Consider the following 144,179-nt stretch of genomic DNA (forward strand, 5'->3'; position numbering starts at 1 on the left):
ACTAGGTCACAATAGTATTGAATGCCATAGTGTTAAATTTTGAAAAGAACTCTACATGCTAAAAGAACATTTTAGACCCAACCAAAATTATTAAATGTGTTTTGATTAGGATGTCAAATGTTTAAGATGTGCCCAAATGAAATTAATAAAAAAAAAGCATTTCCTTCATAACTTATGATGGGAATTAGAAAAGAATGGATAATCTAGCTAATATAGGAGATGAATTTTTTGGGGTTGATTTTATGTGAAATAGGACAAGAGATGACCTTTTTGGGGTTGATTTTATGTGTAATAGGACAAATACTTTTAAAAATCATAGGTTTAAGTTACGAGTGCCCCAAGAATTTCCCTAAATCCATTTATGCATTCAAAAACTCATTGTTAAAAACAAGAAATCACAATCTATTAGTTAGATAAATTGAACTTTTTTGCTTGAAACTTATAATTGTTGTGATGTTTACGACTCAATAAATTTGTTTCCAAGTAACTTGTGATATTTAATATTGTTATTGATCTCAATCATAAAATAATGATGGGTTACTTTCCTCATCACATGATGGGTTCGGTTATTTTCCTTGTAACTCGTGGTTTTGTCTGGATTACTCACGTTTAGAGTGTGAATGAGAAAATGGATTTTGGCTCCCTGACTGCGATGCCAGCCACTCAATTTAGCCACTCCACACTTCAAGAGAGCAACATGGTCATTGTCCATGATGGACATTGGCATGATCATCGAGCCAATCGTTAAAAGAGGCAATGTATTCCTTTTACGGAAAGAGCTAACCAGCCATCCCTCTGGAATAATCATAAAGGCATAAGACATGTTGTCGCCCACTTGAAAACCGTGCTGGCTCTATTCCAAAAGCACTTTTGGTGAACCAAACCATCGTTATTGGTTTTTCATATTCATGCTCTCCACCGATAATGTGAAAGTTGCATTGTCCCCAATTATTTCAAAGACGCGTTGCCTCTGTAATATTACGAGTTTCAGTGTTCCAAATTCAAATTGCTTTTGGTCAGTACAAAGGGGGCCCTCCCGTAATCTTGTACATAGGATGCAACAATGCTTCGGAACAAGTTCAAGACATGGCTGTTCCCAAGAACCCATCGGATCCTTTGCTGCAGGAGTGGAAGAAGATCCCGCAGAATCCCATCATGCTGCCTATTGGCATCAACCCAGTTCCTTTAGAGATCCAACGACGACATGGTTGGGATCAGACCAAAGATGGCGAGTCCTGGTGGGCGGCAAAAGGGATAATAATAAAATGGGAATGTCATTGTTGTATAGAAGAAAATATTTCATTAAATGGGTGAAAACCAAACATCCGCTGCACTCGGCCAGGCATACTGGAATGTGGGAGTGCCCAAACTTCTACCCGATGTCCGTCTATGGCAGCCATGGCCTTGACACCTCAACCACGGGTCCCTCTGTGAAGCATGTCCTCAAGAACAATTTAGACGATACCAAAGTGGACTACTATACAGTGGGCCATTACTTGCCTTAGTTGGACAAATATGTCCCCGACAATGGATCTTTCGAGGGCCCCAATGGTCTTAGGTATGACTACGGTAAATTTTATGCGTCCCTGGTATGAAGTCCCAACTAGACCTCACACCATTTGTTGTGGGAGTCCCATCTGGTATGATGGCTCAGTTTCCATTATCTTAAGGATTTGCCTCATCTCTTGCTTATCAGCACAAGAGAGTGGTATGTTTTTTTCTTCGGGAAGCGAGTTTCGTGTGCCTGGTGAGTGTAAGTGTACTCATGCTAATGGTTCTTTCATTGTAAAGGGAGAGGGTAAAAGTGAGTCCCAAGTTGGATGGGATGCAGTCCCAACTCGGCTAGAAACACACAACACAATAGGACATGCACAGCTTCCGGAGGAGCAATCCACACAGATGCGGCAGTCACAACATACAAGGTAAGATAACGCATACAACACTCAATGGATCAATCTGAACGAGTGCAACGGTTGTTACAACGAGCTTCATGTGAAAGGTCTATCTGATGTCTGAGAGAGTAGTCTACATGGGCGAGACAATGCTAACAACATATAAAACACATTTCCATTAATAGATTATGCATTACAAGAAATGAAATAGTTCATATGTAAAACAGAGGTTAAAGCAACATTCGTTACAAGTCTTAAAGATCAGTCTTACAACAGATACAATACATGTGTGAAAATGTGTTGGCCTGTTAACAGGCTTTTGAATTAATCGAAAGTTCCAAGACACATCGTTACACCATACATCACTAACCCCGATTTCGGGGCATTGGAGCCATTACTTACTCCTCAAAGAAAAGATTACAAACTCTCTTGTTTATGTGGGAGGAGCTGAAGTGAGAAGTATTTTTCATGTACAAATGAGGGGGTATTTATAGCCAAGGGTGAAACTGACCCTTATGGTTGTTCAACTACCCTCATGACTGTTTGACTTCCATGACGTTTCGACTTACATGACTCCTTGTTCAACAAGTGGGTCTCTTGGACTTCCACGTTACATCACATTGATTGACAACAAGCCCATAGTAGAGATGTGGGCGACATGACAGTGCTGGTACATTCGTGTTGTTGTTGAAGTGCATGTTGAGCTTCAATGTTGTTGGGTGATGGGTGTCGTCGTGGTGTATCACCACCTCACCTCCGCATGACGAAGTGCGCAGAGTCTTCGATGGTCCTTGGTTCACTTGATGAAGCTTTAGAATGTTGTTCCCTGCTTGCATGTTGGAAGTCTTGACAGGCTCATCTGTTAGCGAAAGTGCATGTTCATCGCATTCGTCCATTTTGCATTCATCGTTCATTCATCCATTGTTGAATGTGTCTTTCTACATGTGCTCCCTTCATTCATCCCATTCTTCGTCTTGCCATGTTTGTTGGTGTACCTGTACCTGCAGTCACTCATGACCAGACAACATCATATCCAAAACCTCCTAGTCTACGATGACACATGATCATTTCGGATGTAGGTGACTAGGAGAGGCGAAAAGGTTGTGAAGCGGGATGGTGGCTCCGCGCACTGCTAATGAAAATTGCGCAAGTGTCACTGAGTGATCGAGACGGGAAATCTAAGTCGATAGTGGTTGTCTGTGAGGTCTGGATCGGCTAGGAGGCAAAATTCTGCAAATTTTGGGAGGAACAGTCTAGGCCGTAGGAAGGCAAGGCATACATGCTCTGCGCATTTTTCAGAACGAATGGGCAGTAGGAGATGGACAATTATATTTGCACAATTTTCCAGAGGAACGGGCGGGGCTACATGAAGGGCCAGCAGGCAGAAATTGTGCAGTTTTTGGGGGGAAGTTCCCAAGAGACTAGTAGCCAAAACTGCACAATTCATAGAGGGAACTCATAGTTGGCTGCTCAATCACTGGCAGCAGAAACTGTGAATTTCCTGGAGGGAACTGGTAGTCTCCTGTTAGGACTTGTTGGCAGGAAAATTGCACTGAAGCTAGGAAGCCGACCTACTAATCATCTCTGTGCAATTTCTGAGCTGAGCGGACTGCTGGACAGCAAAATGTCTACTCAAGAAAACTGCGCAATTTCTTAGATGAGCAGAAGGTTGACTATTCGGATGACTGATTGGGAAAATTGCGCAATTTTTTGAAGGATACAAGGATGGGAACTTGGTGTCTGTCCAACCTATCTACGCAATTTCCTCAGTCAATTGAGCGAGTGAGGTCAGTGGCCTCTACACAATTTTTGAAGGGAGTCAGTCTCGAGGTGACTTTCAGGTCCGACTATCCAGGTGGTCAGCATGGAAGTTGATTTGATTGCTTGCGGGCAACAGAGCTTGAAAAGACTAACTTGGTGCTTCTGTGATGTTCTGGTTGACAGTCGATTGAGTCGAAAGTGGGGTGATCGTGTGGCTATCAGAGGGGAGTCTGGTCGTCAGAACTTCAGAAAAAATGACTGAGTGTGTGAACGATCGAAAGATGCATAGGTGATCATATGAACACACACTCACATGACTCGACGACGAAATGACCCAAACCATCCAGACACACATGTTCAACATGACTGACCGACGGTGCAAGTGACAAGCACAACACTCGTGAATGGCCATTCATTGATCGAGACGACGCTTGCACGACAATGAATGTGACTCCGTGTGTGAATGTGACAGATGTTTTCATAGCGAACACAACAAGCACATGTGAAGAAAAGACTTTGAGCATAACCAGAACATGGTCGAAAACATGACTTAAACATCAACATGCAGAAACTTGAATGAAATGAAGAAGCAAGGCAGATGTAACGACTCACACGAGCTCATGGAGTGAACCGAGTGTGTGCATCCATCAAGTGAAACACTCAAGGGAGGCTACGAAATTGGCGCAGGCCAAAATTTTGGAGGGTGGTTGTAGCCACTACAACACAAGGTATACCATCCCACCATCAAATTGCTCATACACATATAAAAGCCAATGCAGATGGGAAGTGGTATGGAAGGTAGATTTAGAGTGTACCAACCATTCTCGCTACATCCCATGAGTTATCAAAGTTACAACAAATGGATCTTCACCATCCTCTTGAGAATGTTTTTCAAATTCATCATCATAATCATTATTTTTTGTATTATTATTCTTCTTCCCTTCCTTACAATCCATTTTATAACGCCCTACCTTGCTACAGTTCCAACATTTCACCTTAGATTTTCCAAGAGACGTTTTGTCTCCGGGGGATTTGGATCTACCCTTTTCTCTCTTCTTTTCTTTGCCATTAAATCTTCCATGAACAACTGTCTTCGTTGTGCTTGGAATGGCCATTACCAGGTTGTCTCATGAATCTCGCAAAGAGTGCAAAAGGGTCATACAAGGATCCTGCCCATCAATGCTCACTCCAACTACGATCAACTAAGTCACAATAGCATTGAATGTCGCACTGTTAAAATTTGAAAAGAACTCTACATGCTTAAATAAAATTTTAGGCCCAACCAAAATTATTAAATGTGTTTTGATTGGGATGTCAAATGTTTAAGATATGCCCAAATGAAATTAATAAAAAATATAGCATTTCCCTCCTAACTTATGATGGGAATTAAAAAAGAATGGATAGTCTAGCTAATAAAGGAGATGCCCTTCCTGGGGTTAATTTTCCCTGAAACGGGATAAAGAATTTTAAGAATCACAAGTTTAAGTCACTAGAGTGCCCCAAGAATTGTCGTGAATCCATTTATGCATTCAAAGACTCATTGTTAAAAAACAAGAAATCACAATCTATTCATTAGTTAGGTAGCTTGAACCTTTTCCTTGAAACTTATAATTTTTGTGATGTTAACCACTTATGATAAAAAGCAAAGCAATAAATTTGTTTCCTCATAACTTGTTATTAGTTTCAATCATAAAATGATGGGTTACTTTCCTCATCAAATAATGGGTTATTTTCCTTGTAACTTGTGGCTTTGTCGAGATTACTCACCATTTCAATCATAAAATGATGAGTTACTTTCCTCATCACATAATGGGTAATTTTCCTTGTAACTTGTGGCTTTGTCAGGATTACTCACCTTTAAAGAAAAGAAAAGAAAAGAAATAAAATTGTTTAAGGTCCACCAGACTAAAACAAAGTTATAGAGTTTGGATGAGAAAATAGATTTTGGCTTCACACAAATGGAGGTTGTTTCAAATATGAGTTCACTACCATGCCATGCCATCCCAACCACTCAATTTAGCCACTGCAAGACTTCAAGAGAGCAACGTGGTCATTGGCAGCAGCTGACATAATTTGGCATTAACAGTAGCATGATCATCAGAGCACTCATTGAAGAGCCAAAGTATCAGGGTCTGCCCTTCTAATTCCTTTTACAGTTGAGGGTTGTACAATTTATCACTCAGATTCCCTCTAAAATCATCATAAAGATATGTTGTCACCCACTTGAAAACCGTGTTGGCTCTGTTCCAAAGCACTTTTCGTGAACTAAACCATGGATGTGCGCTCATCGTTATTGGTTCTTCATATTCATGCTCTCTACCGATAATGTTAATGTTGTCGTGTCCCCCCACCCTTATTTCCAAATACATTCTAGCATGCCTCTCAATTTATTCTATAATTATTACGAGTTTCGGTCTTCCAATTGCTTTTGGTCAGTACCGATGGAGAAGGGTTTTTTTCGTGTGAGTCGCGTCTATGCTCCTTATGTTACTCTCACCTCCGATTTGGCAATCAACCTAGTTATATATATATATATATATATATATATATATATATATATATATATAGATACACACACACACACACACACACATATACATATACATATATATGTGTGTGTGTGTGTGGCATGGGGCAGTAACTTCTTTGAAATAACATATCTATTAAAAAAAATTGAGCCACGTGATCCCAAAGCCTGTACCCTTTCACATCAATACCTAGATGATGAAGATACATTTCACTACCTTGTTATCCAACTTAGATTGACTTAGATCGACTTTTGCTATGCCCTGCCTTGCTATAGTTCCAATTTTTTTCCTTGGATTTTCCAAGAGACTTTTTGTCTTTGAGAGGATTTGGATCTACCCTTTTCTCTCTTCTTGTCTTTGTCATTCAATCTTCCATGAACAATGATTGTGAAGCTTTCCACCTTAACTCCTATGAGTAAAGCAACCACGACATCATTGAGCATCAATGTCTTTACTGTGGTTGGAATTGCCATTATCGGGTTGTCTCATGAATCTTGCAAAGAACACAAAAGGGTCACACAAGGATCCTCCCCATCAATGTTCATTCCAACTAAGATTAACTAGGTCACAATAGTATTGAATGTCATAGTGTTAAATTTTGAAAATAACTCTACATGCTAAAAGAACATTTTAGACCTAACCAAAATTATTAAATGTGTTTTGATTAGGATGTCAAATGTTTAAGACGTCCCCAAATGAAATTAATAAAAGATATAGCATTTCCCTCAGAACTGATGATGGGAATTAGAAAAGAATGGATAGTGTAGCTAATATAGGATATGGCCTTTTTGGGGTTGTTCTTTTGTGAAATAAGAAAAAGGCTTTTAAGAATCACAAGTTTAAGTTACCAGAGTGCCCCAAGAATTTCCCTAAATCCATTTATACATTCAAAAACTCATTGTTAAAAAAAAAGAAATAGCAATCTATTAGTTAGGTAAATTGAACCTTTTTCCTTGAAACTTATAATTTTTGTGATGTTTACCACTTATGATAAAAATCAATAAATTTGTTTCCAAGTAACTTGTGATATTTAATATTGCTATTCATTTCAATCATAAAATGATGATGGGTTACTTTCCTCATCACATGATGGGTTATTTTCCTTGTAACTTGTAGTTTTTTTCAGATTACTCACGTTTAGAGTTTGAATGAGAAAATGGATTTTGGCTCACTGACTGCCATGCCAGCTACTCAATAGAGGTCATTCATATATAAGATGACTGCCATGCAACGTGGTCATTGGTACTAGTTGATATTGGCATGATCATCGAACCAATCATTAACAGAGGAAACATATCCCTTTTATGGTTGAGGGTCATACAATTTATCGCACGGATTCCTTCTCAAATAATCATAAAGACATGTTGTTGCGCCACTTGAAAACCATATTGGCTCTATTCCAAAAGCACTTTTGGCAAACCAAACCATTGATTTGCACTCATCGTTATTGGTTTTTCATATTCATGCTTTCTACCGATAATGTGAATGTTGCATTGTCCCACAATTATTTCAAATACACATTGCCTCTATAATTATTACGGGGTTCAGTGTTACAATTGCTTTTGGTCAAAAAACGTTAGATTTCGTTCGAAGAAAATGTATCCATGTCCTTATAGAATAATCATAAATTAATTGCACATAATACAAAGACTTAGAAATCAAAGGAACTATAACTAGACTGAATACATGCTAATGGATTAAGTCCAATGACCCAGAAAAATTGTCAGAACTAGAATAAAAGTAAACATGGTTTAATTTTCCATACACTACTGAGAGAAATCAAATTCAGGAGTACAATCATTTAGTGCATTGACAACATTTTTGTTTTTTAAGGAAAATAGGCCCTTCTCATCCATATGGCCCAGTCTCGGTGCCATATCATTAAATTATGTATAGGTGAAATGCTTTATCAAGTAAGAGATTCTTTAGGAGGTTTTAATTTTGAAGCTATAGACCATATAGCTCTCCTCACTACAAAAATAAAAGTTGTATTACACCGAATAATGCAAGCATGATATTGGATCAAAGTTCCTCCAACATTCTTCAAGAGTGCCATCGCTCCTTCATCCATCTTACACTTTACGTGAGAGACCACATCATTGATAGTAGTTATCATGTTAGGCCCAAATCTTGAAAAACTCCATTAATCCCCTTTACTTTAGACTAGTGGAATCTTATCAAGACTCTACCATGGCCTACTATGCTAAGAGGAGAGCCATCATCATCAAGGTATACCATCTCACCATCAAATTTCTCATACAAATATAAAAGCCAATACCGATGGGAAGTGATATGGAAGGCAACTTTAGAGTCTACCAACTATGCTCTCTACATCCGATAAGTTGTCAAAGCTACAAAAAATGCATCTCCACCATCCTCTTGAGAATTATTTTCAGATTCATCATCATAATCATGATTTTCATTATTATTCTTATTTTTCCCTTCCTTACAATCCATTTTGTAATGCCCTGCCTTGATACAATTCCAATATTTTGCCTTGGATTTTCCAAGAGACTTTTTGTCTCTGAGAGGATTTGGATCTACCCTTTTCTCTATTCTTGTCTTTGTCTTTCAATCTTCCATGAACAAGGATTGAGAATCTTTCCACCTCAACTCCTATGAGTAAAGAAACCACGACATCATTGAGTAGGAATGTCTTTACTGTGCTTGGAATGGCAATTATCATGTTGTCTCATGAATCTCGCAAAGAACACAAAAGGGTCATACAAGGATCCTCCCCATTAATGTTCACTCCAACTAAGATCAACTAGGTCACAATAGTATTGAATGTCATAGTGTTAAATTTTGAAAATAACTCTACATGCTAAAAGAACATTTTAGACCCAACCAAAATTATTAAATGTGTTTTGATCAGAATGTCAAATGTTTAAGATGTGCCCAAATGAAATTAATAAAAAAATATAGCATTTCCCTCATAACTTATGATGGGAATTAGAAAATAATGGATAGTCTAGTTAATATAGGAGATGGCCTTTTGGGGTTGTTTTTGTGTGAAATAGGACAAATAATTTTAAGGATCATAAGTTTAAGTAACCATAGTGCCCCAAGAATTGCCCTAAATCCATTTATGCATTCAAAAACTCATTGCTAAAAACAAGAAATCACAATCAATTAATTAGATAAATTGAACCTTTTTCCTTGAAACTTATAATTTTTGTGATGTTTGCCACTTACGATAAAAAGCAATAAATGTTTTTCCTTGTAACTTGTGATATTTAATATTGTTATTCGTTTCAATCATAAAATGATGTTTGGTTACTTTCCTCATCACATGACGGGTTATTTTCCTTGTAATTTATGGTTTTGTCCAGGTTACTCACCTTTAGAACGTGAATGAGAAAATGGATTTTGGCTCCCTGGCTGCCATGCCAGCTACTCAATAGAGGTCATTCATATATAATATGATTGCCATGCCAGCCACTCAATTTAGCCACTTCAGGCTTCAAGAGAGCAACGTGGTCATTGGCAGTGGCTGACATTGGCATGATCATCGAGCCAATCATTAAAAGAGGAAAATTATTGCTTTTATGATTGAGGGTCGTACGATTTATAACACAGATTCCCTCTGAAATAATCATAAAAACATGTTGTCACCCACTTGAAAACCGTGTTGGCTCTGTTCCAAAAGCACTTTTGGCGAACCAAACCATGGATGTGTGCTCATCGTTATTGGTTTTTCATATTCATGCTCTGTACGGATAATGTAAATGTTGCATTGTCCCACAGTTATTTGAAAACACGTTCCCTCTGTAATTATTACGGGTTTCGGTGTTCCAAAGTCCAATTTCTTTTAGTCAGTACCGATGGAGAAGGTATTTTTTTTGTGTGAGTGGCGTCTATGCTCCTTTTATATATATATATATCCTGGCCTGCGGTCACTTACCACCATCCATTATTGTTTCTGCTAAGAATTGCTTCTCTAGGTCGACTCTCCTTAGTTTAATAACTCTTCATCAATGGTATATTCATATGAAATATATATTTTGAGGCTTCATCTCTAATTTATGATGAGTTTAGTTCTCGCTTTCAAATTATTACTTCTCAATGGTATTTAACCAGTGGAGAGAGGCTATGCACATTCCTTCAACTTGGTATAGTTAGGATTTGGAAACTATCTAATATAGCTCTCATATGCCCTAAGAGATAAGTGCTAAGTGTGGAAAATGGGGAGCACTTAGGCTCTATTACTTAGTGTTGACCTAACTAAATCATGTCCCTTTTTATCTCCTTTGAACAAGGTTTATGACTAGCCTATTTCCTCTTAGAATGGAAGTGTATATTATTATGGGAAGATATAGGTATTCAAACCTAGTGAAAATCATGGAAAATGAGGGACATGTAATGAGAAGAAGATTATTCTTCCTCGGTGACATGCGGCTTACATAAAATAGTACAAAACGGTAAGCCTAAGGATTAAAGAATGACACTCAAGTCAAGCAATGTTGTATAAGGTCTTTAAAAAGATCATGGACCTGCAAAATGCTAGATCATAGGAGAAATATAGGGATGTCTCACATAATGAATAATTTCTTATTGATAGTGATACATCAATAAAACATTTCAATCTTAGCATGAAATGAGATAAAGCCAACATGTGTTGCTAGAAGATTTCAATTTGAATGAAAAATGAGATAGAGCTAGCAAATATGACTAAAATAAGTTGATATAAGCACGAAATGAGATAGATCTGGCATGTATCACTAAAATATTTCAATCTGGTCTTGAAATGAGATGGAGTTAGCATGTATCCCTATAAGATTTTAATCTAACTATAAAACTAGATAGATCCAACATGTATCAATCAAAGATTTCAACCTAGTCATGAAATGGGATAGAGCCAACACATATCATTGGAAGATTTTGACTTGAGCATGAAATGATATAGAGCTAGAATCATCACTATAAGATTTTGATTTTGATCAAGAAATGAGTTTGAACCAGTGATGTATCACTTAGAAATTATGATTTGGTAGCAATACAAAATTTTCTAAGCCAATGATATATTGCTTGAAAAAATCAATCGGAGGTTGATAAAGGAATTATCCACCCTCAAGCTCAGGTCCTAACAGAACATTTACATGTATTTTGATTGGAAGGAAATTATCACCATCTTATATGTAATACACATAATGATCTGATTTGGGTCTCATAAATTAGACCAACCAAATGTCAGTGGAATACCATTTTGCAACCAATTGTGCCTTGTACTTTCCAACACTACCATATAAGTTAAAACTTTTTTTTAACCACCCATTTACGTCCAATAGGATTATGTGCATGAAGAAATGGGACTAGGCCCATTGTATCATTATTTTTAAGTGCAACCATTTCCGCATCTATCTTTGGTTCCTCTCTTTCAAAGTTATGGGCTCATTAGTGGTAGAAACTGAACCACAGATACATGTTAAATTAGAAGGACTATAAATATACCTCTATGTTTCCTCCTTAAGGTTTGAGATGGAGTTTCATCCTTCTCTTCCAAACCCTCTAAACGCTCCTACTCATCTTGTTTACTTCCTATTTCATCTTTCTTGTTCTTGGGTTCTAGCTAAACCACTAAGTTCTTCTAATCCCTTTCTAGATAAACCACCATGGCATGGGGCAGTAAAATAACATATCTATTAAAAAATATTGAGCCACATGATCCCAAAGCCTATACCCTTTCACATCAATACCTAGACGATGAAGATACATTTCACTACCTTGTTATCCAACTTAGATCGACTTTCGATAAGCACATGAGCATATGGCTCACAACTGAAAATGTGAAGATAGTGAAGTGTGGGATTATTAGGACGTTCTAATTTTGAAGTTATAGGTCATATGGCTCTCCTCACGACATAAATAAAAGTTTTATTACACCGAATAATGCAAGCATGAGATTAGATCAAAGTTCCTCCAAAAACACCCTTCGAGAATGTCATCACTCGTTGAGCCATCTTACACCTTACATGAGAGAAGAGAAGCTAGGAACCACATCATTCATAGTAGGTATCATGTTAGGCCCAACTTGCAAAACTCCACTAATCTCCTTTCCTCTAGGATAGTGGAATCTTATCAAGACTCTATCATGGCCTACTATGCTAAGAGTAGAGCCATAATCATCAAGGTATACCATCCCACCATCAAATTTCTCATACACATATAAAAGCTAATGTCGATGTGATGTGATATGGAAGGCGGCTTTAGAGTGTACCAACCATGCTCTCTACATCCCATGAGTTATCAAAGCTACAACAAATGCCTCTCCACCATCCTCTTGAGAATGTTTTTCAGATTCATCATCATACTCATTATTTTTTGTATTATTATTATTCTCCTTCCCTTCCTTCCAAGCCATTTTATAACGCCTTACCTTGCTACAGTTCCAACATTTTGACTTAGATTTTCCAAGAGACCTTTTGTCTCCGGGAGGATTTGGATCTACCTTTTTCTCTCTTCTTGTCTTTGTTGTTAAATCTTCCATCAACAACAATTTAGAAGCATTCCACCTCAAGTCTTGTAAGCAAAGCAACCACGACATCATTGAGCATCAATGTCTTCGTTGTGCTTGGAATGGCCATTACCAGGTTGTCTCATGAATCTCGCAAGGATCCTCCCCATCAATGCTCACTCCAACTAAGATCAACTAAGTCACAATAGTATCAAATGTCATAGTGTTAAAATTTGAAAAGAACTCTACATGCTAAAGAATATTTTAGACCCAACCAAAATTATTAAATGTGTTTTGATTAGGATGTCAAATGTTTAAGATGTGCCCAAATGAAATTAATAAAAAGTATAGCATTTCCCTCATAACTTATGATGGGAAATAGAAAAAGAATGGATAATCTAGCTAATATAGGAGATGACCTTTTTGGGGTTGAATTTCTGTGAAATAGAACAAGAGATGACTTTTTTGGGGTTGATTTTATGTGAAATAGGACAAAGACTTTTAAAAATCACAGGTTTAAGTTACCAAAGTGCCCCAAAAATTACCTTAAATCCATTTACGCATTCAAAAACTCATTGTTAAAAACAAGAAATCACAATCTATTAGTTAGATAAATTGAATTTTTTCCTTAAAACTTATAATTGTTGTGATGTTTACAACTCAATAATTTGTTTCCGACTAACTTGTGATATTTAATATTGTTATTGATTTCAATCATAAAATAATGATGGGTTACTTTCCTCATCGCATGATGGGTTGGGTTATTTTCCTTGTAACTCGTGGTTTTGTCCTGATTACTCAGGTTTAGAGTGTGAATGAGAAAATGGATTTTGGCTCCCTCACTGCCATGCCAACCACTCAATTTAGCCACTCCACGCTTCAAGAGAGTAACGTGGTCATTGTCCGCGGGCGGACATTGGCATGATCATCGAGCCAATCATTAAAACAGGCAACCTATTTTTTTTAGGCAATTCGTATTTCATCGACTATAGAATAGTTAATGTCGCCTGACATGCAGGCATTTAACTATCCCCTTTTCAGTGAAAGCACGCTCATCGAGATAGCATCATCGACTGAAAGGGGATAGTTAAATACCTGCATGTCAGGCGGTATTAACTATTCTATAGTCGATGAAATAGGAATTGTCTTCCTTTTACGATTGAGGATCGTACATTTATCGTTCCCTCTGGAATAATCGTAAAAATAAAAGACATGTTGTCGCCCACTTGAAAACCGTGCTGGCTCTGTTCCCAAAGCACTTTTTGGCGAACCAAACCATCGTTATGAGTGTCTATCGAGGCCAAGGAATTGCCCAATAGCGAAAAGTGGTCGGAATTTGGGTAAAAAATTTCAGAAAATGTTGTAGAGGCAGTGTTTGAATCGTGTTTTTGATGGTGGAAATGGATTCAACACCATCAAAAACGTCTACTTTTGAAGTTTAACAACTATAACTTGGATTTACAAAAATCCTTGCCAGATTTTCTCTAAATATGACCAGAATTTCCATAACTTTCCAAGTAATTCCTCCGGCTAATTAGACTACGGCCATCGTTATTGGTTTTTCATATTCATGCTCTCCACCCATAATGTGAAAGTTGCATTGTGCCCGGTTAACCCATAATGTGAAAGTTGCATTGTGCCCGGTTATTTCAAAGACACGCTGCCTCTGTAATTATTACGGCTTTCGGTGTTCCAAATTCCAATTGTTTTTGGTCAGTACCGATGGAGAAGATATTTTTTGACTGGGTTATGTAATGAGGTGAAGGAGTTGCTGGGAAAATCATAGAAATTCGGGTCATATTTAGAGAAAATTTGGTAAAGATTTTGTAAATCTAAATTATTCTTGTTAAACTTCAAAATTTTGAAATTTGTTTACCCCTTTTAACAAAATTTTGAAATTTGTTTACCCCAATTCCGATCAGATATTTTTTTACTGAATCATATAATGAAGTAAAAGAGTTGCTCAAAAAATCATAAAAATTCGAATCCTATTAAAAAAAATTTGGTAAAGATTTTGTAAATCCAAATTATTCTTGTTAAACTTCAAAATTTTAAAATTTTTTTACGCACGATTGCGATCACTCTTACCCATCTGCCCATTCCCCATTCCTCATTCCTCCTCCACCTCGTTGCCCATTCCTCACGCCTCCTTTTGTCCGCGTCAGTCGCGTCTATGCTCCTTACGTTACTCTCACCCGCGATTTGGCAATCAACCCAGCTATATATATATATATCCTAGCCTGCGCCCACTTACCATCCATTACTGTAAGATTTATACATATTAATCTTAGCCTGCGCTCACTTACCACCATCCATTACCACCGTCCATTATTGTAAGATTTTTGCTTGACCCAGTAATCGGTTCATGGCAATGGGGAAGGGTTATTCACTACTTTGCCCATTCCTTTTGGTTTTACTCATTCGTGTTTTGCAAGCTTCTCATCATGAGTGGGATGAAGCTACTTTGTCGACTCTCAGAGTATCAAAATCCAGTTCCCTGGCGGCTCACAAAGCATCAAAATCCAGTTCCTTGGCGCCCAGAGAAACTTATAGAACAGCGTATCATTTTCAGCCCGTTAAACATTGGATGAATGGTATATAATTTTATTTGTTTTGTATGTTTTTATTTTTTCCATCTGCAGAAATTTTAATCATGAACTTGGGATTTCCTGTCACTAATGTGTCTGATTGTGCGTGCGTGATGGGCGTTGCGGCAAATTACTCTGAAGATCCAAATGGTGAGTATAAGAAATGAATTTCAAAATGACGTGAAAGCTGCGTTTTCCCTGAACAAGCTACTATTTTACCTAGGATGTAATGAAAATGTGTGTCCTTTGCCTTGGGAAGCAAGTGTGGATTAGAGCAGGCTTAATATGCATGATCTGCTGTAGATGCCAGGAAGAGGATTTTATGTGACAGATAATTAAATAACTTGCACTGTAATGATTTTGAATCGCAGCGCCATTGTTCTACAAGGGCTACTATCATCTGTTCTACCAATATAATCCCAAGTCGGTTGTGTGGGGAATCATCATGTGGGGGCATGCAGTTTCAAGAGATCTGGTAAATTGGGTACACTTGGCTGGTGCAACTATATACCCTGATGAATGGTATGATGCCAATGGAGCCTGGTCTGGATCTGCCACTTTCCTACACAAAGGGGGCCCTCCCGTAATCTTATACACAGGATGCAACAATGCCTCGGAACAAGTTCAAGCCATGGCTGTTCCCAAGGACCCATCGGATCCTTTGCTGCGGGAGTGGAAGAAGATCCCGCAGAATCCCATCATGCTGCCTATTGGCATCAACGCCAGTTCCTTTAGAGATCCAACGACGGCATGGTTGGGATCAGACCAAAGATGGCGAGTCCTGGTGGGCGGCAAAAGGGATAAGAATAAAGTGGGAATGGCATTGCTGTACAGAAGCAAAGATTTGGTTAAATGGGTGAAAGCCAAACATCCGCTGCACTCGGCCAGGCATACTGGAATGTGGGAGTGCCCGGATTTCTACCCGGTGTCCCTCTATGGCAGCCATGGCCTTGACACCTCAACCACGGGTCCCTCTGTGAAGCACGTTCTCAAGAACAGTTTAGACAATACCAAAGTGGACTACTATACAGTGGGCCATTACTTGCCTCAGTTGGACAGATATCTCCCCGACAGTGGATCTGTCGAGGGCCCCAATGGTCTTAGGTATGACTACGGTAAATTTTATGCGTCCAAGACCTTTTTCGACGATAACAAGTCCCGTAGGATTCTGTGGGGTTGGATCAACGAATCCGACAGCTTGGCGGATGATCTCAACAAAGGATGGGCTTCCCTTCAGGTATCTATATTATCCTAATTCTTACCTGATCTGCTCTGTTTCTGCTTGGTGCATCATAATACTAGGTGCTGTTTGATGTGCAGGCGATTCCTAGGGTTGTGCGGCTTGATCCTCTTACCAGGAGAAGCCTCGTTCAGTGGCCAGTGTCAGAGCTTGAATCTTTGCGCGAGCATAATATAAGGAAGGACCACGTTGTTTTGGAAAGAGAATCGGTAATGAAGGTGGAGGGATTCAACTCAGGAGCGGCGCAGGTAATAGACATTACGAAAATTAATATCTAATTAGATATTGTTAAGATTATAAGAATGGATATATGTGTGTGTCGGATTGCATTGAAGAATGCGATGAATATAAGCACACTATATGCATACGTGATTGCATTGCATTGCAGGTGGACGTGGAGGTAGAGTTTGAGTTGGGAGGCGACTATGAAACAGTGGAGGAGTTGGAGGGAATGACAGCTCAAAGCTTGTGCAGTCGCGGGGGAAACAACAATACGAGGGGATTCGGGTTGATGGTGTTGGCATCTGATGATCTCAAAGAGAGGAGCGCTGTCTTCTTCAAGATTTTCAAGGGCAGACTTCATGGCAATGTCCACAGAAAGGTGGTCTTGTGCGTGGATCAGAGCAGGTGCAGCGGGCCTATATTTAATATCAAAATTATTGATCATATATTAACTGATCAGGCGTATATTTAATAACAAATTTCACTTAATTGTAATTGTAATTTGAATGAAAATATAATGTGCTGAGGTCAGGTCCACGCTGCAACTGGATGTGGATAAGACGAGCTATGGAGGATTTGTGAGCGTGACGCCCCACCAACGGTCGCTATCGCTTAGAGTATTGGTAAGAACTGTGTAGCCAATTTTCAATCAAAGCTGAGGTTAACATTAATGGAATTGGAGTGGAGGGATTGAAGGTTGATTACTATTCATGTGTGCGCAGGTTGATCACTCAATCGTGGAGAGTTTTGCAGAGGGAGGAAGAACATGCATTACGTCGAGGAGTTATCCCACGCTGGCGGTTAATGAGAAAGCTCATCTCTTCGTCTTTAATTATAACACATCGCCCCTCCTCCTCCGTCGACTCTCCGCCTGGCATATGAAAACTGCCACCCAAGTATACCAATCCAAGTGAAGTGAATTGTGATGTGGTTGTTTCTCTGTCAAGAGTTGGGCCAAATTCACCTTAGTGCAACCGCCTGGCCTTGGCTTGTGATTGTGTGATCACAGTTTTCTTATATTACCGACCTATGTTACATGATCAGAATAGGAAAATAAATAATGTTTTAGGGCAGTCAATGATATCATCGTCTGCATGGCATGGCATACTGAATCGTGATGTGGATGTTTCCAGCTCGATATGGTGTGTTCATGTGGATTATAATATGATTTATGGTGTTTTCATGTGGATTATAATATGATTTATGATGTGGATATGGTGTTTTTATGTGGATTATAATTATGATTTGGTGTTTTCATGTGGATTATAATTACGATTTATGGCTTATGGGTCACAATGATGATCTAGCGATAATAATGATATAGTGGTTGTTTCATTTTGCAACCATGATATATTTTTCCACATTTATCCACATTTAGTCTTATATAAATTAGGTAATGTATAAGGGTTAAATGTGTTAGGTTGAGAACTTATTTATGGTCTCCCAGTCTAAAAAGCATTAGTGTAATCGTTTATGTTCTTGATTTCATCCTCTCAAAAATGTCATGGTCTTCCGATTTAGTTTGTGGTAGGAAACTAGTTTCATCCATATTTCTCTTTCTCAACATTCTCATGTGTGGTGGTTTCATAACTCTTCCATGGCCATTAATATTGAGAGGTATCTTTTAGGTCTTATGTCCATTTATTTCATCTCTAGCCCACTATTATGAAGGTCTTCTTACCTATCTATGCTCTGAAATACCTCCCACTCGTTCTTACTTACTTCTGATCGAAGCCCAAAGACGCCATACGTTGGCCATGTGTGGTGGTTTTACGCCGTTTCCCTGGATGTCAATGCCATGAAGCCTCAATCAAGGCCTAAGGCCATTGATTTCATCCCTCTACCATTGTCATGGCCTTGATAAATGTATGTGGTGCACACTACCTCCTAGTGGCATGCTATTCATAATGGGGGGCTAAAGATTCCCTACAATAGCTACGTGTTGTAGTTTGATGCCTCATTTACGGACCTACAACCGAAGGATCTTTTTTTTTTAAACCATGGAAAATTAGCCCACTTGCGAATATCAACCCCTAAAATTTTCCATGGTTTTGAGGCCTCACTCATCATTTTCAAGTTGAAGAATTCCACTTAACAATGTTCATTTTCCCATTTTGTGATTTGAGATCATGTTGATGGCCTTTGAGTTGGAGAATTTCAGAGAGTCCATGTGTCCTAGTTCCAAGCATGCTTCATTGTGCTTGAGCATCAAAGGGTATATTTAGGGACTATATACTATGAGTGGCATTTCTATATGAGGAGGAGTTCATGACCATCAAGGTTGTGAGTTTTGTTGTCAAGCATATTACATATTTGTTACAACGTATATGCATTATTTGTATATAAAAACATGCATTGTGTTTAGATTCAAACCCTTTTCTTTTCACTCAAAGAAAAAACAATTTTACATTTGCATGAAAAATATTGTTTTGTTACTCTATTTAGATTTTGATGTGGATGTGGATGTGGGTGTTTCTCTATTTAGATTTGATGTTTCAATGTTGAAATTATGACTTATGAATCACAATTTTAATGTAATTGTGCCATAATGATATAGTGGTCTCATGCTAGTCTTATATTTTACAATAATGACATAGTGATTGTGATCATCTTATATTTTGTCATCAACCCAATCAAGCATCTATATGGTGTGCAATACCTCCTAACGATAATATTACTCGTAGTGAGAGGTGTAAGATCCCCCAAAATGTTCATGTTTTGTGGTTTGAAGCCTCATTTATGACCCTCAAACTTCAATAGAACCTTTCAAGGCATGGGGTCCTCAATTTTAGTGTCCCTCGACCATTTTTATAATCCATGGTGTGTAATACCGCTTAACAATGTTCATTTTCTGATGTGGTGATTTGAGATTTTGTTGATGGTCTTTGAGTTGGATAATCCTAGAGAGTTCATGTATCTTAGTTCCAAGCATGTTTCATTGTGCTTGAGCCTCAAAAGGTCGATTTAGGCACTATATACTATGAATGTCATTTGTGTATTAGGAGGATTTCATGACCATCAAAATTGTGAATGTGACATCCCCAACCATTGACAAATTGGACCCAAATAATATTAATTATTTTGATGTGACATCCCCAACCATTGACGGATTGGAACCAAATAATATTCATAATAATAGTAAGAAACAAAAAACAGCAATTGCCCATAGTTTTTGTATTTGACTCAAGTATTGCCCATAGTTTCTTCTAAGCATCTCAGGTATAAAAGGAGGATGAATTTTTGGGGTTTTCTCTTCATCAATAGTTTGAGAGCTCACACGAGTTTGCAAGTAAGGATTTTCAAGTGAGATCCTCAGCTTCTCTTCGGTGGGATTTGATCTCTCACCCTAGGAGGCCACCCAACTTCGGTGGTCCCTCCGATCACCCTAGCTGGTCTGACGTATTTTATGTTATTTTAATCTAGAGAGGGTTTTTGGGCATCATCTGTTTACCCGGTCACGAGTGTCAGTTTAAATTGCCTCTGCAGGATTATCTATCATCAAAGGGAAGCGCATCAACAGATAGATTCAGTTTCTGCCAAACGTCAGAAGGGAGAATAACCCAGCATTCTGATCGAACCAAGAGGGACGAGCCTTAGCCAGCTGATTAAATTAGCGATCCATCTCCACGGCTAGTGAACGACCTCTTCTGTTCATGTGGCGCAGAAAGGAAATCGGCATCACGAAGGGAGACGAGCTGCCTATGTCCGCAACTGGAGAACATGATGCTCCGCTGAAAGTCCGCAGTTGGAAATCGTTGGGTTTGTTGGAGCCGTAGTCGAATATTGGAGTTGAACTGGACGAGGGTGCCAAATAACGTGTTTCAAGAAAGCGCAGATCCGGATGGGAGCGTGGCACACAAGGGAAAGAGGGGGCCACGAACCTTGATGGGGGACCAACCGATTTAGTCTTGGAGAAGCAACACGCCAATAAAGAAATTCCCCACTGCGTCACCCGTGGTAAAAATGGCCCAGTGAATCGTCTATTCTGTGTTATCCAGGCAGCTTATATCTATAGTTGCTCTAGTTTAATTTGTAATGCACCCAAAATATGGCTGGAGTTATTTTCAATAATGAAATGGATTCCCTTTGACTCAATTTGTGCGTATAAGTGTTGGGTACATTGTTTACTAGAATTTTCAATTCTCTAAATGTTAGCTAAAGGTTTAATTACAGTGGTATGAGAGCCACTATCGTGGCCCGCTGTGGGATGCCAAGAAGGGTGAAACAAAAAAGGGATTACTATCAATGGGAAGGGAAAAAAGGCTAGAAGTCAAGGCAAAAACGAAGACCAAGGAGAGTTAGAAGAAGAAAAACCAATGGGTGATTAGGAAAGTTTTAAACTTGTAGATGCATTACAAAAGATTGTCGCCACTCAAAATACCATTATGGAACTTCTTAAAGTACAGATGGGGCAAACTAATGTGCAAAGCAATAATAGGGAAGGCGGTTCTCATTCCGGAGGGGATGGTTCGTCACATGAACTGGTCAACATACGGGGCAGCGGTCCGTCTGAAGAGCATGCCAACGCTTGGAGCAGCGCTTTCAACCGACCAACCATACCGTTATTCTTGGATGATTTCTCCAGAGAGCAAGACTCTCTTTCACCAATTGCAAAAACAATTACAACTTAGATGAAGGAGTATGTTACGTTGCCTCGCAATGTTAAAGCTACCTTAACTGTCAATGAATATTACTACATGAGGAGTAAACATCATAGGAAGACAACCACATATGGGGGCCCTTCGTCAAACAAGGATCTGCAAAAGGCAGTGGGAAAGGTAACTCTTCCTTATTTTGAGGGATCAACAAAATGTTCAGCGCGGTCGTGGGTGCAGAAGCTAGATACATATTTCCAACTCAATCCCATGCGTGAGAAGGATGCCATTAAATATGCCACACTTCATCTTGATGGCGAAGCACACGAATGGTGGAAAAACGACATGGTCACTCTAGGGCATACATGCATCATCTCTTATACAGAATTCACACAGAGATTGATAGAAAGATTTGATAGGAAGGACCTTAAATTGTACTTTCGGGAGCTTACCCAGCTCCAACAGACAAAAAGCTTGGAATCATATATCACAGAATTCCAGATACTAGCAGTAATGGTCACCGACCTCTCAATGGCTCGGATCGTTATGTTATTTATAGAAGGGTTGTCAGAACCTTTGCGTTGTTGGGTCAAATCCTACCAACCCGCGACCTTGCAGGATGTAATCAGCGAAGCAAGAGACATGCAAGATGGAGTACCCAAGGCCAGGTTCCTACCTAAACCAACTGTCCCTCAAAAGGGGAAAGAAATCAAGGAGCAACATAGGGAGCCATCTGGGAAGAGCCAGTTGGATGATGAAACCAGGAAAGACCTCAGAAGGAGATGGCTATGTTTCTCTTGTCAGGAACCCTGGGCACCAGGGCATCGGTGTACAAAAGGGAAGGCCCACTATATTGAAGTATTTTCTGAAAGCGAAAATGAAGATAAGCAACCAGAACCGAGTCAAGGAGAATCACAGTGCATGGGGGCAATACAGGACGAGACCCAGGAAGGGATTATTTCCTCTCTCAGAGGGGTGCCACGATATCACACTCTTCGGATCAGGGGCACTATACAGGGATAGAAAGTAACTATGTTGATTGATGGAGGGGCCTCCAACAACTTCATTGATGCAGAATTTGTAGCTAGAAGGGGACTGTCGACATAAGAGTTTGGGGGATTTACAATTCTGATCCCTGGAAAGAAGGATCATAACCGCGTACCATGCACTAAAATAGACCCTAATATGAATCTATCAATGGGGAACTACACAGTTACCGATAACTTTTTTGTAGTGGATTGCCCATACTCTCATGTAGTATTAGGGGTTCAATGGCTATATTCAATCGGGACCCACACAGTAAACTATCAAGTCTAGGAATTTTCATTCACAAGGCCAGATGATAAGAAGGTAATGTTGACAGGAATGCATACATATCCACCCAAGATTGTGACATCCAATAGGATGGAGGCAGATCTTCGGCATGGGGATATTATATGGGCGGTGGAGTGTAGAATCATGGAGAAGAAATCAACAAAACAACATGAGTATCCCCCTAACATCATGGCATTGTTGCAAAAACACCAGAAGGTTTTCGGAGATATACCCCCAGGATGACCACCAGACAGGGGATTCGAGCACATCATTGAACTAGAGGAAGGGGTCCAAGATGTCATCACTACCCTTACCGACACTCTAAATTATATAAGGATGAGATAAAGAAAGAAATCTAGGAGTTGTTGGCATTAGGACACATTTGACCAAGCTCGAGCCCTTTTGCTTCATCAGTAGTATTGGTCAAGAAGAAAGATGGATCATTAAGAATGTGCATAGATTATCGGTCTCTAAACAAGAAGACCATAAAGAATCACTATCCTATCCCCGAGATCTATGAGCTAATGGATGAACTGAAAGGGGCCAAGTAATTCTCAAATATTTACCTTCACTCAGGTTATCACCAAATTAGAGTTGGGGATCAGGACATTCCAAAAATAACTTTCAGATGCCACTATGGACATTATGAATTCCTAGTGAGTATCATTTGTGTTTGAGGAGGATTTCATGACCATCAAGATTGTGAGTTTTGTTGTCAAGCATAATGCATATTTTTCAAAGCATATACACATTATTCATATATAAAAATTCGTTGACTTGGCCCATTCAAACCCTTTATTTTCACTCCAAGACAAAATAACTCTACATTTGCATGCAAAATATCATTTTGTTCCTCTATTTATATTTGAATGGGGATATCGATGCTTCTCTATCTATATTTGGTGTTTCCATGTTGAAATAATGGCTTATGAATCACAATTTTAATGCGACTCTGAAATAATGATATAGTGTGATCATTCGAAATAATGATATAGTGTGATCATTCCACTCTTATATTTTGCAGTAATGACATCATTCTCCACATTTAAACTATATGACAATTTTTTCCCTAAAACCCTTAATCTTCTTTTATAATATTATATATAATGAAAAAAAAATATTTATTAATTTTATTAAAATTAAAATTATTAATATATTTGAAAACTACTTTAATAAAAATATAAATATCAATACCATAGATTATATCTAACAACAATATAAAGTGGTTTTTCATATATACATTTCTTTTTATTTATTAAGTCAATATACATAATTATAAATATGACTATGTTTTATTATTTATAAAAATATTATATATATGATATATGAAAGTGTGTTAATTCATTTATAATGATGGGTAATCTTGTGTAATGTGTCGAGAAAATCACATGTCTCCAAATATATATTTTGTTGTTTTAAAAAAATTCAAATAGAGACGGAACTTTGAAATATAATAACTAAGTTTTTTTTTCAATAAAAAATTATTAATATTAATGACTAACAATATGAATATTTTTTAATTTTGATTATAAATGATATTAATATACAATTATTAGTACATTTTATGAAATATTAATTACTTTTCAGTATACAATCAAGTTGTTTCTTAGGTAACAACAACTACAAAGTAGAAAAATAGTATTGAAGGATCTTTGGACGATCCCTGTTACATCTTTCCACGGTTCCGACAATGAATTGGGGTTATACCCCTTCCCTTTTTTGATCAATTCTTCACCAGTATTTAGAAACAGGGGGCTCGCGTTCTTGAGAGAAATGTGTATCTCGTACCACTTTTCTCTTTCTGGCGGAAGACTTGTTACTTTCACTATTGCACCTTCACTTACTTGTATCTGTATATTTCTCACTATTGTTGTGTTATTGTCCAAATTCTTCATGAATTCTAATGTTATCTCATTATCGAAACCCTATAAACACTCAAAATACTCCATCCATCCAGCTTGAATCAAGATGTTGCATACATGTTCTGAACCCTGTAATTGAATAGGTTCATATCGGACCGAATGGACACCCATTGTTATGGTTCAACATGACACAATTTTGTAGTTGGAAACAACAAAGTTCAAAATATATAATAGTAGTAATTCCGCACAGAGTATAGAGGCTCAATGATTGTGGCATGCAAAAGGTATTTAAAAATTCAAATAATAAGTCATTTGTCAGTGCCAACTTGCCCCCCCAATAAAGATAAAGGACGTCTGCGATCGTTAATTAGGTTTTAATGGATGATAGGTTTTTCACGATTGGAGGATAAGCTTGTATTAATGTAGTGCAACAGAGTAACCATCAAAAGGAAAGAATAGAAAGTGGAGTGTATCTATGACATGTGAAGAGATCATTGAGATTTTTATGACTCTTGCGATGTAATGATAACTCAAATTATTATGATCCACGGAGGGTGCAGACAAAATAAAGACGTGTGGAGATTTCTACAAAGAATAGATGGATGGAAACAATAGTTGCACCAAGTACATCATTAGAGAGAATAAAGGAGATTAATTTATAATGTTGGATTTCCGAAATAAAAAAAAATTATTCCTAGTATTTAGAATTATAATGAAAAACTCATGGACAACCAAACATCACCACTTTCTAGGAGGATTTTATAGATATCCATAATAAATTTAACTATATTTTCTTATTAATTTTGAAGGAACAAAATAGCCAAGCTATATTGTAATTTTTTATTGTACTTCAATACCACAGACATGGTCTCTGTTGGCAGCAGGCGTCCATAGCCTCGACAAGGTTGTCTTTATAACCCTTTGAGATGTCATTGTCCCATTTACTAAGGAAGTTTCAATTATATATATATATATATATATATATATATATATACAGAAGGCCATTATTCTGGCATGATAACCAATTCATAATAATGCCTTTCACTAGAGCTAATGAGGTGAACAAGCCGACTCGTGATAAGACCTCTTGTCCTTTGACCAGAAGGCCAAAGGCCATTACCCTAGCTTGGTAACTAGAAGTGGTAATGTCACTCCACTAGATCTTATGATCATGGTAGGTTGACTCGTGATGCGGCCTCCTATCCTCTGTTCAATTGTGATTTTTAGTAGATTACCTAGTAAATGAGATGGCATGTCAACTCCTTAAGAGCTAGGGATGGTGCAAAAAGTATTATAATAATTAATATTTTAGCTTGCTAATTTTATCCTCAAAACTTATGATCGTTTATTCTTTAGAGATTGGAGTGAAAGAATGCTCCTTAAGTTGTGATGGCAGGAATGTATCATAAGTATTTTTATGGATTTTCTACAATATCAAAAGGGCTTAAAAATCATGGAAATTTGACGCATGGTTACCCCCGCTTACACCCACAGTATGCATGTAAAATGCATAAACACATTTGTCCCTGGAATTTTAACACTCTAAGGAGTCAAATCTTCACTCAGCATATGGTTAAGGCCCCTTTCTTAATCTTTGCAGAATAATTTATAGACTAACCAAGTCTGACCTTTAATCCATCATTTCCTTTCTATCGGGACTCATTAACCCTTATAAACTTCATTCACTTTAATATCGAGACTCATTCAACCCTTATAAACATTCATTAATTCTTATTCCCACGTATAATCAAACCCCCACTTTAATCTTTCGTAATCTTGGACTTACTACATAATCCTCCATATCGATGCTTTTATTATTATAAACCATTTATAATGGAAATACCCATAAAGCATGCATAATCATACCTTTTCCGCTTAAAACACGGTCTTTGCACATTTAATGTGGATTACCTTTATCGCTATCGCGATTTTTCATCTCCACAGTCACATTAACACACGACTCCATCTCCTCCAATATGCGATTAACATAACAGACTTCAATTCATATAAGCGCTCAATAACCTTATCAGGTTCGCCATATCGCTTGTAGCATTTGTTTTCCAATCCACCTCCATATAACATTTGCAATGCGAATTGATCTCTGACGTTGATCTTCCACCATCAGATCAATGGCTGATGCCTTCTCTGAACAAGCACAACTTGCTCGATAGTCTTTCGCCGTTGATCTGCAATTAGTGGATCCGACGGTCCACAACGACTTTGGGTAGACAACAAGCACGAGGATTAACTGATTGAAAAGCAGTTTCCTCTCTCCTCCTCGCTGCTACATGTCGCTTGATGAGTGGAATCGGGTGCTCACCCTTCAATACCACTTACCATTCTTCCTCCGCCAGATAAACCGCTTATAATTTTAAATCCGCCTTCCTTCTTGACTAAAGCCCGAGCTTTTTAACACTTGATGACTATTGATCTCCAAGATCCAACGGTTTCCATCCACCGATGACTTGCTTCTTCATTCAACCCTTTTTCTTTGACTTTACTTCATTTCTTTAGTGTCTACTCTGTGGTTTCGGGTTTCTTCAATGGTTTCATTCTTTTCGCTCTTCCGCTGCTCAACTTCCTCTGAGCTTAACTCCGCGAATTCTCACTTCGCCACCTCTCCAGAGCTTCACTCTGATCCTTCAATTGGATTAGATGATCTATTATGGTTCCTCCGAATCATTCTTCTCCTCTGTGTATTCTACAGAACTCTACCTGCACACATATATCATATAGAATTCCGATTCACTCATAAAACATCAATCAATACTTGAAGCACACTCCTTTATATAGTTTCAGGACAAACCTCTCTATTATATAAATACAAACAATTGATTACATATCGAGACTCTCTGTCTCTCAGGCCTGATCTTCAATATCAGTGGCCTCCTCCCTTTACACTCTGCCCGTAGGCTTACATTTATACCAGAAAGGTTTTGTTGAACTAATTCTGGTTCAGATCCTTAATCTACTGAACTGACTCCTAAATGTCCTATCTAGTTCCTCAAATCATGAAACTACCTTAAGAGTTATAATTGACTTCTAACTCTCTCATCATTATTAACCACTCATGTTCTCCTTCATTTGAGAGCATTTACAAAATATCTCACATTATCTAATTAATTCCTATCCTACTCACTCAAAATCCTAAATATTACATTAATTCAACACTGAGGAATCCAACTTCCTTAAAACACATGACCCCCTATGTCTACTAAAATACAATGATTTTCTCTTGGGTTGAATGCTCCTGCATCAGACTCCCAAAGTAGAAAATATTCATGATCTACTGATCATGTGTCTTCATAAGTTGATAGAAAACCTCTAGGGTCCCAAACTTTAGTTTGTAGCTGCCCAAATGCCTTGCACCTTTGTTGCTGTTGTATGTCTGATGTATTCTGTTTCATCTTTCTCTCCTTGTCAATCAGGTTCAAGTTTTGATTCATCATCCTTCCTGCTTCTATCAATTTCCTCCACATGGACTGGTTCATCATCAACTGCCATAATTCTTCAATCTCTGTCTCCAGTTCATCCTTGGACTGGTCCATATTCTGCCTCTTACTTCTTCCTCTTTCTCTTTGTTTTAGGTTGTTGCTGCTGTCCACTAACTCTTCAAACTATTGTTGGTTACTTTCACTTTGTATTTTTTGGTTTACTTTTTCTTCTACTTTTGCTCTTGCTACCATTGTAGACATTGCTCTTACTCTTGCTCCAACTTTTGCTTTGACTGTTACACTTATTGCCTCCCTTTCATCCTTACCCTCTTCCATGATTATTTCTATCTGCACTGAATCATGACTTTCCAACATTCTCTCCAGCAATTGATCGTCTCTGTTCCATGGATTAAATTCTTCCACATAATCTTCTTCTTTCATTTTTATTTGGTTGCTCATTTGTGCCAAATTTCCTCCAGCATCTGCAACTAAACTTGCACTCACAAAACACTTGTTAAAATAAAAAACATAAGGCTTCTATGCCTTATCTTCCTTTGGAAACAATTCAGTTTGCTAATTTGTTCCTTTCTCCTCTATCAGCACATCAGTGTGATGTTTTGAATTCTCAAAAGAATTCATGAGACTATCAACTAGTCTCTCCTCCACACCATTTGATCTAGTGGTGTATTTCTGTCCTCGTTCACTGTAGTGAACTTCTTCCTCTGCAATCACATTTTCATACTCTAAATTTCCCAACAAATACTCCAGCAATGCAATTTCTCTATGATACTTCGCAAGTACTTCATCATCACTTATAATCCCTGCATTTATAAATGAATTGTCAGTTTTAAAATTACAAGGCTTAACAATTTCAATTTTTGTTTCACATATCAGTTCTTCAAACTGAACTTTATCTCTTTTTCCCACAAGAAATCGTCCCCGTGTTGTAACAATTTCATTACTAAGTTATTTCTGCTGCAATAAGTCACTGCCTTCCTCATTCAAGAGATATTCTCCCTTATCCTTTACTCCAGAGTATTCATCTTCTGAAAGATACTTTTTCATACTTTTGACAGCTTCAAAAGATTGTTTATCCTCTACAAAACCCTTCTTTGTTAGTGACCAATCATAAGATGTTCCTTCTCCCAAGGTTAAATCCTTTGCATAGGTTTCTTCCTTCTTAACATCTTTCAGTAGATGTCCTTCTTTGAGGAGCAATGAGTGGCTCCAATATCCCACTACTGGGGCTAGTGATGTACAATGTAAATATGTGTCTTGGAACTTTTTCTTCATAACATAAGCCTTTTAAGGATAGCACATTCTTCATGCATGAGATATGAATGTTTCTAAGACTATTCTGTGGACTTTTTTATTTCATGTTTGCTTTCACATGTATTAAGATAGTTGAACTATTTCGGTTATTTTAGTGCTTATCTTTTTGAGAATGAGTTGTAATGGTTTTTATCATTGTCCTATCCTTGTGGACTATTCTGCGGGATACTAGACATATCTCTCCTTGTTTATTGGTTATAACGATCGTCGCATCTATTGTGCACTACTCCATTAGATGTTAGACGAATCATCCCTTGTTTTTTGTTTGTAATGATTTTCGCATTCATTGTGGACTATTCCATTAGATGTTGGACAAGTCCTTCTCGTTCATGTGTGTCTCTTTCTGGGTGATACTATCACCTCTCACTTAGAGGCTCACTTTTCTCTCACCCTATGCAATAGAAGAACCTCGACATAGTTGCACGACACACTCCCCTTTCTTTTCGAAGATACCATTGCATCCCTCTCTTGTGTTGACAGTTAGAGCCAAGGAAAATCTTTAAGGATTTGGCAACTAGGCCTTTATACTGGATGGGAATCCTACACCAAAAGGAATGAGGTCTGATTGGGACTTCATATAAAGAGATCCCCTGAATGTTGGTAGGTCCAAAACTATAAATGCCTTCTTTAAGCATGAAACATGGAAAACTGGGTGTACTCGGGAAGATGCAGGTAGCTACAATTTGTATGCCATAGTACCAAAATTTTGCAACACCTTTTAAGGACCATAGTACTTGGTTGATAATTTATTATCCTTCTTAGCTTGCTTGAGGGACATTTATTTGTATTGTTGTAGCTGTAAAAATACCTAGTCGCCTACATCAAACTTTCCTTCACTGTGATGCTAATATGCATGTTGTTTCATTCGATCTGCCCCAGAGTGAGGTTATCCTTTAAGATTTGGAGAAATTTTTGTTGATGCTCGATGTGATCTTCCATTTCTTGAACCTTAGAATTTTCTCTTAAAGATGATGTGATGGATGGTGGATGATATCCATAAAGTGGCATAAATGGGGTAATTTTTGTTGCATTATGGAAGGAAGTGCTATACCACCATACATCTAGAGGTAACCACTTGACCCATTGTGTCTAATTATTAGATACAAAGAACTAAAGATATCCTTCCAAACATTTGTTCACTATCTCAGTTTGTCCGTCAGATTGATGATGATAACATGAGCTATGAGATAATTGAGTACCAAGACAAGAAAATAATTCCATCCAAAAAAAGCCAATGAAAATGGGATCTCTGTCACTTACAATAATCTTTGGGTTTCCATGTAGCTTTTGAATTGTTTCCATTAATGCAATAGAAATTGTAATGGCTTTAAAAGGATGAGATATTGCACAAAAGTGTGCATACTTGGTAAGACTATCAACTACCACTGTGATGATACTCTTTCCTTCAGACTTGGGTAAACCTGTGATAAAATCCATTGAAACCTCCTCCCAATGCTGACTTGGAATGGCTAAAGGTTGTAACAGACCTGGGGTCTTAATTTTCTCAGCTTTATTTTGTTGGAAAACCAAACATTATGCCACAATCTTCTGAATATCAGAAGTAAGGCCATCCCAAAAAAAAATCCTTCTTGACCCTGTGGTAAGTTTTTAAAAATCTTGAATTTCCTCCTAAAGGGGAAGTGTGCAATTCTAAAAGAATCTTTTGCTTGAACTGGGAAATGTTACAAATATATATGCGATCTTTGTACGATAATGAATCATTTTTCCAACAAAATGTATAAGACGTATTGGGATCTTGCAACAACTTTTGAATGAGTGTCCATGCCTCTTCATCATTCTTCCATTCATCCCTTGGTTTGGTTATCCAATCAGGTTGGATAATAGAAATGCTTCCACATCCTCATCCTTTCTTGAGAGTGCATCTGAAACAACATTTTACTTCCCTTTTTTGTAGATGAATTCAAATTCATAACCCAACATATTTGTGACCCATTTTCATTGCTCTTCTGAAGATAATCCTTGTTCCAAAAAGTAATTAAGACTATCTTGATCTGTTTTTACATTGAAGTGTCTTGCCATTAGGTAAGGTCGTCATTTCTTTAGTGCATGTAGTATTTCCAACATTTCCTTCTCATAAATAGGTTTGTGTAAATACTTTCCTTTGATTGGACGAATTTCAAAAATAATTGGTCTTCCTTCTTGCATTAAAATAGCACCAATTCCATTTCTCGAGGCATCGCATTCAACAATAAATATTTTTGTGAAGTCTAGCATAGCTAAGACCGGTGCTTGGCGCATTGCCTCTTTAATATCTTAAAAGGCCTTAGTTGCTTCTAGAGTCCAAGAAAATGCATCTTCCTTCAGTTATGTTGTTAGAGGTGTTGTTATTCTCCCATAATTCTTAACAAACTTGCAATAATACCCTGTCAACCCGAGAAATCCTCGAAGATGCTTTATTGTTGTGGGGATTTTCCATTCCTTAATGGCTTTAATTTTTTTAGGGTCTACCTCAACACCCTTATGAGATACAATATGACCCAAATATTCCACCTCCTGTACTCCAAAGAAACATTTGGAGTTTTTTCATATAATTGTTTCTCCTCCAATAGTTTGAGCACCCTATCAACATGTTGAACATGATCCTTTCAATACTTGTTGTAGATTAGTATATCATCAAAAAATACTAACACAAATTTTCTAAGGAAGGTTTTTGTTATGCAACCAGCTCACAAAATAGAAGAAAGAGATAGATTAATGACTTAAAACATAGCCTCTTCAAAGGGGCAACCTCCTTTACATTACACAAATGAATAATTCTTGGATGATATAGATGACAAGACCTTCTTTCTATATATAGGGGTCTAAGGGTCACAATATAATCAAAGCCGACATAACAATAATAATTTAAGGGCACAACACTAACAATAGTGGGCTTCTATGGGGCACAATAATAACAATATGGGGATAACATGGGCACAACAATAACAATAAGGGGTACAATGAAAATAATAATAAGGGAATACACTAGTATTATAGGGACCTAACAGGCTTCAAAATGGAATTCATCAAACCTTGACATGTGGAAGGTGCATTAGTAAGGCCAAAAGGCATGACCAAAAATTAATGATGACCCTCATGAGTTGTTAATGTTGTTTTAAGAATGTCTTTAGTCTTCATTCTAATTTGATGATATCTTGAACAAAGATCCAACTTGGTAAAGTAAATTTCTCCATGTAATTCATCCAATAATTCATCAATGACAAGAATGGGAAATTTATCTTTACTAGTGAGCTTGTTGAGCTCCCTATAATCTGGAAACATATGCCATGATCCATCCTTCTTGTGAACCAATACTACTATAGGAGAGAAAGAACTTTGACTAGGTTGAATTACACCATCCTTTAGCATTTCTGCAACCATATGTTCAATTTCACTCTTTTGGGCATAGGGATATCTGTAAGGTCTGATGTTTGGAGGAACACTTATGGAATAAAATGAATAACATGCTCATGATCACGAATAGGTGGGAGGCCTTTGGGAGTCTAAAATACCTTGGAATGATTGTCCAATACCTTTTGGAGATCTTGAGAAATAACTTATTTCGATGTTTGAACCTGTAGTGAGCATCATTGTGAAATTACACCTCGGTGTTCTTTCTTCAAAATATTTGTCATGCCATTAGACATGATTATCTTTCCTGGTTTCCGTGTGATACCCCTTAATTCAACTTCATTTCCTTCCCCAAAAAAAAGCAAGAAAAGTTCTTGAAAATTAAAAGTTGTCGTCCCAAAAGATTGTAACCATTGGAATCTTGGTACAACATCAACACCACCCATTGGAATGGAAAGAATTGAACTATTCAATACATATTCCCCCATGATTAGCTTAATATTATGGCAATTAACAAAGAAGTTTGTATTTCCTCCATTTGTAACCATCACTTGACACTCTGGTGCTAGATATAGAAAGCAATTCAATTCCTTGGCTATCTTACAATGAGTAAAATTATGGGTACTACCTCAATCAATTAGCACTATTACCTTTTTCTTCTTGATATATCCTTCTACCTTAAGAGTTTGAGGAGTGGTTATTATTTCCAATGCATTACAAGATATGGTCGTAGTTATGTATTCTGTTAGGACCTATACTACTAGTGTAACCCCTTATTTTTATTAGTATAACCCACTAATTATATTGATGTACGCATGTAGTGCCCATATTGTTACTATTGTGCCCCATAGAAGCCCACTATTCTTATTATTGTGCCCTTACATTATTATTGTTATGTCGGCTCTGATTATGTTATGACCCCTTAGACTCCTATATATAGAAAGGAGGTCTTTTCATTTGTATCATCCAAGAATTGTTCATTTATGTAATGTAAAGTAGGTTGCCCCCTCGAAGAGGCTGAATTCTAAGGCGTTGATCTATCTTTTCTATCTTTTCTTGAGCTGGTTTCATAACATTTGGTATCAGAGCTTTGGATTCTAGGGTTTCGCTACTCCAAACAGGTCATCATGGCATTTTCGCTATAACTTTTTTTCTGTGACATTTCAGAAGTCCCAAAAAAAAACCCATTTGAGAAGAATTGTTCATTTATGTAATGTAAATGAGGTTGCCCCCTCGAAGAGGCTGAATTCTAAGGCATTCATCTATCTTTTCTATCTTTTATTGAGCTGGTTTCATAGCATTTGGTATCAGAGATTTTAGGTTCCTTACTAGTTGTTTGCATTTTCTTTCCTCGGGGCATCAGTTACCGATAATAATGCTTTACTATGCCCTTTGAATTCTGTTAAACCAAGCTTACACAAAAATTAAAAAAAAAAACTACACACCTTTTTTCACTTTATAGAAGCCTGATATTTAATATGATGTATCTTTGTAACCCCTTATTGTTATTAGTATAACCCCCTAATTATATTGATGTACCCATGTAGTGCCCATATTGTTACTATTGTGCCCCATAGAAGCTCACTATTCTTATTATTGTGCCCTTACATTATTATTGTTATGTCAGCTCTGATTATGTTATGACCCCTTAGACTCCTATATATAGAAAGGAGGTCTTTTCATTTGTATCATCCAAGAATTGTTCATTTATGTAATGTAGAGGAGGTTTCCCCCCCGAAGAGGCTGAATTCTAAGGCGTTGATCTATCTTTTCTATCTTTTCTTGAGCTGGTTTCATAACATTTGGTATCAGAGCTTTGGATTCTAGGGTTTCGCTGCTCCAAACAGGTCATCGTGGCATTTTCGCTATAACTTGTTTTATGTGACATTTCAGAAGTTGCAAAAAGAAAACCATTTGAGAAGAAATCGTGTTGAACCTTGGGTCCAAATTTCAAAGCTTTTCACGCGATATTTGCGGAGATATGATCTGAGGAAGTTGGCCTTTTTCCAGACTCCTGAATTACATTCAAAACAGGTGACCTGGGGAAAATCGTCATAACTTTCTCTCTGGGGATCGTATTGAAATTTCGTAAGAAGGTACAGAAAGAGGATGGATTTTAGTTTCTTGTATGCATTTTTCAGATCCAAAGGTTGAAACAGTGACTCATGCCATGTCGTACAATTTCGCTCTACTGAACTAGTCTATAATCAGGTCATCTTGGGAGATTGTGCATAACTCTTTCTTGGAGAATCCAATTTGGATAAGACTGGTGGCATTGGAAAGAGGACACAGAGGGCTACTACAGGACACAATTTTAGAACTTAAAGATCCAAAAGTACAGAGTTACAGTCGTTTCAAGGTAGAGCTCCTAAAATCAAGAAAAAGCAAGATGAGGAAGTTTGATGGCAAGGATCCGGTAAATTGGATACTTCAGATGGAGCAATATTTTGATATACATGGTGTACAACTGTTACAAAAGGTATGTATTTCATCTTCATATTTAGAACCAGATCAATTTTTATGGTACAAAGGGCTTTGTTCTCATAAACAACTTGTTACGTGGTCAATTTTCATAGAGGAAATGATAGCACATTATGAGGATACAAAGAGCAACACCTTCTTTAGAGCAACACCACAACAATTGGAAAGAGTAAAAGGGCTTTGTGACATAGTGGAAAGCAAAATTATGGAAACCAGGAAGTGTACCCCTCACAACTATAAAGATGGAAGTGTTGTTTCTCCTAGACTTCCACAACCTACAAGGGTTACACCACAACAATTAGAAGAAAAAAGAGAAAAATGGCTTTGTTACAATTGTGATAGCAAATGCACTAAAGGTCATAAGTGTGCTGAGAAGAAATTATTTTACATAGAATATGAAGAGGAGGAAGAAAAGGATCAAGAAACAACAAAAGAAAAAGATATATGCCAGGACCCCACCCCAGAGAAAGAAGAAATGAATCAGACCATATCTTGTAAAGCATTGGCAAGAATTACCACTCCTCAAACTCTCAAGATAGAAGGACATATCAAGAAGAAAAAGGTGCAAGAAGTGAAAGATCACATCGAGAAAGAAGAAATGAATCCAACCATATCTTGTAATTCATTGTTCGAAATTACCACTCCTCAAACTATCAAGATAGAAGGAAATATAAAGAAGAAAAATGTTCAAGAAGTGAAAGATCACATCGAGCATCAAGAAATAAATTCGACCATATCTTGTAAAGGATTGGAAGAAATTACCACTCCTCAAACTCTAGAGATAGAAGGACATATCAAGAAGAAAAGGGTTCAAGCAGTGAAAGATCACATCGAGCATCAACAACAAGTTCTCCAACTTTTAAAGGATAATGCCACTTCGGTGCAAAATCAAACGAAACAACAAGCACTTAAAAAATGGCGACCTTACCGAATGGGAAGACTCTTCAAGGATGATGAGGTGGAAGCATTGTTTTGTGCTATTTATATTATCTAACCAGATTGGATAAACGAAGCAAGGGATGAATGGAAGAAGGACGAAGAAGTATGGCCACTTATTCAAAAGTTGCAAAAGATCCCAATTCAAACAATATTGCCATAAATTAAAGAGGAAGGAAAAATCATATTGGAACCTGGAACAGTCACAGAAAAAAGAACCCGACAGCTACGAAATCGATCAATTTTAGAATATCTCATCAAGTGGAAGAACTTACCCGCTGAATATTCCACATGGGAGGACAAGAATTTTATACAGAAGCATCAAGAACTACTCAAGCGTTGAGGACAACGCTTTTTGAAGGAGAGGGGCATGTTAGGCCCCTATACTACTAGTGTAACCCCTTATTGTTATTAGTATAACCCACTAATTATATTGATGTACCCATGTAGTGCCCATATTGTTACTATTGTGCCCCATAGAAGCCCACTACTCTTATTATTGTGCCCTTACATTATTATTGTTATGTCGGCTCTGATTATGTTATGACCCCTTAGACTCCTATATATAGAAAGGAGGTCTTTTCATTTGTATCATCCAAGAATTGTTCATTTATGTAATGTAAAGGAGGTTGCCCCCTCGAAGAAGTTGAATTCTAAGGCGTTGATCTATCTTTTCTATCTTTTCTTGAGTTGGTTTCATAACATATTCTTTCTCTGGGGTTTGTTCCTAGTGTATATCCTCCTCTTTTTATGATTCTTATTCCTTTGCTTCATCCTCTTCATAATCTATGTAGAATAATTTATTCTCAACACACTTATGACATTTAGTGTATTTTCTATCACAAATGTAAAAAAATCCCTTTTTTCTCTTTTTCCTCCAATTGTTGTGGCATTAACCTTGTAGGTTGCGAAGGCTAGGAGCAACAACATGCCACTCTTTATAGTTGTGAGTGGTAGACTTCCTTGTTTCCATAATTTTTCTTTGAACTTTTCTTGCCACCCTGAATGCCTTCTCCAATGGATCAGGTTCCCAAAGGTGAACCTCATGTTGGATGTTATCCTTCAAAGTCCCTAGCAAGACATCAATCCTATGCTCCTCTAGAATATCAGTTACCCTAATATTCAATTTTTGGAATTCCTCAATGTACTCTAACATTGAACCCTTTTGTTTGAAATTTATTAATTGGCTAAAGGTGTTTCTCTTTGTATCATCATAATGTGCTATCATTTCCTTCATAAAAATGGACCAAGTGAAAAGTGGTTTACGAGAAAAAATCCATCGATACCATATAAACTAATTGGGTTCAAATATAAATATGTGATGCGTACCTTTTGTGTGTGTTGCATATCATGGAGATCAAAATATTTATCCATCTGTAGTATCCATGTTACCGGATCCTTGCCATCAAACTTCCTCATATTAATTTTTGGAATGTGGTGGGTCTTAAACCCAACATTGGACTCTATAAAATCATAATTCATTTTCCTTTTGTTCTCTTCATGAGTTTCATGGAATACATTTTTGCCATTAGGAGGCATTTCTTGTAGCAACTTTGTCAAACTTTCCTTCAAACCTTCCATGTCTTCTTTTATTTCTACTTTTAAACCATTCATGTCATATTTTATTTCCACTTTTAAACCATCCATGTCACTTTTTAATTCATCCATGTCCCCTTTTAACCCATCTATGTCATCTTTGGTTTCTCTTTGTGAGAGAGAAATTTGTTGCTCCTGGTCCCGTAATTTTGATATATCATGTTGCAATTCTTCCTCTTCATGAATCATATTAGATCTTTATGAGGGCTTAAAGGGTGTAGAATTATTTTGTTTGGGAGGAAATTTATATCCAAATACTAATAGATATGCTTCAATATTCCCTTTGAATCACTTTAAACTTATTTTTCAAAAAACAATTATGCAAAATTTTAAAACAATACACACATTTTTCTTGCGTTTTAGGATCTCTATATTGAAGTTGTTGTATCTCTGTAATTTCAGATCTCCAAGGTATACATTGTCCTATGGTATCCCTATGAGTCTTCTTTCCAACCCCACAAGTCATACCTATATTGGATTTTTCAATAAAGAGTTTTTCCCAATCTCCCACAATGACTTGATTATTGACTGGTTCAGTAGAACAAACTTGTACGAAGTTCCATGTGTCATTGTTTTGACCTTTGGCCCTGAAAATATTACTTTTTATCTGAGCATGAAACTAGTAGTAGAGCCAAAATTTATTGCTATAATATTCAAAAGTAGTCATGAAATGAGATAGAGCCACCACATATCAATGGGAGATTTTGACTTGAGCATGAAATTAGATAGGGATAATGTATCACTATAATACTTTAAATTAAGCAAGAAATAGGATAGAATCAGTGATGTATCACTTAGAAATGATGATATCATAGAAATAAGAATTTCTTTAAGCCAATGATACGTTGCTTAAAATAATCATTCAAAGGTTGATAAAAATATGGTCCAACCTCAAGATGAGGACCTGTCCTAGGGAGGTCTTTGGTTTAGAAGTCGATATCCAATGATGCCATGTTAGGGATCAATGGGGAAGCTATTGTATAAGTTCTCTTCCTCCATGGATGTAATGTGGGCTGGTGTATATGATTAATTAGGAGTGGGAACGAAAGAATTAACCTCCTTGTACAATATAATACACAATGTTGACAAATTATCTTACACTAAATAGAAGATGCATCATACACCATCTCAATATCAAGATTCCAAATTCCATAACCCTTGAAGAGGTTTCATAGTAAAAAAATGTTTACTGTTTAGGCTTCATATATTCTCTTCATTATTTGTAACCTAAAATTGGATCCTAATACAATAAAACAATTAATCCCAAATAGAAAAGTATAAATGTGATGAGGCATTTATTGATGAATGTGCCCAACGATTGATCACACGAATAGGAGAGTTATTTGACAAGAAATAGATGATCACATACATAGTGTAGGCCTATTAGAAAGTAATATATGATGACTACTGCTATCACATTGAACTATAATATTTTTATGACTTAGCTAAATTATTAAAGAAAAAATCATAAGTTAAATGGCCAACTTAAAAAAATGAGTAGTTTCCATATGACCACAACTTATTTTTTTCTCCTCCAACTTGTTGCTCCTCCAAATAACCAAAATATTTATCCATTCATAGATATTGTTCCATTTACATCCCTTTCCCAAGCAAAATCCTCAAAACCCTATATATCTATTATGTGTGGGTCAAATAAAACATCATTATGATAGCAAATGGAATATTCATTGATATCTCACAAATACCTTAAGACCCTAGATCCATTGTAGTCCATTGTTCATGTCTAGGATTAACCGTGAACCAAATCAAGACTCCCACTGCTTGGGTAATATCTAGTGTAATACAATCCATAACATACATAAAAATTACACACTACATTAGAATAGGGAATAAAAACCATATCCTCAATCTACGTAGGTATTGCATATCACTGCTCAATCGAAATATTACATCCCACAAGATTCAGAACACACAATAACCTATGATTTTCCATGTGAAAATGTTGTAGCACATAGTTTATATACTTAATTGAGCTCAACCAAAGTATTTTATTTTCTCTGTCTCTCCTGATATCTATTCTTAAAATATATTTTACATCCTCCAAGTCCTTCATGTCAACCTATGCTTAAATATGACATTTCAAATTGAAAATCATGTTCTTACATTTACAAAAGAATGAAGTATCATTTACATGTACTATTATAGCAAGGAAATTATCACCATCTTATATGTAATACACATAATGATTTGATTTGGGTCTCATAAATCCTATTACCAACGCAAAGGAATTGGATGTCATATAAAAACTTTTTTAACCTACAAACTAGTTACTCTTTATCTTTTTCGATCTAGTTCTCTAGCTATGTTATATATATCTCCTCATTCAAGTGACCATGTAGGAATGGGATTTTTGCATCCATCTATTCAACCTTTATATCCAATGTTGCTACTACATTATAATAGGAACCTAATAGTTGTTAACTTAGAAAATAAGGAAAATACCTCACCAAAGTCTATCCACTTGACTTGGGAATGCCATTTTGCAACCTATCGTGCCTTGTACTTTTCAGCAGTGCCATCTAAATTAATCTTCTTTTTAACAACCAATTTACGTCCAATAGGTTTATGTGCATGAAGAAATGGTACTACGCCCATTATATCATTATTTTTAAGTGCAACCATTTCCTCATATATATTTGGTTCCTCTCTTTCATAGTTATGGGATCATTAGTGGTAGAAACTAAACCAAAGATACATTTGAAATTAGAAGGACTATAAATATACCTCTATGTTTCTTTTTTAAGGTTTGAGATGGATTTTCCTCCTATTTCAAGCCCTTTGAACCCTCCTCCTCATCTTATTCATCATGATCATCTTGTTCACTTTCTAGTCATCTTTCTTGTTCTTGGATTCTAGCTAAACCACTGAGTTCTTCCGATCCTTTTCTAGATAAACCACCATGGCATGGGGTAGGCTTAACTTCTCTGAAATATTATTTCTATTAAAAAAATTGAGCTGCGTGATCCCAAAGCTTGTACCCTTTCACACGAATACCTAGATGACGAAGATACATTTCACTACCTTGTTATCCAACTTAGATCGACTTTTGATAAGCACATGAGCATATGGCTCACAACTAAAAACATGAATATAATGAAGTGTGGCATTATTTCAGGTCCCCAACCTCCATAGGTGTCTTATGCATGGGTGTTGATGTTGGAGACATGTTAATGAAGTAAAAAGTGGTAGGAATTGCTTCTATTTGGGACTTCTTCTCTAGGTCAACTCCACTAAGTATAGTTCTTCTAACACTCTTCACCAAAATTCTATACATCTATTCCAAAAATACATTATATTGAGAGGTACACTGATTTTTGTTTTCTATTTCAATTCCATTCTCCTTACAAAACTATCAAACTCCATAGAGCAAACACATCACCATTATGAACCCTCCACATCTTAATCCCCCTGCTAGTCTGATTTTTCAAGAGAGATTAAAGCTCTTTAAAATGACTAAAAACTTTAGGTTTAGTTTGAAGAAAATATATCCATGTCGTTCTAGAATAATCATCAATGAATTGCACATAAAACAAAGACATAGAAATCAAAGGAACTAAAACTAGACTAAATACATCATAATAAATTAAGTCCAACCACCCAGAAAATTTGTGAGAACTAGAACAAAAGTGAACATGGTTTAATTTTTCATACAATGGTGAGAGAAAACAAAATGAAGATTAGAATGATTCAATCCATTGAATATATTTTTTTTCAAGGAAAATAGGCCCTTCTCGCCCATATGGCCCAATTTAGGTGCCTTATCATTATATTCTATGTAGTTGTGAAGAAAGAGATTATTTAGGAGGTTCTAATTTTCAAGCTATAGATCATATATCTCTCCTCACTACATAAATAAATATTGTATTACACTAAATAATGCAAGGATGAGATTGGATCAAAGTTCCTCCATGAACACCCTTCAAGAGTGTCATCGCTCGTCGAGCCATCTTACACCCTATGTGAGAGAAAACAAGCTAGGGACCACATCATTCATAGTAGGTATCATGTTGGGCCTAAAAATTGAAAAAATCCACTAATCGCCTTTACTCTAGCATAGTGGAGTCTTATCAAGGCTCTACCATGGCCTAGTATGTTGGCATTATAACATAGGCTTGGAACTATGGCACAAGTATTTTCCTTGATGGCAACTCACTTGGAAAATCATTCAAATGACAGTTTAGGCTCACACATTCTCAGAATAAAGGAAAAGAAAGTATACGCAGGTTCCTGTTGACCAAGCCGCGTATACGCGCGGGATCGCCGATCAAAAGGCGCGTATGCGTATGCACGCACTTTCATGCAAGGAAAAGCACGTACATGTGGGAAACCTTGTTTTTTAGTCCATGGTATTTAGTCCTTGGTTTTTTGACCTATGGTTTTGGACCATGGTATCTTGTTCAAAGTGTTGAACCCAGGTATTGTGTCCCAAGTATTGGTTCTAAGTGGTTTTGGACCATGGTATTGAGTAAGGCCTAAGACTATAAAAGGGGAAGGAGATCATTAGGAAAAGGCACTCAAGCAATTGAATATCTTATGAAGAGCAAGATCTAGAATACTGGTCATTGGGTTATGGTGCATAGCTGGATCTGAATCAAGGAGGAACCTGAGCACTAGAAGAAGGATAAGTTCTATTGATGGGTCAAGATCTTAAGGCTTGAAGAGAAGTATCTTTGTGTGATTTTGATCTGTTATATTTGGCGCATGACTTGATCTGTAAATTTGATAATCTAGGTATGATTGATGTCTGAATACTTGAAAAGGGTAAATTATCTTTTATAGATCTGTACGCAGGTTCAGCATAGCAAAGGCACGTATAAACGTTGGTTTGGTAATTCAAAATAGCGTATATGTAGGTTTGCCTTAATGTAGCAGCGTATGCACGCAGTTTCTACATATTGAAGTAGCGTACATTTCATAAAATATGTTTTAGCTACTTCTGTCTACTGTTGCAGTGTTCTGGGTTCTGGTACTGTTACTGTATTCTGGTTACAGCATTCAGAGAAGTGATTGTGTGATTCAGTTTTTGGTTGGTGCAAAGGAGTTTGGTTGATGCAGCGATATTTGATATTTGATTCATGCTATTGATGGATCCAGTTTGAAAATTTATGAAACGTGGTCCCTGTAAGAAAAGAGAAGGTTGTAGCCTTCTGTAGGTTAGCACCTACGTACTAGGACATCAACTAGTACAAGAGCTAAGGGGGTTGTAGCTCCCTTCCAGGAGAAGCTGGATAACGAGAGAAGGTTGTAGCCTTCTGCAGGTAGTAGCCTGCGTACTGGTATAAGACTGCACCAATACAGAAATATTGTAAAAATAAGTTTCTTATTAAAAGAAGATAGAGACGAATTGCAGTAGGTGGTTTTCACCCACATTGGGTTTCCACCTTATATCTTGTGTTCATGTGTGTGATTTCCTGTACTGTTTACAACACTTGATTACCGTTTTATGGCTCTGATACACAAATTAAGATCAACTAACAAAATTAGAATTCTACAAGATATACACGGTTTTCTCTAAACACAGTTGCGTATATACGCAGGTTTAATTAACAAAAGTAGCGCATATCAATTTTTTTATGGAAATGAAAAATTGTTAAATTGCTAATACTGATTCACCCCCCCCTCCCCTCTCAGTATTATTTCCAACAATTGGTATTAGAGCAGGTCCTTCAGAAGAAGCTTGATCGCTTGAAGGAACATCTATCATCATGAGCAACTACGGAAGGGAGGCATCCATCAGGCCACCAATCTTTGATGGGAGCAAGTTCGTCTATTGGAAGGTAAGAACCGCAACCTATCTTCAATCTCTTGGTGCAGAAGTTTGGGATATCGTGGAAGGAGGATACACATTCCCATCAGTAACTCCTACAGATACAGCTGGTAAAAAGCAGTATGAAACAAATGCAAAGGTTGTCAATACTCTATTGGGGAGTCTATCTCAATCAGAATTCGTCAAGGTTATGCAGCTCAAAATCGCCAAAGAAATATGGGACGAGATCATTCTAAGCTATGAAGGAGACGATCAGGTAAAATGCGCAAAACTACAATCTCTCAAAATTCAATATGAAACTCTCAGAATGCAAAATGACGAAAGTGTGGCTAATTATTTCTTACGTATAGATGAGATTGTTAATCGCATGAAAAACTTGGGTGAAGAGATCAAAGAAGTTACTTTATTTGAAAAGGTTTTAATATCTTTGTCTTCTAAGTTTGAATCAAAAGTTTCTGCCATAGAAGAAAAGCAGAATCTTCAGAGTATTACCATGTCACAGCTGCACGGAATCCTAACTGCTTTCGAAATGAGAAAAGGGGGTCCATCAGACATTAGAGAAGCTGCATTCAAAACTTCCAAAGGAGAATACAATGAGTCAGGACATACGTTAGAAGGAGAGGAAGAATCAAACTTTGTCAAGAACCTTCAACGGGGCTCTGGAAGATTCAGAGGTAAGCTACCTTTCAAATGCTTTGCTTGTGGGAGAGTCGGTCACTATGCAGCCAAATGTCCTCATAAAGATAAGCTTGATAAAGGTAAGGAACCAGTTAAATGGAACATAAAACATAATGTTAGTAGGAAGAGCTATTATACACATGAAGACAGCAATGGACTTTCAAATAGTGATGAAGATGAACATGGTAATGATTATAGACATTTGATGGATTTTGAAGATGATGATTTCTTGGATGCTATAGATGAAGATGATCTCTATGAAGAAATTTCTAAACTTAAAATTTATTTAGAAGAAAAGAGTATGATCATAGATACTCTGACATTCCAACTTGCTGAAAGGGAAAAACACAATGAAAAGTTAGAATGTGAAATTGTGGGACTTAGAAAAGATATTGAGAAAACAAAATCTCTTAATCTTAGATTTGCTAAAGGATCTGAAACTTTAGATGAGATTATCAAAGTGCAACGTTCTCCTCTAATCAAGACAGGTCTTGGATATACTGAAGAAGCATCTCAAGCACAGAAGCCATCCACCTCCAAAAGTTATCTTGATGCAGCAAGGAGAAGTGAATAGGTCGACAATCGTCAGCAAAGGCTTAAAGCGGATCACCAGGTAAATCAGGGTCAATCTACTTCAAGGATGAACAGAAGCTACAACCAACCGCAGGTAAATAATTCTCAATTTTCCTCAAGAATGAATGTCAATGGAAACTACAATCACCTGGTCGGTAGATTTGATAATTGCAGGAATTTCTTTAATGGCCAATGTTTCTCTTGTCATAACTTTGGACACAAAGCTACTCAATGTGTTGCCTACAAGACCATCATGACTAGAGAAGCACGAAATCAAAGGAGTGTGACTGGGATCATGAAAAGGACCTACAATAAATTTTCTGCTCTTGAAAATGAAATAGAATGCTCTATTTGTAACAACTTTGGTCATGAAGATTCTGAATGTAGGAGTAAGTTTCGGAAAACATCTCAGAAGGAGAAAGCTTCATTGGGTCCCAAAACATGGAGAAAGAAAGAACCGCAACCAGAAAGATGTGGTATAGCCTTATATGTGGAAGGATAGGAAAATCAATGGTACATCGACAGTGGATGCTCGAAACATATGACAGGTGATAAAGAAAAACTTCAGTCATATAGTGCCTTAGAAAAGGAAAGGAAGGTCTCATTTGGAAATGACACCCCTGCACTCATAAAAGGTAAAGGCTCTGTTCTTTTGAAAGAAAAGGTCAAAGATGGAAATGTTATGTATGTTGATGGCTTAAAGCATAATCTATTGAGTGTTAGTCAAATGTGTGATCAAGGAAATGAGGTAGTATTTCGATCAAATGGATGTATTGTTCATGAGCTTGATACAGGAGAAACAGTGATCAAAGGCATAAGAACTCCAAATAATTTATACATACTCAAGGGAGGACAACAAAAATGCTATCTAAGAAAAAATGATGAACACTGACTATGGCACAGAAGATTGGGGCATCTATGCTTCCCTTAGATAAGGAGAGCATGCAAATATCAGGCTGTTTGTGATCTTCCTGACATAAAAATTCCAGACAATACAATATGAAAATCATGTCAGTTTGGTAAACAAACTAGAACACACTTCCCTGAGAAGGAAGGATCAGCTAGTAAGCCACTTGAGCTTGTCCATACTGATTTATGTGGTCCATCAAGGAAAAAGCCACCTCGAGGAGAAGAGTACTTTATATTGTTCATTGATGACTTGTCCAGGATGTGTTGGATAGGACTTCTAAAGCATAAAGACTAAGCTTTCGAAAAGTTCAAAGCGTTCAAAGCCTTGGTTGAAAATGAATCAGATCGCAAAATCAAATGCCTCAGGTCTAATCGAGGAGGGGATTTCACCTCCAATGAATTTTTTGACTTTTGTGAAGAACATGGAATAAGAAGGGAATTCTCTACTGCAAGGACTCCTCAGCAAAATGGAGTGGTGGAAAGGATGAACAGAACAGTTCAACAAATGTCTCATGCTATGCTTGATGAGTTTGGAACTCCTGCAACCTTTTGGGGTGAAGCTGCATTTGCTTCCGTCACTATTCTCAACAAAACAAATGTTCAGGTAAACAACACTCAAACTCCTCATGAAGTTTGGTATGGTAAGACTCCTACTGTAAAATACTTCAAAGTGTTTGGAAGTAAATGTTACATCAAAAGGACTGATGAAAACCTTGGCAAGTTTGAACCTAGAGTAGATGAAGGCATTCTCCTTGGTTACTCTTCCCGAAGTAAAGGATACAAGTGTTATAATAAAAGACTAGGGAAAATTTTTGAAAGTAATTATGTTGTGGTTTATGAAGTAGGCAAAAATTGAAAGCAGGTAAAAACTGAAGAGTGGGAAGAAGATGAGGATTATCCTTCCACATCAGATCAGACTAATGCTAAAGAAGAAACTTATGAGGCACGAGAAGAATAGATAAGAGTAGAAGAAAAGACTCCATCCAGGTATGTTCAGAAGAACCATCCCGAGACCCAGATTTTGGGACAGAAAAAGGTAGGTGTATAGACAAGAAGAACTATTACAGAAGCTTCAAGCTATCTAGCATTGCTTTCCTCCATTGAACCGCAAAATATTCATGAAGCATGCAAAGATGAATTTTGGGTCAAGGCCATGAATGAAGAACTTGAGCAGATTGAAAAAAATAACACTTGGGAATTGGTTCCTAGACCTAATGATAAGAATGTCATAGGAACCAAATGGATATTCAAAAACAAGCTGAATGAAAATGGAGATGTTATTAGAAACAAGGCCAGACTTGTTTGTAAAGGGTATGCTCAACAAGAAGGTATAGACTTTGAAGAAAGTTTTGCACCAGTTGCCAAACTTGAAGCCATAAGAATGTTCCTTTCTCTTTCTAGCTTTCAGAAGTTCAAAGTATATCAAATGGATGTGAAATCTGCCTTTCTAAATGGAGACTTAGAAGAAGAAGTGTATATTGAGAAACCAGATGGATTTATCCTTGGAAATGATCCAAAACTTGTATGCAAACTCAGAAAATCTCTCTACAGTCTTAAACAGGCTCCAAGGGCTTGGTATTATCATCTGGACAAATACTTCCATCAACAAGGTTTTTCAAAAGGATCAACAGATAGCAATCCATATTTAAAAATTGACAATGATAAATTGCTAATACTGGAAGTGTATGTTGATGATATCATCTTTGGTAGCAATGAAGAAGCCATGAGTCAAAACTGTGCCTTGGTGATGCAGAAAGAATTTGAAATGTCCTTGCTTGGTGAGCTCACATATTTCCTTGGCTTACAAGTCCAACAAAACAAAGACAATATCTTTCTATCACAAACCAAGTACCTCAAGTAGATCTTGAAGAAATATGGCATGGAAGATTTGAAACCAGTATGCACCCCTATGGTAACAGGATGTAACCTCAGCGCAAATGATGAATCAGCAGTAGTACATCAACCAACGTATATATCCATGATTGGAAGTCTGCTCTATCTGATAGGTACCCGACCAGATATCATGCATGCAGTAGGAATAGTTGGAATATTTTAGGAAAATCCAAAGGAAGCACACCTTCAGGGAGTTAAAAGGATTTTCAAATATCTTCAAGGAACACAAAACTATGGCTTATGGTATCCTAGATACACAGATCTCACACTTCATGCATATACAGATGCAGATTGGATAGGAAGCGTGGATGACAGAAAAAGCACTAGTGGTGGTGCATTCTTTATGGATTCCAGATTAGTATCTTGGTTTAGGAAGAAACAAAGTTCAATTGCATTATCTACAGCTGAAGCAGAATATGTGGCTGTTGCATCTTGCTGCACACAACTCCTTTGGATGATGCAAACATTGCAATACATTCAAATCACCTGTACTCCACCCATCTCCATTTTATGTGATAATACAAGTGTAATCAGTATTTCAAAGAATCCAGTCATGCATTCAAAGACCAAGCACATACTATAAAATATCATTTTCTCTGGGAACAAGTGCTTGAAAAAAAGGTCAAATTGGAGTATGTTCCCTCCAAGGAATAGGTTGCTGATATATTCACCAAACCACTGCCCAGGGAGACATTTGAATACCTCAGACAAAAGCTGGGAGTAGCTGATGCATCATCTTGTTGTTGACACTTATCTGTTTCAGAGAAAAGTGGGTGTACGCGAGTTTCATGAAGAGCATCTGCGTACATACGCATGTTTCGGTGGATACAGTTGCGTATATGTTGGTTTGAAGGAAATCAGTGGGCTTGACTCAGGATGAAAAGAGTCTGATATGGGTCTATCAGTGATCATCTGGCACAGGTTCAGGGGGAGCATATAATGCATTATCATTGTTGACATTACCCTAGAAGATCTTGGTACAATTTCACATTTTTTTTTTATTCAGATGGAACAGGTGCAGAGGGAGATCATGGTTGTTGATGGTGATTAACAGATGTTGCTAATGATAGTTCATAGTCTTGTCTTAGATATTTCGTCTCTATGTCATATATATCTTTTATCATCAAGGTCATGTAACGACCTATTTTGTTTCCCCACTATGCCTGGGATGGATGATGTAAGGTTCTTGTGTTATCATGTATAGACTTTTTGATGTATCCCCACTTGGTTGGGTAGATGAGTCAATTTTGGTATATCCCCACTTGGTTGGGAGATGGATGTATGTATGAGTCTTTTGTGATAGGAAGGTCACTTATGATGTATAGAGTCATGTTCTTCTTGTAGAACATCTTTTTGCAGACCTTGCCTACAGTCAAGGGGAGCATAGACAGCTCAACAGAGCAGAGATTTCAACATGTACTCAGGGGGAGCATAACCCTATTCCCTTGATGACAAAGGGGGAGAGTGACTTGGGGTTGCCATCAAGTCCAAAGAGGGAGATTGTTGGCATTATAACAGAGGCTTGGCACTATGGCATAGGTATTGTCCTTGATGGCAACTCATTCGGCAAATCATTCAAATGACAGTTCAGGCTCACAAGCTCTCAGAATAAAGGAAAAGAAGGTATACGCAGGTTCCCATTGACCAAGCCACGTATACACGCGGGATCACCCATCAAAAGGCGCGTATGCGTATGCACGCACTTTCATGCAAGGAAAAGTGCGTACATGTGGGAAACCTTGTTTCTTAGTCCATGGTATTTAGTCCTTGGTATTTGGACCTATGGTTTTGGACCATGGTATCTCGTTCGAAGTTTTGAACCTAGTTATTGGGTCCCAAGTATTGGTTCTAAGTGGTTTTGGACCATGGTATTGAGTAAGGCCTGAGACTATAAAAGAGGAAGGAGATCATTAGGCAAAGGCACTCAAACATTGAATATCTTATGAAGAGCAAGATCTAGAATACTGGTCATTGGGTTATGGTGCATAGCTGGATTTGAATCAAGGAGGAACTTGAGCGCTAGAAGAAGGATAAGTTCTATTGATGGGTTAAGATCTTAAGGCTTGAAGAGAAGTATCTTTGTGTGATTTTGATCTGTCATATTTGGCGCATGACTTGATCTGTAAATTTGATAATCTGGGTATGACTGATGTCTGAATACTTGAAAAGGGTAAATTATCTTTTATAGATCTGTATGCAGGTTCATCATAGCAAAGGCGCGTATACACGTTGGTTCAGTAATTCAAAATAGCATATACGCAGGTTTGACTTCATATAGCAACATATGCATGTAGTTTCTACATATTGAAGTAGCGTACATTTCATAAAATATGTTTTAGCTACTTCTGTCTATCGTTGCAGTGTTCTGGGTTCTGGTTGGGTTCTGGTATTGTTACTATATTCTAGTTACAACATTCAGAGAAGTGATTGTGTGATTCAGTTTTTGGTTGGTGCAAAGGAGTTTTGTTGATGCAGATATATTTGATATTTGATTGATGCTATTGATGGATCCAGTCTAAAAATTTATGAAACGTGGTCCCTGGAAGAAATGAGAAGGTTGTAGCCTTCTGTAGGTCAGCACCTACGTACTAGGACATCAGCTAGTACAAGAGCTAAGGGGGTTCTAGCTCCCTTCCAAGAGAAGCTGGAGAACGAGAGAAGGTTGTAGCCTTCTGCAGGTAGTAGCCTGCATACTTGTATAAGACTGCACCAGTACAGAAATATTGTAAAAAGAAGTTTCTTATTAAAAGAAGATAGAGACGAATTGCAGCAGGTGGTTTTCACCCACATTGGGTTTCCACCTTATATATTGTGTTCATGTGTGTGATTTCCTATACTATTTACTGCACTTGATTACTGTTTTATGGTTCTAATACACAGATTAAGATCAGCTAACTAAATTAGAAGTCTACAAGATATACATGGTTTTCTCTAAACACGGTTGCGTATATACGCAGGTTTAATTAACAGAAGTAGTGTATATCAATTTGTTTATGGAAATGAAAAATTGTTAAATTGCTAATACTGATTCATATCCCCCCCTCTTTGTATTATTTCCAACATAGTATGCTAAGAAGAGAGCAATGATCATCAAGGTATACATTCTACCATCAAATTGGTCATACACTTATAAAAACCAAAACCGATGGAAAGTGATATGGAAGGGAGCTTTGGAGTCTACCAAATATGCTCTCTACATCCCATGAGTTTTTAACACTATAACAAATGCATCTCCACCATCCTCTTGAGAATTATTTTCAGATTCATCATCGTAATCATGATTTTCATTATTATTATTCTTCTTCCCTTCCTTACAATCCATTTTGTAATGCCCTGCCTTACTACAATTCCAATATTTTTCGTTGGATTTTCCAAGAGACTTTTTGTCTCTGAGAGGATTTGGATATACCCTTTTCTCTCTTCTTGTCTTTGTCATTTAATCTTCCATGAAAAATTAATGAGAAGCTTTCCACCTCAACTCCTATGAGTAAAGAAACCACGACATCATTGAGCATCAATGTCTTTACTGTGCTTGGAATGGCCATTATTAGGTTGTCTTATGAATCTCACAAAGAACACAAAAGGGTCATACAAGGATCCTCCCCATCAATGTTCACTCCAACTAAGATAAACTAGGTCACAATATTATTGAATGCCATAGTGTTAAAATTTGAAACAAAATATACATGCTAAAAGAAAATTTTAGACCTAACCAAAATTATTAAATGTGTTTTGATTAGGATGTCAAAAGTTTAAGATGTGCCCAAATGAAATTAATAAAAAAATATAGCATTTCCCTCATAACTTATGATGGGAATTATAAAAGAATGGATAGTTTATCTAATATAGGAGATGCCCATTTTGGGGTTGATTTTCTATGAAATGTGACAGAGACTATTAAGAATCATAAGTTTAAGTTACCAGAGTGCCCCAAGAATTTCCCTAAATCCATTTATGCATTCAAAAACTCATTGTTAAAAATAAGAAATCACAATCTATTAGTTAGGTAAATTGAACCTTTTTCCTTGAAACTTATAATTTTTGTGATGTTTACCACTTATGATAAAAAGAAATAAATTTGTTTCCGAGTAACTTGTGATATTTAATATTGTTATTTGTTTCAATCATAAAATGATTATGGGTTAATTTCCTCATCACATGATGATGGATTCCAAGCTGATGACTACTCCTACGATCACCAACCTCAAGAAATTGAGGAGCTTCGACTCTAGTCTCATGGATCCTACCTCATATCGACAGTTGGTGGGTTCCTTGATGTATCTCATAAATACTAGGCTATATATATGTTTTGCAGTGAACATTATTAGTCAGTTTCAGTTGGAGCCTCGTTATGATCACTAGATAGATGCCAAACATATATTGAGATATCTTCATGGCACTATACATCACTGCCTAACGTATGATAGTAAGGAAGTCAAGCTAATTGCATTCACAAACTCTGATTGGGGTGGCAATGATATCGATGGAAAGAGGACTACTGGACGATGCTTTAGTCAGGGAGTTGTTATGATCTCATGGATGAGTAGGAAGAAATATCTCGTTGCATTGAGTAGTTCCGAGGCAGAATATGTGGTTGTATGTGAAGTAGGAAAAGAGGATGTTTGGTTAAAGAAGCTTCTGATATATTTGTTCGAAAAGTCTCTGGGTCCTACAGTGATTAACTATGATAATCAAAGTTGTATCAAGATGTCTGGAGATCTCGTGTTTCATTCGAAGACGAAAAATATTAATAATAAGTTCCACTTTATTAAGAACTTGGTGTAGGATGGGATTGTGAAGTTAGAGTATGTCCCCACAGATGAACAGGTAGAATACATACTGACAAAGGCTCTTCCTAATAAGAAGTTTGAATATCTAAGTAGCTTATTGGGTATGGTTGATCCGAATGGAAAATGGCATCAACCCATTGTACTCATCCACCCATATTATTCATCGACCCATGGAATTTACCCATGGTATTGTAAATGGCATCTACCCGTGGTATTGTAAAATCCACCCATGGTATTCATTCACCCATGGAATTGACCCGTGGTATTGTAACTGAAAAATATTATAAGTAACAAGTCACATTTTGTAAAAGGACAGGTTGTCTGCCACAATGTAGCCTTTACAGTTTAGAGGCATGTAGCCGCACATCTCTTCTCAGAGATAAGCTACCATCTCCCTAGCTGGTTTATTTTCATTACTATTTTAAATAAAAGTTTCTTTGTGGTTTTGTTTATTGGGCATTCTCCTATTTTTCTTCTGGAAATTCAAGTTTTCAGATCTTGGGGGTCAATTCCATGGGTCGATGAATAATATGGGTGGATGAGTACCATGGGTTGATGCCATTTTCCATTCGGATCAATGGTAGATATTGGTGATTGTATTGATGATAAGGAAATGAAAGAGATTTGTTGAGGCTTTTCAAGTGAAGCATTGTCTGGGGAGACATCATGGCAACACTCTGTGTTGATGTCTAGATCCCAAAGTTGAAAAGGCGGTGTTAGTTATTGAGCTCTTTTTTGGATACACACATGTATGTTTGGGTTGGTGGTTAGCTAGTAAGCCTAATGGTACCTAGAGGGGCTGAAAGCTTGAGTCCACCTTAGTCCCACTTGGATATATTTCCATGGTCGGGAATCTATTCCATGGCATTGAGGTGCTTAAATTGTTGAGTGACTGGTTGGAAAGATTTCCTTGGTCAGGAATATAGTCCATGGAATAGAAGTGCCTAAAATTTGTTCATGTTTTCATATAGTTTGAGATCTTCCATTGTATATGTACATTATGACTACCTCCCTAGTTAAGAGGGAGTGTTAGAAAATGTAACTATGTTCGGTCTTCAATAATGTATTTGAGTCGTTATGAAATGTACTTTTCAAAAGAATAAAGAAAGTAATTTTTTTTTTTTTGTAACAATGACTTATTAAAGCATGGGTTTCATGATTGGGTCACCATTATACTAGTCAAATTCCCCATGGTGGAATCCTAGGATTAATATTGAGTTTATAGAATCATTGTGCATTCAAAGAGACCCTTCTTGAGCTTTTGAATCATGTAAAAAGGTTTTGCATCAAGTCAAATATGAATTATGTACCCTCAACATCATGTCAGCCTAAGAGAGATAAAGTTGGCCGAAGGGCCCTCATTCGACCCACAAGAAGCCTATATATACAAGGATGTCGAACTCATTTGGAGCATTCACTCTCAAGCAAGTTCGATACCTCAAGAAGAGCTGGAGAAGTGCGAAGTCTATTGTCGGGAGATCAAAACAAGTGCGAGTTTGGGGAAGTCTATAGAGAAGAAGAAAACTGAAGTTTTGGTGCCTCTCTCTCTCTGCTTCGTGGTATGGGTTGGGAGATCAAAGTCTCCTAAGATCTCATTGTCGCTGGAAGTTGTTGTCTAGTCAAATTTGCTAGAAGGGGTCGAAGATCTGGGAGGATGACATGGTGTGCAGGGAAATTTTGATCTTGGTTTAGGGTAAAGAGTCTCAAAGAATACTATTGAAAGGAAGAATTATCTTGATTGGGTTTTCCCCTCGAGGGGGGTTTTATCCTTTCATGTGCCTATATCTTGTGTCTCTTGTTTTTTGATATTTATATACACATATTATGGTAATTTCTTGATGAAAAATAAGATAATAAATAAGTAAAAGAAGCCAACACACTCACACGTAATTATCAAGAAGGAGAATCAAACTCTAAAATAATATCTTTGATTTTCCAACAGTAACTTCTTTGAAATAACATATCTATTAAAAATAATTGAGCCACATGATCCCAATGCTTGTACCCTTTCACACCAATACCTAGACGATGAAGATACATTTCACTACCTTGTTATCCAACTTAGATCAAGTTTCGATAAGCACATGAGCATATGGCTCACAACTAAAAACGTGAAGATAATGAAGTGTGGGATTATTTCGAGTCCCCAACCTCCACGGGTGTCTTATGCATGGGTGTTGATGTTGGAGACTAGTAACTTCTCTGAAATAGCATATCTATTTAAAAAAATTGATTCACGTGATCCCAATGCCTATACACTTTCACAACAATACGTAGACGATGAACATACATTTTGCTACCTTGTTATCCGACTTAGATTGACTTTCGATATGCACATGAGAATATGGCTCACAACTAAAAATGTGAAGATAGTGAAGTGTGGGATTATTTCGAGTCCCCAACCTTGACAGATGTCTTATGCATGGGTGCTGATGTTGGAGACATGTCAATTAAGTAAAAGTGGTAGCAATTGCTTCTACTCAAGACTTTTTCTCTAGGTTGACTCCACTAAGTATAGTTCTTCTAGCACTCATCACCAATGTTCTATTCATATATTCCACAAATCCATTATATTGAGAGTTATATAGATTTTTCTTTTGTCTTTCAATGCTATTCTCCTTAAAAAACTTATCAAACTCCAAAGAACAAACACATCACCTTTATGAACCCTCCACCTTAATATTCTTGCTAGCCTGATTTTTCAAGAGAGATTGAAGCTCTTTAAAATGACTAAAAAGACTTAGAAATCAAATGAATTATAACTAGACTGAATACATCATAATGGATTAAGCCCAACTACTGAGAAAATTTGTGGGAATTAGAATAAAGGTGAACATGGTTTAATTTTCCATACAATGTTGAAAGAAATCAAATTCAAGAATACAACCATTCAATGCATTGACAACATTTTTGTTTTTCAAGGAAAATATGCCCTTCTCACCCATATGGCCCAGTCTCAGTGCGATATCATTATATTCTATGTAGGTGAACTTCTTTCTGAAGTAAGAGATTCTTTAGGAGGTTCTAATTCTGAAGCTATAGGTCATATGGCTCTCCTCACTACATAAATAAATGTTTTATTGCACGGAATAATGCAAGCATGAGATTGGAACAAAGTTCCTCCACAAACACCCTTCGAGAATGTCATCGCTCCTTGAGCCATCTTACACCTTATGTGAGAGAAAAGAAGCTAGGAACCACATCATTCATAGTAGGTATCATGTTAGGCCCAGCTTGCAAAACTCCACTAATCTCCTTTACTCTAGGATAGTGGAATCTTATCAAGACTCTACCATGGCCTACTATGCTAAGAGGAGAGCCATCATCATTAAGGTAAACCATCCCACCATCAAATTGCTTATACACATATAAAAGCCCATGCCGATGGGAAGTGATATGGAAGGCAACTTTAGAGTGTACCAACCATGCTCTCTACATCCCATGAGTTATCAAAGCTACAACAAATGCATCTCCACCATCTTCCTGAGAATGTTTTTCATATTCATCATCATAATCATTATTATTCTTCTTCCCTTCCTTACAATCCATTTTATAATTTCCTACCTTGCTATAGTTCCAACATTTTTCCTTAGATTTTCCAAGAGACTTTTTGTCTCTGGGAGGATTTGGATCTACCCTTTTCTCTCTTCTTTTCTTTGTCATTAAATCTTCCATTAACAATGATTCAGTAGCATTCCACCTAATATCCTGTAAGAAAAGAAACCATGACATCATTGAGCATCAATGTCTTAGTTTTGCTTGGAATGGCCATTACCAGGTTGTCTCATCAATCTCGCAAAGAGTGCAAAAGGGTTATACAAGGATCCTCCCCATCAATGCTCACTCCAACTAAGATCAACTAAGTCACAGTAGTATTGAATGTCACACTGTTAAAATTTGAAAAAAACTCTACATGCTTAAATAAAATTTTAGGCCCAACCAAAATTATTCAATGTGTTTTGATTGGGATGTCAAATGTTTAAGATGTGCCCAAATGAAATTAATAAAAAATATAGCATTTCCCTCCTAACTTATGATGGGAATTAGAAAGGAATGGATAGTCTAGCAGATAAAGGAGATGGCTTTTCTGGGGTTAATTTTCCCTAAAACGGGACAAAGACTTTTAAGAATCACAAGTTTAAGTCTCTAGAGTGACCCAAGAATTGTCGTGAATCCATTTATGCATTCAAAAACTCATTGTTAAAAAACAAGAAATCACAATCTATTAATTAGTTAGGTAGCTTGAACCTTTTTCCTTGAAACTTATAATTTTTGTGATGTTAACCACTTATGATAAAAAGCAAAGTAATAAATTTATTTCCTCATAACTTGTTATTAGTTTCAATCATGAAATGATGGGTTACTTTCCTCATCAAATAATCGGTTATTTTCCTTGTAACTTGTGACTTTATTGGGATTACTCACATTTAAAGAAAAGAAAAAACAAGACATTCTAGCATGCCTCTCAATTTATATTACAAGTTCTATTACGGGTTTTCGTGTTCCAATTGCTTTTGGTCAGTTTCGATGGAGATGGGTTATTGCTCCTTACGTTACTCTCACCTCCGATTTTGCCATCAACCCAGCAATACATATATATATCCTATCCTACGCCCACTTACTGTCCATTACTGTAAGATTTATACATATTAATCTTAGCATGCGCTCACTTACTACCATCAATTATTGTAAGATTTTTGCTTGAGCCAATAAGCAGTTCATGGCAATGGGGAAGGGTTATTCACTGCTTTTCCCATTCTTTTTTGTTTTACTCATTCACATTTTGCAAGCTGGTCATCATGAGTGGGATGAATCTACTTTGTTGGTTCTCAAAGCATCAAAATGCAGTTCCTGGGCATCCAGAGAAGCTTATAGAACAACGTATCATTTTGAGCTCATGAAGCATTGGATGAATGGTATATTTATACCTATATGTTTCTCTGGATGAATTAGAAGAACTATAAATATACCTATATGTTTCTCTGTTAAGGTTTGAGATGGAGTTTCCTCCTCCTCTTCCAAACCCTCTGATCCCTCCTCCTCATCTTGTTCATCATGATCATCTTGTTCACCTTTTAATTCATTTTTCTTGTTTTTGGGTTCTAGCTAAACCACTGAGTTCTTTCAATCCTTTTCTAGATAAACCACCATGGCATGGGGTGGGATTAACTTCTCTAAAATAGCGTTTCTGTTATAAAAAATTGAGCCAAGGTCATGCGAGGATCCTCCCCATCAATGTTCACTCCAACTAAGATCAACTAGGTCACAATAGTATTGAATGCCATAGTGTTAAATTTTGAAAAGAAATCTACATGCTAAAATAAAATTTTAGACCCAACCAAAATTATTAAATGTGTTTTGATTAGGATGTCAAATGTTTAAGATGTGCCCAAATGAAATTAATAAAAAATATAGCATTTCCCTCATAACTTATGATGGGAATTAATAAAGAATGGATAATCTAGCTAATATAGGAGATGAATTTTTTGGGGTTGATTTTATGTGAAATAGGACAAGAGATGACCTTTTTGGGGTTGATTTTATGTGAAATAGGACAAAGACTTTTAAAAATCATAGGTTTAAGTTACGAGTGCCCCAAGAATTTCCCTAAATCCATTTATGCATTCAAAAACTCATTGTTAAAAACAAGAAATCACAATCTATTAGTTAGATAAATTGAACTTTTTTGCTTGAAACTTATAATTGTTGTGATGTTTACGACTCAAATAAGTTACGACTTATTTAATATTGTTATTGATTTCAATCATAAAATAATGATGGGTTACTTTCCTCATCACATGATGGGTTGGGTTATTTTCCTTGTAACTCGTGGTTTTGTCCAGATTACTCACGTTTAGAGTGTGAATAAGAAAATGGATTTTGGCTCCCTGACTGCCACGCCAGCCACTCAATTTAGACACTCCACGCTTCAAGAGAGCAACATGGTCATTTTCCACGATGGACATTGGCATGATCATCGAGCCGATCATTAAAATAGGCAATGTATTCCTTTTACCGTTGAGTATCGTACGATTTATCATTCCCTCTGGAATAATCATAAAGGCATAAGACATGTTTTCACCCACTTGAAAACCGTGATGGCTCTGTTCCAAAAGCACTTTTGGTGAACCAAACCATTGTTATTGGTTTTTCATATTCATGCTCTCCACCGATAATGTGAAAGTTGCATTGTCCCCAATTATTTCAAAGACACGTTGCCTCTGTAATTATTATGGGTTTCAGTGTTCCAAATTCAAATTGCTTTTGCTCAGTACAAAGGGGGCCCTCCCGTAATCTTATACACAGGATGCAACAATGCCTCAGAACAAGTTCAAGACATGGATGTTCCCAAGAACCCATCGGATCCTTTGTTGCAGGAGAGGAAGAAGATCCCGCATAATCCCATCATGCTGCCTATTGACATCAACCCAGTTCCTTTAGAGATCCAACGATGAGATGGTTGGGATCAGACCAAAGATGGCGAGTCCTGGTGGGTGGCAAAAGGGATAAGAATAATGTGGGAATGTCATTGCTGTATAGAAGAAAATATTTCATTAAATGGGTGAAAACCAAACATCCGCTGCACTCGGCCAGGCATACTGGAATGTGGGAGTGCCAAAACTTCTACCTGATGTCCGTTTATGGCAGCCATGGCCTTGACACCTCAACCACGGGTCCCTCTGTGAAGCACGATCTCAAGAACAATTTAGACGATACCAAAGTGGACTACTATACAGTGGGACACTACTTGCCTTAATTGGACAGATATGTCCCCGACAATGGATTTGTCGAGGGCCCCAATGGTATTAGGTATGACTACGGTAAATTTTATGCGTCCCTGGTATGAAGTCCCAAGTAGACCTCACACCATTTGGTGTGGGAGTCCCATCTGGTATGATGGCTTAGTTTCCATTATCTTAAGGATTTGCCTCAGCTCTTGCTTATCAGCACAAGAGAGTGGTATGCTTTTTCTTCGGGAAGCGAGTTTTGTGTGCCTGGTGAGTGTAAGTGTACTCATGCTAATGGTTCTTTCATTGTAAAGGGAGAGGGTAAAAGTGAGTCCCGGGTTGGATGGGATGCAGTCCCAACTCGGCTAGAAACACACAACACAATAGGACATGCACAGCTTCTGGAGGAGCAGTTCACACAGATGCGGCAGTCACAACATACAAGGTAAGATAACGCATACAACACTCAATGGATCAGTCTGAACGAGTGCAATGGCTGTTACAACGAGCTTCATGTGAAAGGTCTGTCTAATGTCTGAGAGAGTAGTCTACATGGGCGAGACAACGCTAACAACATATAAAACACATTTATGTTAATAGATTATGCATTACAAGAAATGAAATAGTTCATATGTAAAACATAGGTTAAAGCAACATTCATTACAAGTCTTAAAGATCAGCCTTACAACAGATACAATACATGTGTGAAATCGTGTTGGCCTGTTAACAGGCTTTTGAATTAATCGAAAGTTCCAAGACACATCGTTACACCATACATCATTAACCCTGATTTCGGGGCATTGGAGCCATTACTTACTCCTCAAAGAAAAGATTATAGACTCTCTTGTTTATGTGGGAGGAGCTGAGGTGAGAAGTATTTTTCATGTACAAATGAGGGGTATTTATAGCCAAGGGTGAAACTGACCCTTATGGCTATTCGACTACCTTCATGACCGTTTGACTTCCATGATTTTTCGACTTGCATGACTCTTTGTTCAGCAAGTGGGTCTCTTGGACTTCCATGTTACATCACATTGATTGACAACAAGCCCATAGTAGAGATGTGGGGGACATGACAGTGCTGGTACATTCATGTTCTTGTTCAAGTGCATGTTGAGCTTCAATGTTGTTGGGTGATGGGTGTCGTCGTGGTGTATCACCACCTCACCTCCACATGACAAAGTGCGCGGAGTCTTCGATGGTCCTTGGTTTGCTTGATGAAGCTTTAGAATGTTGTTCCTTGCTTGCATGTTGGAAGTCTTGACAGGCTCATCTTTTAGCGAAAGTGCATGTTCATTGCATTCGTCTGTTTTGCATGCATCGTTCATTCATCCATTGTTGAACGTGTCTTTCTACATGTGCTCCCTTCGTTCATCCCATTCTTCGTCTTGCCATGTTTGTTGGTGTACATGTACCTGCAGTCACTCATGACCAGACAACATCATATCCAAAACCTCCTAGTCTACGATGACACATGATCATTTCGGATGTAGGTGACTAGGAGAGGCGGCAAGGTTGTGAAGCGGGATGGTGGCTCTGCGCACTGCTAATGAAAATTGCGCAAGAGTCACTGAGTGATCGAGACGGGAAATCTGAGTCGATAGTGGTTGTCTGTGAGGTCTGGATCGGCTAGGAGGAAAATCTCTGCAAATTTTGGGAGGAACAGTCCAGGCCACAGGAAGGAAAGGCAGGCATGCTCTGCGCATTTTTTGGAACGAATGGGCAGTAGGGGATGGACAATTATATTTGAAAAATTTTCCAGAGGAACGGGTGGGGTTGCATGAAGGGCCAACAGGCAGAAATTGTGCAGTTTTTGGGGGGAACTTCCCAAGAGACTAGTAGCCAAAACTGCACAATTCCTAGAGGGAACTCACAGTTGGCTGCTCAATCACTGGTAGCAGAAACTGTGAAATTCCTAGAGGGAACTGGCAGTCTGTTGTTAGGACTTGTTGGCGGGAAAATTGCACTGAAGCTAGGAAGTCGACCTACTAATCATCTCTGTGCAATTTCTGAGCTGAGCGGACTGCTAGACAACAAAATGTCTACTTAAGAAAACTGCGCAATTTCTTAGATGAGCAAAAGGTTGACTATTCGGATGACTAACTAGGAAAAATGCGCAATTTTTTGAAGGATACAAGGATGGGAACTTGGTGTCTGTCCAACCTATCTGCGCAATTTCCTCAGTCAATTGAGCGAGTGAGGTCAGTGGCCTCTACACAATTTTTGAAGGGAGTCAGTCTCGAGGTGACTGTTAGGTCCGACTATCCAGGTGGTCAGCATGGAAGTTGATTTGATTGCTTGCGGGTAGCGGAGCTTGAAAAGACTAACTTGGTGCCTCTGTGATGTTCTAGTTGACAGTCGATTGAGTTGAAAGTGGGGTGATGGTCTGGCTATCAGAGGGGAGTATGGTCGTCAGAACTTCAGAAAAAATGACTGAGTGTGTGAACGATCGAAAGATGCATAGGTGATCATATGAACACACACTCACATGACTCGACGACGAAATGACCCAAACCATCCAGACACACATGTTCAACATGACTGACCGACGGTGCAAGTGACAAGCGCAACACTCGTGAATGGCCATTCATTGATCGAGACGATGCTTGCACGACAATGAATGTGACTCCGTGTGTGAGTGTGACAGATGTTTTCATAGCGAACACAACAAGCACATGCGAAGCAAAGACTTTGAGCATAACCAGAACATGGTTGAAAACATGACTTAAACATCAACATGCAGAAACTTGAATGAAATGAAGAAGCAAGGCAGATGTAACGACTCACACGAGCTCACGGAGTGAACCGAGTGTGTGCAGCCATCAAGTGAAACACTCAAGGGAGGCTACGAAATTGGTGCAGGCCAAAATTTTGGAGGGTGGTTGTAGCTGCTACAACACAAGGTATACCATCCCACCATCAAATTGCTCATACACATATAAAAGCCAATGCAGATGGGAAGTGATATGGAAGGCAGATTTAGAGTGTACCAACCATTCTCTCTACATCCCATGAGTTATCAAAGCTACAACAAATGGATCTTCACCATCCTCTTGAGAATGTTTTTCAAATTCATCATCATAATCATTATTTTTTGTATTATTATTCTTCTTCCCTTCCTTACAATCCATTTTATAACGCCCTACCTTGCTACAGTTCCAACATTTCGCCTTAGATTTTCCAAGAGACGTTTTGTCTCCGGGGGGATTTGGATCTACCCTTTTCTCTCTTCTTTTCTTTGCCATTAAATCTTCCATGAACAACAATTTAGAAGAATTCTACCTAAAGTCCTGTAAGCAAAGCAACCATGACATCATTGAGCATCAATGTCTTCGTTGTGCTTGGAATGGCCATTACCAGGTTGTCTCATGGATCTCACAAAGAGTGCAAAAGGGTCATACAAGGATCCTGCCCATCAATGCTCACTCCAACTAAGATCAACTAAGTCACAATACTATTTAATGTCGCACTGTTAAAATTTGAAAAGAACTCTACATGCTTAAATAAAATTTTAGGCCCAACCAAAATTATTAAATGTGTTTTGATTGGGATGTCAAATGTTTAAGATGTGCCCAAATTAAATTAATAAAAAATATAGCATTTCCCTCCTAACTTATGATGGGAATTAGAAAAGAATGGATAGTCTAGCTAATAAAGGAGATGGCCTTTCTGGGGTTAATTTTCCCTGAAACGGGACAAAGACTTTTAAGAATCACAAGTTTAAGTCACTAGAGTGCCCCAAGAATTGTCATGAATCCATTTATGCATTCAAAAACTCATTGTTAAAAAACAAGAAATCACAATCTATTCATTAGTTAGGTAGCTTGAACCTTTTCCTTGAAACTTATAATTTTTGTGATGTTAACCACTTATGATAAAAAGTGAAGCAATAAATTTGTTTCCTCATAACTTGTTATTAGTTTCAATCATAAAATGATGGGTTACTTTCCTCATCAAGTAATGGGTTATTTTCCTTGTAACTTGTGGCTTTGTCGAGATTACTCACCATTTCAATCATAAAATGATAAGTTACTTTCCTCATCACATAATGGGTTATTTTCCTTGTAACTTGTGGCTTTGTCGGGATTACTCCCCTTTAAAGAAAAGTAAAGAAAATAAATAAAATTGTTTAAGGTCCACGAGACTAAAACAAAGTTTTAGAGTTTGGATGAGAAAATAGATTTTGGCTTCACACAAATGGAGGTCCTTTCAAATATGAGTTCACTACCATGCCATGCCATGCCAGCCACTCAATTTAGCCACTGCAAGACTTCAAGAGAGCAACGTGGTCATTGGCAGCAGCTGACATAATTTGGCATTAACAGTAGCATGATCATCAGAGCACTCATTGAAGAGCCAAAGTATCAGGGTCTGCCCTTCTAATTCCTTTTACAGCTGAGGGTCGTACAATTTATCGCTCGGATTCCCTCTAAAATCATCATAAAGATATGTTGTCTCCCACTTGAAAACCGTGTTGGCTCTGTTCCAAAGCACTTTTCGTGAACTAAACCATGGATGTGCGCTCATCGTTATTGGTTCTTCATATTCATGCTCTCTATCGATAATGTTAATGTTGTCGTGTCCCCCCACCCTTATTTCCAAATACATTCTAGCATGCCTCTCAATTTATTCTATAATTATTACAAGTTTCGGTCTTCGAATTGCTTTTGGTCAGTACCGATGGAGAAGGGTTTTTTTCGTGTGAGTCGCGTCTATGCTCCTTATGTTACTCTCACCTCCGATTTGGAAATCAACCCAGCAATATATATATATACACACACACACATATACATATACATATATATGTGTGTGTGTGTGTGTGGCATGGGGCAGTAACTTCTTTGAAATAACATATCTATTAAAAAAAATTGAGCCACGTGATCCCAAAGCCTGTACCCTTTCACATCAATACCTAGATGATGAAGATACATTTCACTACCTTGTTATCCAACTTAGATCGACTTTTGTTATGCCTTGCCTTGCTACAGTTCCAATATTTTTCCTTGGATTTTCCAAGAGACTTTTTGTATTTGAGAGGATTTGGATCTACCCTTTTCTCTCTTCTTCTCTTTGTCATTCAATCTTCCATGAACAATGATTGTGAAGCTTTCCACCTCAACTCCTATGAGTAAATCAACCACGACATCATTGAGCATCAATGTCTTTACTGTGGTTGGAATGGCCATTATTGGGTTGTCTCATGAATCTTGCAAAGAACACAAAAGGGTCACACAAGGATCCTCCCCATCAATGTTCACTCCAACTAAGATTAACTAGGTCACAATAGTATTGAATGTCATAGTGTTAAATTTCGAAAATAACTCTACATGCTAAAAGAACATTTTAGACCTAACCAAAATTATTAAATGTGTTTTGATTAGGATGTCAAATGTTTAAGACGTCCCCAAATGAAATTAATAAAAAATACAGCATTTCCCTCAGAACTGATGATGGGAATTAGAAAAGAATGGATAGTGTAGCTAATATAGGAGATGGCCTTTTTGGGGTTGTTCTTTTGTGAAATAAGACAAAGGCTTTTAAGAATCACAAGTTTAAGTTACCAGAGTGCCCCAAGAATTTCCCTAAATCCATTTATGCATTCAAAAACTCATTGTTAAAAAAAAAGAAATAGCAATCTATTAGTTAGGTAAATTGAACCTTTTTCCTTGAAACTTATAATTTTTGTGATGTTTACCACTTATGATAAAAATCAATAAATTTGTTTCCAAGTAACTTGTGATATTTAATATTGTTATTCATTTCAATCATAAAATGATGATGGGTTACTTTCCTCATCACATGATGGGTTATTTTCCTTGTAACTTGTAGTTTTTTCCAGATTACTCACATTTAGAGTTTGAATGAGAAAATGGATTTTGGCTCACTGACTGCCATGCTAGCTACTCAATAGAGGTCATTCATATATAAGATGACTGCCATGCCAGCCACTCAATTTATCCACTTCAAGATTCAAGAGAGAAACATGGTCATTGGTGCTAGCTGATATTGGCATGATCATCGAACCAATCATTAATAGAGGAAACATATCCCTTTTATGGTTGAGGGTCATACAATTTATCGCACGGATTCCTTCTCAAATAATCATAAAGACATGTTGTTGCGCCACTTGAAAATCATGTTGGCTCTATTCCAAAAGCACTTTTGGCGAACCAAACCATTGATTTGCACTCATCGTTATTGGTTTTTCATATTCATGCTCTCTACCAATAATGTGAATGTTGCATTGTCCCACAATTATTTCAAATACACGTTGCCTCTGTAATTATTACGAGGTTCGGTGTTCCAATTGCTTTTGGTCAAAAAAACGTTAGGTTTGGTTTGAAGAAAATGTATCCATGTCCTTATAGAATAATCATAAATGAACTGCACATAATACAAAGACTTAGAAATCAAAGGAACTATAACTAGACTGAATACATGCTAATGGATTAAGTCCAATGACCCATAAAAATTGTGAGAACTAGAATAAAAGTAAACATGGTTTAATTTTCCATACACTGCTGAGAGAAATCAAATTCAAGAGTACAATCATTCAGTGCATTGACAACATTTTTGTTTTTCAAGGAAAATAGGCCCTTCTCACCCATATGGCCCAGTCTCGGTGCCATATCATTAAATTATATATAGGTGAAATGCTTATCAAGTAAGAGATTCTTTAGGAGGTTTTAATTTTGAAGCTATAGACCATATAGCTCTCCTCACTACAAAAATAAAAGTTGTATTACACCGAATAATGCAAGCATGATATTGGATCAAAGTTCCTCCACAAACATTCTTCAAGACTGCCATCGCTCCTTCATCCATCTTACACTTTATGTGAGAGACCACATCATTGATAGTAGTTATCATGTTAGGCCCAAAGCTTGCAAAACTCCATTAATCCCCTTTACTTTAGACTAGTGGAATCTTATCAAGACTCTACCATGGCCTACTATGCTAAGAGGAGAGCCATCATCATCAAGGTATACCATCTCACCATCAAATTTCTCATACACATATAAAAGCCAATACCGATGGGAAGTGATATGGAAGGCAACTTTAGAGTCTACCAACTATGCTCTCTACATCCGATAAGTTGTCAAAGCTACAAAAAATGCATCTCCACCATCCTCTTGAGAATTATTTTCAGATTCATCATCATAATCATGATTTTCATTATAATTCTTCTTTTTCCCTTCCTTACAATCCATTTTGTAATGCCCTGCCTTGATACAATTCCAATATTTTGCCTTGGATTTTCCAAGAGACTTTTTGTCTTTGAGAGGATTTGGATCTACCCTTTTCTCTATTCTTGTCTTTGTCTTCCAATCTTCCATGAACAAGGATTGAGAATCTTTCCACCTCAACTCCTATGAGTAAAGCAACCACGACATCATTGAGCAACAATGTCTTTACTATGCTTGGAATGGCAATTATCATGTTGTCTCATGAATCTCCCAAAGAACACAAAAGGGTCATACAAGGATCCTCCCCATCAATGTTCACTCCAACTAAGATCAACTAGGTCACAATAGTATTGAATGTCATAGTGCTAAATTTTGAAAATAACTCTACATGCTAAAAGAACATTTTAGACCCAACCAAAAGTATTAAATGTGCTTTGATCAGAATGTCAAATGTTTAAGATGTGCCCAAATGAAATTAATAAAAAATATAGCATTTCCCTCATAACTTATGATGGGAATTAGAAAATAATGGATAGTCTAGTTAATATAGGAGATGGCCTTTTGGGGTTGTTTTTCTGTGAAATAGGACAAATAATTTTAAGGATCATAAGTTTAAGTAGCCATAGTGCCCCAAGAATTGCCCTAAATCCATTTATGCATTCAAAAACTCATTGCTAAAAACAAGAAATCACAATTAATTAGTTAAATAAATTGAACCTTTTTCCTTGAAACTTATAATTTTTGTGATGTTTACCACTAACAATAAAAAACAATAAATGTTTTTCCTTGTAACTTGTGATATTTAATATTGTTATTCGTTTCATCATAAAATGATGATTGGTTACTTTCCTCATCACATGACGGGTTATTTTCCTTGTAATTTATGGTTTTGTCCAGGTTACTCGCCTTTAGAATGTGAATGAGAAAATGGATTTTGGCTCCCTGGCTGCCATGCCAACTACTCAATAGAGGTCATTCATATATAATATGATTGTCATGCCAGCCACTCAATTTAGCCACTTTAGGCTTCAAGAGAGCAACGTGGTCATTGGCAGCGGCTGACATTGGCATGATCATCGAGCCAATCATTAAAAGAGGAAAATTATTGCTTTTATGATTGAGGGTCGTACGATTTATAACACAGATTCCCTCTGAAATAATCATAAAAACATGTTGTCACCCACTTGAAAACCGTGTTGGCTCTGTTCCAAAAGCACTTTTGGCGAACCAAACCATGGATGTGTGCTCATCGTTATTGGTTTTTCATATTCATGCTCTCTACGGATAATGTAAATGTTGCATTGTCCCACAGTTATTTCAAAACACGTTCCCTCTGTAATTATTACGGGTTTCGGTGTTCCAAAGTACAATTTCTTTTAGTCAGTACCGATGGAGAAGGTATTTTTTTTGTGTGAGTGGCGTCTATGCTCCTTTATATATATATATATATATCCTGGGCTGTGCTCACTTACCACCATATATTATTGCTTCTGCTAAGAATTTCTTCTCTAGGTCGACTCTCCTTAGTTTAATAACTCTTCATCAATGGTATATTCATCTGAAATATATATTTTGAGGCTTATTACTTCTCAATGGTATTTAACCAGTGGAGAGAGGCTATGCACATTCCTTCAACTTGGTATAGTTAGGATTTGGAAACTATCTAATATAGCTCTCATATGCCCTAAGAGATAAGTGCTAAGTGTGGAAAATGGGGAGCACTTAGGCTCTATTACTTAGTGTTGACCTAACTTAATCATGTCCCTTTTTATTTCCTTTGAACAAGGTTTATGACTAGCCTATTTCCTCTTAGAATGGAAGTGTATATTATTATGGGAAGATATAGGTATCCAAACCTAGTGAAAATCATGGAAAATGAGGGACATGTAATGAGAAGAAGATTATTCTTCCTCGGTGACATGCAGCTTACATAAAATAGTACAAAACGGTAAGCCTAAGGATTAAAGAATGACACTCAAGTCAAGCAATGTTGTATAAGGTCTTTAAAAAGAGCATGGACCTGCAAAATGCTAGATCATAGGAGAAATATAGGGATGTCTCACAGAACGAATAATTTCTTATTGATAGTGATACATCAATAAAACATTTCAATCTTAGCATGAAATGAGATAAAGCCAACATGTGTTGCTAGAAGATTTCAATTTGAATTGAAAATGAGATAGAGCTAGCAAATATGACTAAAATAAGTTGATATAAGCACGAAATGAGATAGATCTGGCATGTATCACTAAAATATTTCAATCTGGTCTTGAAATGAGATGGAGTTAGCATGTATCCCTATAAGATTTTAATCTAACTATAAAACTAGATAGATCCAACATGTATCAATCAAAGATTTCAACCTAGTCATGAAATGGGATAGAGCCAACACATATCATTGGAAGATTTTGACTTGAGCATGAAATGATATAGAGCTAGAATCATCACTATAAGATTTTGATTTTGATCAAGAAATGAGTTTGAACCAGTGATGTATCACTTAGAAATTATGATTTGGTAGCAATACAAAATTTTCTAAGCCAATGATATATTGCTTGAAAAAATCAATCGGAGGTTGATAAAGGAATTATCCACCCTCAAGCTCAGGTCCTAACAGAACATTTACATGTATTGTGATTGCAAGGAAATTATCACCATCTTATATGTAATACACATAATGATCTGATTTGGGTCTCATAAATTAGACCAACCAAATGTCAGTGGAATTCCATTTTGCAACCAATTGTGCCTTGTACTTTCCAACACTACCATATAAGTTAAACTTTTTTTTAACCACCCATTTACATCCAATAGGATTATGTGCATGAAGAAATGGGACTAGGCCCATTGTATCATTATTTTTAAGTGCAACCATTTCCGCATCTATCTTTGGTTCCTCTCTTTCAAAGTTATGGGCTCATTAGTGGTAGAAACTGAACCACAGATACATGTTAAATTAGAAGGACTATAAATATACCTCTATGTTTCCTCCTTAAGGTTTGAGGTGAAGTTTCATCCTCCTCTTCCAAACCCTCTAAACGCTCCTACTCATCTTGTTTACTTCCTATTTCATCTTTCTTGTTCTTGGGTTCTAGCTAAACCACTAAGTTCTTCTGATCCCTTTCTAGATAAACCACCATGGCATGGGGCAGTAAAATAACATATCTATTAAAAAATATTGAGCCACATGATCCCAAAGCCTGTACCCTTTCACATCAATACCTAGACGATGAAGATACATTTCACTACCTTGTTATCCAACTTAGATCGACTTTCGATAAGCACATGAGCATATGGCTCACAACTAAAAATGTGAAGATAGTGAAGTGTGGGATTATTAGGACGTTCTAATTTTGAAGTTATAGGTCATATGGCTCTCCTCACGACATAAATAAAAGTTTTATTACACCGAATAATGCAAGCATGAGATTGGATCAAAGATCCTCCAAAAACACCCTTCGAGAATGTCATCACTCCTTGAGCCATCTTACACCTTACATGAGAGAAAAGAAGCTAGGAACCACATCATTCATAGTAGGTATCATGTTAGGCCCAACTTGCAAAACTCCACTAATCTCCTTTCCTCTAGGATAGTGGAATCTTATCAAGACTCTATCATGGCCTACTATGCTAAGAGTAGAGCCATAATCATCAAGGTATACCATCCCACCATCAAATTTCTCATACACATATAAAAGCTAATGCCGATGGGAAGTGATATGGAAGGCGGCTTTAGAGTGTACCAACCATGCTCTCTACATCCCATGAGTTATCAAAGCTACAACAAATGCATCTCCACCATCCTCTTGAGAATGTTTTTCAGATTCATCATCATAATCATTATTTTTTGTATTATTATTATTCTCCTTCCCTTCCTTCCAAGCCATTTTATAACGCCCTACCTTGCTACAGTTCCAACTTTTTGCCTTAGATTTTCCAAGAGACCTTTTGTCTCCGGGAGGATTTGGATCTACCTTTTTCTCTCTTCTTGTCTTTGTTGTTAAATCTTCCATGAACAACAATTTAGAAGCATTCCACCTCAAGTCTTGTAAGCAAAGCAACCACGACATCATTGAGCATCAATGTCTTCGTTGTGCTTGGAATGGCCATTACCAGGTTGTCTCATGAATCTCGCAAGGATCCTCCCCATCAATGCTCACTCCAACTAAGATCAACTAAGTCACAATAGTATCAAATGTCGTAGTGTTAAAATTTGAAAAGAACTCTACATGCTAAAGAACATTTTAGACCCAACCAAAATTATTAAATGTGTTTTGATTAGGATGTCAAATGTTTAAGATGTGCCCAAATGAAATTAATAAAAAGTATAGCATTTCCCTCATAACTTATGATGGGAAATAGAAAAAGAATGGATAATCTAGCTAATATAGGAGATGACCTTTTTGGGGTTGAATTTCTGTGAAATAGAACAAGAGATGACTTTTTTGGGGTTGATTTTATGTGAAATAGGATAAAGACTTTTAAAAATCACAGGTTTAAGTTACCAAAGTGCCCCAAGAATTACCCTAAATCCATTTACGCATTCAAAAACTCATTGTTAAAAACAAGAAATCACAATCTATTAGTTAGATAAATTGAATTTTTTCCTTAAAACTTATAATGGTTGTGATGTTTACAACTCAATAAATTTGTTTCCCACTAACTTGTGATATTTAATATTGTTATTGATTTCAATCATAAAATAATGATGGGTTACTTTCCTCATCGAATAAGGGTAGGTTATTTTCCTTGTAACTCGTGGTTTTGTCCTGATTACTCACGTTTAGAGTGTGAATGAGAAAATGGATTTTGGCTCCCTGACTGCCATGCCAGCCACTCAATTTAGTCACTCCACGCTTCAAGAGAGTAACGTGGTCATTGTCAGCGGCGGACATTGGCATGATCATCGAGCCAATCATTAAAAGAGGCAACGTATTTCCTTTTACGGTTGAGGATCGTACGATTTATGGAAAGAGCTAACCAGCCATATATTGGGTATTTAATGCCCTCAGAGTAGCACTCGACTTAACGCGATAACACGGGAGCAGCCAAATTCGGCATTAAATAATATTTGCCCGCTCCCATGTTATCGGGCTAAGTGGCGTGCTGCTCTGAGAGCATTAAATACCCAATATATGGCTGGTTAGCTCCAGCCTACGATTTATCGTTCCCTCTGGAATAATCATAAAAACAAAAGACATGTTGTCGCCCACTTGAAAACCGTGCTGGCTCTGTTCCCAAAGCACTTTTTGGCGAACCAAACCATCGTTATGGAGTCGTCTATCGAGGCCAAGGAGTTGCCCGATAGTGAAAAGTGGTCGGAATTTGGGTAAAAAATTTCAGAAAATGTTGTAGAGGCAGTGTTTGAATCGTGTTTTTGATGGTGGAAATGGATTCAGCACCATCAAAAACGTGACCATCGTTATTGGTTTTTCATATTCATACTCTCCACCCATAATGTGAAAATTACATTGTCCCCGGTTATTTCAAAGACACGCTGCGTCTGTAATTATTACGGGTTTCGGTGTTCCAAATTCCAATTGTTTTTGGTCACTACCGATGGAGAGATATTTTTTCACTGGCTCATGTAATGAGGTGAAGGAGTTGCTGAGAAAATCATAGAAATTTGGGTGATATTTAAATAAAATTTGGTAAAGATTTTGTAAATCCAAATTATTCTCGTTAAACTTCAAAATTTTGAAATTTGTTTACCTAGATATTTTTTTACTGAATCATATAATGAGGTGAAAGAGTTACTCCGAAAATCATAGAAATTCGAATCCTATTTAAAAAAAAATTGATAAAAATTTTGTAAATCCAAATTATTCTCGTTAAACTTCAAAATTTTAAAATTTTTTTACCCCCGATTGCGATTACTCTTACCCATCCTGCCCATTCCTCATTCCTCCTCCACCTCGTTAGACGCCTCCTTTTTTCCGCGTCGACTCCTTTTTTCCGCGTCAGTCGCGTCTATGCTCCTTACGTTACTCTCACCCGCGATTTGTCAATCAACCCAGCTATATATATATATATATCCTAGCCTGCGCCCACTTACCATCCATTACTGTAAGATTTATACATATTAATCTTAGCCTGCGCTCACTTACCACCATCCATTACCACCGTCCATTATTGTAAGATTTTTGCTTGACCCAGTAATCGGTTCATGGCAATGGGGAAGGGTTATTCGCTACTTTGCCCATTCCTTTTGGTTTTACTCATTCGTGTTTTGCAAGCTTCTCATCATGAGTGGGATGAAGCTACTTTGTCGACTCTCAGAGTATCAAAATCCAGTTCCTGGCGGCTCACAAAGCATCAAAATCCAGTTCTTTGGCGCCCAGAGAAACTTATAGAACAGCGTATCATTTTCAGCCCGTTAAACATTGGATGAATGGTATATAATTTTATTTGTTTTGTATGTTTTTATTTTTTCCATCTGCAGAAATTTTAATCATGAACTTGGGATTTCCTGTCACTAATGTGTCTGATTGTGCGTGCGTGATGGGCGTTGCGGCAAATTACTCTGAAGATTCAAATGGTGAGTATAAGAAATGAATTTACTCTGAAGATCCAAATGTGTGTCCTTTGCCTTGGGAAGCAAGTGTGGATTAGAGCAGGCTTAATATGCATGATCTGCAGTAGATGCCAGGAAGAGGATTTTATGTGACAGATAATTAAATAACTTGCACTGTAATGATTTTGAATCGCAGCGCCATTGTTCTACAAGGGCTACTATCATCTGTTCTACCAATATAATCCCAAGTCGGTTGTGTGGCGACTCATCATGTGGGGGCATGCAGTTTCAAGAGATCTGGTAAATTGGGTACACTTGGCTGGTGCAACTATATACCCTGATGAATGGTATGATGCCAATGGAGCCTGGTCTGGATCTGCCACTTTCCTACACAAAGGGGGCCCTCCCGTAATCTTATACACAGGATGCAACAATGCCTCGGAACAAGTTCAAGCCATGGCTGTTCCCAAGGACCCATCGGATCCTTTGCTGCGGGAGTGGAAGAAGATCCCGCAGAATCCCATCATGCTGCCTATTGGCATCAACGCCAGTTCCTTTAGAGATCCAACGACGGCATGGTTGGGATCAGACCAAAGATGGCGAGTCCTGGTGGGCGGCAAAAGGGATAAGAATAAAGTGGGAATGGCATTGCTGTACAGAAGCAAAGATTTCGTTAAATGGGTGAAAGCCAAACATCCGCTGCACTCGGCCAGGCATACTGGAATGTGGGAGTGCCCGGATTTCTACCCGGTGTCCCTCTATGGCAGCCATGGCCTTGACACCTCAAGCACGGGTCCTTCTGTGAAGCACGTTCTCAAGAACAGTTTAGACAATACCAAAGTGGACTACTATACAGTGGGCCATTACTTGCCTCAGTTGGACAGATATCTCCCCGACATGGATCTGTCGAGGGCCCCAATGGTCTTAGGTATGACTACGGTAAATTTTATGCGTCCAAGACCTTTTTCGACGATAACAAGTCCCGTAGGATTCTGTGGGGCTGGATCAACGAATCCGACAGCTTGGCGGATGATCTCAACAAAAGATGGGCTTCCCTTCAGGTATCTATATTATCCTAATTCTTACCTGATCTGCTCTGTTTCTGCTTGGTGCATCATAATACTAGGTGCTGTTTGATGTGCAGGCGATTCCTAGGGTTGTGCGGCTTGATCCTCTTACCAGGAGAAGCCTCGTTCAGTGGCCAGTGTCAGAGCTTGAATCTTTGCGCGAGCATAATATAAGGAAGGACCACGTTGTTTTGGAAAGAGAATCGGTAATGAAGGTGGAGGGATTCAACTCAGGAGCGGCGCAGGTAATAGACATTACGAAAATTAATATCTAACTACATATTGTTAAGATTATAAGAATGCATATATGTGTGTGTCGGATTGCATTGAAGAATGCGATGAATATAAGCACACTATATGCATACGTGATTGCATTGCATTGCAGGTGGACGTGGAGGTAGAGTTTGAGTTGGGAGGCGACTATGAAACAGTGGAGGAGTTGGAGGGAATGACAGCTCAAAGCTTGTGCAGTCGCGGGGGAACAACAATACGAAGGGATTCGGGTTGATGGTGTTGGCATCTGATGATCTCAAAGAGAGGAGCGCTGTCTTCTTCAAGATTTTCAAGGGCAGACTTAATGGCAATGTCCACAGAAAGGTGGCCTTGTGCGTGGATCAGAGCAGGTGCAGCAGGCCTATATTTAATATCAAAATGATTGATCACATATTAACTGATCAGGCCTATATTTAATATCAAATTTCACTTAATTGTAATTGTAATTTGAATGAAAATATAATGTGCTGAGGTCAGGTCCACGCTGTAACTGGATGTGGATAAGACGAGCTATGGAGGATTTGTGAGCGTGACGCCCCACCAACGGTCGCTATCGCTTAGAGTATTGGTAAGAACTGTGTAGCCAATTTTCAATCAAAGCTGAGGTTAACATTAATGGAATTGGAGTGGAGGGATTGAAGGTTGATTACTATTCATGTGGGCGCAGGTTGATCACTCAATCGTGGAGAGTTTTGCAGAGGGAGGGAGAACATGCATTACGTCGAGGAGTTATCCCACGCTGGCGGTTAATGAGAAAGCTCATCTCTTCGTCTTTAATTATAACAAATCGCCCCTCCTCCTCCGTCGACTCTCCGCCTGGCATATGAAAACTGCCACCCAAGTATACCAATCCAAGTGAAGTGAATTGTGATGTGGTTGTTTCTCTGTCAAGAGTTGGGCCAAATTCACCTTAGTGCAACCGCCTGGCCTTGGCTTGTGATTCTGTGATCACAATTTTCTTATATTACCGGCCTATGTTACATGATCAGAATAGGAAAATAAATAATTTTTTAGGGCAGTCAATGATATCATCGTCTGCATGGCATGGCATACTGAATCGTGAGGTGGATGTTTCCAGCTCGATATGGTGTGTTCATGTGGATTATAATTATGATTTATGGTGTTTTCAGATGGATTATAATATGATTTATGATGTGGATTTGGTGTTTTTATGTGGATTATAATTATGATTTGGATTTGGTGTTTTCATGTGGATTATAATTAAGATTTATGGCTTATGGGTTACAATGATGATCTAGCGATAATAATGATATAGTGGTTGTTTCATTTTGCAACAATGATATATTTTTCCACATTTAGTCTTCTATAAATTAGGTGATGTATAAGGGTTAAATGTGTTAGTTTGAGAACTCATCTATGGTCTCCTAGGTCTAAAAGGCATTAGTCTAATCGTTATGCCCTTGATTTCATCCTCTCATAAATGTCATGGTCTTCAGATAAGTGTGTGGTAGGAGACTAGTTTCATCCATATTTCTCTTTCTCAACATTCTCATGTGTGGTGGTTTCATAACTCGTCCATGACCATTAATATTGAGAGGTATCTTTTAGGTCTCATGTCCATTTATTTCATCTCTGGCCCACTATTATGAAGGTCTTCTTACCTATCTATGTTGTGAAATACCTCCCACTTGATCGATCTTACTTCTGATCGAAGCCCAAAGACGCCATACGTTGGCCATGTGTGGTGGTTCTACGGCGTTTCCCTGGATGTCAATGCCATGAAGCCTCAATCAAGGCCTAAGGCCATTGATTTCATCCCTCTACCATTGTCATGGCCTTGATAAATGTATGTGGTGCACGCTACCTCCTAGTGGCATGCTATTCATAATGGGGGGCTAAAGATTCCCTACAATAGCCACGTGTTGTAGTTGGATGCCTCATTTATGGACCTACAACCGAAGGATCTTTTTTTTTAAACTATGGAAAATTAGTCCACTTGCGAATATTAGCCCCTAAAATTTTCCATGGTTTTGAGGCCTCACTCATCATTTTCAAGTTGAAGAATTCCACTTAACAATGTTCATTTTCCCATTTTGTGATTTGAGATCATGTTGATGGCCTTTGAGTTGCAGAATTTCAGAGAGTCCATGTGTCCTAGTTCCAAGCATGCTTCATTGTGCTTGAACATCAAAGGGTATATTTAGGGACTATATACTATGAGTGGAATTTCTATATGAGGAGGAGTTCATGATCATCAAGGTTGTGAGTTTTGTTGTCAAGCATATTACATATTTGTTACAACGTATATGCATTATTTGTATATAAAAAAATGCAGTGTGTTCAGATTCAAACCCTTTTCTTTTCACTCAAAGAAAAAACAATTTTACATTTGCATGAAAAATATTGTTTTGTTACTCTATTTAGATTTTGATGTGGATGTGGATGTGGGTGTTTCTCTATTTAGATTTGATGTTTCAATGTTGAAATTATGACTTATGAATCACAATTTTAATGTAATTGTGCTATAATGATATAGTGGTCTCATGCTAGTCTTATATTTTACAATAATGACATAGTGGTTGTGATCATCTTATATTTTGTCATCAACCCAATCAAGCATCTATATGGTGTGCAATACCTCCTAACGAAAATATTACTGGTAGTGAGAGGTGTAAGATCCCCCAAAATGTTCATGTTTTGTGGTTTGAAGCCTCATTTATGACCCTCAAACTTCAGTGGAACCTTTCAAGGCACGGGGTCCTCAATTTTAGTGTCCCTCGACCATTTTTATAATCCATGGTGTGTAATACCGCTTAACAATGTTCATTTTCTGATGTTGTGATTTGAGATTTTGTTGATGGCCTTTGAGTTGGATAATCCTAAAGAGTTCATGTATCTTAGTTCCAAGCATGTTTCATTGTGCTTGAGCCTCAAAAGGCACTATATACCATGAGTGTCATTTGTGTATGAGGAGGATTTCATGACCATCAAAATTGTGAATGTGATATCCCCAACCATTGACCGATTGGACCCAAATAATATTAATAGTAAGAAACAAATAAGCAGCAATTGCCCATAGTTTTTGTTTTTGAGTCAAGTATTGCCCACAGTTTCTTCTAAGCATCTCAGCTATAAAAGGAGGATGAAGATCGAGAGCAAGCGATGGAATTTTTGGGTTTTCTCTTCATCAATAGTTTGAGAGCTCACACGAGTTTGCAAGTAAGTATTTTCAGGTGAGATCCTCAGCTTCTCTTCAGTGAGATTTGATCTCTCACCCTAGGAGGCAACCCAACTTCGGTGGTCCCTTCCATCACCCTAGCTGGTCTGACATATTTTATTTTAATCGAGAGAGGGTTTTTGGGCATCATCTGTTTACTTGGTCACGAGTGTCAGTTTAAATTACCTCTGCAGGATTATCTATCATCAAAGGGAAGTGCATCAACAGATAGATTCAGTTTCTGCCAGACGTCAGAAGGGAGAATAACCCAGCATTCTGATTGAACCAAGAGGGACGAGCCTTAGCCAGCTGATTAAATTAGCGTTCCATCTCCACGGCTAGTGAACGACCTCTTCTGTTCGTGTGGCGCAGAAACGAAATCGGCATCACGAAGGGAGACGAGCTGCCTATGTCCGCAACTGGAGAACATTATGCTCCTGCTGAAAGTCCACAGTTGGAAATCGTGGGGTCTGTTGGAGCCGTAGTCGAATATTGGAGTTGAACTGGACGAGGGTGCCAAACAACGTTTTTCAAGAAAGCGCAGATCAAGATGGGAGCGTGGCACAGAAGGGAAAGAGGGGGCCACGAACCTTGATGGGGGGAGCAACCGATTTAGTCTTGGAGAAGCAACACGCCAATAAAGAAATCCCCCACTTCACCCGTGGTAAAAATGGCCCAGTGAATCGTCTATTCTGTGTTATCTGTTGGGGATTTTTCTGGTAAAATCCCAAAAACAAACAAACAAACAAATTGCACAGAGGCAATGCTCTGTTTCCTTCTCTCCACAGGATCTTTTGTGCACAGGGAAGCTTCAAAATTTGTGTGAGAACAGAGTATTACATACCCAGAAAAATGATTTCTATTCATTAAACATAAATGCCTGATACATATTCATCCTCTTTTACTAAGAGGGATTCACCCAAAAATACATTCAACCAACAAAAATAAAAACAAAACTCTGTCTCTTTCTGAGATTTTACACTGCTGGTGTGTAAAAATCTCTTTTTCTTTTACTGCTGTAAAAACCCTTTTTACATTCACTACTGTGAAATTTTTTTTACATATACTGCTGTAAAATAAATTTACATATGCAGTAAAATTTTACATTAGATTCACAAAATGAAATCCTTTCTCACACCATACGATTTTCATGCTTCCTCCTAGTTTTCTCTATTCGCACTGCTGTGCATTCATATCCTTTTACATTGCATACATAAAAATGAATTTCATATTCACTGGTGTGCTCCCCTGTTTTCTTTCACTACCTCACGCTCTCATTTTTACAATAGTCAACTGCATAAAAATTACACATAAAAACTATCTGCTGCTCCCCTGTTCTTTCGCTGCCGTGAGCTTGCTTCACACTGGTCTTCACTCTATTTCATTAACGCTTTTTCTCTCTTGCACTGCTGTGCACACTTTAGTTTCTCTCTGTTCTCTTTTTTGCTGCAGCGAGCTCTCATTTCACAATGGTTAACAACTCAAGTTTTTTTTCGCTGCCGCACATCCCATGTCCAAAATAAACATGAGAAAAAAAAACATTACAGCCCACTGTTCCATTTTTTTTACGCACTATATTGTGTGTGCTTTTTCATTGTAATTCATATGTTAAAAATGGTCAACGCACACAAAAACAAAAAACATAAAAAATACATTTTATGCCCATGCTTCCGTGTAATTAGAATTTAAGGTTCTACCAACCATTTACAAACCAGGGTTAAATTCCATTTAATTCCCTTTGCAGACAGGACCGACAGTCAGACTCAAACGTTTGATTTACTCCACACAATGCATTTAATTGCTGGCTCGTATGCAGGTTTGAAGCAATCGACGGCGGAGAACATTGAAGTGAATCGGACGGTGGACAAAGATTTCGGGAGGCTCCTTTGTGCTGAACATTAGCGTCCGAAAAGTCAGTTCTGCTGACGTATGTAGAGGACCACGTGGCTGCATTACATTGTATCAGAGTCCACTGTCTGGAAACAGCCAGATGACCAAAGGCGGTCCGATAAGTTTAAGTGGTTTTGCTGAGGCGGTTTTAGGTGCTACGTGCTTGCTGAGTTGATGGCGGATTTGGCCTGCCGTCGCTGTCCACGATTTTGCAGTCGTTGTCCACAACGGCTGCAGTTGGAATTAATATTCCAACACTCCCCTTTAATTTCAACTGTTGGGCATTCAGTCATACCCAGACACTTCCTCACATAGAGGGATTCACTAACACTGTTGTTACAAGAATATCTTCCTCACATAGAGGGATTCACCAACACTGCTTTTCATGCAGTTCCACAAACAATCAAAGTTGTCTTCCTCTTAACAGAGGGATTCACCTGAGACTGTGCTGAAGAGCACCTTCCTCTTGACAGAGGGTTTCACCAAGAACTTCACTTCCTCTCACAGAGGGATTACAACCAGACACTGCTTTAGATGCAGTTCCAAAACAACCGAAAATATTACTCTGTTTTCCTCCTGAGATTTTACACTGCTGTGTGTAAAATCTCAATTACATTTACTGCTGTAAAAACAGAGTTTTACATATACTGCTATAATAATAATAAAAATTTACTTACATTTACTGCTGTAAATGTAATTCCTTACATTTCATTAAAAATCTCCTTTACTTCGTGCTGCTGCACCTCTCTTACTCTTCATGATTGCTATTTTACTGCTGTGTAAAAACACATTCTTTTTCATTCTCACTTCTCTGGAAAAAAATTAACCTTAGCTCTGGTTTCATTTTCATCAGACTGCTGTGCTCCTCCTCACTCATTTCATTGCTCTGTTTTAGTTTTCTTTTATCCGCACTTGCTCTGCATTTCATTGCCCATACATTTGCAATAAACAACGCCCTCAACTCCTTATGCACTGTTGTGCATCTGCTTTCATTCTTATGCTGCCTCCTCTGCAATTAGTACTGATGTGCGTAACAATTCCTCACTGCTCTTCTGTGCATATTGCTTTGCACATATATAAAAAAAAATTTACATATTTTTACACACCTCATATGCGCTGCTACCCATGACATTTTGTTTCTTCAACAAAAAAAAACTTCATGCTGCTGCATTTTTCATATTCACATTACTGTGTGTTTTTACTACATATTCTCCGACAACAAAAACAAGACTTGCATTACCCTTTTCACTGCTGTGTGAAAAATTTCATTGCATTCTCAAACACTGGGCATTTACGCTCTGCTGCGTTTTTCCCTCTTCTCATTTTCCTCTCACTGCTTTGCATTTTCATTGCCAATACAAAACATTTCCATCTGCTATATATTACACTCACTCTGCTGTGAGTATATTCTCTCACATTACATAAAAGGAAAACTACATTCCATTGCTATGCATTTCAATGCATGTCCTCCACAAAAAAAATTCCCATGCTGTTGTGCATTCTAATTTCTAATCCATGTGCTCCACACACAAAAGTTTCCACGCTGCCCCTGTTCTATGTTCTGCCTTCGCACTGTTGTGTGGGTCTCCTTGCTTTGCATTACAATGCATATACAATGCATATGATTCACATCGAATTCATCTTCTTCTTCACTCACACACTGCTGTGCGTTCTACTGCTTCTCATTTTTCTTATCATGCTGCTGCACTTCACATTTCAACGCTGCCCCTTTTCCTTCTCCGCACTTCTGTGCATATTGCATTGCATATGTGATAAAAAAAAATACATTTTTCAACACCGCTGCGTATTACATTTCAGAGGGATTAACAACAAAAAAAATTCATTTGCGCTCTGCTGCGCTGCAATACATCCTCCACGCAGTCTCCATGCCCTACAGATTTTTTTTCTCTGCTTTTATGGCAGATTTAATTCCATATCTCTCCCCTATAACAAGATCTTCATCAAAGAATGACTGTTAAAATAGTTCAGCAATAATGATCAATAATTACAGGCTCCCCCTTAATGTATGCATTGTTTTCTTTCAGCAAAGTTTTCTTAAAAGAAACTTAGATCAGCTTGAGAGCTCAAGGGACTTTCAGACTGTATTTCCTTCTTTCTCCATACTTGTGTAACTTTCTTCTTTTGCATGGGTCTAGCTTGTGTAAGAGCCCATGTTAAGTTACAATCACGTGCCATATGCCCAATGTTATGACACTTGAAACATTCTACGTTGTTCATGAATAAGAATTCATGATTTCTTCTTGTAAAATTATTTCTTGGAGATTGTCGGAGACTACAACATCTATCTCTATGAAATGCTCTACAGTCTTTTGCCTTATGACCAAAGTTTGAGCAAGAATAACAATAACCAAAAAATGAACTTTGGTACCTGGGAGATGGAGGTTTCCTTGATGTACTTCTGAAGTCTTTCTGCCTTGAGATCCTTTGATGATAACCATTGCATCTTGCCTCTTTGACATCAGCTACATTTCTTCTTGGAGCTGGTTTTCTACTTGGAGTTGGATTTCTTCTATTGTACTCATGATCTTTCTCCTTGCCTTTGCTGGAACTAGGAGCATCACAATTTCTTTCTGGCTTCTTCACATCTCCATTGCTTAAAGCATCTTCATTCTTGTTTGAGGGTTCACCTACATACCCGAGTCCTGAATTATCATATGGAGATCTTTGATAGCTGAGCATGTCATCCAAGGCTTGAGAGCTCTTCATGATTTTGTTCATTCCTTCAACCTTTTTCCTAAGGAGGACAATCTCTTCTTCCAATCTTTCACACTCATTATTCTTCTTTGTAAGTTGTTCCTCAGTTTCTTTTTTGCTACGAGTAGCTTCAGCTGCTACTATTTTAAGAGAGATAATATCTGTCTTCATTTTGGAGATTTCTGCTTGACTGCTCTCCATTTTCTTTTCAGCTCCTTGTGCCTGCTTCCTGGCTTCTTGTATTTCAGACTTAAGGGAGGAGACCTCTGCCTTGTACTGTCCAATCTCTACTACAAGCTTATTCACTCTCTTGTGCCTTTGTTCAAGTTGACTTGTCAAGGCATCTTCCTGCTTCTTTTCTCTATTCAACTGATTTGTCATGGACATGACTTCTTCATGATGTTTCCTCTTGCTTTCATCAAGTTCCTTCTTAAGCTTGGCGAGCTCTTCATCCCTTTCTTTTACTTGAAGCTTGTTGAGGTCAACCTTCTCACATTCAGCTTCTATGATGGGTTTAGAATTTTCTTCTTCACTAATGGTCATGGTCAGTGCTCCCTTTGCATGAAGGTCATGAAGTCTGTCCCATATCTCCTTTGCTGATGAATATTTTCCTAGATTCTTCTTTATATAATCAGGGAGTCCATCCAAGATAGTCTTTGCTGCCTTTGCATTGTACTCCTTGGATTCTTTATCCATCTTGCTATCATCAATCACTGATTCCCAAATTTCAATCCCTTCAGACTTTAAGAAAGCCCTCATTTTTATTTCCCATATATCAAAGTTCCCATCGAACCTTGGAGCCTCAAATAGAATGCTTTCAAATAGATTGTTTTCTATTTTAATAGAAGAGGGAGACACAACCTTAGGGGGTTTGGACACTTTCTTCCTTGACATTGCCATTTTTTCACTTTTCAAAACACTTGACTGTGTATCTAAAATGACTGACTGTTTCCAACAGCTACACAAAAAAAAACTTTGAGGAATACCTGGGTTCTTTTGTTGACTGAGTCTTCACTCTGCTGGAGAAGCTGTTGCAGCAAAAGAACTCCTTCCTCCAGCTTCTTTGACACTTCAAAGAGCCTAAACAAGCTCTGTCACCATCAAAGAGCCTGGACCAACTCTGATACCACTGTTGGGGATTTTTTTGGTAAAATCCCAAAAACAAACAAACAAACTAATTGCACAGAAGCAATGCTCTGTTTCCTTCTCTCCACAGGATCTTTTGTGCACAGGGAAGCTTCAAAATTTGTCTGAGAACAGAGTATTACATACCCAGAAAAATGATTTCTATTCATTAAACATAAATGCCTGATACATATTCATCCTCTTTTACTAAGAGGGATTCACCCAAAAATACATTCAACCAACAAAAATAAAAACAAAACTCTGTCTCTTCCTAAGATTTTACACTGCTGGTGTGTAAAAATCTCTTTTTCTTTTACTGCTGTAAAAACCCTTTTTACATTCACTACTGTGAAAAACATTTTACATATACTGCTGTAAAATAAATTTACATATGCAGTAAAATTTTACATTAGATTCACAAAATGAAATCCTTACTCACACCATACGATTTTCATGCTTCCTCCTAGTTTTCTCTATTCGCACTGCTGTGTATTCATATCCTTTTACATTGCATACATAAAAATGAATTTCATATTCACTGGTGTGCTCCCCTGTTTTCTTTCACTGCCTCACGCTCTCATTTTTACAATAGTCAACTGCATAAAAATTACACATAAAAACTATCTGCTGCTCCCTTGTTCTTTCGCTGCCGCGAGCTTGCTTCACACTGGTCTTCACTCTATTTCATTAACGCTTTTTCTCTCTTGCACTGCTGTGCACACTTTAGTTTCTCTTTGTTCTCTTTTTTACTGCAGCGAGCTCTCATTTCACAATGGTTAACAACTCAAGTTTTTTTTCTCTGCAGCACATCCCATGTCCAAAATAAACATGAGAAAAAAAAACATTACAGACCACTGTTCCATTTTTTTTTTACGCACTATATTGTGTGTGCTTTTTCATTGTAATTCATATGTTAAAAATGGTCAACGCACACAAAAACAAAAAAAACATAAAAAATACATTTTATGCCCATGCTTCCGTGTAATTAGAATTTAAGGTTCTACCAACCATTTACAAACCAGGGTTAAATTCCATTTAATTCCCTTTGCAGACAGGACCGGCAGTCAGACTCAAACGTTTGATTTACTCCATGCAATGCATTTAATTGCTGGCTCATATGCAGGTTTGAAGCAATCGACGGCGGAGAACAATGAAGTGAATCGGACGGTGGACAAATATTTCGGGAGGCTCCTTTGTGCTGAACATTAGCGTCCGAAAAGTCAGTTCTGTTGACGTATGTAGAGGACCACGTGGCTGCATTACATTGTATCGGAGTCCACTATCCGGAAATAGCCAGATGACCAAAGGCGATCCGATAAGTTTAAGTGGTTTTGCTGAGGCGGTTTTAGGTGCTGCGTGCTTGCTGAGTTGATGGCGGATTTGGCCTGCCGTCGCTGTCCACGATTTTGCAGTTGCTGTCCACAATGCCTGCAGTTGGAATTAATATTCCAACATTATCCAGGCAGCTTATATCTATAGTTGCTCTTGTTTAATTTGTAATGCACCCAAAATATGGCTGGAGCTATTTTCAATAATGAAATGGATTCCCTTGGACTCAATTTGTGCTTATAAGCGTTGGGTACATTGTTTACTAGAATTTTCAATTCTCTAAATATTAGCTAAAGGTTTAATTACAGTGGTATGAGAGCCACTATCTTGCCCAGCTGTGGGCTGTGGGATGCCAAGAAGGGTGAAACAAAAAAGGGATTACTATCAATGGGAAGGGGAAAAAGGCTATAAATCAAGGCAAAACGAAGACCAAGGAGAGCCAGAAGAAGAAAAACTAATGGGTGATCAGGAAATTTCTAAACTTGTAGATGCATTACAAAAGATTGCCGCCACTCAAGATACCATTATGGAACTTCTTAAACTATAGATGGGGAAAACTAATGTGCAAAGAAATAATAGGGAAGGCGGTTCTCATTCCGGAGGGGATGGTCCGTCACATGAACCGGTCAACATACAGGGCAGCGGTCTATCTGAAGAGCATGCCAACGCTCGGAGCAGCGCTTTCAACTGACCAACCCTACCGTTATTCTTGGATGATTTCTCCAGAGAGCAAGACTCTCTTTCACCAATTGCAAAAACAATTACAACTTAGATGAAGGAGTATGTTACGTTGCCTCCCAATGTTAAAGCTACCTTAACTGTGAATGAATATTACTACATGAGGAGTAAACATCATCGGAAGACAGCCACATATGGGGGCCCTTCGTCAAACAAGGATCTGTAAAAGGCAGTGGGAAAGGTAACTCTTCCTTATTTTGAGGGATCAACAAAATGTTCGGCGCAGTTGTGGGTGCAGAAGCTAGATACATATTTCCAACTCAATCCCATGCGTGAGAAGGATGCCATTAAATACGCCACACTTCATCTTGATGGCGAAGCACATGAATGGTGGAAAAACGACATGGTCACTCTAGGGCATACATGCATCATCTCTTATACAGAATTCACACAGAGATTGATAGAAAGATTTGATAGGAAGGACCTTAAATTGTACTTTCGGGAGCTTACCCAGCTCCAACGGACAGGGAGCTTGGAATCATATATCACAGAATTCCAGATACTAGCAGTAATGGTCACCGACCTCTCAATGGCTCGGACTGTTATGTTATTTATAGAAGGGTTGTCAGAACCTTTGCGTTGTTGGGTCAAATCCTACCAACCTACGACCTTGCGGGATGCAATCAGTGAAGCAAGAGACATGCAAGATGGAGTACCCAAGGCCAGGTTCCTACCCAAACCAAATGTCCCTCAAAAGGGGAAAGAAATCAAGGAGCAACATAGGGAGCCATCCGGGAAGAGCCAGTTGGATGATGAAACCAGGAAAGACCTCAGAAGGAGATGGCTATGTTTCTCTTGTTAGGAACCTTGGGCACCAGGGCATCAGTGTACAAAAGGGAAGGCCCACTATATTGAAGTATTTTCTGAAAGCGAAGATGAAGATGAGCAACCAGAACCGAGTCAAGGAGAATCACAGGGCATGGGGGCAATACAGGACGAGACCCGGGAAGGGATTATTTCCTCTCTCACAGGGGTCCCACAGTATCACTCTCTTCAGATCAGGGGCACTATACAGGGACAGAAAGTAACTATGTTGATTGATGGAGGGGCCTCCCACAACTTCATTGATGCAGAATTTGTAGCTAGAAGGGGACTGTCGACATAAGAGTTTGGGGGATTTACAATTCTGGTCCCTGGAAAGAAGGAGCATAACTACATGCCATGCACTAAAATAGTCCCTAATATGAATCTATCAATGGGGAACTACACAGTTATCGATAACTTTTTTGTAGTGGATTGCCCATACTCTCATGTAGTATTAGGGGTTCAATGGCTATATTCAATCGGGACCCACACAGTAAACTATCAAGTCTTGGAATTTTCATTCACAGCGCCAGATGATAAGAAGGTAATGTTGACAAGAATGCATACATATCTGCCCAAGATTGTGACATCGAATAGGATGGAGGCAGATCTTTGGCATGGGGATATTATATGGGCGGTGGAGTGTAGAATCATGGAAAAGAAATCAACAAAACAACATTAGTATCCCCCTAACATCATGGCATTGTTGCAAAAACACTAGAAGGTTTTCGGAGATATAACCCCAGGACGACCACCAGACAGGGGATTCGAGCACATCATTGAACTAGAGGAAGGGGTCCAAGATGTCATCACTACCCCTTACCGACAATCTAAATTATATAAGGATGAGATAAAGAAAGAAATCTAGGAGTTGTTAGCATTAGGACACATTTGACCAAGCTCGAGCCCTTTTGCTTCATCAGTAGTATTGGTCAAGAAGAAAGATGGATCATTAAGAATGTGCATAGATTATCTGTCTCTAAACAAGAAGACCATAAAGAATCGTTATCCTATCCCCAAGATCTATGAGCTAATGGATGAACTGAAAGGGGCCAAGTAATTCTCAAATATTTACCTTCACTCAGGTTATCACCAAATCAGAGTTGGGGATCAGGACATTCCAAAAATAACTTTCAGATGCCACTATGGACACTATGAATTCCTAGTGAGTATCATTTGTGTTTGAGGAGGATTTCATAACCATCAATATTGTGAGTTTTGTTGTCAAGCATAATGCATATTTTTCAAAGCATATACACATTATTCATATATAAAAATTCGTTAACTTGGGCCATTCAAACCCCTTTATTTTCACTCCAAGACAAAATAACTCTACATTTGCATGCAAAATATCATTTTGTTCCTCTATTTATATTTGAATGGGGATATCGATGCTTTTCTATTTATATTTGGTGTTTCCATGTTGAAATAACGGCTTATGAATCACAATTTTAATGTGACTCTGAAATAATGATGTAGTGTGGTCATGCCACTTATATTTTACAGTAATGACATCATTCTCCACATTTAAACTATATGACAATTTTTTCCAAAACCCTTAATCTTCTTCTTTTATAATAATATATATAATGAAATAAAAATATTTATCAATTTTATTAAAATTAAAATATTAATATATTTGAAAACTACTTTAATAAAAATATAAATATCAATACCATAGATTATATCTAACAACAATATAGAGTGGGTTTTCATATATATATTTCTTTTTATTTATTAAGTCAATATACATAATTATAAATATGACTACGTTTTATTATTTATAAAAAAAATTATATATATGATATATGGAAGTGTGTTAATTCATTTATAATGATGGGTAATCTTGTGTAATGTGTCGAGAAAATCACATGTCCCCAAACATACTTTTTTTTTGTTTTAAAAAAATTCAGATAGAGACGGAACTTTGAAATTTAATAACTAAGTTTTTTTTCAATAAAAAATTACTAATATTAATGGCTAACAATATGAATATTTTTTTATTTTGATCATAAATGATATTAATATACAAATCATTAGTACATTTTATAAAATGTTAATTACTTTTTAGTATACAATCAAGTTGTTTTTTAGGTAACAACAACTATAAAGTAGAAAAATAGTATTGAAGGATCTTTGGACGATCCCTGTTACATCTTTCCACCGTTCCGACAATGAATTGGGGTTATACCCTTTTCCTTTTCTGATCAATTCTTCACCAGTATTTAGAAACAGGAGGCTCGCGTTCTTGAGAGAAATGTGTATCGCGTACCACTTTTCTCCTTCTGTCGGAAGACCTGTTACTTTCACTATTTCACCTTCACTTACTTGTATCTGTATATTTCTCACTATTGTTGTGTTATTGTCCAAATTCTTCATGAATTCTAATGGTATCTCATTATCAAAACCCTATAAACACTCAAAATACTCCATCCATCTAGCTTGAATCAAGATGTTGCGCACCTGTTTTGAACCCTGTAATTGAATAGGTTCATATCAGACCAAATGGACACGCATTGTTATGGTTCAACATGACACAATTTTGTAGTTGGAAGCAACAAAGTTCAAAATATATAATAGTAGTAATTCTGCACGGAGTATAGAGGCTCAGTGATTGTGGCATGCAATGGTATTTGAAAATTCAAATAATAAGTCATTTGTCAGTGCCAACTTGCCCCCCCAATAAAGATAAAGGACGTCTGCGGTCGTTAATCAGGTTTTAATGGATGCTAGGTTTTTCATGATTGGAGGATAAGCTTGTATTAAAGTAGTGCAACAGAGTAACCATCAAAAAGAAAGAATAGGAAGTGGAGTGTATCTATGACACGTGAGGAGATCATTGAGATTTTTATGACTCGTGCGATGTAATGATAACTCAAATTATTATGATCCATGGAGGGTGCAGACAAAATAAAGATGTGTGGAGATTTCTACAAAGAATAGATGGATGGAAACAATAGTTGCATCAAGTACATCATTAGAGAGAATAAAGGAGATTAATTTATAATGTTGGATTTCCGTAATAGAAAAAAAATTATTCCTAGTATTTAGAATTATAATGAAAAACTCATGGACAACCAAACATCACCACTTTCTAAGAGGATTTTATAGATATCCATAATAAATTTAACTATATTTCCTTATTAATTTTGAAGGAACAAAATAGCCAAGCTATATTGTAATTTTTTATTTTACTTCAATACCACAAACATGGTCTCTGTTGGCAGCAGGCGTCCATAGCCTCGACATGGTTGTCTTTATAACCCTTTGAGATGTCATTGTCCCATTTACTAAGGAGGTTTCAATTATATATATATATATATATATATATATATATATATATATATATATCTATATATATATATATATATATATATATATATATATATATATATATATATATATTTATTTATTTATTTATTTATTTACAGTGCAGATATACGGAAACTGGGCATATACGGAAGATATGCGCATGTCTTCCGTATATCCCTAACTTTCCTGTATGTGCATATCTTCTGTATATGCACGTCGTTCATGTATCTGCATCGCAGATGCGCAAATTCCATATACAGAAATTGTGCATATACGGAAACTGTGCATATACAGAAGACATGTGCATATCTTCTGTATATGCACAGTTTCCGTATATGCGCAATTTCTGTATATTGAATTTGCGCATATACGATGTAGATACATGAACGACGTGCATATACGGAAGATATGCACATACAGGAAAGTTAGGGATATACGGAAGACATGCACATATCTTCCGTATATGCCCAGTTTCCGTATATGCGCACATCTTCCGTATATGCACAGTTTCCGTATATGCACAATTTCTGTATATGGAATTTGTACATATCTTCGTTCATGTATTTGCATCGTATATGCGCAAATTTCATATACAGAAATTTCCTATATACGGAAACTGTGCATATACGGAAGATGTGCGCATATACGGAAACTGGGCATATACGGAAGATATGCGCATGTCTTCCGTATATCCCTAGCTTTCTTGTATGTGCATGTCTTCCATATATGCACGTCGTTCATGTATCTGTATCGCAGATGCGCAAATTCCATCTACAGAAATTGCGCATATACGGAAATTGTGCATATACGTAAGACATGTGCATATCTTCCGTATATGCACAGTTTCCATATATGCGCAATTTATGTATATTGAATTTGCACGTATACGATGCAGATACATGAACGATGTGCATATACCAAAGATATGCACATACAAGAAAGTTAGGGATATATGAAAGACATGCGCATATCTTCCGTATATGCCCAGTTTCCGTATATGCGCACATCTTCCGTATATGCACAGTTTCCGTATATGCACAATTTCTGTATATTGAATTTGCGCATGTACGATGCAGATACATAAACGAAGATATGTACAAATTTCATATACATAAATTGCGCATATACGGAAGCTGTGCATATACGGAAGATGTGCGCATATACGGAAACTGGGCATATACGGAAGATATGCGCATGCCTTCCGTATATCCCTAACTTTCTTGTATGTGCATATCTTCCGTATATGCACATCGTTCATGTATCTGCATCGTATACGTGCAAATTCAATATACAAAAATTGCGCATATACGGAAATTGTGCATATACGGAAGATATGCACATGTCTTCCGTATATGCAAAGTTTCCATATATGCGCAATTTCTGTATATGGAATTTGTGCATCTGCGATGCAGATACATGAACGAAGTGCATATACGGAAGATATGAACATACAGGAAAGTTAGGGATATACGGAAGACATGCGCATATCTTCCGTATATGCCCAATTTCTGTATATGTGCACATCTTCCGTATATGCACAATTTCCGTATATGCGCAATTTCTGTATATGGAATTTGTCTGGGACTCCCAAGTAATCAAGCTAGACAATATCCACGCAAGTAGGAATTTCCTACAAGCAACCTTTCACATCATTGGGACAAATATACACGGGATCTCAACCAATGTATATTTTCCACAGGAGGCATCGCTTAAAGCCGGAATGCTTAACACTCTCTCTGCAATCAACCATGAGAGGCCGCACCCTTTATGGATTTCTGGAGGAGACTTTAACATGATTACTAGGCTGGAAGAAAAAGGGGAGGAAGATGCAAAGGAATTCAGGAAGGGATACCCCTAAAGGACTTCTTTCAGAACAACTGGCTCATCGACCTACCCTTCAATAATGGTGTATTTACTTGGAACAATAGGAGAGCAGGTAAGCAGCAGATCGCTTCTTGTCTGGACAGGTTCTTGTTCTCAGACAATGCTATTCATCTTGGTGGAGACTTCGCAACCTCCATTTTGCCTCTTTCATGATCTAATCACTGGCCCATCTCCCTCCATTGGTCGCGTCTTGGCAATCTGATCCGCAGATCGTCCTGCTTTGAGGCTTTCTGGATGTCTCATCCCGATTTCCAAGGCTTAATCAATTCAGGATGGAACAATTTTTCCCCTCCTCCAGGTTCAAAAATGTTCCAATTCCAGCAAAAGCTTAAGCACCTCAAAAGCAAGATCAAACGCTGGAATCACACTTATTTTGGTAATATCTTCCAGTCTCAGGAAGCCCTCGAGCTGGAAAAATGAAGGTCGCTGAGAGGACCTATCAAAACAAGAAAAAGTTATTGAAGCGCAACTCACAGAAAGGGCTAAGTAGGAAGAAACATTATGGAGGAAAAAATCAAGAGTTAGATGGCTTAAAGATGGAGAGAAAAACACTAAATTTTTTCCGGGGGTGAATGCAATGTTCATAGCCCTGGTTCCCAAGGTGGACATGCCAAGCACACCTGACAAGTACAGGCCTATCGCACTATGTAACATAATCTATAAGATTATCTCCAAAATCATTGCCTCCAGGCTCAAACTGCTGCTTCCTCTCATCATCTCTCCTGAGCAATCTGGATATGTCGAAGGTAGGCAGATCATCGATGGTATCATCTTAACTCATGAAATAATTCATTCCCTAAAGATTTCCAAGAAGCCAGGTATGCTCCTCAAACTAGATCTCTCAAAGGCCTTTGATAGCCTAAGCTGGATGTATATTAAAAAAGTTCTAATTGCTTTTGGATTTGCTGCTCCTTGGGTCAGATGGGTCATGAGCCTCATCTCTTCCTCTTTCTTTTCTATTCTGGTCAATGGTATACCCTCATCTCCTTTTCATCCTTCCCGGGGAATTAGGCAGGGAGACCCTCTATCCCCTTTCTTGTTCGTTATCATGGCAGAAGGATTAGGCCGAAGTATTAAATCAGCTCAGCAATCCCTCTGTCTCAAAGGCCTATCCTTTCATAACTCTCCAGCCTTCACACACCAGCAATTCGTTGATGACAACATGCTTTTTGGGCATCCCTCGGTCCAAGAAGCCCGACTGCTCAAATCCCTTTTGTCAGACTTTTCGGAAGCCTCAGGTGCCTCTATCAATAAATCCAAATCTTAGATCTTCTTTTTCCATACTCCTTCTTTAACTTAGGCAGCTATAGCCCATATTCTAGGATTCTCCATTGCTACCCTCCCATCCAAATATTTAGGTGCTCCTCTGACTGCCTCAGCCCTAAAGCACTCCTCTTGGAAAATCCTCTTAGAGAATATGGAGGCGCGACTATCCTCTTGGACTCACAGATCTCTAAATATGGTGAGTCGACTTGTCCTCATAAAAGCAGTACTTCAGGCTATGCCGCTATACCTCTTCTCCATCATTGCAACACCCAAATGGGTTCTCAAAGAAATCAAGCTTCTCCAAAGATCTTTTCTCTGGGGCAGTAATGGTCACAAGCGAAAGTGGGCTATGGTCAAATGGGATACTGCTTGTCTACCAAAGAAAGGGGGTGGTATTGTTTTAAGGGATCCCTCTCAAAGAAATGAGATCATGGGAGCTAGAATCTGGTGGAAATGGCTTACGGAGCCTCTCACCCCTTGGGCCTCTCTGTGGACGGCTAAGTATGCAAGGAATTACTCAGCGGAGGAAATAATAAGAATATCAGAGGTTAGCATGGGTTCCCTTATATGGAACTCGGCCAAGCAGCACAGGAATCTCATTCAGCAGCACAACTTTTGGGAAGTGAAGAATGGCAACACTGAAAGATTTTGGGAAGATTTATGGTAGCAGATGCACAAATTAAAGGACCAAATCCCTCTTACTCAACCCCTGGAGCAGGAGATGCAATCTTATGATAAGGTGAAAAACTTCTGGAGAAATTCACCAACCCAAGAGTACCAATAATGGCTCAAGGCGAATCAGATTTTAAGATAGGGCTCAACACAAGTCCAACAAATTCTAGACACAGAATTAACAAAAAGAAGAATTCAACATTCTAATGAAAAGGACATTCTTCGGTGGGGATATGAAGAAAGAGGTACCTATTCTATGAGAGAGGCCTATAATATCATTATCAAGGCACATACAGTGAAAGATCCTCTTTGGAGCATAATATGGGACCCTTCCATATGGCCAAAAATATCCACCTTTCTCTGGCTCCTATGCCATAACAAGATTCTCACGTGGGATAATCTTAGAAAGAGGAACTTTCATGGGCCCTCAATATGCCCTAATTGCAAACAAGAGGAGGAAACCATCAAGCATCTAATGCTGTCCTGTCAGACTGCACGCAAGCTCTGGGAAAAGGTCAGTTTCCGCTACCAAAAGGAAGGAAGAACTCATGGAGACACCATTGCCACTGTGCGCAACTGGGATCATAACCCTTATCAAAGCAAGATTTTAAATTTCCTTTGGAAGCTCATTCCGGGCTTTCTCATGTGGGCCATATGGAAAGAGAGAAACAACATAATATTTAAGGATCACTCTTTGCAGCTGGAAGATATCTGGAAAATAATCTGCCAAAATATTGAGGAAACCATATCTCTCAAAACCTGGTATCAGGAGGATCTCCCAACTAACCCCCAAGAACAATCCATGTGGGCCAATTAGAACTTCTAATGCAAGCAAGAACAACTTATCAAAGGAACAAAGCCTCTAAGGAACCATTTACCTGAGAAATGGTTACCTCCCCCTATGCATATGTACCAGCTAAATTTTGATGGCACCTCGAAAGGCAACCCAGGAAATTCAGGCTTTGGAGGGATTTTCAGAGATCACAAGGGGGCTCCTCTTTTAACCTTCTTAGGTTCAAAGGGATGGGATACCAATAACTCGGTAGAACTGGAAGGTCTTTGGCAAGGACTAATTCTTGCGCAAGATAAAGGTTTCTTCCCGCTCATAATCGAGGGCGATTCCCAGATCATCATAAATATGGTCACAAAAATCCTGCAAGGATCCTCCTCTGGCAAAGTGAGCAACAACTGGAGAATGTAAAAAAGGATTGAACTTATTGAATGTTGGCTCTCCTCTAACAGAGCGATCACTTTAAAGCATATTCGAAGGGAAGGGCATAAAATTGTGGACTTACTTGCTAATATGGGGGTTGATTGTAGGATGGATCTTCATGTTGGACCAATTTCAAGCCTAACATCTAAATCTCAACTCACAGATTACAACAACCTAGTGAAGAAGGAAATGCAACAGGAGGAAGGAGAACACCCGGATGCGGGTGAAATTAATGAAACATAATGAGCTTATTCGCTGATGGACAGGCTGGGTACTGCCAGCTGCAGCTCTGCGTGGCTTCCCAGGATTTCACCCGACGCAAATTGGATAGCCTTAAGAGAGGTAGATTTGGAGGAATGTCTGCATTAATGGCTCGCTTCGTCCAAGGTGATGCTTCAGCTGTTATATTCATGGCGCTCTGTTTTATCCTCTCCACAACTTTTGCTCAGCCTCCATGCTCCAGGTTCTGGCCTGCAGCGGGTCTGTGGTCTTGTTATGCTGAGGGTCGTGATGGTAGGCTAGTCTATGCAATTGGTGGCAAGCTTTTAATTGCCCCTGAGTTTCGAATTGGGCTGCACTCTCAGGCCCGTCTTGAGCGAACGAAGAGGTCCCTTGTGCTTTTCTATAGCCCTCCAGCCATTGCCCCTGGTCTCATTGTGCGCTCCCCTCATTGCCTCAGCATGGTGCATCAGAGTATGAGGAGTCGCTCTAGGGGACGCCGAGGTATCCTAAGGTGTTCGAAGGTTAACAGTTCTGTGGATCCTGCCCTTCCTCCTGTTACTATCCCCTCCTCTCTGGTGGTTTCGCCTCCTCATAGCCCTTCTCGCAGGTCGACCCCAAACAGTGCATTCCAGACCACTCACTTCAAATTTCAGAGCAATCTCAGTAGGCCAATGATCACCGCTCATATCACTATTATCCTTTCTGAAGAAGAAAGCCAGCTTCATCCTCTGGTGCGAGTGGTGTCTGAGCAATCTCAAAGCAGTGAGCAGTTTATGGCAGAAGGAAGTCCGGTGAATCGAAAGGGCAAGATGCTCGACAGAGGAGACGCTCCTAGCGGTATTATGCCTTCTGATGCCATCATCCCGGTGGACGGGGAAGGCAATTCCATGGCCACTCATCACCCCACGACGAACCCAGAAGGCGAGAAGGCAGGAACTGAAGATATGTGGACTGGTATTGCGTGTCAGGAGGTGGAGATGCCTCCGAATGAGGACGTGGAGGTATAATGCCACCTGGGCATGCCCAAACTTCTTTTGGTTTTGCTGATGTTTTATATGGTCAACCTCAGGCAATTTTGTTTGCAGTTCTGGTTTAACATCTACAGCCAGATGATTTTGTTATTCCCCTCGAGCAGCGGCAGTATAAAGATCTTCTGGGCAGCTAGGGAAAGTCTCTGTCTTGCTTTCGTGTGCTTTCTTATGTTATGCTGGTCTATCTCTGGTTTCGATATCTCTTCTCTTGTCCTCTATAACGGCTTCGCCCAGGCTCTCCCTATATTGGGGCAGGTTTGCTGTGTTGAGTGCTCTCGGGTGATGTTATCCGAAGCCTCAACTCCTTGTAATATTATTTTACTTTTCAGTTAATAGAATTAGTCATTTACCGAGAATTTTTTTTATTATAAAAAAACAATGATATATATGTGATTTATAGTGAAGAATATAATATTTCTTTTTGAAGTGAATTTACAAAATATAATTAATTAAAAAAATAGAATTTTAAATCTCTTGTGCATATAAATGTTAATAAAAATATAAATAAAATCATATTTACCTTTTTTTCTTCTTTCTTTATTTGATATAATTTTTAAGATTAATTAAATAAAATAAATTATGAATTGATGATAATATTTATGAATATCATTTTAATTTATTATGTTTTTAAAATTTCTGAATAATTTATTTAATAAGATGATGTTGATAAAAATAAAAAAGTAACTTTAAAATGAATGAAATGAATCATATAACAATAATAGTTGTTTTGGCCCGGTTAAGTTTATTTTGAGTGGTTGAGAGAAATTTTTGTTATTCTCTCCACAAAAGTTTAATTATTGTAAATGATATGTTGAGCTCATGTTGAGTATATTGTTGCAATGACTTTGAATCTTGTTGATTGGCCTCATGGCTAGAAGATTCTAGGGTTTAACCTTTATAGTCTCAAGGGGTCATCCCAATTGGTGATCCACGTAATTTTAGTCTCTTGTGACTAATAAATCCAAGGTTCAAATACCCATGGTTTGATTTACGCTAGTCTCTTGTGACTAATAAATCCAAGGTTCAAATACCCATGGTTTGATTTACGAAGAGGAGATGAAGCTTGATCCCAATTGTTGATCAAAGTAATGTGCTAAAAAGAAATTACTTTTGAGACTCTATATAGTAAATATTATTATTAAGTTGGTTATCTTGATTATTAACATAGATATTAATTTTTAAAATATTTGTGGATAATCCACATATAAATACTTAATATTAAACCTAAAGTGTAAAAATAAGATAAGCATGGCTAAAATAACTTCCAATTTTTATGAGTTCCATATTGTTCAATTTCCAAAACATTAATGAAAGATTTATCACATTTTTTACATTATGAGGATTGAGAGTGCTTTCTCTTAAACTCTCTAGTTTATACTCATATTAGATGTAAACTAAGGCAGTGATATAAATTAAATGTTGGGTAAATGGAGAGAGGCATGAATATATACTAGAGATCAAAACACTTCATCATAATACATTGAATGTTGCTAAAATTTAAAAAGCCATAAAAAATAACTAAATTATGACATTATTTTAAATTATTATTATTAATAATACTAATAAAAAGATTATATATATATATATATATATATATATATATATATATATATATATATATATATATATATATATATATATATATAATAACATTTTTATCCATAGAGATTTATCAGACTTTATGAAAAAGTATTATAGTTCATCAATACTACATGCCCCGAAAAAAAATATTCAAATTATTTTTTGTATTACCAATTTTTTGACCTTTTAAATAATAATAAAAATAAGATCTTAAAGTGTTTCTTTATATGTTTTTCAAATGCAGAAATAAAATGATAAAAAATTCTAAATAACTATTTCCTATTTGAAAGTTTGATAAAGCATTTTTCATAACTACCATCATCAATTTCTGTAAATGATGAGATCTTGAAGTGTTTCTTTATATATTTTTCAAACATGATAAAAATAAAATGCTAAATAATTATTTACCACTTGAAAATTTGATAAATCATTTTTCATAACCACCGGCACTCTGTAAATATATGTTGAAAATATTATTTAAAGATACCAAATTTCATACTACCAAATTCTAACGTTATACTAAGTATGCCAATTAATAAATTATTCTTTAAATTTTTTAATATTAAATTAGTTTCAATTAATATTTGGTACCGAAATACATTTTGCTCCAATTTTTTGTGAAAAAAAATCATTCATATAATATCATTGAAAATTACATTATATATATATATGTGTGTGTGTGTGTGTGTGTATTAGTTAACGACCCCATAAATAACAACCATTTAGCAAAAAAAAGCTCACATAGAGAAAAAGTGAGATCTATGAACAAAAGATACAAAACAACAGAAAAGAAACAATTGATAACTATTCGCAGAGTGGTACAAACAGTGCAGCCCAAAAGATCATAAAGATGTTGACAGTAAGAATCTGTAATCACAGACATAAAAAGAGTGGATAACTGTTCGCAAAGTGGTAGAAACAGTGAAGCCCAAAAGACAATAAAAAAGTTGACAGTAAGAACCTATAATCATAGACATAAAAGACAACATGCCGAAACAGAATAGAATTAAAATTTTATATTTAAAAGGTCCATCTACACAAATTTTTATTTTGATTTAAAAATTTAATTTTTAAAATAAATTTATCCACTTATTAAAATAATTCTTTATTTTTTTATTCTTTTATCAATATCATAGCACCCACTGCCATGAAGCTGGTCCAATTGAATGACAACCAACATCCAACATATTAATAGAATATATGAACATGAAAAAGCAACCTCATAAAGCAACTGAACCAGAAGCATCCTGGATAGATTCTTTTGTACTAGAAATATAATAAAATTCAAATAAATGAAATCTATATGAATACATAAACAAGAGTGAGAATAGATAATATTTCAATTTTAAAAGAGAAGTTCAGAAGTTGGGGTTATCTTTATTCTGTACATTTTGAAAATACTTTAAAATTTAATAGGAAGTAACCAGATTAATTGGTTGCATATTCCAAAAATATACTGAAATTCCATAAGTTAACCTCACTGCTATGCATTGAATGTGGAAATATTTTGAAATCTACAATCTGAATAAGTTCAGCTCACCCCGCATCCTGCCAGCTAAATATGAAATGGAAATTCTAAATCAACATATACTAAATAAGCAATGAGCAGAGCAGCCTCACTAACCCCCTGTATCTTTAAAGACATACTTAGCACCTGGAAACAATTTTTGGGAAAAAAAATTATGTATTGAAAAGTCCAAAGAATACAGAGATTACATGTGAGAGACATTGTTGTACCTTATTGTGAAGTAAAACTGTGATTAGCAATCTAATAAAAGAAAGTTAATACATTGAAACTGTCCTTGTAGCCCCTTTATAGACAAAACAATGGCTAAAGTTATATTATTGTAGCCTAAGTCATTTAAACTTGCTGGAATGTTTAGCCTTCAAAGTAGCAAACCTAGTGGGTTTAGTGAGAGCAATGCTAGTTGAGCATATGTGCTCTATGAGAGCAATGCTAGTTGAGCATATATGGTCTATGTATTGTTTGTGTGACTTGAACCCACGTGATTTCAAGTCCTTTGGCGTGATTTTGGTCCTTTTAACCATAGCATCAACATTTATCTTTTTTGTTTTCTGTGGAAATTAAAACATTATCAATAAATATCAAAATCCACATAGATATAATGAAAATATGCGGACCATGTAACGAATATGAAAAGACAATGCATTGACTAGCTATCAATAAATATCAAAATCTATATAGATATAATGAGAATATGGGGAACATGTAACGAATATGAAAAGAAAATGCATTAACTAGTCATAAAAAAATATGTCAATGTTATTATGAGCTATGATATGTAGTATATAACTTACCTCTCTTAATTTATCTTGAAGTCTAGGTGAATGCCGCAATGGTTGAGGAGAATGTGATTTCCGCTGAGTATCATGTCCACCATCATACATGTGCAAAGGTGTTTTAGGAGATGTATATTCATTACTCTGAACATTAGATTATACATAGATATAAGTATGACTCAAATAGAATTAAATGTAAAAATATGATAAAATTATAAGAGTATAAATAAATATAATCTTACCTTGCATTGTGACATTAGACGTGAAGATGGTTCTAACATTTGAACCATTTCATTTCCATTCTTCTTAAGGTTTCGAAAAGGGGTTTTCATTGATTGTGATGGTTCCAAAGGGAACACCTGCACCATAAATAAGAAATAACACACACACACATATAATGAAAACAAATCAAGGATAACGATATATAATACAAAACATCCATTTCTCATCCCATCATTATGGTAAAACATAACAATTTATATATTAATGTTTTAGTGGAATAGGTTATCTGGATTAAAAACTTACTGGCCCAATAACCCCTTGAAATCCTTGAAATCTAGGTGAGCGTCATAATTGTTGGTGGCTTGAACTTGGGGAATTTTGTTGATTAGGCTATGCATATCAATAAAAATGAGAAATTAGTATACAATTATAATAAATATAAATATTATTTAATGTTAAAATGTCTAAAAAATTAATGTATACAAAAAAATGGACTCAACTGTGTTGTCATTGTCCTGATTAGTTTCATCAAAGTTTAATATATGGTTGTGCCCATTTAATCCTTCTTCCCCCACATCATCAGGAACCTCAGTCCTTACTTTCTCTTTTAAAGCAATATCTATGCGCTTCATTGTCTCCATATGTCTACGAGGTAGACTCTGATCCCAACGTTGAATTATTTCACAAATCCTTTGCTTTGAAGTATCATTAAGCTGATCAAATGTAACAACTGACTGTGAAAACAAGTTTCAATGAATTTAGTCCACAACAATAAATTAATATTAATAAAAAACATATATAGATAAATACTAATAAATACTTCCAGCAGAAAGAATTTCTTCATTGACAATATTAATAAAAAAGCATATACAAATAAATACTAATAAATACTTACAGCTGAAAGAATTTCTTCATTGACAAATCTTTTATATGCTTGTTTTCATGCACGACATAGCCTTGCATCTAAATCATATTGTATTTTGGCATTTTGCCTTTTAACTGCACTTGTTGATTTGACCGCCCATGTAGCATTTGCATCTCTTACTCGACCTCTTTGACGTGGAGGAATTGGTAGGCGATTGTGGGTGGTAGCCCGATGATGATTAAGGCCAGATAGCTTAGATCGACTCAAGTTCCCCACACAGCCACCAACAAGACAAGTGAACACTTGCTTGGTGCCTTTGATAGTTACCTCCCATTCATGTCTATTTTCCTCCATTTTCTTACTTCCTTATAAATGAATATGTAAACAATATTGTTGTTAAAAACATCATAAAACACTTTAAACTAAAAATCAATATTCATATCTATTTTTTTGTGGTTACCATAACTATCAACTTTTATAAAATATAGGCCAAAATATTTAAAACAACTCTTCAAGATTCTTGTTATATCAATTTGCATGATTTGTAAATGTTACAGTTTTAAGTTCTTGTTAGATCAATTTACATGCTTTGTAAATCTGACAGTCTTAAGTGAACACAGGTTGGGATAAGTGGTCTCATTGGGACTACATGGTTCCCAACAAAGCCAACCCCTCATTAATAAACCTTCTTTATAGTCCAATAAATATTTTTTAGAAGAAAATGTTGCCCTCTCTAATTGACTGCTATCCTTGTGTTAAATGGAATTCCCCGCATCCAATATACATAAAAGAAATAACATTACATTTTTTTATATATGAGAAGAATAGTTGTTAAAAGAACTGACTCTTTAAATCAGGAATTTGAACTCTGATGGCCACACCACATTTTTCTTGTGCAGGGGATTTCAAATTTGTTGAGTACCACACTTTTATTTTCCTCCTCAATAAGGATAGCTTTAAATCCTAGATGGGAAACTTGTATTTATTAAACTTACTCAATGATTCCCCTTTGTGATGTTAATTTTGGGCAGATCCGTGAAGATATTGGACTGATCCATCAGGTTACAAGCCTTCTTGCTGATCACTCAAAGCCAGTATGTTCAGAGCAGTCCACTTCCAATCCCCATTCAGAAAACGCATCACGAGCACTCCCCCAGGATCAGCTTAGCATGCAGCCTCCAGATGGGATTGTGTTCGAAGAGCAGAATGTTAAAGCAACATAATATAACTCAGACAATGCCCACGAGAATGCACACCTCCCCATGCAAGTTTCAGGGCTACAGAGCGAGAAAACAGTTACAGAGTTTGGACAGAATGGCAGCGAAGTAATGCAGTTGGATATGTCCCCAGAAGATTGTTCCAATGATATCGGTTCTGAGTTGCAGGTCACAGGTGGAAATAGCTGTATGCAGGTCAAGCATTCAACTAACGCCTGGCCAGACATAAGTCATGGACTTCAATCCTCAGGTAATTGGGACACAATCGTTGATATAGGCAGATCTGTCTCATTTTCTCCTGCTTATTTTCCAATTAGTTGGATAATGTAATCTATATTTATATAAGGAGTAGTCTTTGACCGTATATATGGATTTACTATTCTCAAAAACTCTGGGCACTTCGATTGCGAAGAATTCACCTATCAAATTTGTTGTTTCAATAAATCTCTGCCAAATTTTAAACAAATTAGATTGGAAAATAATTTTCCAAAAAATTACACTTAAAACTACTCACTTATGAAATGCCATTTGTTATTTCAAAATTTGCATGGTAATATTTGAAATTCCATCAATATATGATATACAGGAGAAGATAAGAATATATCAACATCTTTCATTTATTCTCCCAAGAAAATTAGATTAAAAGAAAAATTAAATTACGGATGTTCAATAAGAAGACATATCTATTAATTATTGTAATAGATTTTATTTGAAATTTAGAATAGATGGAGTCCATTAATGTGTTCATGGGCAACTTATTGATGAAGGTTAGGTACCTAGTTTGGTGGTTCGGCTAAATTGATTTGGTCAAAGGTTAGGGTAGTATCATAGTTTGGGTAAATTTGATTCGGTCAAGTTACGGGTGGTCTTCAAGCTCCAAGTTTATGAGAATCCATAGTTTTTCCCATAGGATTCATCTTTAATTTAGCCTATTTAAAGGAGGAAAGACTCCATGTAAATTGCTTCAGGTGATCAATGGTTTTTCCCATGGGATTCATCTCTAATTTAGCCTCTTGAAGGCAGAAAGACTTCAGGTAAATTGGTCCAGGTGACCGTTGGTGGTTTTCAAGCTCCAGGTTTATGAGAATCCATAGCTTTTCCCATGGGATTCATCTCTAATTTAACCTATTTAAAAGAGGAAAGACTCCAGATAAATTACTTCAGGTGATCAATAGTTTTTCCCATGGGATTCATCTCTAATTTAGCCTCTTAAAGACTAAAAGACTTCAGGAAAATTGGAACCATTAGTATCTCAACAACAATGAGTTTAAACACCACTTCACTAATACCAATAAAATCACTAAACACCAAGAGAAATAATAATGTCTAACTTAAAGATCCTAATAGCCACAAAGATAAATTTACCTGAAGCCTTTAAATAGACTATTTAAAAAATGAATACAATGAAAAAACCATAAATTTTCATAAACCAGAAGCTCAAACACTGCGAGGAACAATGAAATGATTCAAAATGTCTCATTTTTTAAGATGATGGATTTATGTAAGATTTATTCACGTGGAAGGCATCTAATCTATCTTGATACAGTTAAATTGCTGCATATAACTTATCCAGATGCAATGAATACATTACAGTGGATTTGCCTACATTATCCAGGTACTCAGCAATACCTTGATCAAGGAAGCGATGATGAAAGTGGTCACTACTGTCACACAACATTTTGACAGTCAAATGCAATCAAGACAGTCATATACCTATCATAAAAAGATAAGGAAGCCCTCCAAAATGTTTGGTAATGCTCTGCAAATCATAAAAATTGCAAAATAACTTGTGCGTTAATCATTGACTGAAATGATTTGTTTTTTAAGTTCTAGGCATGTCAAGTGATATAATCACAAAATAAGGAAAACCTCCAAAATGTTTGGTAATGCTCTGCAAATCATAAAAAATGCAAAATAACTTGTGGGTTAATCATTTAATGAATTCTTTTGTTTTTTAAGTTCTACACGTCTTCATCCAGTAGTGATATACAACTCAGAGTATTAAAATTATACAACAATTTCAAGAAGATTTTGTTTACAGACTTTCCCTATAACCTCCAGACATGAAACAATTTAATTAGTCAAAAAACAGCTCATGAATCTATGATGATAGGCCATGAATCAATGGCAGTGAAAAAGGGCAGTTTGCCTTTGGCAGAAGATGATATAAAGTGCAAAAAACACAGATTTGGGTGTGAAGGAACTTGGCAGTCTAACTGAGTGGGTGCAAACCATTTAGGTGAGGATCTATTTTTGTATTTGTTATAAGAAATTACAATTAGAAAAGACAAGACAGAGCTCGAAGACCTTGACACCAATTCAAGCCACTTTTGCTTGTCGTAAAGCAGTGGAATCCCTGGATCTCCCATCATTCCAGGTTAATGAAGATTCAAATTTGTTGACCCACACATGTAAGGTTAAAAATTCTAGTTTCAGTCGATGTTTATTTTTCAGATTCTGGATTTGTGTTTGTATTCTAGACTAATTATTATCTGCTTTTTTAAGGGTTGGCGATAAGCTCAAAATAGTAATAGCTGGAGGGGGGTGGGTACAGGATTATGATATAAATCTCATGGTCTTCAATGTAATTCAAAGCACAATTTGGTGCAAGACAAAGCGTTACTGGTTTCGAAGCGTTGCAGGGGATCACTTTCTGTAACCTCTGTTCGCCGGAGCTCTTCCGTGTTCCTGTTCGATGGTTGCACTTTTTGAATTGCCAGGATTTGAGCAGATAATGATAACGTATTGAAGATGGTTGGTGCAAAGTTTATGAGCCTCCACGATGGGTTGGTAAACGTCATTAACACACCAAAGTGGAGGCGGGCAGGAACACGACATCACCGGAGTGGAGGCGGGCAGGAACACGGCATCTCCGGAGCTGGGTGACCCGTATTCGCCGGAAGATAGGAGATGGATGCATGATCCATGCTCAGGGCAATGGCTAACGAGCCTGCCATAGGGCATTGAATGCCCATTTCGCTGCATACTCCTTAAGCCGATATAACAAATCCGCACGGTGAGTTGATAAATAAAAAATAGCGGTGGTGTGTTATCGGCTTAAGGAGTATGTAGCTAAGCGGGCATTTAATGCCCTATGACAGGTTCGTTAGCCATTGCCCCATGCTCAGGCCCGAGATGTAAGCGAGTGGTGACGTCAAGGGGCTGTCAGGTCAGTGTAAGGACATAGCATTTATAATGCTATAGGGTTGGAAATGGGAACTGCCGCCTCAATATAGTATGTCAACATCATATTTAAAGCCTGCTCCATGGCTTGAGGAACCTCTCCGTGGCAAGCCCAACTTCTGCCATCCACACTTGAGTTCAGGAACTGAACTGAAATGCATGTCACAGGCTCACAACAAAATCAATGACGCATTAATGCCGCGCTATTCGAAGAGAATGAAAATCAGGACAATCAATGGCTACAACATTAAACAAATTTCATTGCCAACTCAACGGAAACTTCGCAGCGGTGTAGCTTTAAGCCAAAAAATTTAACACAAATACTTGTAATAGGGCTGTACATTCTAATGTTACTGTTGGGTCCCTATAATACTAGTGATTACCCCATTACTATTGTAGTTATACCCCTTATTTATATTGTTGTGCCCCTATTACCCCCATATTGTTATTTCTGTGCCCCATAGAATCCCTCTATTGTTATTTTTGTGGCTTTATATTATTATTGTTAGGTCGGCTCGATTATATTATAACTCCTTAGACTCCTATATATAGAAAGGAGGTTTTGTCATTTGTATCATCCAAGAATCGTTCATTTATGTAATGTAAAGGAGGTTGCCCCATCGAAGAGGCTGAATTCTAAGGCGTTGATCTATCTTTTCTATCTTTCTTGAGCTAGTTTCATAACATTTGGTATCAAAGCTTTGGATTCTAGGGTTTCGCTGCTCCAAACAGGTCATCGTGGAATTTTCACTATAAATTTTTTTCTGTGACGTTTCAGAAGTCGCAAAAAAAACCCATTTGAGAAGAAATCGCGCTGAACCTTGGGTCCGAATTTCAGAGCTTTTCGCGTGATATTTGCGGAGATATGATCTGAGGAATTTGGTCTTTTTGCAGACTCTTGAATTACATTCAAAACAGGTGACCTGGGGAAAATCGTCATAACTTTCTCTCTGGGGATCGGATTGAAATTTCGTAAGAAGGTACAGAAATAGGACAGACTGAAGTTTCTTGTGCGTGTGTTTCAGATTCAAAGGTTGAAACAGTGACTCGTGGCACGTCATACAAGTTCGCTCTACTGAACCAGTCTAAAAGCAAGTCACTGTGGGAGATTTCACATAACTCTTCCTTGGAGAATCCAATTTGGCTCAAACTTGTAGCATTGGAAAGAGGACACAGAAGGCTACTACAGGTAGCAATTTTAGAACTGGATGATCCGAAATTACAGAGATACATCAGATTCAATATCAGGCCTCTATAAGGTGAAAAAAGGTGTGTAGTTTTTTTTTAATTTTTGTGTAAGCTTGGTTTAACGGAATTCAAAGGGCATAGTAAAGCATTATTATCGGTAACTGATGCCCCGAGGAAAGAAAATGCAAACACCTAGTAAGGAACCTGAAAGCTCTAGCATGACTCATGAAGAAGAGGAAGAAATGCTACATGATATATCAAAATTACAAGAACAAGTGCAACAAATGTCACGCTCACAAAAGCTAACAGAAGCTAAGATAAGTGGCGTGGAATCTAAGATAAAGGGCATGGAAGCTAAGATGGATGATTCAAAGACAGATTTGAAGAGAGACATGGTAGATTTGAAGATAGATTTGAAGACAGACATGGAAGAATTGAAGAAGTTGCTACAAGAAAGGGTCACTAATGGTGAAAAGGTAGTAAAGGAAACTCATGATGAGAACAAAAGAAATGTTAATCATGATTCCATAGACGCTAATGTTGGATCGAAGAATCACCATATTCCAAAAATCGATATGAGGAAGTTTGATGGCAAGGATCCCGCCACATGGATATTACAGATGGAGCAATTCTTCGATCTCAATAATGTGCAAAACGCACAAAAGGTACGTATGGCAACTGTATATTTGGAACCAAATCAGTTTGTATGGTATCAATGGCTTTTCTCTCGTAAACAATTTATCACTTGGGCAATTTTTACGGAAGAATTGATAGCACATTATGAAGATACAAAAAGCAACACTTTTTTTAGCCAATTGATAAGTCTCAAACAAAAGGGTTCAGTAATGGAGCACATTGAGGAGTTCCAAAAATTGAACTTAAGGGTAAAAGATATTCCAGAGGAGCATAGGATTGATGTGTTCATAGGGTCTTTAAAGGATAAATCCAACATGATGTTCGCCTTTGGGAACTTGATTCATTAGAGAAGGCATTCAGGTTAGCAAGAAAAATGGAAAGTAAAATTATGGCAACCAGGAAGCATACCAATCACAACTATAAAGATGGAAGTGTTGTTGCCCCTAGTCTTCCACAACCTATAAGGTTGAAACCACAACAATTGGAAGAAAAAAGAGAAAAAGGGCTTTGTTACAGTTGTGATAGCAAATACACTAAAGGTCATAAGTGTGCTGAGAAGAAATTATTCTACATAGATTGTGAAGAGGAAGAAGAAAAGGAGCAAGAAAGGTCAAAAGAAGAAGATATACTCTAGGAACAAAGCCTAGATGAAGAAAAAATAAATCTGACCATATCTTGTAATGCATTGGCGGGAATTACCACTCCTCAAACCATCAAGATAGAAGGACAAATCAAGAAGAAAAAGGTAATAGTGTTGATTGATTCAGGAAGCACCCACAATTTTATTAATTGTAGGGTAGCAAAAGAATTGAATTGCTTCTTATATCCAACACCAGAGTGTCAAGTGATGATTGCAAATGGAGGAACAATAAATTGCTCTGGAAAGTGCCATAATATCAAGCTATCCATGGGAGAATATGTATTGACTAGCCCAATGCTTTCCATTCCAATGGGAGGTGCGGATGTTGTACTAGGAGTCCAATGGCTACAATCCTTGGGTACAATAGCTTTTAATTTTCAAGAACCTTTCATCAAATTTTCTACAGAAGGAAAGGAAGTTGAATTAAGGGGTATTGTAGGGAAACCAGGAAAGATAATCAGCTCTCATGGTATGACAAAGCTTCTAAAAAAGGAGCAAAGATGTGTAATTGCACAATTATGCTCGCTAGATGTTTCCACATCGGAATCATCTATTTCTCCAGATCTCCAAAAAGTCTTGGACAATCATTCCAAGGTATTTGAGACTCCCAAGGGTCTCCCACCTATGCGTGATCATGATCATGCTATTCATCTCATTCCAAGAAGTGTTCCTCCAAACATCAGGCCGTACAGATATCCCTATGTCCAAAAAAGTGAAATTGAACGTATGGTTGCAGAAATGCTAGAGGCTGGTATAATTCAACCGAGTCAAAGTTCTTTCTCAACTCTAGTAGTATTGGTGCACAAGAAGGATGGATCATGGAGCATGTGTCCGGATTATAGGGAGCTCAACAAGCTCACTATTAAAGATAAGTTCCCCATTCCTGTTATTGATGAATTACTGGATGAATTACATGGATCAATTTACTTCACCAAGTTGGATCTTCGTTCGGGATATCATCAAATCAGAATGAAGATTAAAGACATTCCGAAAACGGCATTTAGAACTCATGAGGGTCATTATGAATTTTTGGTCATGCCTTTTGGCCTTACCAATGCACCTTCAACATTTCAAGGTTTGATGAATTCAATTTTCAAACCATTCCTTAGAAAATTTGTGTTAGTATTTTTTGATGATATACTAATCTACAACAAGTCTTGGAAGGATCATGTTGAACATGTTGACAGGGTGCTACAACTATTGGAGGAGAAAAAATTATATGCAAAAAGATCCAAATGTTTCTTTGGATTACAGGAGGTGGAATATTTGGGTCATATTGTATCTCATGAAGGAGTTAAGGTAGACCCTAGCAAAATTAAAGCCATTAAGGAATGGAAAATCCCCACATCCATAAAGCATCTGCGAGGATTTCTTGGGTTGACAGGGTATTATCGCAAGTTTGTTAAGAATTATGGGAGAATAGCAGCACCTCTAACAACATTATTGAAGAAAGATTCATTTTCATGGACTCCGGAAGCAACAAAGGCCTTTGAACATCTTAAAGAGGCAATGTGCCAAGCATCGGTCTTAGCTACACCGGACTTCACAAAAACCTTTATTGTGGAATGTGATGCTTCAGGAAATGGAATTGGTGCTATTCTAATGCAAGATGAAAGACCCATTTCTTTTGAAAGTCGTCCAATCAAGGGAAAGTTTTTAAGCAAAGCTATTTATGAGAAGGAAATGTTGGCAATACTCCATGCACTTAAGAAATGGCGACCCTACCTAATGGGAAGACACTTCAAGGTAAAAACGGATCATGATAGCCTTAAATACTTTTTAGAACAAAGATTATCCTCTGAAGAGCAACAAAAGTGGGTCACAAAGATGTTGGGTTATGACTTTGAAATCATCTACAAAAAAGGGAAGCAAAATGTGGTGGCAGATGCACTCTCAAGAAAGTATGAGGATGTGGAAGCATTGTTGTGTGCCATTTCTATTATCCAACCAGATTGGATAAACGAAGCAAGGGAGGAATGGAAGAATGACGAAGAAGTGTGGGCACTTATTCGAAAGCTACAACAAGATTCCAGTACTTCTGATACATTTAGCTGGCAAAATGATTCGTTATGGTACAAAGATCGCTTATACCTCTGTAAGAATTCCCAGCTAAAACAAAAGATTCTTATGGAATTGCACACTTCTCCCTTAGGAGGGCACTCAGGATTTTTAAAAACTTACCACAGGGTTAAGAAGGAATTTTTTTGGGATGGCCTTAAATCAGATATTCAAAAGTTTGTGGCAGGATGTTTGGTTTTCCAGCAAAATAAAGATGAAACAATTAAGACACCAGGTCTATTACAACCTTTATCCATTCCAAGCCAACGTTGGGAGGAGGTTTCAATGGATTTTATCACAGGTTTATCCAAGTCCGAGGGAAAGAGTGTCATCATGGTGGTAGTTGATAGACTTACCAAGTATGCACACTTTTTTGCATTATCACATCCATTTAAAGCCAGAACAGTTTCTACTGCATTTATGGAAACAGTTCAAAAGCTACATGGAAACCCAAAGATTACTGTAAGTGACAGAGATCCCATTTTCACTAGAAATTTTTGGACAGAATTATTTTCTTGTCTTGGTACTCAGTTAGCTCATAGCTCATCTTATCATCCTCAATCTTATGGGAAAACTGAGATAGCAAACAAATGTTTGGAAGGATATCTTGGTTGCTTTGTATCTGATAAACAGACACAATGGGTCAAATGGTTGCCTTTGGCTGAATGGTGGTATAACACTTCCTTCCATACAGCAACAAAAATGACCCCATTTATGGCACTTTATGGGTATCAACCACCATCCATCACATCATATTTAAGAGAAAATTCTAAGGTTCAGGCAATGGAACATCACATCGAACATCAACAACAAGTCCTCCAACTCTTAAAGGATAACCTCGTGTTGGCACAAAATAGAATGAAACAATAGGCAGATCAACATCGCAGTGAAAGAAGTTTTGATGTAGGTGATTGGGTATTCCTACGGCTACAACCATATAAGCAAATGTCCCTAAAGCAAGCTAAGAAGGATAATAAATTATCACCAAAGTATTATGGTTCGTACAAGGTGTTGCAAAAGATTGGTATTATGGCATACAAATTGGAGCTTCCTGTAGCTTCTCGATTGCACCCAGTTTTCCATGTTTCATGTTTAAAGAAGGTTATAGGTGACAAGCTCCCAATTCAAACAATATTGCCAGAACTTGACGAGGAAGGAAAAATTATATTGGAACCGGAAGCAGTCACAGAAACAAGAACTCGACAGCTACGAAATCGATCAATCTCAGAGTATCTTATCAAGTGGAAGAACTTATCCGCTGAAGATTCCACATGGGAGGATGAGAATTTTATGCAGAAGTATCCAGAACTACTCAAGCGTTGAGGACAACACTTTTTTGAAGGAGAGGGGCATGTTGAGTCCCTATAATACTAGTGATTACCCCATTACTATTGTGTTTATACCCCTTATTTATATTGTTGTGCCCCTATTACCCCCATATTGTTATTTCTGTGCCCCATAGAATCCCTCTATTGTTATTTTTGTGGCTTTATATTATTATTGTTAGGTCGGCTGGATTATATTATGACTCCTTAGACTCCTATATATAGAAAGGAGGTTTTGTCATTTGTATCATCCAAGAATCGTTCATTTATGTAATGTAAAGGAGGTTGCCCCCTCGAAGAGGCTAAATTCTAAGGCGTTGATCTATCTTTTCTATCTTTCTTGAGCTGGTTTCATAACAGTTACCCTACCCATACAAGTGTGGAATAAGGCTAAAACCTACAGTCTTTTGGTTTCTTTGTATTGGATGTTATTAGCTTTGATTTCGGTGTTGTTGCAAGAATCCCTATCTTTTTCTGCAAGTAGCAGCTCCAACGCCATTGACAACTGTTGGAGAAGAGATGCAAATTGGGTGCAGAATCGAATGAAGTTGGCAGATTGTGTTGTGGGCTTCCGAAGCACCGCCAATGGAGGAATGAAGCTGGGAATTTCCCATAATTAGGAGTACATTCTAATGTTACCCGCCCATACAAGTGCAAAATAAGGCTATAACCTACAGTCTTATGGTTTCTTTGTATTGGATGTTATTAGCTTTGATTTCGGTGTTGTTGCAAGACTCCCTATCTTTTTCTGCAAGTAGAAGCTCCAACGCCATTGACAACTGCTGGAGAAGAGATGCAAATTGGGCGCAGAATCGAATAAAGTTGGAAGATTGTGTTGTGGGCTTCAAAAGCGCCACTAATGGAGGAAGGAGGCTGGGCATTTCCTACAATTACCTCAGGTGTTAGAGTCACCATGAGTTGAGAGGTAAATCCAGGTAGTCGGCTGAACTCAGAGGCTAGGCATTTCCCATGAGCTTGAGTGTTAAAGCAATGCAACGAAAACCTAATGAGTCCACTGATAGTTCAGTTCAACCGAAACTTAACCAATTCCTGACAGTTCATTTCAGCGGGTGGGATACAACCATGATTTTCTAACCTTAACGCATACTTCTTGCACACTCTTCCTACACGCAACCCCTCCCGAGCTTACATTTAACGAGCCTGCGCCACACTCATATTTAATATAATTTATGGAGATCCAATTCAACACAATAAATAATAGATGCGTTGGCTTCTTAGAGGTTTTAAAAACACTCAAAATATAGTGTTTATTTCTATTTATATTCATACGAGTGTATAATTACACACAAGGCCATTGTCCCCTCTTAGGCCTGATTTACATTAAATAGGCGCCCTGTGACTGTGTGGCCATACTCGACCTCCACAATTTAATCCTCCCAACACTCTTCACACACATCTCATTCTACCTCTTGCCTACATAATTTAATACATCACTTTGAAATATTTATCTTGTTTAGATCCATTAATCACTCAATAAACCTTTATTTCTAGGATCCTCCAAATCCACATATTGTTTAAGAGATCTAACTTATCCTAAGATTTTCTATAACTCGCTCAAATATTCTTGAGATCTCTTCTTAGAAGCATATTTGATCAAAATATCCACAATATCTACAAATCATGTACAATTCTTCTAGAATTACGATAAAACACATAAAATACGTTTAATTTAAACAATTAAACTCAATTAGGGAATGAAATCCCTTGATAAATGAAAACCCTAGGTCTAGTTAAATGTGTTTGACTTGGAAGTAATATGCTCCTACATCATACTCCCAAGGTGGAAAACATTCATGGTCTCCTTAGCATGTGCTTTCATAGAAAAATTTAATCCTCCTCGAACCCAAACTTTAGTTTGTAGCTAGTCATTTTCTTTTTCTTGTTGCCTTTCTCTTCCAGGTTTGCAAACTTTATGTTGCATTTATCCACCTTCCTTGTTGATATAAACTCATTTAGTTTACTATTTCCCATCCTTGTCTCTCTAATATACCTCGTCTGAGACACTTTCATCATTAGCTTCCTCATATCTTCAATCTCTATATCGATCTTGTCCTTTGGCTCGTACATAGTTTGCAATTTATTGTTTCTTCTTTATTGAAATTTGATAGTGTTTCTCGTCACGAGTTGCTGCTACATCTTCTCTTCATTTATATTTTCAAAATTCTTGCTCTTATCTTTATCTATATTTGAAATGTTGCAATTCATAATACAATTAACCATGCTTGCATTTTCTCAACAATATTTCTTTGTATTGTTCAACCAAACCTATAAAAATATCAGCTTTGTTGCAAGATATTTTACACCTCCCATGTCATTTTAAACAGTCTTCAAGTCGGATCCCTTTATTATGGGACTATTCTTTCTTACTCCATATTCAACATTATATTCTTGAAGAAATTTCCAATTTTATTCTTGATTGTAGCTTCTAATAACTGTTCATTTCTAATATCCGTGGACACATTTTCAAGTACAAATTCGTGGATCTTAGTCATCTTCTCCAACAACTTCATTTCTTTATTAACTTGCATTAGGAAATCATCTAAGTGCTATTCATCACCTGCAAAAAAAATCATCATTTTTAATAGCATAAGGCTCCTTAGCCTCAATTAATGCATTTGTCAACAGATCCTCATGCTAATCTAAACTAATCCATTAGTCTATCAAACTGTCAATGAATCTGTCCTCGACATCTCTAGCTTCTTCCTCATCAAGGAGTAAGCCTTGCTAAAAAACATCCACTTTATACTCAATTGCTCTGAGTTCTTCCTTCAATTTGGCATACATCCTTTGCCTCATCTTCATTTGCATTGAATGCCATCTCACCTTCTTTTTAAGTATCCAAGCATATCTCTGGCTTTCTTATAACAATTGTTTTATACTACTGAGTTCAACTCTTAACTCAAGCATTTCCTTCTCCCATTATTCATCACTCATTCACTTTATGCCAACTACCTTAGCACTCCATTTCATATAATTATGACTTCTTCCTAAGCCCTTGACATGACCATCAATAGTCATATTCATCCTTTCTTCCTATGGATTCTCCTTGTCCACTTGTGAGCTGCAATGAGCCTTTTCCATCCTTGTAACAAGTTTGTCACTTGTCACTAGTACCAACTCATCCTCTTTGTATTCTCTCTCATTCTAGTTTACAGTAGAACCTCTTCTCAAGCACCTCTACTCATGATTTAGTAGCATAAGTGATTTGACGACGGGGACTCAACCAACTAAACTAACCCTCGAGGCTATGCAAACCAATGTTATCTCTTTTGTTATGACATTTGTATAAAAAAAAGGTATATGATATATAGAAAATATTAAAAAAACAGATAATTGTAAATTTGCTTTTAACGTTAAAAATCACATACCAATATTATCTCTTATATTACTATAATTGTATAAAATAGAGGCATATGACACATTAAAAAACGAAAAAAAATTAGATACTTGAAAATTTGTTGTAATGTTATTAATCAATTCCATTATTTAGAAGAAAACTACATCCAATTTTCATAGCTTGCATGGTCCAAACAATTTGGTTATGCCAATTTATAAAAAGCTATATCTAATCCCAAGTGGATAGTTAATATGGTCATATTTGTACTTTAAAAATTAAAATAAAATTTATTTTGAAATAAAATCATATAATAATTTAAGCAGTAAAAACTTAATATTAATTAAATCACCTTTATAACTTGCTTGTCCGAACAATGTAGTTATTTCCTTATGTAAAAAATAATATCTATTCTTACCAATTAAAATATATATATATATATATATATATATATATATAACAAATAAACAAATAATAAAACAAATATTTAATAAATAATCATGTTCATAATTTAAAATTATGAAATAAATTTTATTTTAAAGTAAAATTATATAATAATTTAATATTAATTAAATTATTTTTGTAATTTGGTGTTAGATTAAAAAATAACAATCAATTTTATTATAGTTATATAATGTTTTTTTGAAGTGAGAGAGGCTCATTCTACAATTTAGTATGAGAGATGTGTAAGTATATCAGTGTTCAACTTGGAGTTGACACATGTCCCTTTAAAAAAGATAAATGAAAAACATGTCAAAAAAATGAATATACTTGTTAGGTTTGTTTAATTAAAAGTATAATAAAATATCAATAATCTTACTCTCCATGTCTATACATAGAAGAAAAGTAAAAATATTTCACTCTCACTCTCAGCCATAAATAAAATATTTAGATGTCTATATGAAACAACATAATATTAAATCAACTTTATAGAGAAATAAAGTGTTAAAAGTTAAAAAAAAAAAAACTAGATATACATTATACAAAGCAATTATAAACAAATATTTTTTATAGATAAAATTATTTCTATTTTATGGGTGAATAAATTTTGAACCATTTTATATATTTAAAAATGCAACGTAAACAATGAAAAAAATACAATTGGTCTTTTCATGATCAAATTTGTGGAGGTGCAAACATTTTATTCAAGTTTTGCACTCTAAAAAATGTTTTCACCTCAAGAAATTTGATCTCTCTAGACTAGTACTAAATTTATGATTAAAATAAATCCATACTGATATTTATGGTAAAACCAATCAAATTAGACTAATAAATTTATAAATCACATATATAAAAACATATTTCAATCACTTAAATTATTATCTGGTTTTCTTTTGCAATTGATGGTTAGTGATTTAAGTCATGGACTTTAAAAATTTACATTACTTATATTGTCTCCTTAAATCTTTTATTTATATTCCAAATATCTTTTTATTTATATTTCAAATATAATTTTTTTTTTTCATCGCCTAACCACAAATCCATGATTTATAATCTCTCATCTCTTTGTCTACAAATGGCATGTGTTTAAAAAGTATTTATAACATTTCTGGTTCTTGTACTGAACATTTTTAAGCAACATTTACCATGGTCGGGCTTTCTGCAACCATGGATCATATTAATTTTTTCGGTAAATCACTGTAACATTTAAAGTTTTTTCCTCCTGCTTTACTTCAACTATAGCCTGACACGTTACAATTTTCTTGATTTCCATCTTCATTTTTTCATATATCAAATTCACCTTTAATATTACGATGTGTTTTTCTTTGTTATGTTTCTCTTATTAGTGTACTCGATTAATTTTAGGATGGAAGTCTTTGTGTGACAATGTTTCATGTAAGTTTGTTTTGTTTTATATATCATTTATAGTTAAAAAATTATATAAACTTAATACCACTTCCAAGAAAATTGGGAAGGAAGTTTGTTTTGTTTTATATATCATTTATAGTTAAAAAATTATATAAACTTAATACCACTTCCAAGAAAATTGGGAAGGAGGTAAATGTTGGGAAAAAATTAATGAAAATTTAAAAATATTAAATTTTTACGTCTAGATTTTTTTTTACATTGGGAGACTTTTAAAATGAAAATTAGAGGTAAAAACGATAAATATATTATCAAAATTAACTTTAAAAGAATGAATAGAATTCAAAACGCTGATATTATCTATATGAAAAAGAAGATTTTGTTTTTGTTTTTGTTTTGACTTGTCTCTTTATAGGTCTACTCAAATGTAGTGTAGGCACTCATTAGATGTATAATTAAATTCCACATCTAACAAGTACCCACTTCTTATACTTTTAGTAGACTCGCATCGAGATAAATTGAAAATACATGAAAAAATGTTCTTAATAAAAAACATTTTTTTCATGTATTTTTAATTTATCTTAACGCGGGCCTACTCAAAGGTATGCAAAGTGTTCGAGAATACATAGTGTTAGTGCTTGAAATTTCACCTCAGGCTGAGAAAGGTAAACCTCAAGGCTACATCAAACCATTTAGCCTCGTAGCTAGCCCTACGGGGCAGGAGAAGGCTCTCTCCGGTCAATCTCGGTAGATCTTCAATGGGATGAGATGACCAACAAGGTAACACTGATATTAGGCTAGTAAACTAATTAAAAAGGTTGATTTGGGGTTTTTTGGGTTTTTGGTGGCAGTTTGAGGGAATGGCAATTTTGGGTGCGGGGATTGGACACAGTTTCTGCAGGGGATTGCTTGGGGCAAGGTAGGAAACAGTATTGATGCCTTTAACTGAGGTGGATGATCAAGAATGAAAGATAAGGAGCTAAAGAGAGCAAACAATGACTTTGAATTCCCTTTAGACAGTAGAAAACATGGAAATTAAACAAATTTAAAAGCAGAGCATGGCTAGCATGAATTCATACTTTAACACTTCATTTGTTTAATGTGCAGCAATAAAGAAAGGAAATGAATCACATAACAAAGCTTACAAGAACATGAAGAAACACACCATCAACACATGAGTCCACAAGAATCCCAAAGATGACTACAAAACCCTGGTCTTCCTTAGCCAAAAATTGCAGAGATATAGTGAAAATATACAATGATAGCTTCTCCCTCAAGAGTCCAACCTTCCAACCTCTGAAAATGATTAAGAAAATACATAATATAGGCAAGCCAACCTCTTCCCTTGCCTCTAGGGGTCGAGCTCATCCTTCTAGGAGCTGTTTCAACTAATTCTAAACTGAGCACTAAAATCTAGGCAGTCAAAACAACTTGTCTCTATAAGCTAGGAAACCAATCCATTCATTAAATATTTACCCTTGACATAAATGAATCTTCTAGAAGTGTTAAACAAGAGTAAAAGTGTCTTAGAGTTACAATAATTACATCAAAGATAATCATCTTCAACCCCAAAAAGTCAAACTGAGTCAAATCTGCGTTTTCTGGGCTGTACAAGTCAATTCTGGCAAAATCTGCTCAATGGGTCGCGCCCCCCTGCTCAACAGGTCGCGCCCCTTTGGAGCTCTGTTTGAGGCACTTCCCAACGTTAGAATCAGGTGCAGGATAGCTCGTTGGAAAGGTCTTTGAGTCTACTTTCCAACCCAACTGGAATTTTTCAATTTGGAGTTCATTTGCTTTGTCAAAAAATCAATTCTCCCAAGACAGCTTTCTGTAGTTCAAAAAAGTGGCAGAAAGTCAAAATTTTCATGTATTTTGACCTTCTCGAGGCCCAAAACTCCATAAAAACTCAAGTCCATCCATGGGCATATGTAACTTTGCATAAAAAATCAGGAAATGCTGAGTTTTTGTGAAAAGGAGTTGCCATGACAAAGGGTCTCACCGGGGGTGAGACCTGTTGAGGAGCCAAAACCTGTAAATTTCCAAAAAATGCCAAAATTACCCAAAATTCTCAAATTTTTTTGGGATTTGAGCTGTGGCTAGGCTAATGAGTGCCATGATCCTTGAGTGAAGCCTCAGCCAAGATACGGAGGGGATTGGGCCTCTTTCTCCTTTTTTGTGCCTTGGCCAACCGCCTTGGATCCGCGATTGTAATTTTGACATTTCTCTAAAACCATGACACCTGTGAAAAAAGTGAAGGATTTTTTTCTTCTTTGGCATTTTGTGGACAAAAACCTCTCTCAGTTTCCAAAAATTCATCTTTGATTGCTCTGAATCATCTTTTGAGTGAAACTTGTCCAGATGTGTGGAACAAGGGATTTTGCCGAAATGAAGCGAAATGAAGGGGATATGGGGCTTCTAAATTCTTGGGGAAATTTTTGGAAGTGGGGAGGGATGTTAGGAAGTAGGGGAAAGTGGAATCTCAGAGATTGAGTGAGGGGAAGGGGTCCAAAAGGGCAAAACACAGGTCCAACCTAGAAAATTGCCAGGTTGTAGCTAGGAACTAGGGTTTGTGCAAAAATGAGGAATTTGGCGGATCTAAGGGATGGGAAGTGTTTGATAAGGTACTTTAAGGATAGGGGAAGGTGTATGAACATCAGGAAACAAGTTTTGCCGATGATTTGACCGTCCAAGAGAAATTGCCTTCAAAACCCTAGGAGAGGGAAATGACCTTGCCTAGTCGCAACTGAAGCATGGACAAGATGTAAAATGACCCATTAGACACTGAGATGATAATGACAACCCTATGAATGATGATAGACTCAGCTGAATGATGACATGGACTGCCATTTGGACAACTTTGAAAAGAGTGAAAACAAACCCTAGACCTAATGCCTAGTGACCAAATTTTGCTTGAAAACTCTTTGAAATGACAAAATTTGACTTGGAAACTCTGAGACCACTTTGTAAGAGCATATTTGATCACTGGAGGAAGGTTGGGAAGACTGACACTAACATTGGCTCCAATGGGGATGGTAGCTCTTTGGAGGTGCCAAGAACCTTAGACATCTGGGAGAGCAGACCAGTGCTTGCAACCATTGGGCGATGGAGTCATTATTTGCACCTTTGACACAAAACTTTGACACATTTATTGAATGAAAACTTGACTGAAACTTAACCGACTCGATGGAAAACTGAAATAACTTGAAAAAACTCACTCAATAGACCAAACACAAATGACTCATGACCGACTTAAAACAGAACTTTACAAAGCTTTTGGAAAAACGACAGCAATCCATCAAGATTTGGAATCATGATGACAACCACCTGCATACTAATGAAATATGTACAATCATGTATAATGAGCTTTCCAATGTAACCAATCCAGCAGATGGCTACATACCAAATTTCTGCTCTCGCTTATCTCGAGCAGGCGAAACGATGAACCTGTAGGCAACACAAAATAACCACTGAAACCAAAGATTATGATAATGAACCAGGCAACATTTATCTTTTCTAATGCTTGCAGAAGAATGCCAAAGGGATCTTGATAATCCTGAAGCACTACCTTGTTTGGAGATCCGGCTGCAAAAATATAAGTACTCCCTTCATTCTGATCTGAAAAAACAGTGGGTTGCTAATTGATAGGAAGGCATAGAGAGGTATAAGCTTCTGCCATATGAGTGTTGGCTGTAAATTCCTTGACCGTGAGAAATTTTGACATATTGTCTCTCTCAAGCTTATATTCCTCAATTTCATGGTCTAGGTCATTCTTAAACAGAAAACAATCTTCAAGATCATCAAACATGACAGCCTTATCATCTTCATGAAAGAAAATATTATATGTTTGCTGATCTATAAAACTAATTACAAGACTGTCATCATTTTCAAAAGAGGAAGAAGTTTCACCATCACTTTCGTGACCATGTGTGCACTGCAAATCTGCTTTAGCTTGGGTTGTAGCATGACCTTTCAAGAGCTGATCTATCTCCTCTTCAGACAAAGGAGACAATGGCTTCGGTTTTCTTCTGCTCAAACAAGTCTTGTCTTCTTGAAATAACATTTCAAAACATGAAAAATCTGAATGACAGTCCTGATCTTCTGAAACTTGGAAACATTGTTGATCATCTTCATATGACATGGCAATCAAACTATCCAAATTATGATTGAAAGAAGATTTTTCACTTACTTGAACAAAGATCTCATCTTGTTTTCCATGAAATGACTGCATTACCTCCTCAGGAAGGCTTCGGTCAATAACTTTGTCTTCTTCATTCCAGATGATCTCAACAACAGAGCTCTCCTTCATGGGATTCAAAACAAGGTAGTCTTGATCATCACGATCTGAATTTAGATCTGAAATAGCTGACTTGACTTTATCACATTCTAAGATTGAAACTTGATTTCCCTGCATGCTGTCCTCTTCCGTGGGCAGATCTGAAACAAGCTCTTCTCTTTCATCAATTACAGCCATATGGCCATCTTCAACCTGCTGATCTTGACAAGTATCCTCTAAGATTTCTATGTGCTGCTGAAACGGATTTTCATACAGGGCTTCCATGATCTCTTCATCCATGAAATTATCATCTTCATAAAACTTCTCAAGGCTTTCAATAAAACTATAGGCATGCTTGCAACAGTCTTGAACTAAATTCAATGATGGATAAGAGTCCTTATATCTTTCAATGAACATAGCATGAAAATCCTTTAAACAGTAAATACAAGCAGGCGGCAAACTTTCATACCAAGATTGAGCTTCACCTTCGAGAGTAGCCAGGAATATCTTCATCAAGCAATCTTCAGGAAAGTCAACCTTCAACTTGCGAATATGCATGTGAAATCTAACTAGATGTAAAGCAGCATCCTTCTTACCATCATCATTAAATATAGGCAGATTCCTCGACCAAACTACCTTTGGAATTTTATTTGGAAAACCAGGGATGTGATCTTGGCTCAAGGGAGCATATCTTCTTGCGATCCGATCCATCTTGAAAAGCTCAAAGCTACTGATCTCTCTGCAGTGAAGTCACCATGAAGCATTGATCTCTGGAGTTTTCAGTGAAGGAATCGCTAGTGAATGATTTCAGCCTTGTCAGTGTCTGATCGTTGTCCACTATCAACAATCAGATCTGAACTTGATACATGTACCGGGGTAAAATGCAAATGAAGTGCTGTATTCACAAGCTCACGGAGATTGACTGAAGCAGCGTCTATCTACTAACGCTAATGTAAAACAAGAGCGTTTTCGAAGGCTCCCTGGCATGACTTCAGGCTCCGTCTAAGACTTATGAAACAAACACGATAATGAGCAAACGATTAATTTGTTCTCCCCAGTATGGTCGCCAGTATGTTAGCGCTTGAAATTTCACCTCAGGCTGAGAAAGGTAAACCTCAAGGCTACATCAAACCATTTAGCCTCGTAGCTAGCCCTACGGGGCAGGAGAAGGCTCTCTCCGGTCAATCTCGGTAGATCTTCAATGGGATGAGATGACCAACAAGGTAACACTGATATTAGGCTAGTAAACTGATTAAAAAGGTTGATTTGGGGTTTTTTGGGTTTTTGGTGGCAATTTGAGGGAATGGCAATTTTGGGTGCGGGGATTGGACACAGTTTCTGCAGGGGATTCCTTGGGGCAAGGTAGGAAACAATATTGATGCCTTTAACTGAGGTGGATGATCAAGAATGAAAGATGAGGAGCTAAAGAGAGCAAACAATGACTTTGAATTCCCTTTAGACAGTAGAAAACATGGAAATTAAACAAATTTAAAAGCAAAGCATGGCTAGCATGAATTCATACTTTAACACTTCATTTGTTTAATGTGCAGCAATAAAGAAAGGAAATGAATCACATAACAAAGCTTACAAGAACATGAAGAAACACACCATCAACACATGAGTCCACAAGAATCCCAAAGATGACTGCAAAACCCTGGTCTTCCTTAGCCAAAAATTGCAGAGATATAGTGAAAATATACAATGATAGCTTCTCCCTCAAGAGTCCAACCTTCCAACCTCTGAAAATGATTAAGAAAATACATAATATAGGCAAGCCAACCTCTTCCCTTGCCTCTGGGGGTCGAGCTCATCCTTCTAGGAGCTATTTCAACTAATTCTAAACTGAGCACTAAAATCTAGGCAATCAAAACAACTTGCCTCTATAAGCTAGGAAACCAATCCATTCATTAAATATTTACCCTTGACATAAATGAATCTTCTAGAAGTGTTAAACAAGAGTAAAAGTGTCTTAGAGTTACAATAATTACATCAAAGATAATCATCTTCAACCCCAAAAAGTCAAACTGAGTCAAATCTGCGTTTTCTGGGCTGTACAAGTCAATTCTGGCAAAATCTGCTCAACGGGTCGCGCCCCCCTGCTCAACGGGTCGCGCCCCTTTGGAGCTCTGTTTGAGGCACTTCCTGGTGTTAGAATCAGGTGCAGGATAGCTCATTGGAAATTTCTTTGAGTCTACTTTCCAACCCAACTGGAAATTTTCAATTTGGAGTTCATTTGCCCTGTCAAAAATCAATTCTCCCAAGACAACTTTCTGTAGTTCAAAAAAGTGGCAGAAAGTCAAATTTTTCATGTATTTTGACCTTCTGGAAGTCCAAAACTCCATAAAAACTCAAGTCCATCCATGGGCATATGTAACTTTGCATAACAAATCAGGAAATGCTGAGTTTTTTTGAAAAGGAGTTGCCATGACAAAGGGTCTCACCGGGGGTGAGACCCGTTGAGGAGCCAAAACTTGTAAATTTCCAAAAAACGCCAAAATTACCCAAAATTCTCAAAAAAATTTGGGATTTGAGCTGTGGCTAGGCTAATGAGTGCCATGATCCTTGAGTGAAGCCTCAGCCAAGATACGGAGGGGATTGGGCCTCTTTCTCCTTTTTTGTGCCTTGGCCAACCGCCTTGGATCCGGCGATTGTAATTTTGACATTTCTCTAAAACCATGACACCTGTGCAAAAAGTGAAGGAGGTTTTTCTTCTTTGGCATGTTGTGGATAAAAACCTCTCTCAGTTTCCCAAAATGCATATTTGATTGCTCTGAAACATCTTTTGAGTGAAACTTGTCCCGATGTGTGGAACAAGGGATTTTGCCGAAATGAAGCGAAATGAAGGGGATAGGGGGCTTCTAAATTCTTGGGGAAATTTTTGGAAGTGGGGAGGGATGTTAGGAAGCAGGGGAAAGTGGAATCTCAGAGATTGAGTGAGGGGAAGGGGTCCAAAAGGGCAAAACACAGGCCCAACCTAGAAAATTGCCAGGTTGTAGCTAGGAACTAGGGTTTGTGCAAAAATGAGGAATTTGGCGGATCTAAGGGATGGGAAGTGTTTGATAAGGTACTTTAAGGATAGGGGAAGGTGTATGAACATCAGGAAACAAGTTTTGCCGATGATTTGACCGTCCAAGAGAAACTGCCTTCAAAACCCTAGGAGAGGGAAATGACCTTGCCTAGGCGCAACTGAAGCATGGACAAGATGTAAAATGACCCATTAGACACTGAGATGATAATGAAAACCCTATGAATGATGATAGAATCAGTTGAATGATGACATGGACTGCCATTTGGACAACTTTGAAAAGAGTGAAAACAAACCCTAGACCTAATGCCTAGTGACCAAATTTTGCTTGAAAACTCTTTGAAATGACAAAATTTGACTTGGAAACTCTGAGACCACTTTGTAAGAGCATATTTGATCACTGGAGGAAGGTTGGGAAGACTGACACTAACACATAGTATTCCATACAAGATGTGTTGAAAAGTGTGCAACAAGAAATTCTTGTTGAGATTGCAACAAGATGATGGAGCTTAGTGAAAAGAGTCGCCTTCACTAAGTGGGCCCGCAGGCTATTTTTGGCGCAAGTCTATTTTTAGACTATGTCTATTTTTAGACATATGGATCATGTCTATGTTTATGGATGATTGATCAAGTTGGGAAAAATAGATGGACTTCTATTTTTGATGAAAGTGTGAGTGATCACAGTGTGAGTGATCAAAATCTATTTTTAGACTGGCTGTCAAAAATAGAAAAGTCAAATATTATTATCTCACAATAATATTTGGACTATAAACTTGATCTTATTCTCTTGGAGCACTTCAGTTTGAGCTACAGAGGTGGCACATGCAACTGTCAGAAGGAAATACGCTTTTCTTATGAGTTAGTTGAGTTGTTGCATGCATGACTTCAGTTAGAACTCAAGTGAGTTGAGTTTAGTGGACTGGAGGTACAGTTGATGGAGTTGTGTTCAGTTTGACTTAGTTAAACTAGTTGTAGTTAGTCTAACTGCAGATAGACTAATGATGAGTTGTTAAACTAATTATTAACTCATAATACAACTAAAGAATACATCAGTTAACTCAGTTGCATGTCAGTGCATGTTCAGTTCAACAGGGACAAGTAGTAGAGAATCAGATTGCTATCAGTTGTGACTATAGTTGTGCATCAGATCTTGCACAATCAAGGGATTGAGTATGCCAATGAGTTTGGTCACGTATTTGGCCCACATTTTATCCTTTGCTCACGTCCACAAAGAGTGAGTGACTATTTTGCAGGTGAAAAACGAGTTTGGGAAGCTATTCTCATCCGTTCTTGAGCAGGTATTGAGCAGTAGAGGCAGGCAAGCAGTGGAAGAGATTTGGAGATCAGATCTGAGCTGTATTGTGTGTAACAGAGGTGGAGATACTTGTGAGAAGTATTATGCTGTGTATTGTTACATGATTCAATCAATATAATATACAGATAGTGTGGGGTTTTTAGCGAGATGCTTTCCCCGGGATACATACTGTGTTTATGAGTTTGATTGATGCTTCTATGTGCGCCTGTGAATGTTTCTGCTTCTGTAAATTGATGATCAACGTAGAGGAGATTATGTATTATACATGTTCCGCTTATAATTGTATGATCAGGATAATCTCTGTGAATATGTGTTAAATTATTCAAAATTTCTACATGGTATCAAAGCTACATAATTTGTAGAAAAAAAAGTTTCTACATGGTATCGGAGCTGCTTGATTTGTAGAAGAGATTTTTACAGGATATCAAGCGAGGATTGATCATCAGATCTACTATTCAGGAAGTGTTTGCATTCTAAGTCATGTATCAGAGCTGCTTGATTTGTAGAAGAGATTTTTACAGGATATCAAGCGAGGATTGATCATCAGATCTACTATTCAGGAAGTGTTTACATTCTATTTCTCTAGGCAGAGCCTGTAATCGGGCCAGGTAGCCTCTGGATTCATCCTTCCTTTGGAAGGTGAAATATCCGGTGAAAGCCCATACAGTCAATCTCTGTACGAGAAATATTGTGTTCTCACGAATTCTAGATCGGAAGCAGTTGAGTTTTGTGCTGGTGGAATTCGAATTTAATTCCAAAGCAAGAGATAAAACTCAGAAACATTCAGTTCAAGAATGGAGATAGTATGCCCCAGTATCTCACGAGGTTCACTCAGTGTCGAGATGAGCTGGGAAGTGTGGGGGTTACTGTTGATGATGAGGATGGTGAGTCTAGGACTCCTTGACCTTCCTAAGAGTTGGCATAGCTACCAGGACTCGGTAGTCTAACTGCAGATAGACTAATGATGAGTTGTTAAACTAATTATTAACTCATAATACAACTAAAGAATACATCAGTTAACTCAGTTGCATGTCAGTGCATGTTCAGTTCAACAGGGACAAGTAGTAGAGAATCAGATTGCTATCAGTTGTGACTATAGTTGTGCATCAGATCTTGCACAATCAAGAGATTGAGTATGCCAATGAGTTTGGTCACGTATTTGGCCCACATTTTAGCCTTTGCTCACGTCCACAAAGAGTGAGTGACTATTTTGCAGGTGAAAAACGAGTTTGGGAAGCTATTCTCATCAGTTCTTGAGCAGGTATTGAGCAGTGGAGGCAGGCAAGCAGTGGAGGAGATTTGGAGATCAAATCTGAGTTGTATTGTGTGTAACAAGTGGAGATACTTGTGAGAAGTATTATGCTTTGTATTGTTACATGATTCAATAAATATAATATACAGATAGTGTGGGGTTTCTAGCGAGATGCTTTCCCCGGGATACATACTGTGTTTATGAGTTTGATTGATGCTTCTATGTGCGCCTGTGAATGTTTCTGCTTCTGTAAATTGATGATCAACGTAGAGGAGATTATGTATTATACATGTTCCGCTTATAATTGTATGATCAGGATAATCTCTGTGAATATGTGTCATATTATTCAAAATTTCTACATGGTATCGGAGCTAGATAATTTGTAGAAAAAAAAGTTTCTACATGGTATCGGAGCTGCTTGATTTGTAGAAGAGATTTTTACAGGATATCAAGCAAGGATTGATCATTAGATCTACTATTCAGGAAGTGTTTACATTCTATTTCTCTAGGCAGAGCCTGTAATCGGGCCAGGTAGCCTCTGGATTCATCCTTCCTTTGGAAGGTGAAATATCCGGTGAAAGCCCATACAGTCAATCTCTGTACGAGAAATATTGTGTTCTCACGAATTCTAGATCGGAAGCAGTTGAGTTTTGTGCTGGTGGAATTCGAATTTAATTCCAAAGCAAGAGATAAAACTCAGAAACATTCAGTTCGAGAATGGAGATAGTATGCCCCAGTATCTCACGAGGTTCACTCAGTGTCGAGATGAGCTGGGAAGTGTGGGGGTTACTGTTGATGATGAGGATGGTGAGTCTAGGACTCCTTGACCTTCCTAAGAGTTGGCATAGCTACCAGGACTCGGTGAATGGAAGGGAGAAACTGCCAAATTGGGAACGACTATGGTCAGATTTGATGCAGGAGGAGATTAGACGGCGCACCAGAGACAGTTCTTCATCCATGCAGGATGAGGAGAACTGTGCCTTAGCGAGTAAGGCCAAGAAGGGGAAGGAGAAGGTTTCTCTTTTCGAATCTTGTTCTTCCAATGATGGGAAGAAGGTTGACAAGGTGAAGGTGAGATGCTTTCGTTGTCATGAGTTGGGTCATTATGCTACTAATTGCCCAAAGAAGAAGTCCAAGAAGGGATCCGGGGAAGGATCTGAAGGTGAGGCAGCCTCACTTGCTTCACAGTTTGAGTTGGACTTCACACTCTTCGCATGCATGGTTTCATCCATGATGGGAAGTGGTTGGTTTCTTGACAGTGGAGCTTCTTTCCACATGACCGGTGACAAAAGTTTGTTCAGTACTTTGGAGGAGAATGATCTCCAGATACTCATAGGGATGGGTAATGATGAGAAGTATAGTGTCTCAGGTGTAGGCACGGTTATTTTTCAGAGGGAGCATGGAGCTCGCCTTACCTTGACCGATGTCAAGTATGTACCAGGACTGAAGAGAAACTTGGTGTCGATCGCGATGCTGGAAGACAGAGGCTATGATGTAGTCTTCAGTAAGGGAAAGGTTTTCCTTAGACACATCATCACCAGACAGGTGAAGAAGATTGGTTCACGGGTCAAGAACCTGTATGCTCTTGAGGTTCAAGATGCATGCAAAGCCTTGAGCAGCAAGGCAACTGATGGAGACTTGGTGGTTGAGAGGGAGCGTATATTACCTCTCAACATGCAGAGCCAGAAGAAGTCTCAGACGATTGTGGAGGAGCCACGATTGGTGCAGTAGCTTCAGGAGGTTGTGGAGGAGCCACAACAAGGGAAGCTGAAAGGAGATCGAGTAGAGACATCTACTCATCCAGAGACCTCCAGTAGGGGGAAACTTCAAGCCAGGTGGGCTGAGGGATCGCATGCAGCCATACCTCCAGGTAGGAGGTGGGGTGATGTGGATTGATTGTCCCAAGGAGGAGGGGCAAGATCCTTGAGGTACCCAACCTCTTGGATGAGACCTTGCTACGGGAGCCCCGATGTGTAGTAGCAGGAACTGACTAATTGGGTAGAGACAGATGCGGATGGAGCAGCAGAGAGAGCGACAGTGCAGGGAATCCCAGGACAGCGCATAGCTAGCAAGCTGCAGCAATGCGAGAGGCACAAGTGTTTTGCACAGTGCTAGGTGGCACAGAGAGGTGTGCAATGGTGCGAGATGCATGGAGATGTTGCAGTAGCGCAGATGTCAGAGAGGGAGCACTTGTCAGTAGCTGGTAGAGCTTCAGCATCAGAGGATGTTTCTATCCCAACAGGGAGGTCAGTTGGGAGGTGCAGTGCGGATGCAATGCTGGGAGATAGAACTAGCAGCAGCACGGATGCAGTCAGAGATCAAAGTGACAGAGGCTAGAGCAGTCAGATACTGAAGAGCACAGAGATGCAGAGTTTCAGTCGACAGAGGAAATAGCAGTCAGAGACTTTGATGACAGAGCAAGTGGACCGGCCAGATGTGTTGCATGGAGAACATTCCAGAGTTACAGGATCGGGTTTGAGAGGAAGCCTTTCTTGTTGAGAGGGAGTGTTGAAAAGTGTGCAACAAGAAATTCTTGTTGAGATTGCAACAAGATGATGGAGCTTAGTGAAAAGAGTCGCCTTCACTAAGTGGGCCCGCAGGCTATTTTTGGCGCAAGTCTATTTTTAGACTATGTCTATTTTTAGACATATGGATCATGTCTATGTTTATGGATGATTGATCAAGTTGGGAAAAATAGATGGACTTCTATTTTTTATGAAAGTGTGAGTGATCACAGTGTGAGTGATCAAAGTCTATTTTTAGACTGGCTGTCAAAAATAGAAAAGTCAAATATTATTATCTCACAATAATATTTGGACTATAAACTTGATCTTATTCTCTTGGAGCACTTCAGTTTGAGCTACAGAGGTGGCACATGCAGCTGTCAGAAGGAAATACGCTTTTCTTATGAGTCAGTTGAGTTGTTGCATGCATGACTTCAGTTAGAACTCAAGTGAGTTGAGTTTAGTGGACTGGAGGTACAGTTGATGGAGTTGTGTTCAGTTTGACTTAGTTAAACTAGTTGTAGTTAGTCTAACTGCAGATAGACTAATGATGATTTGTTAAACTAATTATTAACTCATAATACAACTAAAGAATACATCAGTTAACTCAGTTGCATGTCAGTGCATGTTCAGTTCAACAGGGACAAGTAGTAGAGAATCAGATTGCTATCAGTTGTGACTATAGTTGTGCATTAGATCTTGCACAATCAAGGGATTGAGTATGCCAATGAGTTTGCTCACGTATTTGGCCCACATTTTAGCCTTTGCTCACGTCCACAAAGAGTGAGTGACTATTTTGCAGGTGAAAAACGAGTTTGGGAAGCTATTCTCATCAGTTCTTGAGCAGGTATTGAGCAGTGGAGGCAGGCAAGCAGTGGAGGAGATTTGGAGATCAAATCTGAGCTGTATTGTGTGTAACAGGTGGAGATACTTGTGAGAAGTATTATGCTTTGTATTGTTACATGATTCAATCAATATAATATACAGATAGTGTGGGGATTTTAGCGAGATGCTTTCCCCGGGATACATACTGTGTTTATGAGTTTGATTGATGCTTCTATGTGTGCCTGTGAATGTTTCTGCTTCTGTAAATTGATGATCAACGTAGAGGAGATTATGTATTATACATGTTCTGCTTATAATTGTATGATCAGGATAATCTCTGTGAATATGTGTCATATTATTCAAAATTTCTACAAGATGAATACATTTAGTAACTACTCACACAATTGGATTAAAGATCATAAGACTAATATTTTTACGTGGTTTAAACCCTTTATGGCCCCAACAATTTTATTAATGCAAAAGAAAAGTTGTACAAGAGAGTTTCTCACTATCAATTATTGGTAATGACCCTCCATGTTATTTAAATAGAGATCATGGACAACAACTATTAAGTCATAGATCAATAGCCATTAGTATCAAGAAGAATATGAGTCATCATATCACACAATGACTAGATCATATTGTGACCACTAGATTACAATGCAACTAATGCATATTAAAGAAACACTTTTACCAAATGGATGCATTAGACCAAGTTAAACTTAACTAACTCCTGAGTGTCTAAATATCCTAAAACCCCCTTTGAGAATGACATGAGATAAGATTAAATGATTTACACATGTAACACAATGGAGAAGGGAGGAACCATTGGAGCCTATCCCCCCTCAATGACAACTCTATGAACTCCTAACATAAATCGAAATTTAGAAAAATTCAATTCTATAAGAGATTTTGTGAAAATGTCCACAACTTGATCAATTGTAGAGCAAAAGAGCACTTCAAATACTTAGATCATAATTGAGGTTTTTGATTAAGTTGATTTGTAGCTCAATGTGTTTGGTACACTGATGTCAAACTAGATCCGTTGAGATTGATGGCAATCGAATTGTTACATCAAAGGGTATTTCAATGTTGAATTTTGTAGTTATGATCGGTCTTCATAATTCATATTTTAACCCTTGAAATATATATATATAAGGCATTTGACCTCCTCAATGCAATAATTTAGATCTCACAAGTAGCAAGCATCTTTCTATTCATCCAAGCAAAGAAAACAAAGAAGAAGAAGGCCAAAATTCTCTAGTAGTTGACCGAGTTCTCTCTCTTTCATTTGACCTCAAACATGTGATATATTTTTCTTCTATAACCTCGCATGTGTGGTGTTTCTAGGAAATTCTGAGTAGAACCAAGCTTCCTTGGGCACAATAGGAGGCTAAAATTCGACCTGAGCAGATCAGACTAGGCCGAGTTCATTGGGCATCACTTTGACGTGACAAGAGGGAATTTTGAGCAAGTGTGACAAGAGCTAGGTTACTAGTAAGGTTGAAATTATGTTTGACTTGAAGAATTAGATGTATCTCTATTGAACTTAACTATTTCTCTAAGGAAAAGGTTGTTGGGTTTTTCCAAGGGTAAATTCTTGTGTCTCTTGTTTGCCTGTCTCTTTATGATCCTACTAGGATTTTGTTTCTAGTGTTGAGTCCTTTTATGTAATTATTTATGATAAATGTGAACACGAGAAAGAGTAATATAAGAAATCATATGATGTAATTATTATATTAGGAGATCCTATGAGAAATCAATATGGTATCAAAGCTTGGGTGAATGAGTAGCCTTGCAAGTCTTGAAGAAAACCAAGATCTTTGAAAAGGAATCCACAATCAACTAATATTTGTGTTAAAGAAATAAGTCTTCCCTAGAATTAATCCAAGCCACCTTAAATTTGAGGTTCTATTTCCTTGAAAAACTGTAGATAGGAAGCCTTTGTACATGGTCAAAATTTTCCGAAGGCCTTTCTTTCTAAATCTCAAGCAGGCTGAAAAGGCCTCAAAAGTTGGGTGCAAAAGGTCGATAGTCTCAAAATTATCCTCAGGGAGATTCATTAGGGTCGAAGCCTAGTTAAGACTAAATTCCATCAAACCTAATGACTAGATATTCATTTTAATTTCTATTCAAGATTGTGATAATATTCTAAGAAGGCTGAAATCCTTTTTTGATCGAGTTACCTCCTAACTAGAAGTATCAATGTACCAATTACTACTATGGTTCTAAGAAAGGCTCGAGAAACCTAAATCTCTTGAAGCAGATTCAAGAGGCCTCACAAGGTGGTTGAGAGAATTTTTGTTTTAACAAAGTTAAGGACTAATCCAGGACTAGACAATGTGCTTTTGGAAATGGAATGTCGAAGATTATATTACTTATATCAATTGAACTACTTAAAAGATTTCAAATTCATGTTCGTCAAATGTTGACTTAGTCTAAAATACCTACAATGAAAACTTTTGATGTCATCCATCTCTATTTGGAAAGTTTCAAGTATAGATCACAAACTCTGATTGAATATATTATATCCATTATGATTTTTTGAAGAAAACTATTATATCTTTGAGGTAGGTTTGAAGGAATCTTAAATTATCCCTCAACATTGATAATTAGTGTCTTTCACTCTAGAGGAATCTTAGAGAAAATCATTGATTTGGCCTATACTCCAACTAAGAAACACATGACCAATAGTCTACTACATAAAGAAACCTCACATACTCATTGCAGAATAACAATGGCAAATCTCATAACCGAGGTTATCATTTAAAAGTTTCTTCTAGTATCATATACCTATGTCATTTGAAGATTGTTATTTCTTTTATGGAGGGAAATGGAATGTGATGATCTCATCCTTCACCTGTTTGAAATGATAACTGGAAGAGTGATTTCCTTGCTATATTGAGGCACAAAGATCCTATAACACAGTCTCTTTTGGTTCTAATAATTATATTCTACAGGATAATTTATACATATATTTATGGGCCAATGCCATCACAGTTTTTGAATTGTTTCAAAGTGAGATAAGATTGCTTGGTATCCTGAAGCATGATTTTTTTATTGAAGTTCATGTTTAGACCTGTGTAAGGACATTCCCTTGAGATAAATGTTCAAAAGCTACTATATCTTAGTAAGGATTATTGTCAACTATGATGCCTTACATTGGCTAAAATGTGTTTCTAGTATGTATGATTGATTCTGGCTAAGCATCTGAGATATGATCAGTTTGATTTGATACAACAAAGTTATTCATAAAAATAGGAAGCAAAGAAAGACAATGGAATGCCTTCATGAATTATTTCGATATGAAGAGGTTAAGTTCCTCAACAAATTTAAAGAAAAATTTCCTCTTGTGAAGACCTAGCCATTGTCAAAGCTGAAGATTGTTTTTGTGAAGAACAATTGTTTCTATTGCAATAGTTTTGAAGAGGGCGAGACACTTAGTTTGAAAGGGCCAAGAGAAATCATCCCTGTGAACAAATACTGTGGAAAAAAATTACTAATGACTCTTAAGGAAGTCTAACAATTGTTCTTGATGAAACAAGTTCTCTTGTAAGATGCTACAGATGACATTGGAATGCCATTCTCCTCTTGGAGATTCATATATATGATTCTACCTACTGTGTTTGTCTTGAATATAGTTGTTACACATTCCTACAAAAACTATACTGGACCATCATATTTTTGCTTTGATTTCAAGATGGAATATCCTTAATTGTTTGCTACAACATGGGGACTCTATGACTTTTAGACATTTGGATATGGAAATGAGAATTTACATCTCAAAGTTTACTGGACTTGCAAATGGTGTAAAACGAGTTTTGAAGGAATAGGGTTTGTAAGTTTTAGAAGACTGGAAGTCTTAGATGTGAAAATCTAGGGTTTGTAAATAAAACCCTAGAGTTGGACCTAGATTAATCTTTTACTGGAAAAGGAAACCCTAGTTCTTGCAAGGAAATAATGACAACATGTTGATGATGATGATGTGGTTGATAAATTTACGAGATGGATGAAAGAAGGCCAAGATCAAGAGGGAGCTGACATTTCCCTATAATCCTCAAAAGATAATTACTTTATATCTCTATTCCTTGATTATTATTGTTGATGTTGTTTTACTATTATTTAGCCTCATGTATTTGTTTTATTTTATTAGGTTGTAATCATTCTTCCACGACCTCCTAGTAAGTATTGCAGGTACATATTAAAGGTTTCCAAGGCTCTGGTAGTAGATGGAAGTAGTGGAAAAATGAAGCAAAGATTGTGACAAGAGGACTCTCCAAGAATCAATGATTTGTGTAGAGAGATATTAGATGAGATCCAAGCTTAGAGGGAGCAGGCAGATCAATTAATTTGAAGTATACCTTGATTGTGCCATAGGGAAGTCAGTGATGAATTCCAAATGAATTTACAAGATCTAGTGTGCAACAAATGGCATCATAGAAAAGTACAAAGTAAGATTTGAGACTAGAAGGTTCTCCCAAAAGGAGGGAGAGAATCATGAAATTACTTTTTCTCCAGTTGTCAGGTACATTTCTATTAGAATTATTATTGCTTATGTTCTGGAATTAAATCAAATCGATGTAAAGGTCGTTTTTCTCAATGAAGAAATTGAGGAAGAAATGTACATGGGACCACCTCAAGGTTTTGAGGGTCATGAAGGAATCTCTTACTTGAAAATGGAATATTGTACCTCAAACTTGGATTGACGGATCACGGATGATCCTATATGATTTGTTTATGACGAAAGTAGAAGGACTCATGTGTCAAAGGGATTAGTTGTGGCAAAAAGAAGTGCTTTTGTAACAGAGGGAGCCTTGTCTTTAGCTTCAGAGGGAGTTAACCTCTAAGTTCAAGATGAAAGACCTCGATTTGATTCATTAACTTCTTCAAGCATACTATTGAGATCCCTCATATATTTTTAGGATTATAGGCTTTCATTGAGATTGTAGGCTAGATAGTTAATATATTATAGTAACTAGAAGGTTGTAGTGGTAGAGGGAGTAGTCAGGATTTCCACAACAAGATTGTTTTAGAAAGAGAACCTAGTTAGGGTAGCTGGAAAGTAACCGATCAACTTACGATTGAGCCAAGGCATGTGGTTCAACATATGTTGAAGTGCCAACATGTTGGTTATGGAAAAACCAATTATGGTTTGAGATATATATCGAACAATGAAGTACAATTGCAGGGACACACAAATTCATATTGGGTAGAGAATGCAGAGGACAGAAAGAGTTCATCCAGATATTGTTTCAATTTGGGTTCCATTATGATTTCTTGGATGAGTAGGAAGAAAACATATGTTGCACTCAGTATTATAGAGGTCGAGTATATTGTAGCTTGACTGGTGAGTTGAGAAGAAATACAACTTTAGGAACTACTTCTAGGATTGTTTAATTAAGTGCAGGTGATAACCCTGATGATAGGTCAAAGCACAATGAGGTCTAGTACCAAGACATGGTATAGAAGGAAGCAATATGGCTCTAGTACTATTCTACAATCAAGAAGATTTCTAACAAACCTGTATCCTAGGATGAAGTTTGTGTACTTTGAGGACAAGCTTGGATTGAGCAGGTCTCTCTTAACAAGAGGGAGTGATGAAATTGCATCATCAGGGACAAACATTCTCCCTAGGTAAAGTATGTTGACCAAGATTAAGGAGAATGGTCTGGCAAAGGACAAACATTTTTATTGAGTCAAGTATGTTGACCAAGATTAGGAAGAATGGTCCTAGAGGCACATAATTACTCAACCATAGAGTTGAGTAGGTTCCTTTCAACACTAGGCTTAGACTACTCTCCAGAGAGGTTGAGTGAGCCCATTTAGCATCATGGTCTAGAGTGACACCTTTTGATTTGGGACCAAATTAATCAAATGGATTGAGCATGTCCCTAGGGTTTCACCATGAGTCAAAGAGATTGACGAGGATGATGGTGAGCTAGGAATAGGTTGTATACCATGAGTCAAAGGTGCCGACCAGAATCATGGTGACTAATTGATGCTAATAATATACCATACGTCAATGATGATAAACAAAATTATGGTACCCAGTTGACGTTGTAGATTTTACCATGGGTCAAAGTTGTTGAGCAAGATCATGGTAATCAAATGATGTTGATGCTAATGATAAATGATGAACCTTTTCTTAGACAAATTTGTCAACAATAGAACATCTAGATAATCATTATGAATACCTCCCTAGCTAAGAGGAATTGTTTAATTTTGTAGCTCTGGTCAGTTTTCATAATTCAGATTTTATCCCTTGAAATATATTTAATGAAAAATATAAGATATGTTCTTCATGTCATTTTGAAAAGAAAAATTTTGAATTTTGAAATTAGAATTTTTGGGCTCCAAATAAGGTCAAGTTGACCCAGTTGGAAGAGACACTCATTTGGCCTCACAAAAGACTATATATAAGACATTCGTTCTCCCCCTCAAGGTAGTAATTCAGATCTCATAAGTAACAAGCATATTTCTATTCATCCTAGAAAAAAAGATAGAGAAGAAGGTTGAAATTCTCTAACAACTGACCAAGTTCTCTCTCTTTCATTTGGTCGCGCCCATGTCGTATCATTTTCTTCTACAACCTCGCATGTGTGGTGTTTTTGGGCACTTCTAGGTAGCAGAAATGGGCTTCTCTAGGCACAGTAGGAGGCTGAAATTTGGCACTAGCAAATCAGACCAGTTTGAGTTCATTGGGCATCAATTTGAATTGATAAGAGGACAATTTGACTAGGTGTGACCAGGGTTATGTTATGAGCCAGTTACACTTTATGTTTGACTTAAAGAATTAGATGTATCTATGTTGAACTTAATAATTTCTCAAAGGAAAAGGTTGTTGGGTTTTTCCTGCATGTGGGTTTTCCTAGGGTAAATTCTTCTATCTCTTGTTTGGTTGTTTCTTTTATGATCCTACTGCCATTTTGTTTCTACTTTTGAGATATTATGTGTAGTTACTTTATGATGAATGTGTAGTGCCCCGCTCTAGTTGACTGATAGTGATATGAAATTAACATTTATTTAGACCTAAGGCCCAAACTTTATTCTTTGAGGAACTTAGGTTGAGGATTCAGACACATGACTCTATTATTAGTGGTTGTGATGTTTATCTATGTTCTCCATTGATATTATGATGAAGATAGCATTAATGGTTATGTATGCTATCTATTGGTATTATGATGATTGTAGCATTAATGGTTATGCATGTTCTCTATTGATATTATGATGATTGTAGCATAAATGGTTATGTTTGGTCTATATTGAATTTATGATGATGATAGCAGTAAAGGATATGTATGCTCTCTATTGATATCATGATGATGATAGCTTTGATGGATATGTATGTTTCCATTGATATTATGATGATGATAGCCATGATGGATGTGTCCCTATGTTATCTACTTACATTAGTTTTGGTTCACAATGAACAATGATGTGAATGACTAGGTGATGTTGATGATGCTATTATGACAATGATTAACACTGAGAAACCTTATTACTGATGATTATTGGGTATGGAAAGAAACCACCAGAGGCACTCGCATATGATGAGTTGACGATAACTAGTTTGATGAAAATTTATATTTTGTCTTTGAAATTCTAAGTCAACTTGGAAACCTGCTATATATGTATATCTATATTCTGATGATATGTTAGTGGTTGTAGGCATAGGTTAGTTTCTTGGCTGAATGACTCACATATGGGTGATGGGATTGTACAATTGGATGGAACTGCATGGGAGGGGTGGGACAATGTCTTTGATCTCACCCACTAGCACTCCCATCGTGACTTGGGCTGAAAATGTTGAAACACCTTCACCTTGAAGATCATGATGTAATGTGGGCAGGTCCCAAAGTTGGGTCGCTCATGAGGATTTTTACTGGGGGGCATGCATTAAGGCGGATTCCTTGATCCCCGACACCATTAGTCTCACTATAGCAGGCAACATAAGAGATGATAGTGGTCTCTGTCGTTGCACCTTTACTTTCCCCTCGTAGCTACTGAATGCTTGAAGGGCAAGTGGCGTGGAACCCTTGGAACTTCAAGGGAATTTCTTGAAGGGCATGACCAACTTGGCACACTTGGAAATACACATAGACAGTTAGGCATGACACCTTTGGAAATTCAAGGAAAGTTCTTGAAGGGCACGACCAAACTTGGCACCCTTGGAATCATTAAAAATAAATATAATCAACATACGAAAACCATGTAAATTCACATCAAGTGGTAAATGATGTTAGAACCAAGGTAATTAAAGCAAGAATAAAACTTGGGTTAAGGGGATCATAGGAAGAAATAAAATATTTTACCTTAAAAACTCTACCCTTCCCATGTTGGAAAATATTAGGAAAATAATGTAACTTAATTAGGTAAAAAAGGGGAAAGAGGGACATAAATGTAAGTATAAATATTAATTCTAAAAATATTTAAGCCTAAGTAAGAGAAGATGCTGGTGAATTAAAATAACATTAATAAATTAAATTTTAGAGAAATTTAGAGAACCTCCATGTAGCAATAACCAACATAAGAATATCCATCTAAGAGACAACTTGAGTTAAATTAGGGAGAAGATAGGGGATCAAATCTGTGACTTATCAATTGACTTTAGTAATGAACACAAATTAAGGAATAGAAAAGGGGGATCAAGAGACAACTAGGAGAAAAAATAGGAAGTCTTGTTGAGGTGAGGAAAATTATTATTTTTAAATTAAAATTTAAGTAAATAATTGTGGAGATCCTTGATGAGAAAGTGACAAATGGGTAGGTTAATAATAAAACTATTGGGTTAACAAAAATAATTAATTATGCATGAAATGCCAAGTGTCACCTATGAGGAATCTTATAAAAGAAGGGGCAAGTTGTAGTGCCCTGCTCTAGTTGACTAAAAGTAATATGGCTTGAACATTTATTTAGCCCTAAGGCCCACACATTATTCTTTGAGGACCTCAGGTTGAGGATCCCAGCACATGACTCTATTATTAGTGGTTTTGATGTCTATGTCTGTTCTCCATTGATATTATTTTGAAGATAGCATTAATGGTTATGTATGTTATCTATTGGTATTATAATGATTGTAGCATTAATGGTTATGCATGTTCTCTATTGATATTATGATGATTGTAGCATAAATGGTTATGTTTGGTCTCTATTGAATTTATGATGATGATGGAAGTAAAGGATATGTATGCTCTCTATTGATATCATGATGATGATAGCTTTGATGGATATGTATGTTTTCTATTGATGTTAAGATGTTGATAACTTTGATGTTTATGTATGTTTCCATTGATGTTATGATGATGATAGCCATGATGGATGTGTCCCCTATGTTACCTACTTGCATTAGTTTTGGTTCACAATGAACAATGATACGAATGACTAGGTGATGTTGATGATGCTATTATGACAATGGTTAACAACGAGAAACCTTGTTACTGATGATTATTGAGTATGGTAGGAAACCATCATAGGCCCTCGCATATGACAAGGTGACGACACTTCGTTTGATGGAAATTTATATTTTGTATTTGAAATTCTAAGTCAATTTTGAAACCTACTATATATGTTTATCTATATTCTGATGATATGTTAGTGGTTGCAGGCATAGATCAGTTGTTTGTCCGAATGACTCACATATGGGTGATGGGGTTGCATAATTGGATGGAACTGCATGGGAGGGGTGGCAGTGTCCCTGATCTCACCCATTAGCACTCCCGCCGTGACTTGGGATGGAAAGGTTTAAACACCTTCACCTTGAAGATCACAATGTCATGAGGGCAGGTTCCAAATTTGGGTCGGTCATGAGGATTTTACCAGCATGCGCACATCAAGGAGGATTCATTGATTCCTGACACCATTAGTCTCACTATAGCAGACAACATAAGAGATGATAGTGGTCTCTGTTGTTGCACCTATACTTTCCCCTCGTAGCCGCTGAATGCTTGAAGGGCAAGTGGCATGTCACCCTTGGAACTTCAAGGGAATTTCTTGAAGGGCATGACCGACTTGGCACCCTTGGCATCACAAATAAACTGTTAGGCATGGCACCCTTGGAACTTCAAGGGAATTTCTTGAAGGGCATGACCAACTTGGCACCCTTGGCATCACAAATAAACTATTAGGCGTGACACCCTTGGAACTTCAAGGGAAATTCTTGAAGGGCACGACCAAACTTGACACCTTTGGAATCATTAAAAATAAATAAATTAACAAATACAATCAAGATATGAAAACCATGTAAATTCACATCAATTGGTAAATGATGATTAGAATCAAGGTAATTAAATCAAGAATAAAACTTGGGCCAAGGGGATCATAGGAAATAATAAAATATATTACCTTAAAACTCTACCCTTCCCATGTTGGAAAATTTTAGGTAGATAATGTAATTTAATTAAGTAAAAATGGGAAAGAGGGACATAAATGTAAGGATAAATATTAATTCTAAAATAGTTAAACCTAATTAAGAGAAGAGGATAGTGAATTAAAATAAGGTTAATAACTTAAATTTTAGAGAAATTTAGAGAACCTCCATGTGGCAACAACCAACATAAGAATATCCATCTAAGAGATAACTTGAGTTAAATTAGGGAGTATATAGGGGATCAAATCTTGACTTATCAATTGACTTTGGTAATGAACACACATTAAGGAATAAAATTAGGAATCGTGTTGAGGTGAGGAAAAATATTATTTTTTAAATTAAATTTTAAATAAATAATTTAGGAGATCCTTGATGACAGAGTGACACATGGGTGGGTGAATAGTCAAACTATTGGATTATCAAAAATAATTAATTATGCATGAAAGGCCAAGTGTCACCTATGAGGACTTCTATAAAAGAAGGGGCAGGCTATGGTAGAAAGGACTTTTCTTTACCCTATTGTTAGATGGATGAGACTATGTCAAAGTAGTGACTACGAGCTATAGGGAGTTTGGTGAGGTAGAGGAATTTAGAGAGGGAACTCTTGAGCCAAGGAGTGCTCTCCTCTACCATCTAATACATTCGTCCATTATACAACCCCATTTCAGCTTGAGGGTCTGCAGGGAAGGAGAGTACCCAAGGAGTAGGCTGGAGGTCAACCGGTGGGTCATTGCGTTTGGATTAAGCACGTCAACATTCACACTTGGAGGTGACCGACAACAAAGGAGGGCAAATAGCGACAAGTAAAGTTTGAATCTCATCTCCTAGTGAACGATACCTATGTTCTTATAATATTCTTTTGCATGACTTCATTATGGTTTTAGTTAATAACATGTAATTAGATGATATGTTCAATGAAGTGAAGTTCAGGAAAGTTTTATATAATGCTTAATAATTTTGAGTTCCCAATGTTATTTTCTTATGGTTGTATTTTTAGTATTTAAAAAAAATAATTATAGGGTTGGTACCTACACTTGGTTCACACCATTTATACATTTGATACTTCCATTCTTGTTGGCCCCTTTAACAATTTTGCCTAAAATTTCCGCAACTAGAAGGGAAAGGAGGGGGAATAATGGGCACCCCTATCTCAGTCCTCTTTTTGGCTTGAAAGGAGATGATACTAAGGATAGAAAAACATATCAACTTGAGGCAATTCATTACTTGAGCATTGAAAAGAGGAAAAAAAAAGCTTCATAATATCCGGGAAGGGAGAAAAATTGTCTCCACGGTTTGTGGGACCTTTTGAAATCTTAGAAAAAAAATGGTTGGTGGCATATAGGCTTGCCTTATCTCCATCTTTAGCCCGTATGCATGATGTGTTTCATGTTTCTGTTTTGCGTCATTATATTTCATATCCTTCGCATGTTATTGACTTTGGTCATTTGCAAGTTTCAGATGAAGGAATAGTAATGGCCGAACCAGTTCACATACTAGATCAGCAAACTTTGTAGCTTAGACGATGATTAGTGGACCAGGTTAAGGTTTAGTGGGACAATTATAGTCCCATTTCAGCTACTTGAGAGGATGTCGAGGAGACGAGTCACTGCTTTCCTTACATATTCCAAGGACTTCGAGATGAAGTCTATTATTAAGAGGGGGTGTATGTAGTGCCATGTTCTAGTTGACTGATAATGATATAACTTTAACATTTATTTAGCCCTAAGGCCCACACATTATTCTTTGAGGACCTTAGGTTGAGGATCCAGGCACATGACTCTATTATTAGTGGTTGTGATGCTTATGTATGTTCTCCATTGATATTATGATGAGATAGAATTAATGGTTATGTATGTTATTTATTGGTATTATGATGATTGTAGCATTAATGCTTATGCATGTTCTCTATTGATATTATGATGATTGTAGCATAAACGGTTATGTTTGGCCTCTATTGAATTTATGATGATGATGGAAGTAAAGGATATGTATGCTCTCTATTGATATCATGACAATGATAGCTTTGATGGATAGGTATGTTTTCTATTGATGTTACGATATTGATAGCTTTGATGGATATGTATGTTTCCATTGATGTTATGATGATAGCCATGATGGATGTGTCCCCTATGTTACCTATTTGCATTAGTTCTGGTTCACAATGAACAATTATACGAATGACTAGGTCATGTTGATGATGCTATTATGACAATGACTAACAATGACAAACCTTGTTACTAACGATTATTGAGTATGGCAGGAAACCACCAGAGGCACTCATATATGATGAGTTGACGACACCTAGTTTGATGAAAATTTATATTTTACCTTTGAAATTCTAAGTCAATTTTGAAACATGCTATATATGTTTATCTATATTCTGATGATATGTTAGTGGTTGCAGGCACAGATTAGTTTCTTGGCTGAATGAATCACATATGGGTGATGGGGTTGTACAATTGGATGGAACTACATGGGAAGGTTGTGGCAGTGTCCCTGATCTCACCCACTAGCACTCCCGCCGTGACTTGGGCTGGAAAGGTTGAAACACATTTGCCTTGAAGATCACAGTGTCATGAGGGTAGGTCCCAAAGTTTGGTCGCTCATGAGGATTTTACGGGGGGTGCACATCAAGGTAGATTCCTTGATCCCTGACACCATTAGTCTCACAATAGTGGTCTCTGTCGTTGCACCTATACTTTCCCCTCGTAGCCACTGAATGCTTGAAGGGAAAATGACATGGCACCCTTGAACCTTCAAGGGAATTTATTTAAGGGCATGGCCAACTTGGCAGCCTTGGCATCACAAAAAGAGGTTGAATGTTTCAAAAAGGCTCAATGTCTCCAAAAGGCCATAAAGTTACCAAGTTTCAAAAAATTAGAGATCATAAAGTGTCAAGGGTCTTAATATGAGTTTAAAAGGATAAGAGGAGTTACTTTCTAACTCATTTTCACTTTAAAATGTCCAAGCATAGCTCAGTTATTATCATGCAACAGGAAAACGTGGTGAAAACTAAGGGTTTTTGATGTATTCCTAGTGAAATGTGACCCTTCTGAAGTGATTGTGACCCTTCTGTGCACAAATGTGACCCTTCTGAAGTGATTGCGACCCTTTTGGAGTAAATCGCGACCCATCTATCCAGGAGCATGACCCATCTGTCCAGACTATCTAGGAGCATGACCCATCTATCCAGACTATCTAGAAGTGCGACCCATTTGCCCAGAAGTGTGACCCATCTGTCTAGAAGTGTGACTCTTTAGCAATTGTGACCATTCTGAGACAGATCGACCCATAGGGGTTCTCTTCTTGTTTTTAAGAATATTTTCGACTTCTTTAGACCTCCAAATATCATTCAAAGACTCTTAAAGCTTCTGCAAATAGTAAGTGGGCATCTACACCATCCTTTCAAAACATTTCTCAATGTGAATTGATTGTTTCTCAGGGTTTCTCTCCAGCAAATTCTTGGTGAATAAACCTAGTTTCTACTGATCACCATTGTCATCTATCACCCAAAAAACCATAAATTTAAAGTCTCCTATCATTCCACCACTCATTTTCCATTGAATTCATCAAAGCCTAGCCTCCCACTACATTTAAACTCGAGAAAAACTTCCACTTCAGTTTTACCAGCATCATCTCACTAATGTTTTACCATTCAAAAAATCTAATGGAGGGTGAACAAGAGAGTGAAAAGAAAGTGCACAAGGGAGGCCACCATTCAAGGTTTGAGCCATCCAACCTGAGAGAAATCAATGCTTCTCCATTTGCTCAAAATTGTTTAAGAAATGTTGGTTGTATGAAGTTTTGTGGGCAGGTTGCAGAGTATGGTTCCATGTTCCTTTGACAAGCATCTTTGCCCAAAATTTCAACATAGCTAAAATTGTCATAGCAGTTATTGAGTTCAGTTTTTCAGCAGGTATTATTTCTTCAGCCACAAGTATTTCAAATCATGGTGACACCTGGCTCAAAGGCATGGAATTGTCTCTTGATAATTATAAGATGTTCCTAAAAACTAATGTCAGAGAGACCTGTGAACATGTTTTTCCTTTTAGACATCTTCTTAACAAGTATGCCCCTCTAATGAAGCTTATCATGAAGTATGTGAAGGCAGATTCTCTAGATTATATAGGTGTCATGTTAGGTTACTTATGCATTCCACCTCTACAAGAACACTTAATTTGTGCAATTTTATGTCTAAGAGTGTGGTGAAAATGAGTGAAAAAATTCACACCAGGGAACAACCTCATATCTGTTAAAATTGGTAACCAGGGCAAAACTTCATGTCGGTCATCTTATTCATGGCTGATAATATTTTTATTAGATTCCTCTCTTCGAGAGGTGTAGGATTGATATAAAGATCATCCAATTCTGATAAGTATTCATGGAGATATGAATTTATTTTGATTATGGAATTATTATCAAGGCGACCTACAACTCATGTAGGCTCAGAAGCCCAACAGTCGCATCTATTCACCCACCAACGTTGTGTATAAATATAAGAGGAATTTTCCTCATTTGGACTCACTCATCTCATCACATCTCTCTCTCTCTATTGCGTAGATATGAGTCTCTTCTCTACTGCGCTGAAATGGGTCTCTCTCTCACACATGTGACGCCGGAAGCTGTTGAATTTGAAGCTGCAACTGCAGAAGTAAATATTGACTTGCGTGGCCTAGAAGATATCCTCTTTGGAACTATGTTGTAGGTTCATCTGAACCTCCTTTTAAAGCCGCAACTTTTGGTGGTGGAATGAATTCAATCCGACGAACGGTTTGCAAGATATCGACTGCCATAGTTTGAAGCCGGAAACTGCTGAAACTGAAGCTGCAACTGCAGAAGTAAAGATTGACTTGCGTGGCCTAGAATATCTCCTCTTT

At 37.3% G+C, this 144,179-nt stretch overlaps 1 protein-coding gene, 1 long non-coding RNA gene and 1 pseudogene across 2 annotated transcripts; all 3 read left to right on the forward strand.

Annotated features, from left to right (window-relative positions):
• The first annotated feature begins 15,000 nt into the window (after nucleotides 1-15,000).
• LOC149153884 (beta-fructofuranosidase, cell wall isozyme-like) lies at nucleotides 15,001-17,599 on the forward strand. The gene is made up of 7 exons (XM_089443962.1): nucleotides 15,001-15,229; nucleotides 15,365-15,373; nucleotides 15,595-16,460; nucleotides 16,544-16,711; nucleotides 16,852-17,090; nucleotides 17,218-17,308; nucleotides 17,408-17,599. The coding sequence occupies exons 1-7, from the start codon at nucleotides 15,001-15,003 to the stop codon at nucleotides 17,597-17,599; spliced, it is 1,794 nt and encodes a 597-aa protein (XP_089300088.1).
• A 5,444-nt stretch (nucleotides 17,600-23,043) lies between these two features.
• LOC149153885 (beta-fructofuranosidase, insoluble isoenzyme CWINV1-like) lies at nucleotides 23,044-101,557 on the forward strand (annotated as a pseudogene).
• Nucleotides 101,558-101,561: 4 nt separating this feature from the next.
• Nucleotides 101,562-103,234, forward strand: LOC149153886 (uncharacterized). The gene is made up of 2 exons (XR_016263341.1): nucleotides 101,562-101,801; nucleotides 103,167-103,234. It is a non-coding gene; the product is annotated as an uncharacterized LOC149153886 (long non-coding RNA).
• Nucleotides 103,235-144,179: the final 40,945 nt, after the last annotated feature.

This window comes from Pinus tabuliformis, chromosome 9, assembly GCF_031772625.1.
Source record: "Pinus tabuliformis cultivar Carrire ecotype Pingquan chromosome 9, CPIR1, whole genome shotgun sequence".
In the NCBI taxonomy this organism is placed as follows: domain Eukaryota; kingdom Viridiplantae; phylum Streptophyta; class Pinopsida; order Pinales; family Pinaceae; genus Pinus; species Pinus tabuliformis.

What these genes read in the sequence shown, in the direction of transcription:
- LOC149153884 (XM_089443962.1), top strand. Translation starts at nt 15,001, where the DNA reads ATGGCAATGGGGAAGGGTTATTCACTACTTTGCCCATTCCTTTTGGTT. An exon ending in TTGTGCGTGGATCAGAGCAG is followed by an intron (nt 17,091 to 17,217) that starts GTGCAGCGGGCC and finishes TGCTGAGGTCAG; the next exon opens with GTCCACGCTGCAACTGGATG. An exon ending in CGCTATCGCTTAGAGTATTG is followed by an intron (nt 17,309 to 17,407) that starts GTAAGAACTGTG and finishes ATGTGTGCGCAG; the next exon opens with GTTGATCACTCAATCGTGGA.